We start from the raw sequence: 124,540 nt of genomic DNA on the forward strand, positions 1-124,540 counted from the left end.
TTCTATCAAAGTATAAACTCCGTGAACGTGAGCGCTCAGCTTCAGTGCCCTCAGCACAGCGCTGCCCAGTAACTGCCCTTGGCAGGTCAGTGTGCATGACCAGAGCGCCTCGTCTCGGAGACCCGAGCCTTGCTGATGTGCGTGGGAAGAAATCTCCGTGGCGTGTTGATGCCTGCGGCCCTCTGACTCAGACTGTGGCCAAGTTTCCCTTGCTCTAGCTGCCTCTTCCTGCCCCCGCACTTCTCCCCAGTCCAAAGCTCAGCCCACTCAGGTCCCTACTTCCAGAGCCAGCAGCTCCCGTGGCAGGCCACAGCCCCTCTCTGCAACAGACCCCACAGCACATGGGGCCTCTGAACTGAATGGGAAATGCACATGTGTGTGCATGCAAAATACACAGGTATGTATGTATGTATGTGTGTGTGACTATTAATTATGGACATATACATGAATGCATGTGTGCTTATATGTATATAAGCAAGCACACATGTCTTTATGCATTAAAATACATGCATGTACATACATATGTATACATGCATACGCATATGCAAACATGTGTACATGTGGAATATATGCATGTACATGTGTGTACCTATACATGTATTGTGCAGTCAGGCATATGCACATGTAGTCATCCACATGTATGCCTACATATCTATATACATAGAATGCATGCATGTGCATGTGAACATACACTGTATGTATGTATGCATATATGTGTACATGCACACATACATTTACTTTTTATCAAAAAAGAAGAGGGCTGGAGAGATAACTTAGCAGTTAAAGCACTTGCCTGCAAAGGCAAAGAACCCAGGTTTAACTCCCCAGGACCCACATAAGCCAGATGCACAAGGTGACTCATGCATGTGGAGTTTGCTTGCAGTGGCTGGAGGCCCTGACACACCCATTCTCTCTCTCTCTGCCTCTTTCTCCCTCCCTCCACCCCCCCTCCCTTTTTTTCTCAAATAAACAAAAATAAAATATTTGTTTAAAAAAGGAAGAAGAAACAGGGCTGGAGAGATAGCTAAGTGGTTAAGGCCCTTGCCTGCAAAGACAAAGGACACAGGTTCGACCCCCCCCCCCCAGTACCTATGTAAAGCCAGATGCACAAGATGGTGCACACATCTGGAGTTTTTTGCAGTGGCTAGAGTGCCTGGTGCACCCATTCTCTCTCTCTCTCTCTCTCTCTCAGGTAAATAAATAAACTATTTTTAAAAAGAAGACATAACAAGATTTGCTAGCGTGTTATGCATGGCTCAACATCGGAGCACCCACTTGGCATGGCTGCCTGGTGGCCCCTTAGCGTATATTGTGCTCAGGTCCCTTGAAGGGAAGAAGGGAAGGGCACCTCTCAGTAAAAACAGAGAGCTAGGTTGGCAGACTACCCTATCTGGTTTTCACCAGCTTGCCCTCACAAATAAGATTCTGGGGCTGGAGAGATGGCTTACCGGTTAAGGCGTTTGCCTGCAAAGCCAAAGGATCCCAGTTTGACTCTCCAAGACCCACGTTAGCCAGATGCACAAGGGGCGCACGCATCTGGAGTTCATTGACAGTGGCTGGAGGCCCTGGCGTGCCCATGCTCTCTCTCTCCTTCTTTCTCCCTCTCAAATAAATAAAGAAAGAAAGAAAAGACTCTCCACAGAGAAGCAGCAGTTTGAATGTGATGCCAACATCAACTTTACATGGCACTTATATACCAAGCACTGTGCCTCCTTTCCTGCCAGTGCGAACGAACTCCAGATGTACACGCCACTTGGTGCATCCGGCTTTATGTGGACGCTGGGGAATCGAACCCCAGGTGGTCAGGCTTTGCATGTAAGCGCCTTTACCTGCTGAGCCATCTTCTCCAGCCCTTCCCACTTTGACCCTGAGTAAACCTGGCAGAGCAAGTTTATTTAAACTGCTATTCAGTGGCAGAGCCAAGTTGTACCAGTGGTCTGTCCTCGGCCAATGCCTGTCACCCACCACACAGAAGGAAACATGAACAGGAGGAGAGAGGGAAATGGCGGGTGGATGTTTTTCTTCCTCTCTGCTCACTATCTCGCTCAGACATCTTAGGAAGCTACAAAGCCTCAACCATGTTGTCAAATCAGACAAGCGCAACACTCCAACAAGATGCGGCCCTAGCTATCGAGATAGCAAAATAGGGATTTGCGTTAATGATGAAATACTAATGATGACCTTTGCTCTGAGTGGTTTATCACATTCTTGGATATTAGCCAGCAAGATTAGGGCACGTGTTGAGTTTGCAAATAAAATAACCTACTTAAGTTAGTGCTGTGCTACATAAACATCGGGTCAAATGCATTTGGAGGCTAATGCCTGAGAGATTAAACAGTTAACCCACTGCCTATGAGGGCTTAGACTCTTCCACTCCAAAGCCTTTGTTGTCATTTCTTCCTAGGAAATGAGATGGAGTGGGAGAAAGTAGTTTTAAGATAAAATCGTCATTTTGTTTCTTGTTAAAATTTCCCAAATTACTGTGAAACATTTTATAAGGCAAACTGAAAGAGCCTGATTTATTCCTGTGACCAAACCGTGCCTAACATCTTAACGTGGCTGTTAGGATCTCTTGTGGTATTTGTGACATGCTTCAGTTCCCCTTGTGGCTTTTCCCCTCCTCCCAGGTCTCTATTGGAGCTATCAGCACTCAGTTTAGTCATGTGATTCAGTTGCAGCCAATCATAAGTAAAGGTGCTTTTTTTTTTTTTTCCTCACTAATAAAGTTCTACCAATCACCTGAGGCTCAAACATCCTATGTAGACGGAACCTGTTTCCTTACCCACAGGATCTGATGTTCACAGCTACAATGACATCTTTTCATCACACTTGTTTGTTTTAGCTGTGGCAAAGGCTTCCATGTATGCCCATGTGAGTGATGCCAGGCACATGGACATCAGACAGGGCCCATGGGACGCTGCTGGTCAGGCTCTGAGCCCTGAAGCGGCTTTCCCAGTTCACACATTGGCCAGCGCTAAGCTAACCCAAGAGTGAGCTGCAGTGATCTACCTCATCTCTCTGGCACAGTCCCTGGCAACGTGCCTTGTCAAAAGACTCCCAACAAATATCTGTTGAATTGAATTTCTGAGTACATTTTCACACGCACAGTTATGACATACTCCATCATCTTTAATCTTTTTTCAGTGGTCCAGAAAATCAGTCATGCTTTGACTATACACTCTCTTAAGCATTTCTCCCAATGCCTAACACCTTAAGGAGATTTAGTGGAGATTAATTAATTATGACAAATGACCCTTGCTCATTTTCAGCTCTTCCATCACTTTTAATTTCTTATTATTATTTGGGCAGTGAGGGGGTCGTTTGAGGCAGGGTCTCACTCTAGTCCAAGCTGACCTGGAATTTACTATTTACTCTCAGGCTGACTTTGAACCCCAATCCTCCTACCTCAGCCTCCAGAGTGCTGGGATTAAAGGCCTTTGCCACAACACTACGGAGAGAGAAAGGGAGGGAGGGAGAAAATGGGTGCACCAGGACCTCCAGCCACTGCAAACGAACTCCAGGCCATCTTGTGCATTTGGCTTTACATGGGTACCGGGTAATTGAACTCTAGTTGTTGGGCTTTATGGGCAAGTGCCTTAACTGCTGAGCCATCTCTCCAGCAGAGCTTTTTGAGAGAAGGACTCATGTAGCCCAAACTGGTCTTGAACGCCCTATGTAGCTGTAGATGACCTTGAACTTGTGATCCTCCTGTCTCATTTTCTTCAGTGTTAGGATAAGAGGTGTGGCCACATGTCCACTTGATATGGTGCTGGGACTCAAACCAAGGGCTTTGTGCACACTAGGCAAGCACTCTCCTAACTGAGCTCAAGGAGCCTTGTGATTATAGAGACACATGCATAATAAATTTTAGTTTTTGTAGTTAAATCAAATGAGACATTGTAGGATTGTAAACAGTGGTAGCAAATAAACAGCGGGACTCCTATACATGTTGTCTCTTGGCAAATTGGTGATAATGATTGAGGTTAAAATTAGGAAGTGGAAAGCCGGGCATGGTGGTGCATGCCTTTAATCCCAGCACTTGGGAGGCAGAACTAGGAGGATCACTGTGAGTTCAAGGCCACCCTGAGACTACATAGCAAATTCCATGCCAGCCTGAGCTAGAGTGAAATTCTACCTTGAATAGCCAAATAATAATAATAATAATAAATAAAAATTTAAAAAATAAAATAAATTAGGAAGTGGAATTATAAAATTTTTGGGTATGCAGTGTGTGTATGTGTTTGTTCCTGTGTTTCATTCTCTCAAGCACTGTCCACCTTTAAAGAAACCTTTTTTATTGGTGTGTGTGAGAGAGAGATTGGGCGTGCCAAGCCTTCCAGCCACTGCAGACAAGTTCCAGATGCAAGTCCCCCCTTGTGCATCTGACTTACGTGGGTCCTGTGGAATCGAACCAAGGTCCTTTGGCTTTGCAGGCAACTGCCTTAACCCCTAAACCACCTCTCTAGCCCCCCACCTTTTTTTGAGGGGGTGCAGTTGTGAAGACGAGATCTCCCACTGTCCTGGCGCTCACTAACTAGGGTAGCTAGCTTGCCAGCAAGCTCCAGGGATCCACCTGTCTCTGACACTCCAGGGCTGAGAATACCAGACAGGTCATCACACCCTTCTCCCTTACATGGATCTATGAATTGAATTCAGGTCCTCATTCAGGCCTGCAAGGCAGGCACTTTACTGCCTGAGCAATGTCCACATCCCTCAAGATGATGAAGTTTTTAAAATGATGTAATTGTTTGTACATATAGAAAATTCTATCAACTAACATTGAAATGTTGATCTTTTTTTTTGTTTATTTTTATTTATTTATTTGAGAGTGACAGACAGAAAGAAGGAGGCAGATAGAGAGAGAGAATGGGCACACCAGGGCTTCCAGCCACTGCAAACAAACTCCAGAGGAGTGTGCCCCCTTGTGCATCTAGCTAACGTGGGTCCTGGGAAATCAAGCCTCGAACCAGGGTCCTTAAGCTTCACAGGCAAGCGCTTAACTGCTAAGCCATCTCTCCAGCCCTTATTATTATTTTTTTAACCAGAAAACTCATATAAATTGATAGTTTTTTACTTGTCAGGATTCTTCTGTAAATTTCTTGGTTGAAAAATTGATATATTGTGAAAAGTAAATAACCCTACCTACTCTATAAAATGAAAAGAAAAAAATTTAAATATTTTACTTATTGATTTCTTTATTTGAGAGAGAGAAAGAAGAAGAGAGCGAGAGAGAATGGATGCATCAGGGTCTCTAGCTACTGCTAACAAACTCCAGAGGCATGTTCCACCTTGTGCTTCTGGCTTGCATGGGTTCTGTGGAATCAAACCTGTGTCCTTTGCTTTGCAGGCAAATACCTTAACTGCTAAGCCATCTCTCTAGCCCTAGTTATCTTTTTTTAAGAAAAAATTTTACTTTTGGGGCTGGAGAGATGGCTTAGTGGTTAAGCGCTTGCCTGTGAAGCCTAAGGACCTCGGTTGGAGGCTCGGTTCCCCAGGTCCCACGTTAGCCAGATGCACAAGGGGGTGCACACATCTGGAGTTCATTTGCAGTGGCTGGAAGCCCTGGCTCTCCCATTCTCTCTCTCTCCCTCTATCTGTCTTTCTCTCTGTCTGTCACTCTCAAATAAATAAATAAAAAATGAACAAAAAAAAATTTTACTTTTTGAGAGGGACATTGAAAGACTTCCAGAAAAGACTTCCATAAAGATTAAATAATAATTAAATTTCTAAAGAATGATAAGAAGTAGGATCAATTTTGTCTAGTAAAAACTCAGAAATAAGTCAAAAAATTATTCACCTTGTAGCTGAAGCGATTTCTCTTTTCTTGCTTTCCTATTTGCAAAATCATGGCAATAATTGTACCCACTCAGAATGTGGTTGTAGAGAGTAATGAAGAGCCATGAGGAAAATATTCAAGACAGAACCTGGACCATAGTAGGTATTTGACACAAATGTGGGATTATTAGTCAACAAAGAATTTATGGAGTGGGGATGTAGCCTGCTGGCAGGGTGTTTGCCTTGCAGGTGAAGGCTCTGGATTTGACCCCCAGCACTCAGGGGTCAAACAATGAAAGAATGTAAGTTCAAATATTGAGCATCTATAAAGTGGCAGTTGCAACATTTGGCAACCTTTATACTTCATTTTAAAAAATCATTGGATGTGAAAAAGATGAGATTGCCACTTAGCTTCTATTTCAAATAACACTGAAACCCTACATTCAGGACTCGAGGCTTCTATAAACCATTTTGGGGAAGAAGAAGAAATACGAAGGATCCTTTGGCAATAGTGATTTCTATGCCTGTACTAGTACACACACACACACACACACACACACACACACACAACATCTTCTTATACACAAATGTGATAATATTATCCTAAAACCTTTTACCATTTATTACATCTTGGTTTGCTTTCTAAATCATTTTTTAAAGAAAAACATCATTTTGGATTGACTGAAAGCTTGTATAATTAACATTTTACATAATAATACTTTTTTTTAAAAGAAATTAACATTGGGCTGGAAAGATGGTTCAGCGGCTAAGGAGCTTGCCTGCAAAGCCTAAGGACCTAGGTTCAATTGCCCAGGACCCATGTGAAGCCAGATGCACAAGGTGGCGCATGTGTCTGGAATTTGTTTGCAGTGGCTGGAGGCCTTGGAGTGACTTTCTCTCTCTCTCTTTCTCTCTCTATCTGCTTCTTTCTCTTATAAGCAAATAAATTACTAATTTTAAAGTTTAAAAAGAAATTAACATTGCTACATTCATATTAACTAAACTCTGCTCTTTATTTGGAATCTGTTAGTTGTGCCACTAAAGTCCTTCATTTATTTCAGGATCGATTCCACATCCTGTGGCATTGAATCACTGCCAATTCTTATTTTTCCACCTTATTCTAGTTTAATAACTATGTCATACAGGTATTATGTAATCACAGATGTACCATAATTTACATGAGCCTATTGATAATTTTCTATATTGCTCTTAGTTTTTGGTTATGGCAAACAGTGTTTTAATTGACATCATGACATGCATATTTTGTACACTTATGATGTAAGATAATAAGCAAGAGAAATGTGGGTCAAAGGATATGTACTTGGAATTTTGATGTGTGTTGACATGTTACCTTCATGATACTGACACTTCAGATGCAAGTTTTATTTCCAGGAGTCTGAAACTCCAGGCTTGTGAGTTTGAGGCCAGCTATGCTACATACTGAGACATGAGAACCCTGTTTAAAAAAAAAAGGAAGAAAGAAAGAAAGAAGCTGGGCACAGTGGCACACGCCTTTTATCCCAGCACTCAGGAGGCAGAGGTAGGAGGATCATCATGAGTTCGAGGCCACCCTGAGACTACATAGTGAATTCCAGATCAGCCTGAGCTAGAGTGAGACCCTACCTCAAAAAAACAAACAAAAAAAGAAAGAAAGAAAGAAGGAGAGAGCAAGAGAGAGAGAGAGAGTAAGGAAAGGATCCTAAAAGTGTTGTTAATTTGAAATGAAAAATGACATTTTGTGGTTTTTATTGTTGTTACTACTGTTGTTTGGGTTCTGAGAGTCCCGTAACAATAGGCTAGTGATCTACCACTGACTGGCAGCCCCATCCATATTTTATTGGTTTTTTGTTTCTGCTACTTAAAGTTGACCATCTTTTCAGATGATTATTTGTGAGTTGCATTTCATCTTTACTCAAGTATCAATTTATCTCTTGGAAGTATTTTTATCAGGTTACTTATATTTTCCTTATTGATTTATAAAAGCTCTTATAATTAACATTTTGTTTTTAATTTCTATCAATATTTTGCTGCCTGCACACAGTACTTACTACAACTTGCCCTTAACACTGTCAAGCAATAGTGAGACCTCTTCAAACACTGAATCTGTAAACATTACTCTACAGCCAAGACCTTATGAAATCACTTTAGAAAGAATAATGTCATGCCCCCGATTTTCTTTTATTAAGTTTCTTCTTATTCTTTCACCTTGGAATCCAAGGGCTTGCAGAACCCTAGAGGAAGCCGGACTGAATCATGGTCAGCCTTAGTTGCCTTAAGTGCTGACATTAGCTTCTCCTTCTTATCTGTTTTCCAAGGCATTTTCTGTCAAGGCGAGTCTTTTGTTTAAGTGACTGAGCACACTGACCTATAGAAACTTTTTCTTTGTGAGAATGTCTTCAATTCAGAAAGAGGTGAGCACTTTGTCACACTGACTTTTACCTCTATTTGACATCAATGGAAAAATCCTCTTTTAAGTCCTTGGACCCATCTTTCCTTGAGGTCACAGTGGGATAAGAACGCTGCTGATGCCATCATTCAATTACTTCATAAAAATATTTGTACAAGTTCCTATTTTTTTTCTGGATGCCATGTTATCAAGCATCATGTTTCATCTTCTTATCTTTACATCCAAAGTTAATCATCTTTTCAATATTCACTGAAGTTTGCGATTCAATGGAGGACTGAAAGTAAATAGAAACAGTTCTCTTGGAAGTCATTCCCCAACTTGCCTTTTATTGTTCCTGACTGGCGCTGTCATTCCCACCATGCATGTGAGCCACTGACTGACCTTGCAGCTCCCTCCAACGTAGCCAAAAAAAAAAGGAAAAAAACAAAACAACTTTTGGCTATAATCCATCACTTTATTATTTTCTCCACTCTCATTACTAATCCTTGAATTTCTTTGAGAGCCATTTCCCACATAGAACGTTTTTTATCATTTTCATGGAGATTTGAATAAGGAAAAAGAATAGTCAACAATGAGTCTCAAGGAAAGTGTTGGATGATTAATAAGATTTATTAACCAAATAAGGGAATTTACCTGCTTATTCAACAAACGTCTAAAAGAATTATAATTGCTAGTAAAAATGTTAAATGTATTTGATAAAAGTTAAAAGGACATACTGATGTACCATGACATCCTGGGGTGTGTGTGTGTGTGTGTGTGTGTGTGTGTGTGTGTGTATGTACATCAGGAAGTGTTAGAGCCAGGTATTCCCTAATGGAGCTCAGACCTGTGCTGAGATATTGGTAACCAGTATATGTTGATTGTTTAGTGTATGCCAGGCAATGGGTTGAGTACTCTAAACACTTTATATATCAATTTCCCCACTTGTAAAATAATATTACTTATGAATATAATTGTTGAAAGAATTAAATTCAAAATAATAAGCACCCAGAATAGGTTACAATATATTGTTTCAAGCAATCTTAACTGGTAGTTCTGTAATTATTACTATGTTACCACTTCATACAACAGCCTTATAATGTGAGGCTAGTTTTACTTCTACATTACAGGTAAAGAAAAGTCTATACTTAGTGAATTTAAAGGATCATCCCAGGAAAACCTCACAGTTAATAATAAGAGAGGTAGATCCAGGAGTGGTGGTGCATGCCTTTAATCCCAGCACTCGGGAGGTAGAGGTAGGGGGATCACAATGAGTTTGAGGTCACCCTGAGACTACATAGTGAATTTCAGGTCAGCCTGAGCTAGAGTGAGACACTACCTCGGAAAACAAAGCAAAACAAAACAAAAAAGGGGGAGGGGGTAGGATCAAATTCAGATGACATAGTTTCAATTTATTCATTAAATCACTTATTTTATAATCTCCTATACTTTGAAGAATACATAAAATTCATTTCTTTTTATTTTATTATTTCCTTATTTATTTGAGACAGAAAGAGGTAGAGAGAGGGAATGGGCATGTCAGAGCCATCAGCCAGTGTAAACAAACTCCAGATATATGTGCCACCTTGTGCATCTGGCTTATGTGGGTCTTGGAGAAATGAACCTGGGTCCTTTAGCTTTGCAGGCAAGCACCTTAACTGCTAAGCCATCTCTCCAGTCCCTAAAATTCATATATTTTAAAAAAAAATTGTTTATTTTTATTTCTTTATTTGAGAGTGGCAGACAGAGAGGGAAAGAGGCCGATAGAAACAGAGAATGGGGACGCCAGGGCCTCCAGCCACTGCAGATGAACTCCAGATGCATGTGGCCCCTTGTGCATCTGGCTAACGTGGATCCTGGGGAATCAAGCCTCGAGCCAGGGTCCTTAGGCTTCACAGGCAAGCGCTTAACTGCTAAGCCATCTCTCCAGCCCAAAATTCATATTTCTTTATATCGTCTTGCTTTTTAGTGTTTCTTGTGTTATTATGTATATATTTTTGCATCTTGGATTAAGTTAATGCTTGGATTTTCTAGCTAGCTGGGTATTCTTAGCTGTATCAATTGATTTGATGTTACATATTTTCAGGGTAGGAGCTTAAGGTGTTAGGTGTGGCTCTTAAGACTCTCAGAGTATCTACAAAGGTGTTCCTAGGGGCTGAGTTTCCCTGCTATGGGAGTATTCAAGGAGGCTGGGTGGAATAAAATACAGGTAGATTCTAAAAGTTAAATAAACACTGTACACATTCAAAAACAGCCCCCAAGTATGTATGCAAGAGTAGTTATTATAATGACTAGATCCTCTATCAACAAAGAGGTTAAGATTTCTGGTCTGCTGAGGGATCCAAGTCAGCTTGTGACCAAGTGAGCCCCTTCCCTGGTGCAATCCCAGTTACCTTGGATGGTTTTGGTCTCAGTCAAGTTGCTGCCTGGGTTGTCGGGCTGCTGTTCTGATTTCTGGAGCCAGGCACTGGCTTTTCCTATGGGGCAAACCAAGCCTGGCAAGTGTGATCCTGCAGATCAGCACCCCCGCTGCTGGAACTGCTGTTGCTGAAGCTGCTGCTGCTGCTGGGTCCACTGCCGCTGCTGCCACTGAAGCTGCTGCTGCTGGATCTGCCACTGCTGCCTCTGAAGCTGCTGTTGCTAGGTCTGCCGCTACTGGATCTGCTGCCAGACTCTGCTCTTGCTTGGGTCCCACTGTTGGCCCAAGTTGGCGTGGCCGGTCCACTGCTCTGTTAGCTGGAGCTGGGCTCAGGCAGTGGGGGAGGGGAGGAAGCCGCAGCTGCTCCGGTTCTCTAATCTCTTCTACTTCTCTGCTGCCGCTTCAGTTTCCTATACACCTCACTTTTTAGTAAAAGTGTGTATTTTGCTGAGTTTTTTTGGTCTTTTTCCTCCCTTGGCTGCTTTGGCGTGGTACCTACACCACCATCTTAACCGGAAGTCACCAAAATTCATATTTCTTATTCAGCACAGGTCGTGAACTTTTCTCTTTAAATATTAACATGGTAACTGCCAAAGGTTCACTTTATTAATTTTAGTTTCTTATTGAAAAAACTGGAGGTGCAGAGAGGATTTTTTTTTCAGTGCTAAGGGTCAAGCCTAGGTTCTAATGGATGCTAGCCAAGCACACTACGCTGAACCATGGACCACCCCAGCTATTAAACGGAAAACACGGCAGAGCTTGGATGTCATGATAGGTCAGGAAGGCCTTTTAACTTTTATCAAATTCATTTAACATTTTTACTAGCACTTATAATGATACTGGTAAACTCTATCTCTAGTTATTAAATTCTATGATATTATTTTGACTAAGTGCCTTTAAAAATAAGCTAATAGGGGTTGGAGAGATGGCTTAGCGGTTAAGCGCTTGCCTGTGAAGCCTAAGGACCCCAGTTCGAGGCTTGGTTCCCCAGGTCCCACGTTAGCCAGATGCACAAGGGGGCGCACACATCTGGAGTTCGTTTGCAGTGGCTGGAGGCCCTGGCGCGCCCATTCTCTCCCTCTCCCTCTATCTGTCTTTCTCCCTGTGTCTGTCACTCTCAAATAAATAAATAAATAATGAACAAAAAATATTTTAAAAAAATTAAAAAAAAATAAGCTAATAGACCTGGAGAGATGGCTTATCGGTTAAGCGCTTGCCTGTGAAGCCTAAGGACCCTGGTTCGAGGCTTGATCCCCCAGGGCCCACGTTAGCCAGATGCACAAGGGGGCACATGCATCTGGAGTTCATTTGCAGTGACTGGAAGCCCTGCTGTGCCCATTCTCTCTATATATCTGCCTCTCTCTCTCTGTCTGTAGCTTTCACATAAATAAATAAAAATAAACCAAAAAATTTTAAAAATAAGTTAATATATAGAAATGTACAATGAAGGGTCTTGAAATATAAAAGAAAAATATATAATATATACATTATATATATATAGTCTATATAATATATACATTTTATAGTACTGAGCAATGAACCTTAAGGCTTCATGAATGTAAAGCAAGTACTCTGCCACTGAGCTATAGTCCCAGCCAACCATAAACATTTTACAACCTTTATTTTGTGATAATTTTGGATTAGTAAAATAGTTTCCAAGGTAGATGAGAGAATCAACACATACCTCTCCTAGGTTAACTTCAAAACACAATGCCATTCACAATAGTAGTATTTACAATGAAAACCTGATGGACAAGTTTAACAAAAATGTGTATGAGAGCCGCATCAAGAAAGCTATAAGACTCTGATGAAATACAGCAAAGGAGAACTCGATAACGAAGAGGTATTCTGTGCTCAGAAATAGGAAGAGTCAATATTGTCAAGATATCAGTTCTTCCAAACTTGATCTTTAAATTTAGTGCAGCAAATTATTTTGTGTATTCTGACAAGTGGATTTGAAGGTTTGTTTGGACAGACAGAAGTCCCAGAATAACCTAGTTGATATCGAAGCCTGAAGTGACAGACTTACCACCTGACTTAACAACATGCTGTCAAGCTACAGTAATCAAGACAGTATGTGTGGTCCTGAAAAACACATCTACAGACACATCAATGGAACAAAATGCAGTGCCTAGCCATAGAGCCACAGAAACATAGTCAACTGACCTTTGACAAAGAAACCAAGGTAATGGACTATAGAAATGATAGCGCTGTCAAAAACAGTAGTGGAACAACTGGGCATTCACATGAAAGATAATGAATGTAGACACATACTTTCTAGCCTTTATGAAAATGAACTCAAAATGAATCATAGGCCTAAATGTAAAATGAAAAACTGTAAAACTCATAGAAGAGGGCTGGGTATATAGCTCAGTAAGTAGGTCTAGTGCTTGCCTAGCATGCATAAGGCCCTGAGTTCAATCCCCAACATTGCATAAAACCAAGCATGGAGGTACATGCCTGTAATACTCATTAGATCAAGGCCAGGTTGAAATACTTGAGGCCCAGTCTCTAATACCACCACCACCACTAATAATAATAATAATAAAATGAAAAACAGTAATAATAATGACTATAAAACTTCAAGAAGATAGTGCCCACCCTCAGAGTGCCTCTTCCCTTTTTAATCCTCTCCAGAAACCCCCTCACATTGAGGCAAACCTACAGGTGTTTTACTAATCTCCCAGACCCTTCCTAATTCTATCAAGTTCACCATCAAATTAACCATTACAAGGAGGAAAGCCAAATGTATATTACTAAGTGAGAGAAACCAATCTGAAATAGATACTGTATCATTCTAACTAGTTGACATTGTGGAAAATGCCAAACATGGAGGTGATAAGAAGATTTGTAGTTCTCTGGTGTCATGGAAGAGGGAAGGACCAACAGGCAAGGCATAGAGTATTTTTAAGGCAGTGAAACTATTCTTCATGTTACCATGGTGATGGATATACTGTGATGATATTATTATACATTAGTCAGAACACACAGAATGTACAACACCAGGCACCAGCCTAATATAAATTAGGGACTGTGGTGGTTTGATTCAGGTGTCCCCCATAAACTTAGGTGTTCTGAATGCTAGGTTCCCAGCTGATGGATATTTGGGAATTAATGCCTCCTGGAGGGAGTGTATTGTTGGGGGCGGGCTTATGGGCTTTATAGCCAGTTTCCTCATGCCAATGTTTGGCACACCCTCCTGTTGCTGTGGTCCATCTTATGTTGGCCAGGGGGTGATGTCCACCCTCTGCTCATGCCATCGTTTTTCCCTGCCATCGTGGAGCTTCCCCTCGAGCCTGTAAGCCAAAATAAATCTCTTTTTCCCAGAAGCTGCTCTTGGTTGGGTGATTTCTACCAGCAATGCGAATCAGACTGCAACAGGGACTGTGGCTGATGGTGTGTTTACTTCTGTCCATAGCCTGTAGCAAATATACCCAGTATAGTTGACCAGTGTCAGTATCGGGGTGATTGTGTATGGATGACCAGTAACTATTTCCTGCTCAGTGATGAACCTAAAACTGTTCTAAAAAGTAAAGTTTCTTAATTTAAAAATAAAACGAAGCTGCACTGGAGAAATGGTACAGTGGCCAAGGTGCTTGTCTACGAAGCCTAAGGGCCCAGGTTTGATTTCCCAGTATCCACATAAACCAGGTGCACAAAGTGGCGCATGCATTTGGAGTCCATTTCAATGGCTAGAGGCCCTGATATGCCCATTCCTTCTCTTTCTCTCAATCTACCTGCCTTTTTTTCTCTCTCTCAAATAAATAAATAAAATCATGAATTTTATGTGGATTTTTTTTCATTAATGTCCTCTACCGGTTGCAGAATTCAATCCAGAGTATGAGAAAACATTCATTTATCATATGGTCCTAGTCTCCTGTGTGTTAGTTTTTCCTTTTTTGTTGTTGTTATTGGTGCTGTTGATTGTTTGTTGTTGTTTTTTGGATTCTGTTTGTTTGTTTTTTAGGCTGGGTTTCATATATTCCAGTTGAGTCAAACTTGCAAGAAAGCTGAAGGAGGATGCCCTGATCCTCTTCCTTCTACCTCCCAAGTGTGGGGATAACAGGCTTGTCACCCTGCCAGGAGCTAATTTTTCATTATTTCTCATGCACTTAATAGTTTTCAGGAATCCTGAGTAGGTGATCTTGGAGAATGTCTCCCAATCTAAGTTTCTGGGATCTTTGTTCATTTTTTAATTAAAATTTTTAAAATATTTTATTTATTTTTAAGCAGAGATAGAGAGAAGAGATCCAGAGAGAATGGGCATGTCAGGGCCTCCAGCCTCTGTAAACAAACTCAAGATGTATGCACCTCTTTGTGCATCTGGCTTTACATGGATACTGGGGAATTGAACCTGGGTTGTTAGGCATTGCAGATAAGCACCTTAATCATTAAGCCATCTCTCCAGCCCTTATTTATGTTCTGATTCGTGTTATATTATGAATATTTTGTTTTTTTAAATTTTTTTAAAATTTATTTGAGAGCGATAGACACAGAGAGAAAGACAGATAGAGGGAGAAAGAGAGAATGGGCACGCCTGGGCTTCCAGCCTCTGCAAACGAACTCCAGACGTGTGCACCCCCTTGTGCATCTGGCTAACGTGGGACCTGGGGAACCGAGCCTCGAACCACGGTCCTTAGGCTTCACAAGCAAGCGCTTAACCGCTAAGCCATCTCTCCAGCCCATGAATATTTTGAAATGGAGAGAAAAAGGAAAATATTTCCAAAAATCTGTAAGGAAAATGCAGCCTCCTCTGACCTATAACATTTCTGATATTTTAAGAGAATCTCATCAATAAAAGCCATTAACAATACAAATTCATTAAGCACCTCTTATGTACCAGGCATTGAGGGGCATTCAGAACAACTAATTTACAGTGGCTGGTCATGGTCATGAAAGGCCTCTTTAAGCATGAAGCATTTAAGAAGCCCAAGCAGCAAGATTTGGACTAGATAAGGCAAAGATCTTGTGGGCATTACATTTCAGAAAAAAAAAATTACTGTAAAAGCTTTATGTAGATAAAATGTAATAGAAACAGGGTGGCTGGGTCACTGGGGTGAGAGAAAAAGATGCTAGATGAATACAGCAATATTGACAGCCATTAGATTATGTTGGATTTCCCAGGGCTTCGCAAAAAATATAGATTTTATTTTGAGTGGGATAAGATATATTCAGAAGCTTTTAACTACAATAAGGACATAACTTGATACATTTTTTAGAATATCATTTTGGGTTCTATGTGGATTGTTGAGGGTTAAAAGCCAAGAGGCAAGTCAGGAGGCAATAGTCCAGGAAAACCAGTTGAGTAACTGAGTGGGATAGGTTATAGAGTGAAGTGAATGGGCTTCAGATATATTTCAAAGGTGAAAGACATAGCACGAGCTAATGAGTTGAATGTGACATGAAAATTCTCAGGTTTTTAGCTTGATAATTCAGTTGATGCTGGTGTAATTTGCCACGGTGCAGTTCACAAATGGAAGGTTTATGACAGGAAAACCTGGAAATTAAATATTCTGCTTTGGAAAAATTTAAATTTGAGGTATGTTAGAGCTTCATTTTATGCTCATTTTTAAATCTAAAACTGGGGACAAAAAGCTAGATATAGGGGCTGGAGGGATGGCTTCACGGTTAAGGCATTTGCCTGCAAAGCCAAAGGACCTAGGTTCAATTCTCCAGGACCCACATTAGCCAGATACACAAGGGGGCACATGCATTTGGAGTTTGCAGCGGCTGGAGGCCCTGGCATGCCCATCCTCTCCCTTTCTCTATCTCCCTCTTTCTATCAAATAAATACAAATAAGTATATTAAAAATTCCAGATATAGTAGGTAATGACTGTAATCCCAGCACTTGGGAGGTGGAGGTAAGAGGATCAGGAGTTAAAGGTCATCTTCTGTTACATGGTGAGTTTGAGGCCAGCCTCAAAAATACAAAAATAAATGAATAAATAATAAAGAAAACAAAACCAGAAAAAAATAAGCCTCATTATTATTTAATATATAGATCCACACTGGCTTCTCACTATTCCTGAGAGAAAAAGTATATACTGTGTATGAATAGTAATGCATGGACTGATTTCATTTTATTTCTTTTTAGAACATTGGATTCACCTCATTACCTTATTATTTCATCAAATCAACTCCTACTAAAATAAATAAAAAAAGTAAAAAAAAGATCTTTGGAAAAAAGCCATGAGTTGGAGGTAATAATTTCAGCATAAGCAAGAGAGATATGGCAGAGATGCCACTAACACTTCTAGCAGGAGCACTACAGAAGCCATCCCACTACATGAATGGGGAATTACATGTCCCAAACATATTTGGAAATATTCCCTGTCTATAAATTGGTACAAATATGATATATGTGTGCTACCCAAAGGGAGGACCATGGTGAGGCCAATGAGTCGCTCAACTCCAGAACAAATTGTAAAGTGTTGTCAAAACTTCAGGAGTCAAGGAAATACTAATGCAATATTTTTAAAATACTTTAAAAGTTAAATTTTAGAATATCATAATGAGAGCTGGGCGTGGTGGTGCACACCTTTAATCCCAGCACTCGGGAGGCAGAGGTAGGACGATCACTGTGAGTTCGAGGCCACCCTGAGACTACATAGTAAATTCCAGGTCAGCCTGGACTAGAGTGAAACCTTACTTCAATAAATAAATAAAGTAAAATATCATGATGAACAAAGTGTCAAAAAATTTAAATGTTCTCCTCCTAAACTCATCTACATTTAAACTTGAAGCTCTATTAAGAAATCTTGGCTACTAAGTGAGGTCAGGGGAAGGGGTTGAGCAAAGGAAGGTGGGGAGGAGGGTTTTCAAACCTAAGATATTGTGAATAAACCATATGGAAACCTACTTTTTTGGATAATGGTGCACCCAGAAGCCATAGATTGTTATTAGAAAAATTTCAGTGCCATAGATGGGATACCTTCCAGTGAGTTATTGGCCAGGGAGGCTCCTGGTGACCCCAAAACATGACAGGCCATTGCCAAGGTCTTGGTTTCCCATCAAGAATAGATGGTGAGACCCTATTGTCCTAGACTGCACATGCTTAAGCTGCAGGTCACTGAAAAATCAAGCTGGAGCTGAGCTGAAAACTTCCTCCCTGTGGACCAGCTGACAGACAGCTATGCTACATGCAGCCCTATGGGAGAGAGAAGTTATCAAAGTCGTAAACAACAGCGGACATTGCAAGCCTTAAGACTGGCCAGCCAGGCCAAACGTACCAACTTGTGCAGTAGTGGCATGTCTGTTATGGGGGAAACCAACCACACTCCACCTGGACTGGAGGCCTGCTCCACAGGAGGAAATACATACCTGGTACTGAAAATCTACTCAAAAGCTTATGGCAAGGGAAGTCATGAGCTCTAGAGGAGTAACACCTGCTATTGTCTGGCTAAATGCACATATTATGCTCACCAAACTACCCTGTAAGCACTTTCATACCCAGATATTAATGCTACTCTCACTTGGCTATGGAGAAGCTTCTCTTTTCAGATGGTGGTGAGCACTAGGGTGACTCAAAAGGTCCCACCGTGCTGAGAAGTGACAGAGCAGTAGACAGCATTCAAACTTCTCTGTCACACCTTCCCAGGCTCAGGGCCCATTGCAGAAGAGGTGGCAGGAAGAATGGAAGAGCCAAAGGAAGGGTAGGAGCAATTTTCCAAACACAAAGTGGCCTGGGCATCCATGACCTCACAGTGCCTGGTCCTAATACATAAGACCCTCATCATAGGAGGAAGAGATGAAATCAAAATAAAAGAGAGATTGAGACGGGGAGGGGATACGATGGAGAGTAGTGATGCGAAGGGGAAGGTAGGGGAGGGAATTATGGTTTAGCAGAGGGAGGAGGATCGCCATGAGCTCGAGGCCACCCTGAGACTACACAGTGAATTCCAGGTCAGCCTGAGCTAGGGTGAAACCCTACCTCAAAAAATCAAAAAAATAAAAGTAAAAAATCTTGGGCCAGAGAGATGGCTCAGCAGTTAAAGGTGCTTGTTTGCAAAGCCTGATGGCCTGGGTTTGATTCCCTGCTACCCACGTAAAGCCAGATGCACAAAGTGGTTCATGTGTCTGGAGTTAGTCTGCAGCAACAGCAAGAGACCCCGGTGTTGACCGTGCACTATTTAGTCTCTCTCCCTCCCTCCCTCCCTCCCTCCCTCCCTCCCTCCCTCCCTCCCTCCCTCCCTCCCTCCCTCTCTCTCCCTAACTCTCTCTCTCTCTGTCTCTCTGTATCAAATAAATAAATTCTTTTTGAAAAGAAATCTCAGCTTATGTGAAAAGTTTTCAGCTTACTTGGGGTCTTTTGTTTGTTGTTGTTTGTTGAGGGGGTCCTGGAGATAAAACCCGGGGCCTTAAGCATGTGTTCCATTACTGAGCTATGTTCCCAGCCTGGGCCCATTTGTTACAATATACAAATTTGACATCTACTGGTTGACATTAAGGAAGACATTAAGGTTAATTACTAGTTGAATTTCAACAAAACCCTTGGTGAAGTTGGTGGATATAACTGACAAAAGCAACTGTATGAGTCAGAGCTGTGCTTCCATTAAGATCTACATTTCTGTGAGCTACCTTTTCCAGCTTATGACAGCTGTTAAAACCAAGTACAGAAATAACCTGAACATTGAATCAGGTATTTTAGTAACTGTTTCTCTGTTTCTTTTCTTTCTTTCCTTTTTTCTTTTTTTTCAAGGTAGGATCTTGCTGTAGTTCAGGCTGACTTGGAATTCACTCTGTAGTCTCAGGGTGGGCTCAAACTCATGGTGACCCTCCAACCTCTGCCTCCCAAGGGCCTGGATTAAAGGTGTGCGCCACCACGCTCGGCTTAGATTTTTAAAGCTAATGAAATCAATCTATCATAGTGAAATCACTAAATATTTTTTAGTGGGGAATAATAGATTTTTAAAAAATATCGTTAGTATTTGAAACTCATTTGTTCATCTTTGCTATTCTTTTACCGCGTTTTCAGTGTTTTATAATGCCACAGGAGGATATGAACATAATGTACATAAATGCATGGAGTTTTCTTTTCTTTTGAAGTGAAGAGTACAGTTGGAACAAGTCTGGAGGATGCAGGAGACAGGTACAAAGTAGTGGGTTGTGAGCGTCGGGAACATGCCACGGTTGTATTATGTCAGCATGCTGTAAGATCACTCTCAGTGGAAGTTTTCCTAAAGGATGCCTGGCTCAAGTCTTCATCATGGAAGGAGTAGGATTTGGGGGGAAAGGGGGGGGGGAAGACAATTGCAAAGTTTGTGTAGTAGAACCACCACGTAGCACAGCGTTGCTTCTAGAAGAGCTTCCAGTTCTCTGAGAGCAGATTACAGCGCGCTGCGGCGGCGGGGCGCCCCGAAGTTACCCGGGACGGGGCGGGGGGGGGCACCTGTCCGGCACCGGAGGGGACTTGGGGACTGGGGGGTCTCCCCTCGCAGGAGACGGGGAGGGCCTCGAGGAGTCCTCGCCATGTCAGACGGAGGAACGACGACCAGGGGTCGAGAGGGGCCAAGCGAGGGCCCGGGCACGGGGAGGAGCCAAGGCCGGGACGGTGCTTTCCGTCCCAGGAAGGGGCACCCAGGACGGGGGACAGGGAGGGAGGGGCCGTTCACGCTTTCTGGAAGTAGGGTGCAAGAAGGGCGTGGTGGTGGTGGTGGTGGTGGGGTCCGAGAAGGGGCTTCGAACTCGAGTCTGTCCCCGCGGAGAGCCGGGAGTCCCCCACACGGAGCCGGAGAAGGCATGGAGGACCGGGAGGCCTGCTCCGTCCCTCCGACCGCGGGCCGCGGAAGGAGCCGCTCCGCAGTGAGGAGAAAGCGCCGGCGCCCGCCCCCGCCCGGCGGCCCGGGACCCCGAGGGCGCGCCGACTGCCCGGCGAGGTGTCGGCGGAGCGAACGGCGGCAGCGTGCGCACCTCAGGCGCCGGGCGTCGGGCCCGACGGGCCGAATTCTCGCGAGAGCGGCCGCCGCCATTTTTCCATTGATTGCAGCGGGCCGGGGGGGAGGGGCCGACGACGAAGGCGGCGGCGGCGGCGGCGGTGGCGGCGGCGCCCCGGGGTCGGGTCGGTTGTCTTTTACGCGCTGGTGCCTGAGGCCCGGAGCTGCGAGGCCTCGTCGCTTGGCGGAGACGATGGGTGCCGTGGCGTGGATGTCCTGAGAGCCGGAGCCGCCCGCCACCACCCTCCACCCTCGTCGGGGGTAGGGCGGAGAGGAGGAGCAGCCGCGAGCGTGAGCGATGGTGCCCGGCGAGGAGAACCAACTGGTCCCGAAAGAGGTGAGGGGGAGAGCGGCGCGGCCCCGAGCGTGGGGTGGTGGTGGGGGCGGCGGCGGGCTAGGCCCCGAGGCCTGCGTGCGCGGCCGCTCGGAGCGGCGCAGGCCCGGGCGAGAGCGGGGCGGGCCACGGCCGGTCGCCGGCGGAGAGCGACGCCGGGCCGCGGGCGAGACGACGACGACGACGGAGCAGGAGGAGGAGGCGTGGGGCCGGGCGGACGGTGGGCGCGGCGGGCCGTTGAGACGCCGGGACACCCCCGTTTCCTCCTCCTCCTCCCCCCCCCCCACTCTCCCGGGGCCGGTGGGCGGGGGAGAGGCCGGGGCCGGCCGTGGGTGCGCGGGCTCTGGCCGCGTCGAGGAGTCGCTGGGGGTCGTTGGCTGTGGACGTTGGCGCGGGAGGAAGGAACGGGCCTGTCCCGGCCCAGCCTGGGAGCCGTCCGGGCTCCCCGGGGCCGAGGGCCACTTGGAGACCTAGTCCGACCCCTTTCGAAGAAGACGTCCGGGCGGGGAGAACGGTGCGCGGGGCTGGGCTTGACCGTGGCCGTGGGCAGCTTCCAGGGCTTGTGGAATCCGCTCCCCGGCCAGAGAGCCGTGGCCGGGCACGCTTCACAGTTGCTAAGACTTTGTTCTTCTTTCCAAAACTCCTGCGACTTTGTAGTAAATGGGGCCTAACTGACGGTCGTGCACATAGTGTTAAGTGGGACTTGGAGGGAGGACGGTAAGGAGATAGCTGAGCCATTATATGACCATATGGACGGATGAAAAAAAAATTTTTTTTTTTTCCTTTTAAACATTTATTCTCTTTCGGTCCTTTTGGTTCCGTGCGTGCCAGTTTGTGTGACGTCTTGTGTGGCTGACTTCTTAACTTCTTGAAAGCGAGTTGGAAGAGAAGTCTTTGCTTCTTGGCTTCCCCTTGCAACAGCGGTAGAAGATTAAAGGTACAATCCAGCACTGGCCCGGGGATTTCAACATATTAATAGTATCTCTGGTGGCTATATAAATATCTCCAGCATATTCAAACATGTATTTTTAACTGATGATCATGAGTCTAATGCTTTGGATTTTTATTTCTCATATACCTTAAATAGACGCAAGTGTTAGGTTGAAATTAGAGAGGTAGGATCTCCACGTTTATTCGTGGTCATTAGAAATTCCTAAGTTTTTTGGTCCTTTTTTTTTTTTTTAATTGTGTACCAACTCACAAGGAAACTAAGACATAGTGCAGCACTGTATTACTAGAGTTACATACCTTTACAGTACAAGAATTTCTCCAACTTTAGTTAGATGGGCTAGAATAGTTGTTTTGTAATTTGTTTTGAGACAGAGTTGTGTGTCAGTATCTATCAAGCATCACCAACTATGTAAAGCGGACAGACAGATGAATTACTCAGAGATCTTGAGTGCTTTCTAAGCTATTAAGTGGGAAAATTAGTTCTCTTGGATCTCCAGTCAGGGGCTCCGAACTTTGTACTACACAAGTAACTTTTATGCAAGTAAGGAAGAAGGACAGAAAAATGTAACCTTGTATTTCCTTTTACAGCCACATAGTGCTGGTTTCTGTTCCTATAGGGAGCAAAGTTGATCCTTTCTTAAATTTTTGAATGTTAGAAAATGTTAGGTATAACCCTGATTAAATAAAACTCACCATTACATGAAATTTGATTTATAGAAATCTTACATCGTCAAATACATATATGTCCTACTTTGTGTGAATGTGTGTGTGTGTGTGTGTGTGTGTGTGTGTGTGTGTGTGTATCTATATATAGAGACACTCCTCCTTTGCAGGGACCAATCTGTTGTGTAAAAACTAATACTGAATGCAGGTTTTCCCTTGTGGAAGTTTAAAGATTAAATGCCTCTCTCTCTTTGGATCCTCTCCCTTACCTGAGGCTTCATACTCGTGGTAACTTTTTCTTTCTTTATTTTTGTATTTTATGCTCTTTTTCTGTCCCTTAGTCTCATCTTCATTTCTTTTTCTTCTCTGGCTCCTTTTTGGTTCCTGGAAGCCTGAATAGCATCATGGCTTTGGAGGACTGCCACCTGAGGTCCATGCCTCTTTTTTAGGTAGCCAACTCATGACTTCTAATTTGATGGCCCTGCACATTCTTCATCCAAGTGGTGGCCTCCGCTTCCATATTTGCTTCTGCATATGGTAGCTGTGCTGTGCGAGTGAGCAAGTGAGCAAGTGATCTCTTCATGACCACACTTACTGGTGTTTTTTCTTGCTTCTCTTCCTTGAGTGTTCTGTACAATTGATACTTTACAAAAAAAATTCCTTGATTTTTGCACATTCATCTGCATCTTCCCAAGGCCTTTCTCTTGTGTTCTTTTCGTTTTAACATATTGTTTAGCTATTTGCAAACAGAGAGGGAAAGAGAGAGAACGGGTGTGCCAAGACCTCCTGCCACTTCAAACTCCAGATGCATGTGCCACTTTGTGCATCTGGCTTTCGTAGATACTGGGGAATTGAACCTACCTGTCAGGCCTTGCAGGCAAGCGCCTTGAACCACTGAGCCATCTCTCCAGCCTTCACCTGTTTTGGCTCTGCCTTTTAAGTAGCACTAGAACCCTGCAGAACCAAAGCTAAGAGAAGAGCATAGAGATCATCTAGAAAGTTCACCCTGTTGCTTTACAATAACGGAATTAGGACTTGTGGGTTGAAAGTCTCTTGTTTAGGGTCAGATATTAAGTGTGAGCACAGCAAGGACCCGAACTCCTGTTTCCTGACACCATGCTTTGATTGTGCTCTGTGGGTTTCTCCATGTTACCTGGAGGCTCTAAGAATAGTTTATAGTTCCCTCAGCATTTATACTAGGAGGAAACAAATTTAAGGATCACAAACTTTACTGCATCTATTCCAGTAAGTCATCTACAGTTTAGGGTTTTGTGTTCATTTTGATGATTTTGTATAGGGAACTTCTCACCCTCACCTGATACAGATCTTGATGAGGCATGGAAATCCATGTAATTGGTGAATGAATTATAGATTGATGATTGTCCATATAATTATTGAGTGAATTATAGATTGGTTATTATGGTCCTGGAAACTCTAGGGTAGATGTGCCTTAGAGAACTGCTGAAGAAGGCAGCTTAGTGTGCCAGGGTGGGCCAACTGTAGGCCATAGACCAAGTCCAGCTCCCAGCCTGTCTGCGTGAGGTAAGTCTGATTTTCACATTTTCAAACGGCTGGAGAAAAATATTCTGAGATAACATGGGCATACATGAAATGGAAATTTCATTCTTAGAAAAAAGTTGCCACTTGTTATTTTCTGGGACTGCAGGACAGAATTGAGTAGTTGCTTCCGAGGCTGTGTGCAGGGCAGACTTGAAACTACGCACCTTGGTATTCAAGGCTCAGTACATTCAGAGCTGGCCACAACCTGCCCTTCCCCAGCTTATCTCTTTTCCCATGAAACAAGTTTTTAAGGTAGCTAAACAGGTTCCTCTCTAACTTGCTTTATACTTCTATTTGTGCAGTCCCCTCTTTCCTGCTTCTCTTCCTGTTCAAAATCAAAACCTCCATACACACTGTTCCATTAAAAAACCTGTATCTCATTTATTCGAAACGGCCACTTCTGACGTTTATTTATTTATTTCGAGGTAGGATCTCATTCTAGCCCAGGGTGACTTGGAATTTACTATGTAGTCTTAGGGTAGCCTTGAACTCATAGCAGTCCTCCTACCTCTGCCTCCTTAGTGCTGGGATTAATAGGGTATTCCACCATGCCCAGCTCTTCTGACCATTTTAACCTTAAAGATATCTCCCTCATAGAAGATCTCTATAAATAAGTAGAATTCATTTAGTATTAATAAATAGTGCTTTGGGATGTCTATTATGCTCTCAAACTATAATTTTATATGTTATTTATTGGGAAATCCTTGACAGCAGAGATCACTGTTTCTCTATCTTTACTTTTTATTTTTGTATTTCATACAGATCTAGGACAGTGTCTTTTCTGGAGCATCTATTGAGTAAATATTCACAGATATGGTTATAAGGATGCAAGGAGACTTAGAATTCTAACTGACGATTCTCTGCTTGGCGTTTTTCCACAGCATAATTGGCAACTTATTTTCCAGCTTCATGACTAAGCTCTGATAAACATATTTTTCTAGGAGAGATCTGTTATTTTAAGCTTTTGCATTGAGAGAAATCTCATTCTCTGTATTGTCATAATTTGATAGCTGCCTCTGGTCAAGTCAACATAGACATCTTGAAGCATTTCCATAGGCGAGCCTTTCTTGTGCTTGAAGATGGAGGAGGAGGAGGGCTGGCTCTCTGCTCTGGAGTCTGAGCTCCTCAGTTCCTTAACTGCTTCTCACTTGCTCTCTTTTGCATCTGATCCTCTATCTTTAGTATTCTTCCTAAATTGTACCCAGAGAAGAGCAAAGGGAGGCAGTGTGTTCATTGAGGGGAAAAGCAAAGCTTTCTCCTTACTCATTTGCGCCTCCACGTGTCTGTGAGTTGTGGTTATTGATCTTTCCTTTGGGATTGCTTGCCTTTACTATCATTCCAGTTTTAATTATTGGGTAGTGGTTGCTTGGCTGTTGTGTTTCTTTTAAGGGTTTGGGACAAGTACTCATTGTACATTTTCATGGTTCTCTGCCGTGTAGGGAAAAGTTAGAACACGCACAAATCCTTCTTCTCTCAAGTGTCTTTAGCACTGTCAAGGATAAGGTGCACATTTGTTTTTTTTTTGTTTGTTTGTTTGTTTTTTAATTTATTTATTTTAGAGCGACAGACACAGAGAGAAAGACAGATAAAGGAAGAGAGAGAATGGGCGCGCCAGGGCTTCCAGCCTCTGCAAACGAACTCCAGACGCGTGCGCCCCCTTGTGCATCTGGCTAACGTGGGACCTGGGGAACCGAGCCTCGAACCGGGGTCCTTAGGCTTCACAGGCAAGCGCTTAACCACTAAGCCATCTCTCCAGCCCAAGGTGCACATTTGATAATGGCTGTGAAATGATACTCTCACTTCATGGAGCATATAAACAGAAAGTAGAAAAAGGAAAAAAATAAAGGGAAGTGGGAGTTCCATATCTCACTGCACTTTCCCCTCCTTTCTTTTCTATGCCATAGTTACAACTTCTACTGGGAGTTGGTTTTTGGCATGCAGTGCTAATAACTAGTACTTACTGGTTATTTCTTTATATCCGAGGTGCTGTGTAGTGCTCTGTGTGTAGAGTCAGCTGGGAACAATTGCACAACTACAGAGGGACACTTGATACTTGAGAGACTCCCAAACCATAAGCAACTTCTTTTTTTTTTTTTTAATCTCTGTGATTTATCTGATTTCTTATAAAATTTATTCATTATCCACTTTGGAACATATCAAATAAATATTGTTAGTAATTTCATTTCTTCTGTTGAATTACTTGGAATTAGCCTTGGTTTTGATGATTCTTGTAAGATGGGCTGGACATGGTGGCGCACGCCTTTAATCCCAGCACTCGGGAGGCAGAGGTAGGAGGATTGCTGTGAGTTCGAGGCCACCCTGAGACTCTACAGTGAATTCCAGGTCAGCCTGGGGTAGAGTGAGCCCCTACCTTGAATCTCCCCCCCCAAAAAAAAAAGAGATGGACTGGGCGAGTGGGTCAGGTACTTGCTGTATGAGCAAAAGAAGTGAGCTGAGATCCCCGAGCCTTTGTGAAATGTTAGGTGAGGTGGTGAGCATACTCTAAGTGTTTGTGAAACAGAGGTGGGGTTACTGGGGCTCCCTGGCTAGGTAGTGTAGCCATATTGTTGAGTTCTAGGTTCTTCAAGTGAGCCTTGTCTTAAGGAATAAGCTAGAGTGGAGAGCAACTGAGGAAGCCCCCCAGTGTTGACTTTTGACCTCCACGTGTATACACATGTTTACACACTCACACAGGCATATACACTACACATACACATTGAAGTGTTGTTCTTCCTTTATCAGAAAGAGGTTTGTTAAATGTCGAAGTTGAAATACTTCATAGAAGTCCGTATCTAATGAAAATGTTCATTTAATAAATTTTTAAAAAATGAAAAGTTGTATATGATTTCATTTTTGTCAGGGGAATCAGTAAGAATGCATAGAGCCCTACATTTTTACAGCTTCTCTTTGGGCTCTTGTGCTAAGGTTTTATTTTGCTGATATTGTAAGTAGATTTCTGCTCTTTATGAACCATCCAGGTTATGGTCTTTGTTGCATCCAAACAGCTAAGATGGACAGAGAAAAATAACAGGCACCCACTGGCAGTCTCCACACAGCACTGAAGGCTCCCTCATAAGTGCACACTTCTGAGGACCCTCAGGTATCAAAGGAAAGACAGAGCCCAAAGCAAAGTACGCAGCACCACCAGTATTTCCTGAGAGATACTATACATGTGAAATACAGATGGGGCATTTTTTTTTTTTAATTGAAAAGGAAGGAGTATTTGCTGGAAGTCTGTCAGGGTGCTGGCGGGTTTGATACCCAGCAATGGCCTGTTTTCTTGCTCAGAGACCCACACAATCTCACCGAGTCCTTTCATGGTGAAATGGAACAAGACAAGCCTCTGGACCTCGTTATAAAGACTTTCTCATTTAATTAGCCTTTGCGGTATAATTACCTCCCCAAGATCCATCTCTGAGTATCATTGTGATTAGTCGATGTGTACATTGGCTGGGGAGCAGGGTGAACCCTCAGATCATAGCACCCAGGGCACATTGCTTCCCTTGTGCTGGCTGCTTTGCACAGAAAACACTTCTGATCTTTTCCTGGGGGGCAAGCAAGCTTGGCAAAGTAAAAAGGGGGTATGAGTCTTATCACTGAATGTGCAGATAAACTTGCATTTAATTCCGTAGTTTTCAGGAATCCTTCAAATATACCTAGTGTTATGCTTTCCAGAGGCTGTTTAATCTTGTCAGGAAGAGTTGAGCAGAAGAGGGACCAGGGACAGCAGCTGTTTCCTCGGTTGTAGTCATTCTCCCTGCTTGGATTCCAGTCTCACTCCTGGACATCTGAAATGGCCAGTTCCTGGGATGGGCCTCTTTACAAAAATGTCTTGGTGGAAGAGAGGCAGAAAGGATAGAGTTCCTGTGTGCCCTCTCTCCAGCTTCTCAGAAGTAGGAAATTAAGCTCTGTATGCAGAATTTTTATTTTGCCAGTATTTTCATCCTTTCTGTCTCAAGATTCAGTCTGAGAATCTATATTGTCTTCTGTTTGTGGTAATTTTTCAGTCTTTCCTTCTTTTTCTGGACCTTGATAGTTTTGAAGCATACTGGTTAGTTATATGGAATGGCCTTCTGTTTGGGTCTGTCTGATGCTTTACATAAGTGCACTGAGATTACGTATTAAGTAGAAGGCTGTTTGTCACAGACCCGATGTGTCCTGCTGTGCATAGAATGAGGAGCTGGGGACTCGATGCTAAGAATGTCCTGCTGGTGATGTGAACCTCATACCTTGATTAAGGTTTCCTCAGGGTAGTTGCTACTTTCCCCCACTAGCAGTTAGTAAATTCTTTGAGACTTCACAGATAACTGCTTCTTTTTAAACCTCTGTCCATTAGTTTTAGCACTTGTCTGTGTCTGGTCTAACATAGTTATTCCTGTGGCTGTGCATTAATAATTTTTCATTTTCCTTACTATTTTTTACATTTATTAGTTAAAATTCTTCTGTGAGGAGGAATTTTCTCCTTTTCCCTATGCACTGTTTACTAATATTAGTGTAGACTTTAGATACCAGTTTTGTTCTTTGGGCTGTACCAGTACTGAATGTGTGTGTGTGTTTCCTTAAACTGTTCCAGTTTTGTGCTTATCCTTTCTGTGCACTTCCCAACTTGCCCCAACCCTGGACTTAACTACTACTTCTAAGAATTTATGACAGTGTTTGTTGCTTAAATGTAACTGCATGTAGATCAGGTGCCTGACTCTCTGCTCAGGTTGTTGGAGTCACCATGCTCAGTTGCAGTAGTCATTACCACTATTTTGCTTTCTAACTTCTAAAACTGTATTGCTGTTTCTTATGAACTTAATGCTATTAATTTATTTTTATTGTTTTAGAACTCTTTGGGGAGGTATCAAACTAAATGTTTGCATTCACTCTGTCCTCTTTAACCAGCAGTTTGTCATGGTTTTGTTCTCTGCCTTAAGCCAGTTTTGTTTGAATCCCTTTCTGCTACTTCACTTGCTGTTCCCACTGTCCCCTGTGCATTCACACATCACTTTGCACCCTAGCCTGAGTGAACAATGGAAAAGATTTCTTTTTAAAAAATGTTTTTACTTATTTTGCAAGCTGAGAGAGAGAGAAGGAGGGGAAGAGAATGAATGGATGCACCAGGGCCTCATGCCACTGCAAATGAACGCCAGACACACATGCCACTTTGCTGGTTTACATGGGTACTGAGAAAAGGAACCAGGGCCGTCACGCTTTGCAGGCAAGCGCCTTAACCACTGAGCCTCCTGCAGCCCAGAAAGGATTTCTTTTTTATAACCTGTTTTTTGAACTTGTTAGTTAGTTTGTTTTCATATTTATTTTTCACATGTTTGTGTGCATGCCAGATTCCTGTAGGACTGGATCCTTTGGTGCTTGAGGAATTCTGTGCATTCATTGTAGGCTGTCATTTGTGCTAGTGCTTCTGTGAGAGCAGGAGCTCCTCAGCGTCAGGACAAGAGTCCCAAGGTCCAGCTTCCTCATATATGACATTGGACAAGTCACTTAACCTTCTAGTACCTTAGTTTAATGACAATATGAAACTACTTTCTAGTTTTGAGACAGTTGGATGAGTTAGTAAATGTAGAGTCTCCATGTAATAAACACCCTTTACTAGCTCCTCTTGCTACCTTTACTTTTTGTATCTTACTTCGGGCACTGGCACCATGTGCTGTACTTTGTACAGTAATTATTTGTTGATTAACTGAAGATGAAAAGTTGTATTTTGCATTACAATTTGTTAGTTAATATCTTTTATCCTTAGTGCTAATCCTAAATGAGTTTTAAATTTGACATTCTGCCATGTATGATCAAGTAAGAACTATTCTAATTGTTTCAATTGAGAGTTAGGACCTATAACAAAGCACAGATATTAAAAGTTAAAGAAAAAGAGTTGTATAGTTAATAAGGATCTGAAAAAAATAGCCTGTGTACTTTAGTGGTTGTCAAATAATTTACTAGATTAACAAATTGCAGGAATTCAGTGTGAAGTGTTATTTTAACGCAGGATCCATATTAGGAAGAATTTGTTTCTCAGAGAACTTTATGAGTCTAGTTCAGAGTGTTTCTAAATCTGCAGTAGGATTACCAACATGGACAGAGGACACTGTCCCTGTGTGTTGAGGGGAAGTGGTTGCTCTTAGAGATGCAGCCTTTAAAAAAAATGTTAATAGGCCAATTTTATTAGGCCAGAGATACGTTTTATTTATTTATTTTTATTTTATTTATTATATTTTATTTATTTTTATTTATTTGAGAGGGAGGGAGGATGGGGAGAGAATGGGCATATCAGGGCCTCCAGATGCTGCAGATGAACGCCAGATGCATGCGCCACTTTGTGCATCTGGCTTACATGAGTCCTGGAGAATTGAACCTGGGTCCTTTGGCTTTGCAAGAAAGTGCTTTAACTACTAAGCCATCTCTCCAGCCCGAGTTGCAGCCTTTTAATATTAGTGTGCTGTGCTTACCTGAAATGCATATGGTAGATAGGCCTGTTACAATTCAGAAGAAGGCTAAGTGACATAATTAAGAAAAGATATTTTAAAAGTTAAAACATCATCTTAAATATAGTGAGTTTAATACTTTTGTCAAGAGGATAGGATAGCCTTTCCTTTAGGAAAACCATGACCCCCATCATCCATCCCTGTGCCAGTATACCTGGGATGGGGGTGAGAAAGAAGAAGAATGGAGGAGAGAAAACTAAGCAAAATATACTCTTTGGGAGTGTGCCTCCAATCGGCATGGTTGCATTAGCCTATAGCCTATCACTTAGGGAGCAGAAGCAGAATAATCAGGAATTCAAGGTCATTATTCATTATCTAGTGAGTTTGAAGCTTCCCTGAGCTATACAAGACCCTGTCTCTAAGCAGACATCCAAACAAAATATATATACTGCAGCAATCCACATCCTCCACCTTGTCCCACCTTCCAGTGGTCATCTCTGAACACTGCTGTACTGGGGGCCAGACCTTCAGCCCAGGAGACTTCCTGGGATAGTCCAGATCCAAAACTAAAACAACCTTGTATGTCAAGTGACTATAAATTCCTTTCTTTTTAAAAAAAAATATTTTGTATACTTATTTGAGTGATTGAGTGAGTGAGAGAGGGGGAGAGAGAATATATATAAATTGGCACCCCAGGGCCTCTTGTCACTGCAAATGATCTCCAGACATATGCTTTATTTCCATGCCTCCTGCTTTTGTAGAGTTCATTCCGTTAAAGCTCTCCCAAGAGCCCAAAGGTGAGAGTGTAGTACTTGAACTAGAGAGAAGGACTTAAGAGCTCTTAGTAAAGAGAACGTTTAAAGCAGGTAAGTTTGCATGTCCTTTAGAAAATGGTGGGTAAACATGCTTTAGGTGCTTGGAGTGCATCTGGTGCAGGCCATGGCTCTGGGAGGCTGCATTGTAAAGCTGCAGAGGCTTTGGATGTTTAGGAAGACTTTAGATTTTCATTGTGTAGACATTAGGAATCCAGAAATGATTAGTTTTTCCTCCAGAAAAAATTAACAGATTTGCCCTTTTGGGGTGTGTGTGTGTGTGTGTGTGTGTGCGCGCGCGCGCGTGCGTGCTTTTTAGGTAGGGTCTTGCTCTAACCCAGGATGTCCTGGAATTCACTATGGAGTTTCAGGATGGCCTCGAACTCATGGCAATCCTCCTACCTCTGCCTCCCATGTGCTGGGATTAAAGGTGCACACCACCACACCCAGCTTGTTATTTTTTTAAAATATTTTATTTTTATTTATTTATTTGAGAGAGGGAGGGAGAGAGAATGGGCACGCCAGGGCCTCCAGCCACTACAAACGAACTCCAGAGGCATGGGGAATCGTATTGAGATCCTTTGGCATTGCAGACAAGCACCTTAACCACTAAGCCATTTGTCCATCCCCTGGCTTGTTAATTTTTATATAAAGTTTAGTTGCTCAAACTTGTTCTTAGAAATATTTTAACTTAAATGTCTTATCACTCACATTAATGTTAAAAATTTATACGTGAGGGCTGGAGAGATGGCTTAGCGGTTAAGCGCTTGCCTGTGAAGCCTAAGGACCCCGGTTCGAGGCTCGGTTCCCCAGGTCCCACGTTAGCCAGATGCACAAGGGGGCGCACGCGTCTGGAGTTTGTTTGCAAAGGCTGGAATCCCTTGCATGCCCATTCTCTCTCTCTCCCCCTCTATCTGTCTTTCTCTCTGTGTCTGTCACTCTCAAATAAATAATAAATAAAATATTTAAAAAAATTTATACATGAGAGGAATGCTTGCTAATACATTAGTCTGGACCTATTTATTTTCATTTGAAATTATATATTAATTTTTTGCTTCTTAATGAAATGTTTCCTGTAATAGTTCATTTTAGCATATTTTCCATATGTGTGGTGCTTTGTCAGGAGGTCCTTTGGTATACTTGTTTCTGTGGCTAACTTACATTTGGTATCTTCAGTAGGCTCACCAGGTAGGCCTTTCTCCTTCTAGAACAGTGCTGGTAGGTGTAGTTATAGATCTGTGTTGAAGTCCTGAGCAGTTACATCTACTGTTGTAAGGGAAACTTGCTAGTGAGAAGTTGTTTACTGGGGGACTTCGGGTTTTCACTGAAAGCTGCAGTTCAGGGCCGGTCCTGGTGTGGCTTCTGCACCTTCCTTTCGCCAGGGCACATTCTTGTGAGCGCTTTCCTAACTGTTGCTTCCTCAGTGGTTGTGGTGTCTGTTTGACTTTAGTAGGAACTCTAGTACGGAGAACTCCCATGTCTCCTGCTGGCCCCTACTTCTCTATCCCTTCTGACCTAGACAGAGACTCTGGAGTGGCAGTGCAGTGTAGTGTCTGAGAACACCCCAAGGAATTGTTTCTACTTGGGGGGCAGTGAAGTATTCCAAAGGCTATCTCCAGCCCTCCATGTGAAATTCATACCTTAATATTAAGAGGAGCTTTGATTACAACCCCTGGGCCAGGTTGTATTACAGAGTAGAATTTTTGTATGATTCATGTAAGATATAGCACAATCCATCTATGAACTTACATAGATTCTTTCCATCTTAGTGACCTAAAATGCCTACTTCTTCAATGTGGTATTTTAGTTTTATTGCCCTTAATTTTAAGTTTATATTCTTTGTTATTATATAATTTATTTTTTATTTATTTATAGTATTTTGTAATGATGAAAGGAAATTGTGAAAATGTGGTATTTACTAACTTATTAAAAGACACCTGCTATTTATTGTTTGTTTTTTCCAGGGTAAGGTCTCACTCTGTCCTGGGCTTACCTGAATTTTCACTATGTAGCCTCAGTCTGGGCTTGAACTTATACTCTGCCTCATGAGTGCTGAAATTGAATGCATGTGCTATCATGCTTGGTTATTACTGCTTTTGGACATTTTGGATTCACATGTGGTGGAATATTTATTTGCCATTGCATTACCTACCATTAACATAATACAAATAGAATTTTAAGAATTCTGGAAAAAAACAGTCTTGACATGGAAAAAGGTTTCTATAATGAATAGCATTTCCAATTCTAGGAGGGAAGTAGTACTTGGACAGTATAGCTCTTCATTTTCTAAGTGGAAAAAAAAAATAGAGAGGCCATAAAAATTCTGAGTTGCAATATCAGGTAGTGGAACTTGAGTATAACTTGTTTTAAGCCAGGTTTTCTGAGGCATAATTTACATATAAAATTAAATAAGCCATGCAGAGCTTTATGTAATTGTATAGCCACCATTATAATTAAGCATAGGACATCTCCATTGGCACCACAGTCAGGCATAGGAGGATATCCCCATCAACCTAAAAGTCCCCGTTTTTTCAACCTCCTTCCCCTCCTGCTAGATTCTAACAATTTCTGAGTTTTCTGTCCCCATATTGTGCTGTTTTAGAAATATTATGTAAGTGGGGTCTGACTGCTTTTCTAGTACTAGTGCAAGGCATTTGAGATGATCTATGTTGTTGTTTGTATTAGCAGTCTTTTTTATTGCCAGCAGTTAGAATTTCTTCTGGATTCATAAGCTGATTGATATTTGGGTTGTTTCTATTTGTTTTTTCTTCTTTTGCTTGTGCATGTGTGTAGTACTGTGGTTTGTGTGATGGTGTGTGTGTGTGGTATATGCATATGTTGGTGCAAATGTATATCCTTCTTGTGTGTGTTTGTGGATACCAGAAGAGAATGTTACCTGTCTTTCCTCCTCCTCATTCATCCACGTGTTTCCTTGAGACAGAGTCTCTTAATGATTCTGGAGTTACTATTTTCACGAGACCCTGAAATTCTCAGATTGGAGTTACAGGTGGGCATGACCATGCCGTGCTGCTTCTGTGACTGTTAGGAAATTGAACTCAGGTGGTCTCAGGCCCCCTCCGGTCTTCATGTTTGTGTGGAAAGCGTTCATAACTGCTGAGCCATCTCCTCAGCCCTGTTTCTGGGTTTTTGATGGTTCTGAGGTTTTGGGATGAACATATGTTTTATATGGTAAATGTATGTTTAAATTTTTAAGAAACAGTAGACTGATCTGTGTGTGTTTGAATTCCAGGCACTCTGCCTTCTTGTAGGTATTTGGCAGTTGTCAGGACTTTGTTGTTTGCTTGCTTGTTGAATTTCATTTATGATAATCTTAGTGTTCAGTAGTATCTTGTTGTAATTTTAATTTGATATCTGTGATCACTATGACAGAACAGCTTTTCATGTGTTTGCTTGTTTTGTGACATTTTCATGCATAAATAATACATTTTGATCAATGTCACTGTGTGCCTATTTTATTAAGCCTAGTGTCACCTACTTTGTGTAAGTATTGTATATTTAAGGTTTTTCTACATCACGTCAGGTGAGAGAGGAATAAAAGAGTATCTTTTTTCAAGTAGCTTACATGACGGATTCTGTTTGTTGGCTGTGGTTATAATTTTGATAGACTCTTTGAGAAAGGAGTTTGCATGGCATCTGGTTTGTTGGAAAGGCCTTAGTTGCTTCACCTATCTGGTCCTTCCCCCACCCTCTACCCTGGATCTCTCCTCTTTCATTAAAAAAATAATAATAATTCTTGGGCTGGAGAGATTGCTTAGTGGTTAAGGTGCTTGCCCTCAAAGCCAAAGGACCCTGGTTCGATTCTCCAGGACCAATGTAAGCTAGATGCACATGGAGTTTGTTTATAGTGGCTAAAAGCCCTGTCATGTCATGCCCATTCTCCTCTCTCTCTCTCTTTCTCTATCTGCCTCTTTTTCTCTCTCTCAAATAAATAAATAAATAACAAAATATTTTTGAATTCTTTCATTTGCCAAATATGGAAGTATAATCACATAAGCTATAAAGCTTATTTCTAAATTATGTACACATCTACATAAGTCTTGTTTGTTTAATTTTAGTGAGAAGGAAGGCCATATATATTATAGTAAACAGAACACAAAAGATGCTTATGTGATGAAATTCCTCTTATCCCCCCAAGTTAAATCTTTGAAAGTTTTAAATATTGTAATATAACTTATTACAATGAATTATTTTTTTTTAAATACTTTCACTTACTTGAGGAGGGGGGGAGAGGGAAGGAGAGAATGGACGTGCTAGGGCTTCCAGCCGCTGCAAACGAACTCCAGATGCATTCACCACCATGTGCATCTGGCTTGTGTGGGTACTAGGGAATTGAACCTTTGGCTTTTTTTGTAATATTTTTACTTATTAGAGAGAAAGAGGCACGTAGAGAAAAAGAGAGGGGGGGAATTATTTCTTAAGGCTATTTTAAGGATAATAACTGATAGTTTTAATTAATACTTTACTTTCTTATAACATTATGTGATTGTTATAATTTATAGAATACATATACTTTTGATATTCTCAGAAAAGTACTGTGTGACAGATGGACTGACTTTGAGGACCATGAATCAACGTGAGACAAGGGGTTTGAGTAGGACTGCATAGCAGAAGCAGAGTGGTCCCCTGGTCTGAGGATCCAGTCTAGGTGTTCAGTACCGTGTTCTTGTACCACAGACCATGTCCATGGGAAATGAACAGCTTTTAGTTTGGAATGTCCTTAGCATTTTTGAAATGGTATAGTTTTATGGCCAGAGAATTATAAGAATGCAATATACTTACCTTAAAGTTACTATTCTTGTTTTTAAAATCAGTGATATAGTGGGCTGGGGCTCAGTGATAGAGTGCTTGCCTAATATATGCACAGGGACCTGTTCTGTTTGCTCTCCAGCTCCACCACAGGAAATTAAGAAATAAAATTCATGGTTACAAGTAAGCAAGCTTTAATTTAGTAGTAATGCAGTAGACCACTCAAAACCTGTAAGCAAGTGGGTTGTATCACAAGCTGCTTGTCAACAGTAGCCTACTCACAGAGGAAAGTTTAGCTGTAATCAGAAATGAAGATAACAGAGATAGGAAAGAGCCTCTGCTGTAACCTCTCGAGAATCGCTTCGGTCCCCTCAGTCTACTTGTAGTGGCTTACCCAGGACTAGTCCTAGGACAGCTGCTACAGGAGCGGACAGCAGCGGGACGATGATCGGCATGAAAGTGAAAGGAAAATAACTTAATCTTGGTGCCTCAAACATGTCGACATTCTTCCTCTGAAGGCCTGTATTACTTAATAGACACTAAAAATGTGGCCTTGGATAAGGCGTGCCTGGTCTGATGTCCAAAGCATCACCCAGCTTTAAATTATAAATTTATGCCATTTGGTTTGATGGGTTTTAGCTGTCAGAGTATACCAGTCATAGTTAAATAGTTTGCAAACTGTTCTTTTAAAGTTTTGAAACATTATATCTTTAGTTTTGTGCTCATTGAATGAGTGCTGGGTGTAATTTTTTGGACCAGTAAAACAAACACACACACACACACACACACACACACACACACACACACACAGGATCAAAATAATTTTACATATTTTCTCATTATACTATGGGTTCTAGAAGCATCTATCACAAATCTTTTTAAAGAAAATGGAATATAGTTGTTTGAAGAATATGATATATTGAGTACAGGGAACATGTATAAAAACAATATATTTTTAAAATATTTTAATTTTGTTTATTCGAGAGAGAGAGAGGGGGAGAGAGAGAGAGAATGAATGAGGGTGAGTATAACAGGGCCTCCAGCCACTGCAAATAAACTCCAGACACATGCACCACCTTGTGCATCTGGTTTTTGTGGGTGCTGAGGAATCAAACCTGTGTCCTTTAGTTTTGCAGGCAAGTGCCTTAACTGTTAAGTCATCTGTCTCGCCCATAAAAAAAATTACTGTAGTTTTAAAATTATTAAATTATTTAGGTAAGTACAAAATCAAGAGAAGGAAAATAGATGCACCCACACGGTGGGCCTGGAAAAGACACATGCAGTTATTTTCCTGAATGAATATATTTTGTTTAGAGAATTCTGTGAAGGGTTTGTACTATTTACTTCTATGTGTTTTTAGTACTAAAGAGTGCAAAATAGTCATTTCCTCCTTAGCTGAAGCGAATCACTCCTGAGTCTGCATATTCTTCTTTCTAGATGTAATGTGGTTTTAGTTTATGCTCATGTTCATTCATTCCTTTGATTTTCTAAGTATCTGGAACTCCTGAACCAATCTCTGTAGCCCTTTGACATGCTTGATTTGAGCATATAAGCAAGAGAAGTTAAATCTTACACTAAAACTGATGTGAATCCTAGCAAACTTGGGGAAATCTGAGCCTTAAGCTAAAATAGTTTGGATATAACTTGACAGTGGTGAAAATGCCACCAAGAAGAGAGCCATGTAGAAGCTGTGGAGGGTTACTATAAGCACAGAGTTGAAAGAAAGTACATATTATGCAAGGGTAGCTTTTATTATTAGTATAATACAGTTTGCACTATTGTCTGAGGCAGAGTGTCATGGCTGATTAGAAATGCTCAGTCACAGATGTATTTTAATGAACTTTAAAATAGAAACATTCAAAACATGAGATCACAAAACAGTAAGGAGCTTAATTCTCAAAATTGAAAAAAATGTAAAAATTTTAAAAATCAAGGCTGTAGTGGTCAAGGTGTGTAACTTCTTACCTGCTAAGCCTAAGGACCCAGGTTTGACTCCCCAGTACCTACTTAAGCCACATGTACAAGGTGTTAGGTACATACATTTGGAGTTCGTTTGCAGTGGCTGGAAGTCCTGGTTCAACCATTCATAGTCAGACTCTCTGTCTCTCTCTCTCTAATAAATAAATCATAACACATTAAGTTTGGTATTTATGCCCTTTAGTTTTCTTTTTAATCAACTTATTTCTTAATTTACTATTAGCAGATAGATTGAAAACATAAAATAATTTGTTTTTAAGTCAGGTAGTGTCTCACTCTAGCCCAGCCCAGGCTGACCTGGAATTCACTGTGTAGTCTCAGGGTGGCAGTCCTCCTTCCCCTGCCTCCTGAGTACTGGGACTAAAGGTGTGCGCCTCCATACCCGGCTTTTTCTGATGGTGGAGGTGTGGTGTATGTGTGTAGATGTATGTTGTATGCATGCAGATCCGTGTTACCCCTGCACACCCATGGAGAGGCCAGAGGAGGACATGAGGTGGCCTCTGTTGCTATTTTGCCTTATTTTCTTGAGATGAAGCCTCTCGTTAAACATTGTACTTGGGCTAGACTGGCTCATTACTGCATCCCATGATCCTCTTGTCTCTACCCTCCCCATCAGTGGGTTACAGGCATGTGTCCATACCTGTCTTTTGACATGGGTGCTGAGGATCTGGCTCAGTGACTCATGTTTGTGCAGCAAGCACTTTTACCCCTGTCCATCTCTCTAGCCCCTGTGTATCAAAATTTTAAAAAATATTACCAAACATGTTATATTTAAGAACACAATTTTCTACCCGTTAACTACCATAGCTAACAGCGTAGCATTTAAGTGGACAAAGGGTGCTTTAAATACTGAAAATAAAATTTTTTAGAAGGTTCATAAGGAATATTGGGACAATAATAGCCATTCTGTAATTCTCACTGCCCATAGTCAGCATTTTTCAGGAATGGGCCATGTTTATTTAAATTAATAAGTGCATTCTTCATCATTTATTTCCCACTCTATATTATAGGCAATTGTTATAGTGTTAATTTTTGCACCAAATGAGTGGTTTGGGGGACTTGAAAGATCTTGGGCACTTCCCCCGACCTCTGGATTCTGATGAGAAATCTGCTCCTGGCTTGGGGCACGTTGTACTTCCTGGAAGTTTTTATTCTTGCTACTTGCAGAGCTCTCTGGGGTCCTAGTTGTCAAAGCGTTCTGGTGGTGCGTCTTGACCTGGCTTCTTTAGGACTATCTCACTTGGGCTGGGCCCAGCTTCTTAGTGTGTAGGTTGTCTTTTGCCTTCAGTGTGTGAACGTGCTAAGCCTGTGAAGCAGATTTGGGATGTGTGTAGTTTTGAGGTAGTTTAAGCAGCAGTAGTTATGAAATTTCTGTACATGCTTCCTGTTACTTGGAACATGAGTTTCTCTAGAAGGTGATTAGCAGATGGATGGATGGATAGATACTTTTAGTGGGTGAAACTGATGGGTTGTAGGACAAACATTTTCCATTTTATTGGTAATGTCAAACAAACTATTTTCCTGAAGGCAGTATCAGTTTACATTCACACCAAGAGTAAGTGGGAAATTTTGAAATGTGGGTTTTAAATGTCTTTTTGTTTATTAATAATTTTACACATTTAAACACTTCTTTGTGAGCTATGAATTCCTTCTTATATGTGTATATGTGTGGTAGGTATGGTATATGTGCTTGTGTGTGTATGGGTGCATGTGCCACAGTTCATATGGGAGGTCTGGGCACAACCTCAGGGTCCTCTCCTTCCACCTTGTTTGAGACAGAGTCCCCCTGCTTTTGCTGCTGCATGTGCACCACTGTACTGCGAGCTTCCAGATTCCTCTGGCTTTGCCTGTCATTGCTGTAAGTGCATTGGGATTATAGACTTGTGCATGCCACTTTGTATGTGGTATTATGTGGGTGATGGGGAATTGAACTTGGGATGGCTGGCTTTGGAAACAAGCTTAGTCATCTCCCCAGCCCCTATTTATGCTTAAAAAAAAAAAAAAAAAAAACATGTGGCCATGGTGGTGCATGCCTTTAATGCCAGCACTCTGGAGGCAGAGGTAAGGTGATCACTGTGAGTTTGAGGCCAGCCTGGGACTATGGAGTGAGGTGCAGATCAGCCCAGGATAGAGTGAGACCCTACCTTGAAACCTCCAGTCCCCACAGAAAAGATAACATGTTAACATGGATTTCAATGGATAACTGTATGAGTCTATTTGGCAAGTTAAATGAAAAAAGACATCATTAAAAATTAACACAAAATGAAACTGTGTAGCCCCCTTCTAATAACAACATTTTTTTATTTATTTGCAAGGAGAGGAGAGAGAGAATGGGCACACTAGGGCTTCTAGCTGCTACAGACAAACTCCAGATACATGCAGCACTTTATGGATCTGGCTTTCAGATGGGTACTGGGGAATCAACCCTGGGTTGCTAGGCTTTGCAGGCAAGTGCCTTAACCACTGAGCCATTTCTCTAGTCCCCTCCTTTTTAGTTTGAGAACTATAATATATGAGCATATTGCAAATTGATCATATTCTGTTGGGGTTATACTCCTGTGTCCCCTCCCTGCCCCTATTCCACTGAGGGTCCTCCTTGGTGGGGCTGGGGGGGGTCACTGTGGGGTCATGAGTGCACTGGCCAGTCTCTGTGGGAGGCCTTGCTTCAGTGCACCTTCTACCCTGCGTGCAGCTCCTACACTCCTCCTACACTCCTTACATGACCGCTTCTGCAAGGTTCCCTGAGTGCTGATGGCTGTGGAGAATTCTCCGTCAGTGTTAAGCAAATCAGAGTGTTACATGTCAGGAGCTCATATAAGAGAGAACTTACAGGGTTTGTCTTTCTGAGCCTTTGTTACGTCACTTTGTATGTTTTTTCCCAAGTCCATCCATTTTCCTGAAATTTTCATCATTTCATTTTTCTTTACTGCTGAGTAGAATTCCACTGTGTATAATAATCACGTCTTCATTATCATTATCATTCATCATATCATATCATCATCATTCACCAGTTGATGGGCATCTGGGCTGATCTCAATTCCTAGTTATTATGAATAGAGCAGCAACAAATATGGCCCCACAAGTAACGCTGTAGTAAAGAGTAGAGTCTTTTTTTTTTCTGCTATTTTTATTACTGTGGCATTGCAGTATGTTTTGAAATCACTGCTGATAGCACCAGCATTCTTGTTGCTGAGGATACTTTTGGTTAATTGAGGTCATTTGGTGTTTCATATGAATTTTAAGGTTACTTTTTCTATTTCTGTGAAGAAATTTGAATCTGTATATTGCTTTTGGTAGGATGGCAATTTTCACAATATTAATTCTTTCAGTCCATGAGCCTAAGAGATTTTTCCATCTTCTCATGTCTTCTTCAGTTTCTTTCTTCAGTGTTGTTTTCATTGTAGAGGTGTTTTACTTCCTTGGTTTGGGATAGTCCAAGATACTTATTTTTTTTGTGTGTGGCTATTGTAAATGGGACTGTTTGCCTGATTTCTTTCTCTTTATGTTTTTCCATTGGTATATATGAAGGCTACTGATTTTTGTGTGTTGCTTTTATATCCTGCAAAGTGTTGCTCAACTTTAGTAGGTTTTTAAAAAAATATTTATTTATTTTGACAGAAACAGGCAGACAGAGACACAGAGAAAGAAGCAGACAGAGCAATAGAGAGCACAAGCAAGCTAGCATGGTTGTGCCAGGGCCTTCTGCCACTGTAAATAAACTCCAGATGTATGCGCCACTGTGTGCAGCTAGCTTTACATGGGAACTGAGGAATCAAACCTGATGGTCAGGCTTTGCCAACAAGTGCCTTTAATTGCCAAGCCATCTCTCCAACCCCAGTTCTAGTAGTTTTTTGGTTGAGTTGTTTAAGTCTCCCAAGTTTAGAATCATATTATCTACAAATAAGGCTAGGTTGACTTCTTTCCTATTTGTAGCCCTTTTATTAATATACCTCTTGTCTTAATGTGTGAGCTAAGACTTCAAGTACTGCGTTAAATAGTAATGGGGAGAGTGAACCCCCTTATCTTGTTTCAGACTTAGTGGGAATAAATCAAATTTTTTCCCACCTTGTATATGTTCATTATGTCTGTTGTCTATGGGCTTTATTATGCTGAGATATGATTCCTTCATTTCTAGTTTCTCTAATATTTTAATCATGAAAAGTTGTATTTTGTTGAAGACCTTATCTTTTTGTGTATCTATTGTAATGATCATGTGATTTCTGCCTGTAAGTCAATTTATATGATTGTATTTTGCTTAACAGTTTCTGTATGTTGAACCATGCCTGCATTCCTAGGATGAAACTTACTGAACAAGGCAGGTGATACTTTTGATGTGTTCTTGGATTCAATTTGTAGGAATTTTATTGAGGATTTTTTTCTTCTAAGTTCATCAGGGATACTGGTGTATAATTTTCTTGTTATGTCTTTGAGGCATTCCCTCCTTTTCAGTTTTGCAAAATAACTTGAGCAACAGTTGTTTTAGTTGTTCCATAAAAGTTTGGCAGAATTTGACAATGAAGCCGTCTTGGCCTGGGGTTTTTGTTGTTGTTGTTGTTGTTGTTTGATGTTAGAGCTTTAACAGATAATTATCTCTCCAGGGTTTAGGTTTGGTAGATCATGTGAGTTAAGAAACTTATTCATTTCTTCTAAATATTCCAATTTTGTGGAATATGGGTTTTTGAAATATGTCTGATCATTCTCCCAATTTCCTTGGTATCTGTTTTAACATTCCTTTTTCATTGCTAATCTTGTTGATTAGGGTCTTTTTTTTCTTTTGATCAATTTGGCCAGGAATTTATCAATCTTGTCTACGCTTTTTAAGAACCAGCTCTTCATTCCACCATTTTTGTTTTCTTCTAATTCATTGATTTCTGCCCTGATCTTGATTCAGTCTTTCAGTTTTCTAATTTGGGGTTTGGTGGTTCTTTTTCCAATGCCTTCATATGGATCACTCTTTACTTGAGATTTTTCAGCTTTGCTAATGTAGGCACTTAGAGTTATGAACTTCCCTTTTAGGATTGCCTTCATTGTGTCTGACAGGTTTTGACATATTGTGCTTTCATTTTGATTCAGTTATACGATTTTTTTTGACTTTTTGATTTCTTCAATGCCCTTTCAGTGTTCAGTAGTGAGTTGTTCAATACGCTGGACTTTGTGTGTTTTCTGTTGTTTCTCTTATTGATTTTTGACTTAATTGGATTGTGGTCAGATATAATAGAAGGAATTATACCAAGTTTCCTGAATTTTTGGAGATGAGCTTGTGACCTAACATATGACTTATTTTGCAGAAAGTTCCATGAACTTCTGAGAAGAATGTGTATTCTGTAGTTTGAATGGAATGTTCTGTAGATGTCTGTTAAGTCCATTTTATCTATGGTGGTATTTAGCTCCATTGTTTATTTTCTGTTGACGATTGTGGGGTATTAAAGTCACCCACTATGTGTTGGGACTTATTTTTGATTTAATGTTTAAGAGATTTTTTTGTATTTGTGTTTGGTGTGCATGCATATATATATATATATATATACACATATATATACACATACACATTCATATATATATACACACATATTCATATATATATTAATAATAATATACTGTTTTGAATTGTTCCCCTGATAAGTATAAAATAGCTTCTTTATCTTTTTTGATTCACTCTTGGTTTAAAATTAAGTTTGTCAGGTATTAGTATAGTCACACATGCTTGTTTACTATTTCTGTTTGCTTGAACTATCTTTTGATCGACCATGTTAACCTGTGTCTTTTGCTGGGGAGTTAAATCCATTTATATTCAGAATTAAAATTGAGAAGTAAGAGTTAATCCCCGTTAAATTGAAGATTTTGTAGAGTTTGATTTTTTTTTTTTTTTTTTTGAGGTAAGGTCTCACTCTAGCTCAGGCTGACTTGGATTTTACGATGTAGTCTGAGGTGATCAAATTTATGGTGATCCTCCTCCTACCTCTGCCTCCCAAGTGCTGGGATTAAAGGCATGCACCACCACACCCATAAGTTTGATATTTTCTTGATCTTCATTTATTTTCACAACTATTTTAGTTTGAAGATACTCTCTATGTTCTTGGCCTGTAGTTTTTCCCTTTACTATAGGTCCATGATTTGACTGTGTTTGATTTTCTTAAGGTGTTTCTCATTTCCCTCATGTTTTGTTTGTATGTTTTCTTGAACTTGATTTAGGCCTCCAGATGGGTTTCTTCTGCTTTGTCTTCATGCTCTTGTACTCCACATGATTTATTCTGTTGGTGAGGCTTTCGTAGAATTTAATGGAGTTATTTCATTTTTTAATTCCATTTGGTTGTTTTTCAGCATCTCCTAACCTTTTAATTGAGTTCCATTTTCATGTCTTAGTTTGACCTTTTCATTTCATGTAGTTGATTGTGCTGTCTTGGAATTCATTCAGATCTCTGTTTTGTTCTTTTTGTTGATGGCTCTTCCATTTTTTTCAGCTGTTTGTTCATGGCCTCATTCATTTTGTTGAATATGGCTATCATGATTGCATTTTGGAATTCTTCTGGAGTTTGCTCTTAGGTAGTTTTCACTGGAGGCTTCACCTATGGAAATAGGCATTCTTGGTAGAGATATCTTGCTTTGATTTCTTGTCTTTCTTATTTTGTGTTTGGGTTTGCCTATCTGGAGATAACTAATCCTTTTTTCTTTCTGAGAATGCAGCAGCAATGGCTGTAGGAGGCCCTGTGTTGAGTGGCCTGGTCAGCTTTGATCTGGTATGGTATGAGCCAGAGGTCTTTGCAGGTCTGGGCACACTAGAAGTTAAGCAGTCTCCACAGGGTTCAAGGCCAGGCACACCAGGGGTTGAGTACCTCCAGTGTGGTTTCTACCCAGCGCAGGCTGGTGGACTGGGAGGTGGGACAGTGCCAAGTGGGTCTGATCTCCAATATGTGTGTGCGGAGGCCAGGGCCTTACACACCGTCACTGAATGGCTGAGGCTGGGAGGTTGTGGGGAGCTGAGAAACTTAGACCAGTCTCCATAGGGACTGGGCCGGCAAGCTGGGCAGTGTGATCAGTTTAGGGAGGACCTATCTACTTGTCCATACTCGGGTGCTGATGGGGTGGGTTGGGGAGTAGGGACAGTGCCAAAAGGACCTGATCCCCAATCCAGGCAAGCACGGCTGGGGATCTGCCTACCACATGACTGAATGGACATGGAGTGGTCAGGGAGGGAGGGAGTGTTCACTTGGAAGCTGAGGGGCAGTCTCTGGGTGCTACAGAATGTGATCAACTCCTGGAAAACCTAGTCTTGATGTCCCTATTCAGGGTGGTGTGGGAAGCTGGACCTGTTCATTCTTTTTAAAGATGCTCTTATTCATTTGGCTGTTATCTGTTCTTTCATTGATTTAAGTTCTGTTTGACACACTCAGGCTGCCAGTGTAGCTTATTTTTGCTCCAGATGTCAGCACTATGTTAGTTAAATTTGTTGTAAGCATCCTTTCTGAATCTTTTAACTCACTTTTAAAGTCTACCAGTTCAAATTGACATTCTTTTTCTCCCTAATTTTTGTGTTTTTGACGTACTTGAAGTTTTTCAGTTTGAACCTACCATGCAACAGATACTATTCTATATCACCTTTTATAAGTGATTTATAACTTTGGCTTTCATTAATGTACCTTAAATTGATTTGGTATTTGACATAAGATAGGCATTCAACTTTGACTTTTTTCTCTCTGTTCTTCTACTTATTCAGCCACTTGCTGAAAAGTTTATCCTTTGCCTATTCAAATTTCCATGTATGTCTGGTTCTGTTGTGGAGAAAATTTGCTGCATCAAACACCATTTTAATGCTTACTGATGCTTGCTATCAAGTAGGTCAAGTCTCCAGCCTTTTTCCAGCGATGTATCCTTATTGCTTTGCACATTATTACAGATTTTAGAACCAGCCTGTTATGCCTCTTCTTTTTCTTTTTTTAAATTTGTTTTTATTTTTGAGAGAGCTAGAGAGAGAGTTGGCATGCCAGGGCCTCAGCCACTGCAATTGAATTGCAGACACTTGACCCACTTAGTGGCATGTGTGGCCTTGCGCTTGTCTTGCCTTTGTGCATCTATCTTATTTATGTGCGATCTGGAGAGGTGAACATGGGTCCTTAGCTTCACAGGCCAGCGCCTTAACTGCTAAGCCAGCTCTCCAGCCCAGTCCTCTTTGTTCCCCAGCATGAACATACAGTTTGTTAGAAGAGCATTTAATATAGATTGATTTGGGCCAAATTAGCTTCTTTACAATATTGATTGAATCTTGTAGTTTATTAGTGTGGTATATCTTATCATTTATTTACATCTTTTTTTCTTATGAAGAGATTTTATAATTCTTCCATTAAAAAATCTTATAACTTGTTTTATTCCTAAGTACTTTTTATTTTTAGATAGTATTGTGAGTAGCATTTTAATTTATTGTTGGCATATTGATTTTAAATATTTTTAACATTTAGAAACCATGATGACTGTTATTATTATGACATGTTACTTTGCATATTCTGGATGTTAGTATTTTACAAGTTGTATGTTTATGAATCTTTTCTCCTGCTTAATGGATATCTTTTTGCTCTGATAGTACTCAAAAGTTTAAATTTAAAAAAAAAATTTTTTTAATTTTTTTTGTTTATTTTTATTTATATATTTGAGAGCAACAGGCAGAGAGAGAAAGAGGCAGAGAGAGAGAGAGGAGAGTGGGTGCTCTAGGGCTTCTAGCCACTGCAAACGAACTCCAGACGTGTGTGCCCCCTCATGCATCTGGCTAACGTGGGTCCTGGAGAGTCGAGCCTTGAGCCAGGGTCGTTAGGCTTCACAGGCAAGCGCTTAACCGCTAAGCCATCTCTCCAGCCCAAAAGTTTTTAATTTTTATGAAGTCCAGTTTACTTGACCTTCTGCTTTCTATGTTTTGTTGCCATATCCAAGAAGTCATTGCCAAGTCCAACATCATGAACCATTTCCCATATTTTCTTCTAAGAATCTTTCACCTATTTAGAGGTGTTTGTTTATTGGAGACAGGGTCTCCTTCCATATCCTAGCTTCCTTTGAACTTGCTGTCTTTGTCTCACACATTTTGGGATTGGAGGCATGTGCTGCTCGTCTGGTAGCAATTTTGTTGGCAGCTCTAGAATAATAAACATTAATTAAGTGGGGAAGATAAGTCCAGTCTGCTATTTACTTTTATCCAAAAGTAGAAGTTTCTTGGAAAAGTAGGCAGTAAACAAGTATCAATATCAGGCACTGTTGGAACTATGTGAAGAGGTCTGAGAGCGGAAGGCCGACGAAAAAGATTATAACCTGCAATAAGATGATGAGAGAAGGACAGACAGTAAGAAGTGCAGTGTTCTGATTATCTTTACTGACTTGCTCACGGTGTGTAGCTCTGGCAAGGTAGGTTGTGAGAGCTGATTTGAGATATGAGTTGGAGCAGCTGAAAGGCTGAGGTTGGAATCTTCTGAAGAATTCCTCAGATGGATGTATGGTATTAATGCTGATTGTCAGCTGGGATTTCTTTGTGGCCGTGACTGACTGTCCACACATGGACTTTCCAAATTTGACTTCTTCATAGCATTATCAGGGCGGGCATCTGAGAATGAGTCAGGAGTTGGGTCTCCGTATCTAGTACAGCCTTGGAAGTCCTGTTGTATAACACAGGTAGTCATTAAGGCCTACCTATAGGGAAAGGGACTAAAAGGCCCCCTCTCTTTTTTGAGAAGGGGAGGAAAAGAATGTATGGGTCAGGATCTTTAGCATGCTGTGAATGAGTTCCAGATACCTGCACCCCCTTGTGGTGCTTGTGTGACATTGCACACTTGTGTCACTATGCATCTGGCTATGTGGGACCTGGAGATTTGAACATGAGTTCTTAGGCTTCTCAGGCAAGTACCTTAACCGCTAAGCCATCTCTCCAGCCCAAGACTCTTGTTTTTGCTGGGAGTCCTGTTAAAGAAATTGTGTACATGTTTTCAAGCCATCCCAATGATATTTTAGACAAGGACCAGAGGCTCTTCAGGGGAAAAGCAATCTAGGTACCATGTACAGAAGTGCTAGAGTTCTGAGGATGACGGGTTCCTGACAGTGTAGATTTGTTAATGACTTAGTTACCTCCTGAAGTGTCCTTAGTGTCACCTCCTGAAGACAAGGGCTATGATCACTGTTAGGCTCTAAACACCTCAAACAGTTTGAACATCTGGTTACAATTCAGTATGTGTTTTGAAAGATAAGCTGAATACCCTGGATCAACAATCCAAACAGTGCGCTACATGATCTTTGATTGAGAAGTTCTTCCTATACAAAACTATCTTAGAGAAAATGTTGTACAAGAGGCAATGCTCCAGTAAAAATTTGAAGATGTTTAAGTGTGCATTTAGCAGATTAGTTAAATAAATTATGGCCTTCTTTTATGGAAATAGCAGTTCTTAGGATAAATGTTCTCATAGGAAGGTGAGTATTGAGGCACAAAACATAATTTAAATAATGCTATATGGAATGAAACTGTTGGTAAGAAATCAATAATCTCCCTGTATAATAAGTATACATAGAATGGAATAAGCTCTGGTAGATATATATTAGATTGTTAATCATTCTGTAGAAGTTATTTTACAGTTGCATTTTGAAAAATCATTACTACTCTTAAAGTTATATTTCTAGTCTAAAATCAAAGTAATTTTTTAAGTTCTCATAACTAAGGACAGAAGCTAAAGCATATGACATTGAGTCAAAGTTTCTAAAGAAACTCTCTCTTAATCATGAATTGTTTATGCCTATTTCTCCATTTTTTAATTGGTAAAACTCTTGGCTTACATATAAGAGGTTGATATCAAAGCTCCTCTCTGTTAAAGTGTGCCTGTTGTCTCTATTAATATTATTGTTTGGTACTATACCATATGTTTCTAGTTAGCTATATAAGAGTGAATAAGTAAGGCCTAACATTAAAATTACAAATATAATAAAAATAAATTTGTACATAGTATTCTAATACTTTAATATGCATTTTTCCCACAGCAATGTCTTTAGGTGAATTTCTCTCATTTCACTGTATTTCCCCTTTATGTACAGAAATAATTGACTTTGTTTTGTTTTTATATGCCATAGGATCTGTTTTGGCGATGCAGACAAAATATCTTTGATGAAATGAAGAAGAAGTTTTTACAGGTAGTCTGCTGATGTAGTCGCCTCAGAGTGAGGGCATCCGAGCACGTGGTAGCATGCAGCAGTGTTCTTTAGTAATCCAGCATGCCCTCAGCTTTATGCTTGTTTGGCTGTGTTATTTATCCAGTTTTAATAATTCAAAAGTCAACTGAAATGAATTTTATGTTTTGATAGTCCCTTGTTTATGACAAGTGAATGGGGGAAGGGGTCTGACACAAAAACAATAGGACTGTTTATTTTATGTTTAGGTATAACATTTGCCTGCTCTTTTTGCAGGTGTATTTATTTTCTGCAATATTAATAGTGCAAGGGGTTAAATAACAATTTACAAAGCTACTACCAGAAATCTTATTGAATTAAATATAACTGTTACCTTTCAGACAGCCTATGGGCATTACTAAGCCTAAATGTCCTTGTATGTTCCATTCTGGTGTTAACTTACATTTTATTGTCTTTGAGTCCCTTTAGCTCTAAATCTTTCCTTCTGAGTTTGTTTTACTCATGTCTTCCATGTTCCCTCAAGTGTCACAAGAGACCACATAGAACAAGATCGTATATAAATATAAGATCAGAGTAGACTGGGGTTTGGGTTGGGAGGCCATGGTAAAAGGATCTTAAAAATAATTGTTTTCTCTCTCATGAAAGTTAACATCATCACTAGCAACCCAGGAATTATCACATTATCAAAATTAAAATTTATAGTTTGAATGAGGTTGATAAAGTTCATAAATTTCAGTCAGCAAAGCTATTTATACTATAACTTCTCTTTTATAACCTATAGAAAAGTATGAATAGCCACAGTAATGATTTGATTTTTTAGCTCAACAACTTTTTTACCATGTAAAAAATGGACCTGTGCATGTATGTATGTATGTATATGTATGTATGTAACCTTGCAGCCATATTATTCTTCTAATATAATTGAAAAGTAAAAAAAAGATCTTTAGAGAAAAGATGCTGACTGTTGAATGTGGAAGTAATGTTTTATTGATTCTTTATATTTTTACTCCCAGAATAATCTTAACATTAAGAATTTTGAATTTTGTTTAATAGTAACATTTTCTACATACAAATGACATTTTAAAATATATCATCAGTTAGGCACTTGAGTTTGTAGATTAAAAAAAATACTTTATTTATTTGCAAGCAGAGAGAGAAAAAGAGAAGGAGTAGGAGGGAGGGAGTGAAAGGGCATACCAGGGCCCCCAAATGCTATGAACAAACTCCAGACGCATGTACCACTTTGTGATACTGGCTTTAAGTGGATACTGGGGAATTGAACCTAGGTCAAGCTTAGCAGGCAAGTGCCTAAACTGTTGAGGCATCTCTCCAGCCCCAAGTTCATGGTTTTAAAAAGAAACATCTAGGAATTACTGTGTTTGCTTACTTGCTTGCTTTTCTGGTGGGGCACTATGCATTGAACCTAGCTAGTGCCTTGCACCTGGTAGGCCAAGCACACTCTACCACTGAGCTATATTTTAGTCCCTTCCGCATTTTTTATTTTGAAAGTGTTTTACAAAATTGGTTTCTCGGGCTTTGAACTTGCCATGCTCCTGCTTTAGCCTCTGAAGTAGCTTGGAGTACTGGCTTATGCCACCACACTCAGCTTGGGAACTGTTGCAGTCTGGTTTGCATTGCTGGTAGAAATCACCCAACCATGAGCAGCTTCTGGGAAAAAGAGATTTATTTTGGCTTACAGGCTCGAGGGGAAGCTCCATGATGGCAGGGGAAAACGATGGCATGAGCAGAAGGTGGACATCACCCCTGGCCAACATAAGATGGACCACAGCAACAGGAGGGTGTGCCAAACACTGGCAAGGGGAAACTGGCTATAAAGCCCATAAGCCCGCCCCCAACAATACACTCCCTCCAGGAGGCATTAATTCCCAAATATCCATCAGCTGGGAACCTAGCATTCAGAACACTTAAGTTTATGGGGGACACCTGAATCAAACCACCACAGGAACTAATTAAAAAACAAAACAAAAGAGTGTTAATAGCAGACAACTAAAAATTGAACTTGTAGGACTGTCAGGAAAAGGAGAGGAGATGATTGAAATGGCAGTTTGCCTTCAGCAGGCTCAATATTTCTCAGAATTATCTAGATGATCCTAGCAGCAGGACTGTTTTTGGAAGAAAACATTTTCTCTGATTTTTATCCTAGTATGTTGACTTTTTTGTAACAAGATTTTATTTTATTCACTTTTTAAGGATTCTTTTCCAACCGGGCTAGGAATCAGCTTTGCTCGTGCAGTGAGCTTAGCTGCAAACGGAACTTTCTTAGCATAGACAGTGCTTAATGTCACTGGTGTTGGTAATGTTACTGTGAGTTGGAATTTTATAGGATTGATGCTTTTCTCATAGAAAACTTTGTGCCCTTTTAGTAGCATGTCTTCCTAAATGGCATATGGTACCATTTTCTCTTACCTTGAGCTCATGGAACTCTAAATCATGATATATCTTCACCCATATTTCCTGTCCTCCCCCACCCCACTACCAATACTTTTATCATCACATCTTTCCAGACTAGAAGTTGCATGTGTCTATAACTTTATTTTTCTGTGTTTTTTTGTAATCTACTGCAATCTAACAATCTATGATAACATTTTGTGGTGTAAAACAGTTTGCTTATTAACTCACAGTTCTGTGGGATGGGATCTGCAGGAGGGTCAGCTATTCAGTTCTGTTCCTTGAGGCATCAAGACTTGGTTTCATTCAGCTGGTGGCTTGCTTTGGGTGGAATGTCTGAGAAAGCCTTTCTCAAGTAACAGACACCCTCTCAGGGCTTCCACTTAGTTGCTACTTGGACTTCCTCAGAGCATGTTGAGCCCCAGGGTCATGGGCCTCCTTACATGCTAGCTGGTTTATGGAAGGGAAGGTTCCAAGAGATATAAAAGTTGAGGCTGCTGGTTTCTTAAGGCCCTATCTTAGAGTAACACCCTATCACTTCACATACTATAGGTCCTACATGTTCACAAGCCCAACCCAGATTCATGAAAAATGGGGGGAAAAGAATAATAAAGATTTTTTAATATTGTATAATTCACCTAAAGATGATACTAGCTTTTTCTTTGAGTATAAGTGACATTGATCTGGGGTAGAGCCTTAAGATAGTTGCTACCCTATTCAGGTTGTTACTTTTAAGTGTTTTGGAAAACTGCTTATTTAATTTTGTATTTATTTAAATTTGTATTGTAGACGGGCTTTTGTCTTGTAATGTTACTATAAAATTATTTATATATTTTTTTCTTTGTGATACCTTAAAATGGAAACTTTTTAAAATTATCATTTCCCAGATTGAAGATGAAGAAGGGACAATTTTCATGGTGGTTTAGTGATTCCTAAAATTAGGTGCAGTGTGAAGCTAGTAGCCTCATGTTAGATTAAAGTGCAGGTGCAGAGAAGAATGGGCCAGAAACTTGGGTAAAATATAATGGTGTACAAGGGGCAATCCTAGACCTTTAAGGAAGAGCATTTTATTTAAATTATGCTAGATTTCTACTCTAATGAAAAAGATGCTTGGCTCAGAATTCAGTATATAGAAACTTTTAGAAAATAGGCAGTACAGTGCATCACAGAATCATTTTTAAAAGTGTAATGGCTGGGGTTCTGGCTCAGGAGAAAGTGCTTGTGTAGCATGCCCAAGGCCCTGGGTTCAGTCCTCAACAATAAAAAGATATTAATCCATGTGTTAAACAGTTCTGTTTAACTCATAACATGGTGAGCTAGAGCTTGACAGGAAAGGATCCATGGTGTATTTATAAAGAAAGAAATACAAAATAACATGCATGTTTTAATTCAGTGTTAGTATGTAAGAAGCGTGTGTGAGAGAGAGCAAGAGAGGGAGACATGGAAGACTACAATAAAATATTAAAAGCTGTCTCTTGAGGTACAGGATTTTAGGTGATTTCTATGTGTGGTGGTTTGAATGTGAATGTATGTGGGTGTGTCCCCCACCCGTCCCCACCATAGCCTCAGAGATTTTTTGATTAAGGTTAGGGTTCCTACTTAAGTTTCCAGCAGGGGGATGGGATCTTACAGTCCTGCCTAAAGGTATGTTCAAAGTGAGTCTGAGCTCTGGCTGTTGGTGGTGTCTCTCTGCTGTGGGTGTATGGAAGTGAGCCGGCTTCTGCCATGAGGAAGCTTCCCCTGAAATCTCTAAGCCTGAAATGAACCCTTTTCTCCATAAGCTGCTTCTGGTCGGGTGTGTGCCCCAGCCATGAGAAAGTTAATACCATGTCTTTCTTTTTATGGGCTTACTATGTTTTTAAAATAATGGTTTGATTTGTGAACTCTGTTAGGATGGAAATACGGTTTTTAACAGATTGAGGAAAATTATTTGCAACCCTTATATGTGGGTTATTTCAAGTTTATCTTGTCTTACTATCTTGCTATAGAATTTATTAAGACCTCTCAAATCTTATTAGAAATGTGATCAACCAGTTGTACTGTGCGTGAGGTAGCCCTAGGAAATGGGACTTTTTCCTTTGTATTTTCCTATGACTCTTTAATCATTTTAAAATAAAAATTCTAGTGAAAAAAACATTTTTATATACCAGAAAGAGTTACTGCTGTGTCAGTGTTTCATGTTTGCTATAACACAGTTGGTCTTCATATCAGTTCTGTTGGGGATAAAGTCCCTATCCGTTTAGGTAGGAGGAGAAGAGTCGGGAGTGTTTGTACATGCATATTTAGGAGAGAGGCAGGACTAGTGCTGTCTAGCCGGGCCGCATCACCACTGGTATGCGTATCACTACAGAGCACTTTTGCTTCCCAGATTTGTAGGGGAAGTCAGTTTCTTGGACCAGCAATTCCAGCTCATCTGAAGCTTTGAATCCTGGCACTATGGTGTTTAATTATCAAGAGCACTACATAGTTGGGACCTGGCTACCTCTCAGGTGCTCTGTTGGAACTGTAAAATCAGGTCTTTGTTGGGCCTGCTCATCTCTAATCCCAGTGCTTGAGAGACTAGAAAGCTGCACAGCCCAAGGCTAACCTGGGGCTATAATAGCAAGACCTGATCCCCCCCCAAAAAAAATCCTTAGTCATTGAAATTATTTGAGTTAACTCTTTACTGTAGACCAGAGTTGTTACCTATTTTCAGGTCCAGTTTGTATTTCTAGCTTACAATTCAAATGTGCAATATAAACTATTATATGTTAAGATATGTGTGTGTATATATATATATATATATATGTATTTAGCATATAGTTAAAGGCATTTTGCCCCTTTTTAGAAGTACATTTTTGAAATATCTTGCCATCTTTTTTACTTCCAGGTGGGTTATTGTTAGTAATTAAATAGTTTGATTTGTCTGAAATGTACTGTTAGGCACTCTTTTTTTAAATATTCTAGTTTATAGCAATGTATTTCTGATCCAAAATAATTGTATTAGCCTGATCTTACATGGCTACTTGTAAGCCCCAAATTGTATATTATAGAAAAATATTAAAATTGTTTTACTTCTCCAAACAAAATTCTTATGGCTATTGTGTTTGTAGTACTGTGTTTTCAGTCAATGATGATTCTTATGTTAGCAACAAAAGGTTGGTGTTGATTTTGTTAGAGAAAAAGAAGGAAATTTGAGGGGCTCAAGCTCTAGCTAAGAGGTAGCGTGCTTGGCATGAAACCCAACGTTCACTCTGTAGTACCACCAAGAGAATGAGGGAACTCAGTTGGGGAAGGGAGAGACAGAAGAAGAAAGGGAGAAAAATGGGAGAGGAAGAGAGAGATGCACAAGAGCAGAGCAGAGCAGAGCAAATTCTTGTATACAGCACCCATGTGCAGATGGTCAGAGGACCTGCATATACTTGACTGCTGTACCTCACTTTCACCAAAGCTGAGATTTATCACCAGATTTGTATACTAGAAATACTGTACAGGATTGAAGGAATACAAAATGGGAAGAAGTTAAACTTGGGAATCTGTTACCAAATTTTAGTGTGTAAAGTATATTGATTGTCGCAGGTGGGAGTAGGGAAAGGAGCAAGGGACATCTAGAAGATAGAATTGCCAGGGTTTGGTGCTAGTGTCAGGGAAAGAGGAGGGATGAGGCAGGAAGGTACTCGGCTTGCCTCTTGGTTTCCTCAGCTAGGTAGAGGCGGTGCCACTTGTTGAGGTGGCCGTTACATGAGAAGGAAGGGAAGAAATTCTAATAGTCTGATGTAACCACTGCCACAGTAGAATGCAGAGAAGCAAAGCAATGTTTTACAAGAGCTTACAGGAGGGCTTAGCTTCTTTGAGGAAAAACTTCTTCTAAACGATGTTATCTGAACAGATGGTTACTGACAAACAAGAAAGGAGCATGTGTAGCCAGTTTCCAGATTGATAGTTGACAAGACATGGTCATGACACATTTTTTGCGGGGGGGATCATGACACATTTTTAAGCTTTGCAATTTTTAATATGGTCTTCATGGCTTGTGTGCTACTGCTCTATAACCTCATGAGGTGAAAGCAGATAGCCACAGAATGCCAGTTGATTCTAGAGTATGACCGTGTTTCCTAATCAAGCATAGTGCCTGCATGTTTGCATAGTCCAGTGGGAAGTGCTCCATGCATAATAAAACAGAGAGAAAATAATATTGTTTGGATTCTTTCACATTTGCTTCTGTAGTTTTATGCTGACTGTAGTTGGGTTTTCCTTTAAAGATAAGTAGTATTGAAAATAATGTGTTTTTTTTTTTTAATTTCAGATAGAAAATGCTGCTGAAGAACCTAGAGTCTTATGTATAATACAAGATACTACTAACTCGAAGACAGTGAATGAACGGATCACTTTAAATTTACCAGCATCTACTCCCGTCAGAAAGCTCTTTGAAGATGTGGCCAACAAAGTAGGCTACATAAATGGAACTTTTGACTTGGCATGGGGAAATGGAGTCAATACTGCTGAGATGGTAAAACCCTGCTAATAATGCCATTGTTTGTCACTATGATTATATTAAAGCCAGGACACTGCAATAACACTAGACAGAGTACACTGTTTGCAGTAGTGCCTGTGTCCAACACTGTAACAGGCAGTGCCTCTTATAGCTCTATCCCGAAGTCCACTGCTGCAGTGGAGCCTGTGTCAGCACAGTAACAGAACCCTCTCTCTTTGTCCTCTGCACTCTGTAGTTCACACTTGTCCTCAAGTTTGTGTCATATCAGGCATCAGGTTTTTACTCATGAAAGGTGGCTCATATTAGATCAGCTAAAGGAAAGTTTCAGTATTTACTGACTGATATTCATTTTGTTTCTTTTGATAAAAATCATGTATAAAATTGCATGTGCTTTATGAAAATTTCTAAAATGGAAGGAAAGGTATATAGAGAAAAAGAGTTGGAAGAATCATTCCCAGGTGAGCTTTCTTGTTATGTGTTAACAGGTACAGCTTCTGACCTTAACTCTCAGGCTCACTTGTTATTTGCTTATTCTTATCGTGTCTACCTTGTTTCTTTCATCGTGTAGCATTTCCTTAAGTGTTTGCTGTTCTACTCATCTTGATATTCAAGAATCTTTGTTAACTTTTCTGGATGCTAATTCAGTTTCTAATTTATTTACTTGTAGTTTTCATGAGGAAGGAGTGAGGCCCGCTGGTATCTGTGCCTTTTTTCCCTTTTATTTTTATGTTTTTGAGATAGGGCTTTATGTATCCCAGTCTGGCTTTGCTTCTAATTAAATATGTAGTTGAGAATGACTTTGAACTTCTGATCTTCTTACCTCCACCTCCTCAGTGCTATGATTATAGGCCTACAATACCATGTCCCATTTTTGTAGTACTGGGGATTGAACACAGCGTGTCTGCATGCTATTCAAGCCCTCTACAAACTGAGCTTGCTTCTGACTGTAGGGTTGTGGGGTACCTGGCTTGAGAGCACTGCTCTGCCTCCCTGGCCAGTGTTCATGCTTTACTGCAGCCAGGAATTAGTACTGTTATCTGCTGCTTAGCCCGAGGAAGAAGAAAGAGATCAAAGTGACCAACAACCTGACCAGAATGTCTTTTCCCACCTGTTCTCTAGTGGTTCCTTTTCCTCTGCTTTATGACCTCGCTCTAGAGTTTCCTGCACTTCGAGAATTCTTAATATTTTATTTATTTGCTTATTTGATGAGGGGAACAGAGGTAAAGAGAGAGAGAGAGGGAGGGAGGGAGAGAATGTGCACACCAGGGCTTCCTAGTCACTGCAAACAAACTGTAAATACTACCTTGTGCATCTGGCTTTACCATGGGTACTGGGGAATCAAACTTGGGTCCTTTGCCTTTGCTGGCAAGTACCTTAACCATTAAGCCATCTATCTCTAGTCCTGTAGGCACTTTGGACTGTGATTTCCTTTAGGCTTTTTTTCCCCCTCCTAAATCACATCTGCTCTTTTTTAAATTTCTCAGAATTTCTAGTTTACTGATGGCATTCTTTGTTTTCTTGTCAGATTTTTCTTAAACTATTTTTTTTACATTTCGTGGAGAGGGTTATTTAGTGAACATGTGCTTAGAACACCATTTCATCCAATCCTGTTTTAATTTTTACAATGAAAATAAATAAATACAACTCCTGAAATTGTATGTGTATTCTTATGATATTTAGAGGGTGTGTTAGTTCCTTACTTGTTGCTGGGACAAAAACCCTGACCAGAAGTAGTTTAAGGAAAGAGGGGTTTATTTCATCTTACAGCTCCAGTTTACCATCCCTCATGGTGGGAGAAGGTACAGTGGTAGGAATTGAGGCAGCTTGTCACATTCAGTCCACTGTAAGAAAGCCAAGAGGGAAGATGAACGCTGTGCTCTGCCGCTTTACTCTTACCTAGTCCAGTCCTCACCTCCCCACCAGTGGTTATGGTAGCTGTTCCCATGGAAAACCTAATCAAGAGAACCCTTACAGGTGTGTTTAGAGACACCTAATCTAGATAGTCCCTCATAGGCATGCCCAGAGGCTGGGTTCTGGATGATTCTAAATCCTATCAAGTTAACATTCAGTATGAACCATCACAGGTTTACAGTTGTAATTTACTCCACAGAAAACTTAAAACCATTTGCTGTCGTCTGATTTGCCTTTGAATTCTGTTCCTTTTTTCCTTGTTTTGTTTTTTTGAGGTGGGGGTCTCCTTTTGCCTAGGCTGACCTGGAATCCATATGTAATTTCAGGCTGGCCTTGAGCTCACAGCAATTGAGCCTCCTACCTCTGTCTCCTGAGGCTGGGACTAAAGACATGTGCCACTATTCCTGCTTTCTGAGCCTTAAAAAAAAAAAAAAAAAAAAAAAACCTAATTTTTTAAGTAGATAGCTTTTCCTTCTGAAGTTAACCAATAAAATAAGAAGTCCAACAAAATACAGGATAACTACATTTAATCCAAAACTTTGAATACTCCTAGTACATCGCCATGTAACTGTTAGCATTGCCTTTTCTTTTTCACTGTATTGTTTTTTTTTTTTTTCGAGGAAGGGCCTCACTCTAGCTCAGGCTGACCTGGAATTCACTATGAAGTCTCAGAGAGGCCTCAAACTCACGGAGATCCTCCTACCTCTGCCTCCCAAGTGCTGGGATTAAAGTCGTGTGCCACCATGCCCGGCTTCTTCTTCACTTTAAAGGACAGTTCTAGTCTGCTGTGTCTTTCCATGCTATTGACACAGATCTCACCTCAAAGGGGATTAGATATAGTTTATTCTGGAGCCAAATATGAGTGACTGTGACCTGGGAACACAGATTTAGGTTACCTCAAATTCAGGGTTCCAACTTGTTAACAATTTAATGACGGTCTTATAGTTACAGAACAAAAGAAAGTCATAAATCAAGTCACTTTTCAAATATATTGGCTGACGATCATATAGGCAGGATAACAGCCAAGTGGGGGAAATCACCACTAGAGGAATCAGGTGTTATCTGATGACATTGTTAGCTGTTGGATTGTTGGAAGCTGATGGTCTGCCATTACATTCACAAAAGGTGCACCTGATCTGATGGTCACATGGATGTTAAGTCAGTTACAGAGGTGGGCAGTAGTGGCTATTGAGGGCCGCTAATGGTAGCTCAAGATAATTTGGCTCTGACCTTGCAACATTTCATCTCTGTGGTCAGAAGAACTTCATCAGTCCATTCAGGATTGCTGGAAGTAGGTGGAGCAAATGCAGCACTTTTCTGGGAACCTTAGTTCATGCGCCATGCTATCTTTTATATTAAAGAAGCCCTACCTGGTGCTCATGTCAATTCAAAAAATATATTTTTTATTTTTATTTATTTATTAGATTAAGAGGCAGAGAGAGAATGGGCGCGCCAGGACCTCCAGCCACTGCAGACAAACTCCAGATGTGTATGCTACCATGTGCATCTGGCTTATGTGGATACTGGCGATCAAACCTGGGTCCTTAGGCTTCACAGACAAGTGCCTTAACTGCTAAGCCATCTCTCCAGCCCATTTATGCCACTTTAAAAGCAGTCTTTCCTTATCACGTTCTGTCATGTTCCTTGTCATAGTTTCCTTTGACCATTTTTGTTTTTCCCTTCAGTTGCATGTAAGTATTTTGATGGCAGGAACCTCATAGTATTTTCTTTTAAAGAATTATTAATATTTGGGCTGGAGAGATGGGTTAGTAGTTAAGCGCTTGCTGTGAAGCCTAAGGACCTGGTTTAATGCTCAGTTCCCCAGGATCCATTTAAGCCAGATGCACAAGGGGGCACACGCATCTGGAGTTCGTTTGCAGTGGCTGGAGGCCCTGGCACACCCATTCTCTCTCACGCACGCTCTTAAATAAATATATATATAAATAAATACAATTATTAATATTTATTTATTATGGTTTTAGAGGTTGAATCTAGGGCCTTGTACATGCTAGGCAAGTGCTGTACCATTGAGTGTAGCACCACAGTATATGTTTTGTATCCTTTTAGGCATTTTCCTATACTAGTATCAAATAGCTTTATGTCAGAAGTACCCATGTCTCTGTTCAGCTGTAACAATGCTCCATTTCTCTATTTGTTTGTCTACTTTATATTATTGTATGTGTGCTTTCCTTCACCTGCACTGTACTAAGCTGTGTGACTTCTCTCAAAACCAGGCCCATTTAGACACTCATCCCCCACATGCAAGGGCACATTTACTGAGTAAAATCCTCTTTTATTCCATTTCTGTCATCTGACCTTTGATAACCTCCTACTAGAGAATTTAAAAAGCCAGAAATACCTTTCCTTCTCCCATGTGGCTCCTTATAGCCTTAAGTTTAGTACATCTTGTTTTCTCATGGACTTAAGCCAAAGTTAAGAGATAGGTCATTTATTTTATTTACCGAAAAACATATTTTGCCCTTACTATGTTCCAGGTATTATTGCTGACTATAAGTACAACCTCACTTAATCCTTACCAGTACTTTATGAAGTAGGTAGTATTACAGACTCATAATATAGGTGAGGAAATTGAGTCATAGCAAAGTGAAATAACTTAAGCAAAGTCACATAGATAGTAGCAGAATCTTATGGTTAAATTTTTGTCCCAATTATCTATACTTTTATAATGTTAATTTTCTTTATAAAAATTGTAGTAGAAAGTGTCACAAATTGTTGGGATGAATATCCAAACCAGGTGTAGTTTTATTTCAAGTTTATTGATCCAGGGGAGGTTCCATAGGTAGCAGAAGAAGCTGCTTGCTTGCTTGCATGTGTGTGTGCGTGTTTGTGTACGTACGTACGTACGTACGTACGTACGTACATACATACATACATACATACATACATACATACATACAGCGAGAAACAACCAAACAGCCAGCAAAACCCAAAAGCAGCAGCAGGGAGCTGCAGCAAGCAGGACCCCAAGCTCACTCCTCTCTGCTGCACACCTTGTAGCTGAAATCCAGTTCTGCCTCCAAACACACCTTTGGGCTGGACCCCAGGATACACCCCAGTGAAGCTTGCTCCAGCCTGCCTGCTGGAGATCCAAGTTACAAGCTTTGATAAAATATGAGTCTATGGGGGACATGCATTCAATCTACCATTTTCTGCCTCTGACTCCCAATAAACTTACGATCATCTCACCTTGTAAATTGTATTCAGTCCAGCTTCAAAGAGCCTCATAGTCTACTAACTTTAAGATTGTTCCAAAGTCCCAAGTTCCATCTGAGACTGAAGACCATCTCTTAAGTATAAGTCTTATAAAATCAAAACAAGTTACTTACTTCTAACATTCAATGGCACAGAGTAAATATTTCCACTGCTGTAAGGCATAATAAGAAGAGATTGGACCAATGCAAAATCAGTGACCATTAGGATAGTAGCTGCAGTTCAAGTTCAACATCCATAACTAGTGATGGCAGTCTCTGGATTTTCCATTTCACATCTTTCCAGCTGGTCAGATTAGGCTCGGAAACTTCCATCCTGAACCAACAGTGCTCCATGGTAGCCCTTGCATTGTATTGGTATATCCAAAACATCTTTGGGTCTCCATGGCAAACCACCATCCATCTTAAAATGGCCTCCCTGACCTCCCTACCAAGGACATCACCCCCTTCCACTTGCCACTACTCAGCAGCAGCTTCTGGAACCATGTACACTTCCATGCATTTTTCATGCTTTCTAAAGCAAAACCAATTGTGTAAAGACACAACCATATTGTTAATTCAGGGAGGAAATAAATCTTGACCTTGAAGTGCAGGTTCCTTCCTTAAGTCATCTCACAAAAGTTTGCATTTCTACCATTTAGTCTTTTCTGGTAGGAATCACCTCAGGCATCTTTTCCATTGTTTGAATGTAATGGTGGTGAACTGATTAACAATAGCAGCTTCAGTAATCTAAAACATGTCTATGTGCCTGTAATTTTAAACTTACTTGAATTTTTCTAACTTTAAATCTTATGTTTCTTAGTTCTGTACCTTCTTCCAATCACATGAGTCCATTGCCTTCAAGTTCAACCTTGTTCACACTCTCAGGTCAGGGCAGGAGAACGTATTCACCCCGGCTTTATGCCACTAGCCCAGTTCTACTGAAGTTCTCCTGTGTCTTTTCTTCCCCTTTGAAAGTTCACAAACCAACACAGTTTTCTCTGCACTTAGCATTCTTAAACTCTTACCAAAATAGTCCATAAAACTCGGCTTACTACTCTGTATGGCTTCTGCAGTCCAATGTACCATGTCCATACATATTTCTCTTTCAGCATACAAGTTTGAAAAGACCAGAGTCTACATGGTCATATTGTTGCAGTCCTTGCAAGAGAATTACAGACCACCATTTTTCTCAAGCCAATTAAGTGTCCTTTCTACTAAGCCAGCAACTGAGAGGAGTTCATGCCTGGACGACCTCTCAGTGAAGAAGGTCAGGGGTACCGCATTTTTAAAGGCAAAAGACCATAAAAATCACAGTGACATTGGTGCCACATGTAGGTCAGGGTATTCTTGGAATTGTATGTGTTTTGCTCATATATCCTGGAGCTGTCTTGAGTTTATACATCTAGGTCATGCTAGGGGTCATGGGAAGTCCTGAGAATGCAGACATGACCATCCAGGGATGGGGATGTTAGCAGCTGAAAGGTGCCTGAGCAGGCATGCATGCATGCAGCCAGGGCCTAATTAAAACAGAATGGCGTTCATTATCTTAGCTGTCACATTCCGGGACAGGATGGCATTGTCTTAGCTATTTCAAATATTCACCACGCAGTAACACCCCAACTCTCTGTTACCAAATTTTTGTTGTACAAGCTTCACGTTGCTGGGATGAACATCCAAACCAGGTACAGTTCTGAGGAGATTTGTTTCAAGCTTATCGATACAAGGGACTTTCCATAGGTGGTAAAAGAGGCTGCTTCCATACATACAAGCAGAGAGTGACCACCAAACAGCCAGCACAGCCCAAAGCAGCAGCAGGGAGCTGCAGCAAGCAGGACCCCCAAGCTCACTCCTTTCTGCTGCACACCTTGTAGCTGAAAGCCAGTACTGCCTCCACACACCTTTGGGCTGAACCTCAGGATCCATCCCAGTGAAGCCTTCTTCAGCCCATCTGCTGGAGATCCAAGTCACAAACTTTAATAAAACACCTCAGTCTATGGGGGTCATGCATTCAATCTACCACATGGACCGAAGGTCATTTCCTTAAAATGAGTTATAAGGGAGATGTGACCCATGCTTGTTAGTAGAACAGCACCGGAGAATAGGATGTTTTCCCCACTCACTCACTTGTGTCAGTGACTGTGATTCTGGCTCACGTGCAGCTCTCCATCTCTCATCCACCAGCTTGAGTGAGCCTGTCAGAATGGCAGCCGTCACTAAGAGTTAGCTGCGAACTGTTAAACCTTGGATGTTCATTTCTGATCCCCTGTGAACTTGAAATGGACGTCAGGTACTGAGCAGCTTCCTCGTGAAGGGTCTGTGATGGTTGTGCTGTGTTAGTGTAGCTGTGCCATGTAATTAGCTTTGAAACAGAACTTGAGGGTCTCCTGCTAACACCAGTATGCCAACACACCAGTAAGTTTAGGTACCCTGGATTCTGATGAGCATGAGCCTCTAGAGCACCCACTGTGCACACACACACACTGTTAGAGATGCGGTTGTGAGTCTCTAGGGAGCCCACAGTGCACACACACATTGTTTTACATGCAGTTAGGTGTGAGTCTCTAGGGTGCCCACAGCGTACACACTCAATGTTTTACATGTACTTAGGTGTGAGTCTCTAGGGTGATCACAGCGCACACACTCATTGTTTTAGGTGTACTTAGGTGTGAGTCTCTAGGGTGATCACAGTGCACATACTCATTGTTTTAGGTGTACTTAGGTGTGAGCCTCTAGGGTGCCCACAGCGCACACACTCAATGTTTTACATGTACTTAGGTGTGAGTCTCTAGGGTGATCACAGCGCACACTCATTGTTTTACATGTAGTTAGGTGTGAGTCTCTAGGGTGCCCACAGTGCACACACATTGTTTTAGGTGTACTTAGGTGTGAGCCTCTGGGGTGCCCACAGCGCACACACACAATGTTTTGCGTGTACTTAGGTGTGAGTCTCTAGGGTGATCACAGCGCACACAGTCATTGTTTTACATGTAGTTAGGTGTGAGTCTCTAGGGTGATCACAGCGCACACACTCATTGTTTACATGTACTTAGGTATGAGTCTCTAGGGTGATCACAGCGCACACTCACTGTTTTATGTGTACTTAGGTGTGAGTCTCTAGGGTGCCCACAGCGCACACAATGTTTTACATGTACTTAGGTGTGAGTCTCTAGGGTGATCACAGCACACACTCATTGTTTTACATGTAGTTAGGTGTGAGTCTCTAGGGTGCCCACAGCGCACACTCATTGTTTTAGGTGTACTTAGGTGTGAGCCTCTAGGGTGATCACAGCGCACACACTCATTGTTTACATGTACTTAGGTATGAGTCTCTAGGGTGATCACAGCGCACACTCACTGTTTTATGTGTACTTAGGTGTGAGTCTCTAGGGTGCCCACAGCGCACACAATGTTTTACATGTACTTAGGTGTGAGTCTCTAGGGTGATCACAGCACACACTCATTGTTTTACATGTAGTTAGGTGTGAGTCTCTAGGGTGCCCACAGCGCACACTCATTGTTTTAGGTGTACTTAGGTGTGAGCCTCTAGGGTGCCCACAGCGCACACACTCAATGTTTTACATGTACTTAGGTGTGAGTCTCTAGGGTGATCACAGCGCACACTCACTGTTTTACGTGTACTTAGGTGTGAGTCTCTAGGGTGATCACAGCGCACACACTCGTTTTGCATGTAGTTAGGTGTGAGTCTCTAGGGAGCCCACAGTGCACACACTCATTGTTTTAGGTGTACTTAGGTGTGAGCCTCTAGGGTGCCCACAGCGCACACACTCATTGTTTTAGGTGTACTTAGGTGTGAGTCTCTAGGGTGCCCACAGCGCACACACTCAATGTTTTACATGTACTTAGGTGTGAGTCTCTAGGGTGCCCACAGCGCACACACATTGTTTTAGGCGTACTTAGGTGTGAGTCTCTAGGGTGATCATAGCGCACACACTCGTTTTACATGTAGTTAGGTGTGAGTCTCTAGGGAGCCCACAGTGCACACACTCATTGTTTTACATGTACTTAGGTGTGAGTCTCTAGGGTGCCCACAGCGCACACACTCCTTGTTTTAGGTGTACTTAGGTGTGAGTCTCTAGGGTGCCCACAGCGCACACACTCCTTGTTTTAGGTGTACTTAGGTGTGAGTCTCTAGGGTGCCCACAGCGCACACACTCGCTGTTTTACATGTAGTTAGGTGTGAGTCTCTAGGGACCCCACAGTGTGCGCGCGCACACACTGTTTTACATTTGGCAGGTGTGAATCTCCTGGGAGCCCACAGCATACACACACTGTTTTACATGTGGGCAAGTGTGAGTCTCTAGGGAGCCCACAGTGCACACACACTGTTTTACATGTGGGCAGGTGTCCGCCTCTAGGGTGCCCACATGCACACACACTTGACACTGAGCTTAATCGTCCTACTCCATGAGTAAAGGGATGTTTTAGAAACTAGATGAAAGAAATTTGCCAGGATCATTACTGAAAAAAAGTTGTTTATATTATAAATATACATCTGAATGCATTTATACGTTGTTTTTGTTACCACAATTCATTTTTCTCTAATCTGAGATAATATTTTTATACTCATAGGCTCCACTGGATCATACCAGTGACAAGTCTCTTCTTGATGCTAATTTTGAGCCAGGAAAGAAGAACTTTCTGCATTTGACAGATAAAGATGGTGAACAGCCTCAAATACTATTGGTGAGCTACTTAGAAATGCTTATATTCATAATTTTTATGCATTGTCACTTCTTGGGAATGTAATTTTCTGAAGGAAGGAGAAGAGATATGTGTTATAGTTACAGTACATTCTCCTCAGTTGTGTGTGGAGTTGCTATGTTTACGATGACCTGGACGCGCTCGCCATCTTAGCACTGGGACTAGTGCTCATAGTTTGTCACCACCTTGGGGTTAACACACTCTCCATTCTCAAGACAGCTGCTTCCCAGGGATGGAAGTAGGTCCAAATTAAATTAAAATACCACAGACCTACAGACGACAGATTAGGTGGACTTCCCTTTGGTTAAGCATTCATATGAGAGCTCTAAAACTCCATCAGTTTGGGGAGAGAGAGAGAAAACATATGAACATGGGTGCACCAAAGCCTTTTGCCACTGCATATAAACTCCAGACACAGGCTCCACTTTCTACCTGTGGGTTATATGTGGTATTGGATAATTGAACTTAGACCAGCAGGCTTTACAAGCAGACTTTTAACCATTAGTCATCTCTCCAGCCCCTCCATCAGTTTTTTAAAATTTTATTTTAAGTTAGTCCATTTCCATTCCCACTCCACACAACTTCCAAACTTATTTTGGGATGACTAGTACGTAAATTAGATGCTTCCCTTCTGTTAGTCTTGTGTTTTGCCCTACTTCATATTTACTTTAATAGACTTTCCTGTCCACTCTGGTAGCTTTAGAGATTATCTGTTCCAATAACTCTTAGTTGGACGCATTTTTCAGAGAGTTCTGAGTTTTAAAGGAATATGCCTCTTGAAGGGGGAAAAAACTATTCATTTGAAAATCTTTTTTTGTCTACTAATTAAAAATTATGATGAACTTGTCTGTTACAAATATTGGCTAAGTTGGTCATGGTGGTGCACACCTTGAATCCCAGCACTTGGGAGGCAGAGGTAGGAGGATCACTGTAAGTACCAGGTCAGCCTGGGCTAGCATGAGACACTATCTTGAAAAACCAAACAAACAACAAATATGGGTTAAGAATACATTATAAAGGATGTGCATTTAAAAAATAATACAGGAAGTCTGGCCATACATTGTAAAGGATGTTCATTTAACAATTAATATAGGAAGTCTGGTCATACATTATAAAAGATGTGCATTTAAAAAATAATGAAGGAAGTCTGGTTTGATTTGCTTTACTGTTTTACAGACCAAGGAAACTTAAGACTCAGAGAGTATTATGGACTTTTTATTTTTTATTTTTTTGTATTTCAAGGTAGGGTCTCACTTTAGCCCAGGCTGACCTGAAATTCACTATGTAATCTCAGAGTGGCCTTGAACTCACAGTGGATCCTCCTACCTCTGCCTCCTGAGTGCTGGGATTAAAGGTGTGTATCACCACACCCAGCCTTACAGACTTTTTCAGATGCTTTCTTTCTAGTGAAACTACTCATGAAAAATTGTTCTATTTGATGCCTTTCAACTGGAATTCTTTTGTGAATAATGTAATGTAGAGCAAGAAGCATTCATAAAACACAGTGCATGCAAAAGCAGTACCCGAGTTGTACCTTCTGACCTCCCTTAATCCCATTATTTATTTTTATATCATAATAAGGTCTGGATTAGTCTGAATAACATTGAGATCTGAATTAGCCTTTAATTTAGAGAACTCTGGATTCACAATTTGGGATTTGGGATTTAGATTGCTCAGTAATTCTTCTTTAGTTCTCTTAATTGCTTGTGCTTTTTATGCCTTTTAATCCTTCTCACCATATCACATATAAATAAGAAGTTTCTTTTTTTTTTTGTTTTTTGGTTTTTCAAGGCAGGGTCTTGTTCTAGCCCAGGCTGACCTGGAATTCACTCTGTCGTCTCAGGGTGGCCTTGAACTCTCAGCAGTCGTCCTACCCCTGCCTCCTGAGTGCTGGGATTAAAGGCGTGCACCACCACACCCGGCTAAAAAGCTTCTTATTAGAAGCTCTAACTTGCCTTCTCATTCAGTACTTACTGAGTCTGCTGTACCTGCCAGGCCTAACTGGCTTCGATGATGTAGAAATGAATGGTAGGCTCTCGTTACGGAGCTCACAGTGGTATTTTTGATTTATTAGGACCATCAGTCTCCCTTTCCTCATGTAAATAGAACATTTGAAAGAGAACTTAAAGTAAGCACTTTGGAAGGGGACATGAGCACCTCCCCACAGCGTTCCGTGTCGATCATCTTTCGGTCCAGCCCACAGGAAATGGTGAGGATGTGCACCCTTTGACTGCCATGGTGGTGACATCAATAATGATGCCACATATTTTTCTTGTTGCCTCAGCTGTTAGAATGTTGCTTTTTCATTGTTTCAACCTATTTGCTAATCAGTAAATATTGGCTATGTTGCCTTTTAGGAGGATTCCAGTAACGTGGATGACAGTGTTCATGACAGGTTCATAGGTCCACTTCCAAGAGAAGGTTCTGTGAGCTCTACCAGTGATTATGTCAGCCAGAGCTACTCATACTCATCCATTTTGAACAAATCAGAAACTGGTAAGATTTATTATTGTCGTCCTGTTGTCATAAAATAATAGACCATTTACGCTGTGAGTAATCTTAGCAAGTTAAAGCCTCATCCTCTCCCTTCCTGAGTAGGAAAATAGAGCCGGAGTGAGATGACAGGCTAGCAGCAGAGTTAGTTCTGTGCTGTCTGTGACTTCCCTTTCTCCATCACACTGTTGCTTTCACTCTCTTCTTACTGCCTTTCTTTAGTGATAAGCTAGAAGATACTGGCCATGTGCTGTAAAGAAAGACTTTTTAATAATTTTAAATTTCAGCAATCATCTTACCTTTTTGATTTGAAGTTGGCTTCCTCAGATCATGCAATCTCTTGTTATCTCCTTGGGATTTGGATAGAGTATGAGGAATTGACTTCCGTTATGAAGCAGATGGACCATGCTTGCTTTATTGGGTTTGTTGTATCCTTTAGTTAAGTTGTATGCTTGAAGTACATTGTATCATTTAAATATCTTTTCGCTTTTTTCTGAACAACATTAAGGCTAGAATTTCAAGTTTCTTCTGCTTACTGAGATAGCTTCCTATAAAGGTTTGACTCATTTTTATATAAGGTTGGCTAAAATTGTCTAATGAATATAACCTACATATTTTTCACATATTTCATCTTACAACAAACCTTTTCATCAAATCATATTCTTCGTGTTGAAAGAAATAGAAATGAGTACAGAAAAGCCGTATGCAGCTGTTGGTATTGGTACGGTTCCAGAACCCTTCCTCTTAACACTTGAGAACAGATGGTTTCCAGTTGCACATTAACAGATACCTTGTGTAAAAGAAAACTACAGAATTACATTCCAGGTTTTGTTTAATGTGATCTACAATCTTCTATTTACTGTATTTTGTAAATAGAACTTAGGAGAATTTTGTCATAGCTAATCATTCTGCAGGCTAACATGTTAATTTGCTGTGCAAATAGTAGTCAAAGCTGGTGTTTGGACGTTAGTGTAACTTATAGTATACAACTTTTTGTCACATAATAGCAAGAGAAAAAGAGAACGCAAGATTACCCTCCATTTTAAAAAGTAGATGAATGTTTCCCTTTATATTGTTTAGATTCTCACATTTTTGTCCCTTTCAGAAATCTTTCAGGGGAACTGGAAAGACAGCTCAGCAGTTACAGGTTTTGCTTACAAAATGTGATGACCTGGGTTCAGTTCCTCAGTGCCCACGTAGAGGGCGATGCATAAGGTGGTGCACGCATCCGGAGTTTGTTTACAGTGGCTGGAGGCCCTAGCACACCTATTGTCATTTTCTCCTCACGCCCTGCTTGCAGTTAAATAAATAAAAATATTTTTTAAAAAAACATTTAGGGATGCTTATTTAAAATGACACGATTTCACAAAATGGTGGTGTTGCTACACTGGGTTAGGTTGAAAAAAATGTCATTTTGTAAGAACCTTGTAGATTTATTCTGAAATTGTTGAGGCGCTTTTGTGAAAGTTCCAAATTTAACAAATCAGGATTCTTCAAATATTTGCTATGTATTCTAATGACTGATTCAGTCTTTATGTAAGCAGTATTTATAGAATGCCTCCTTAGTGGTGTTGACTAGATGCAGCTTTTTATGGTTGTTGTAAATTCCTTGGTACGAAGATGGAGACGCATTTTGAATACACTGTCACGGTGTAGCCTGAGGACACTGAAGAGTCCTGGCAGCACCACTTGTCATACAATTCAGTTTTGCTTGTTCTTCAAAAAATATTTTTATTTTTATTTATTTATTTGAGAGAGAGGGGGAGAGAGAGAGAATGGGCATGCCAGTGCATCCAACCACTGCATACAAACTCCAGACACATGTGCCACCTTGTACATCTGGCTTATGTGGGTCCTGGGGAATCGAACCTTAGTCCTTTGGCTTTGCAGGCAAGTGCCTTAACCACTAAGCTATCTCTACAGCCCTGATTTTGCTTATTTTTTTCTGTTTGTTCTACGTATCCTACAATAAAATGGATAAGCATACTGTAAAAAGCTCTTTAGCTGCATTTCCACCTCATGCTATCCATTTGAGTAGCTTTATTCAGTCCTTGTAAATGACATGGTTTTAAATTGCTCAAAAACAGTACTTGTTTCATAGATGAATTTATATATTGAAGTTATTTCTGATACTACTGATACAAAATTTCTTGTATCTGGTTTTTTCATCTCTGATTATTTCCTTAGGATTAGTTCTCAGGAACTGAACTACTAAGTTGAAGTTATTAAAACAGTTTTGGAAGCTTTTCATATGTGTTGCCATGTACTTATTATAATCTTGGTTATGAGTTGCATTTCCTCACACTGACTTCCTTTTCCTACTTGTACATCTTCCTTTCATGTCTGGAGGAACGTCTGTCAGAAGTATAATAGTTGTCAGCATCCAATGGAGTTGTCATTGGGAGCTAATTTTGTTAATCACTACAGAATTTGCATCTTCCTTAGGAAGTTCTTGTAAATCTTGGCATCATTTATGAAATGTCTTTATTGGAAACTTCTCTCTGGGAATACATTTCTTTAAAATGCTGTGGTTTGAAGATGTCTCATTCTCTTTGCCTACCACCTCCCTCTGGTAGCCAGCCAGTGTTGAAAAGAGATGGTGGGGTGAATATTGAAAAGGAGGGAATTGATGGCTTGTGTGGGTTCATAAATGGTAAGAAATTTTAGATCTGTGATGCTTGTGTTTGGCTAGTCTCTTTACTGTCTTGAATTAGCCTATTAGTCCTCTTTCCTTCCATGTTGGTTCTATGTAGGTTTCTTGCTACATGTGTCTTTTAGAGAGGACGTAGGTTCTCACGTACTTCTTTCTTACTGGCTACTAAAAGTACTGATTCAGTTATTTCAGTATTAGAGCCCACTTGGTAGTAGCTGTCATTAGACATTTGATTTAGATAAAACATAATGACAGAAAATCTCTGCTAGTTCAGTAGCACTTTGATTACTCTCATTAAAATCTTTGTGTTTTTAGGAAACAGTAATACATTTATGTGAGATAATTATCTGTTTAAATATGATGCTCATTCAAGTACAAAGGACCTTTGAGTTTTATGTGATTTTTATTGCTAACAGCAAAAATTAAATACTCCTGCTGCCTCCCCTCAACTGCTCCTCTTCTCTTCTCCCCTTTTCTTTTAAGTCCAGGGAAGAAATAGTATCCTAAGTAAGTGGTGCAAGATTGATGCTTAGGTTCACAAAGGACAGTGGTGGTATGTACTCAGCCTTTAAGGCTTCAGGTAGATCTTTTGCCCTTGACTGTTGGAGGAATCAATAGGAAGATGAGGAAGAGAAATGCCAAAGACAGAATGCTTTAAATGAGTAACCAGGCCAGGTGTTCTATGAATCTATGGTACTTGAAGTCCCAGACATGTTTCCCTAATAGACACCTGTTAATATGTAGGTAGTAGGGGAAAAAAAAATCAGACTTCACCTCGTACAGTCTGAAATGCTAAGATAAAGGCTCATGTGGGAATTAAGAACAGGGAAATTGGATTAGTTACCTGTCTTGTTGCTGTGACAAAACACCTCCTAAGAAGCAGCTGAGAGAGGAAGGGCTTATTGCAGCTTACATTTTGAGGGAGTTCAGTCAATTATGGTGATTCTAAATTGCATCAAGTTTACAGTACTAACCATCATAGGACTGTGAGAACAACTTAGCTGTAGGGGCCAGGAATTGGAGCAGTTTATTGTTGTGTAATAATGGAGAGTAAAATACAGGAGGACATGTTCATAGCATTTTTAACAATGAAAGGCCTAAGAACTCAATGCTTGACTCTTAAGACAAAGTGACAGGCAGATAGGTCTTGCAATCACCAGTACAGATGGAGTGGATCTCTCTGTATAGCTTTTAGAATTCCATTACTTGGTGAGTTATTAAAACAGGAAGCTGGTCACATTACTTAGTCTCAGCTTTTATGAATTTGCATATGATGAATTTATCTCATACATTATTGATTCTCAGTGGAAATTGGCTGATAGGAAAATTGATTTAGTTAAGTCTTCCTGTGTTAGGTATGTATGGTACTAAAGTGAACAGACTTAGGCTTTTTAATCTACTACTCTTAGATTTTAGGAAGAAAGATTATTTCTTATTAATCCTTCATTTGCATTTCTAGGCATGTTTCTAACAGTATCTCTTGACCTTTTCTTAGAAACAGCTCACCTGCTGTACATAGTGGAGAATAGAAATAATCTTCACCTGTGAATGTGTTATATATTTAAATTCATGCTGTTTTCTCTTTTGTCATTTTTCATTCTAAGTGCTAACTTGTACATATTTGTATTTTCTTTTTAAAGGATATGTTGGACTAGTAAACCAGGCAATGACTTGCTATTTGAATAGCCTTTTGCAAACACTTTTTATGACTCCTGAATTTAGGAATGCATTATATAAGTGAGTATTTCAAAACATTCTTTGAGTAAAATTAAGCACAAAAGTATACTTTTTAAGTAATAAAGTTTAATTTACCTTCTTGTACATATTTGTAAACTATGGGACATTTCTCACCTTATAAAATGTAATTTCTTACATATTTTATATATAAAAGATTTTGTGAAAGATTAGGAAATTGTATGGGGAGGAGAATCAGAAGTGCACAGACAATAAAGAATAAAATTGATGAGATTTACTTATATAAGGTCAGTGTATTTACCTTAGAGCTTACCACTTTACAAAGAAATAATGTGATTGGCTTTGGGAGAATCCAATATATAACCTATACAGTCCTTTTCCTCCATCTCTCAATTAAAAATCCAACAAACGTGGTTTCTGTCTAAAATATAATATAGCATGTTTTGTTTACTTGTATACATGTACTTGCAGCATATTTAAAATGGTATCATGGACGGATGGCTTAGTGGTTAAGGCTTTTGCCTGCAAAGCCAAAGGACCCATGTTCGATTCCCCAGGACCCACATTAGCCAGATGCACAAGGGGGAGCATGCATCTGGAGTTCGTTTGCAGTGGCAGGAAGCCCTGGCATGCCCATTCTCTCTCTCTCTCTCTCTCTCTCTCTTTCTCTCTCTCTCTCTCTTCCCCCTTCTCTGTCAAATAAATAAATAAAAGTTTTTTAAAATGGTCCATGGAAGAAATTCATATTAAAATTAACACTAAACATAGCCATTAATTTTCTGAGTGCCTTCCTATAATACATGCACTACATATTTGTTTTCTATGCTTTCTTTAAAACACAAATAAGTTTTACTTTTAAAGATATTTTAAAGATTAACCTTCAGAATATTATCATTAAAATTATGTAAATATGTATTTTAAATGTATCTTAAACTTTTAATTGTCTGTGTTGCTCTGTCAACATCACTCTTATGTTTCACCTGTAAGCTTGTTTTCTTATCAAGGCTGACATGCTTTCCATTCATTAAGTATTTGTTGCCCAGTCTTGTTTGTATAGTAGGCACTTCGTGAATACAGATGGAGTAAAAATAAGATCTTTGTTAAGTCTCTCCATAATAACAGTACCTGAATGTTGTGTCCACCCTGTCTGAGCACTTGACATACAGACTCGGGTGACTCTTACAGTAACCCTCTCAATCATGTGCTGTTCTAGTGCCCCTGTTAGAAAGGCGCCGGCTTAACTGAAGGCACAGGAAAGTAAGTAGCAGTAGATTCCAGGATCCTTTGTCGGTTCTTCCTGTGCTGTAGCCAGTAAATACCAGAGGTGCAGAGGCCTCCAGAAGGTGAGCAGAGCCATTTTTGTCAGAGTCCTGGAAGAGAAGGCTAGGAGATGGTATAGAGCCTGCTCGGAAGACTGAGGAGAGCCGATGCTGTGCTTGTCCCAGCGAACATTGCACAGGAATGGGGAGTCCCCAGGAGCTTGTTGAGCTGAATGTGGCCTGCAGCTTGACAGCGCTGTGGAGGGAGTGAAGAGTAGTGGCTGCTCATTCATTGAACACGTACAGTGTCTGAGTGCCAAGCACTCCGTTAGGCATTTGTAGGACAAGAGAGAGTCCCTTCTTCAGAGCTCCCCTCCACAGTCAAATATGCTAGAGAAATAGTAAAGCCAAGTGGAGAGAGTAACTATCAGTTTTAGGTTACCTGCACAGGGCTTGCCCAGTAAAGGTCTGGAAAGAGTATTAGGGGCATCAGTGCAGAGGCCTCCAAGGAGCCCATGAAGTCTTTCTGATTAGAGTCTGGTGCAGTTGGGGATGAGACATAGTTGAAAGAGGAGGGCTACCCACTTGCTTTTGAGATTTTGAGAATAAAAGTTTATGGCAGGTGGCAAAACAAAGCCTGATGGTGTTTCTTTGATGCAGACTCAAGGACCTCACAGAGATTTCCTTCTCTTGTACAGTGGCCCACAGAAAGCCTTCCTCTTGCATTTGGAGGCTTGTGGTATATTAAATAATAGCGTTTCAGGAAAGCTTACATAGTAAGATAAAGATGCTTGGAGGAATCTATCATTAAACCATACTGAGGGTCAGACTGGTGGCAGTTGTTATGATATCTCAGAGTAAAATCAAGATGGCTTACTGAAAAATTTTACTTATTAGTAAAACAAAGGGAAGAATCTAGTAGGATGCCTATGTTGCTGACTCTAGGTGACTAGCATAGTAGAAGTGCTGATGAGGTTGACAACTTCTTAGGGTTGTGAGTCTAATAGAATTTGAGATGCTGTAATGTCAAGCCAAAATACTTCCATGAGGATAAGCACAACAGCAGAATCTGAGGACTGAGTGTAGAGGAGTCATGAGCAAACCACAGCCGACATGGTGTCAGAGCAGAAATAGGAAGAAAAGGTGACTGTGCTGACCTCTGTGAGCAGAGGGAGGAGGAGAGTCCAGTATCACAAAGGGCAGTCACAGAGATACAACTCTTAAATCCTAAAATCAGAAAAACATTAGGAATTTTAATAAAGGGGTGTACTCAAAACCAAAAACATTTGTACACTGAAGTGGAAAAGAATAATGGTTAGGTTTTTTTTTGAGACTAAAAAGTAAGGAACCAGAAAGTAATAAAGTATTCTTAATGCTAGTGTAAGGCATAGAATGTGATCTCTTCTGTTCTTTGATATGCTGTTAGATTATAGAATCATCTTAAGAACTGCTGTGAGTACATTAGCCACTGTAGTATATTACCCAGTCTCATGTCTGCCATGAGATGTAAGTCCTTCAGTTGAGAAGTCACTTGTTGAAGATAGTCCCTGTTACTAGAGCTAGACGGTTGTTATAAGTTGTGAGTAAAAATCCTACCTGGAATAGATTTTATACTTTTTTTTGTTTATTTTATTTATTTATTTGAGAGCAACAGAGAGAAAGAGGCAGAGAGAGGGAGAGAATGGGCACGCCAGGGCCTCCAGCCACTGCAAATGAACTCCAGATGCGTGCGCCCCCTTGTGCATCTGGCTAACGTGGGTCCTGGGGAATCGAGCCTCGAACCGGGGTCCTTAGGCTTTGCAGGCAAGCGCTTAACCACTAAGATATCTCTCCAGCCCCTACCTGGAATATTTTATTAACGCTGTCATTCCTTTTAAAAATGTTTTATTATGGAAATCTTCAAGCATTCAAAAATAGGAAAACAGTATCATTTATCTGTCTGTACCCAGCACCCAACTTTGAATGGCATCACATCATGACCCTTTTCTCTCTGACCCTCCACCCTCATGACTAGAAAGCACAGCCACATGGGATCCCCTGGTCATTTTATCACAGCTCAGTGTTAAGGTTTCCTTGGTTGCCTGGTAATATCATTAACCAATTTGTTCAAGTCAGGATCTAGGCAAAATTTATATATAACACTTGAGAAGAGTTGGAACCTACTTCATCCTTCCCTCCTCCCTTGTCATATTTTCCCTGAAAACATGTGTACTGAAAGCTGAGGATATTTGTCATGTCCTTTTTCTCCAGCTCATGTTCAGTGTTTTGAGTGCTTTGACGCCAGCTAATATGGCTCTCTGCTTTTTGTGAACTATCAGTACTTGTACTTTTGGTCATATTCCCATTTGACAATTACTGGAAGTGAGCTTTGCCTTTTGTCCTAGAGAATTACTGCCTTTTTAAGCCTAAAGTTCTCTGAAGTTGATAAATTAGAAAAAGACCAGTGCTTCACTGACTATCACTATTTTCAGCTTATATCCAAACTCAGTGTGTCTTTGAGAATTAAGTTCTTACATAATTTTGACCTTAATTGTGTCTCATCTTCCAGGTGGGAATTTGAAGAGTCTGAAGAAGACCCGGTGACAAGCATCCCATACCAGCTCCAGAGGCTCTTCGTTCTGTTACAGACCAGCAAAAAGAGAGCCATTGAAACCACGGATGTCACGAGGAGCTTTGGATGGGATAGTAGTGAGGGTACTGACTCTGTTGTAATGAAAAGTACTTTTGATGTTCAGAGGAGTTCTAAAAGACAGTAGTATCACAAACATGTGACACATTAACCAAATTATCTTTACCTTAGACCTCTCTATTTTGCTAAGATCATAAAATAATTATTTTTTAATATATAAGGTAGGATGGATATATTTTTGAGCAATATTTTCTTATAAAATAAGTTTGGCCATGCCCTATTTTGTGTGTGTGTGTGTGTGTGTCTGTCTGTCTGTCGTATGTGGTATGTGTGTGTGTGTGTATGGTGTATGCACATGTGTGTACAGATGTGTACCCGTGTGTGGGTGTAGTATGTTTGTTTTGCGTATGTGTGTATGGTGTGTGTGTGTGTGTGTGTGTGTGTGCAGAGGTGTGCCCCTTAATGTCCACATACAGAGGCCAAAGGAGGACATCATGTGTCTTCTCTTGCTTTTCCACCTGATTTCCTTGAGACAAGAGTCTCTCACTGAACCTAGAGCTCACTGTTTTTTGGTTAGACTCACTTACTGTCAAGTTCCAGCAGTCCTTCTGACTCTGATCACCTCAGCATGGAGTTGAAGGCACATGTGACCACACCTGGCTTTCTACATGGTTGCTGGAGATTACTGATGGAGCCAGCTCCCAGCTTTGATTACACCCTTCCTTTATGAGCTTACACTGTTAGTTTTTTTGTAATATATTTCTTTACAGTGAAAAACAACAAATATTCCAAGTATTCTAAGCATTTATAAAACTGTGAGGTTCGATTATTTTCCTTGCAATTGTCTTTCTATGACTGTAATGTATGTTTTGTATTCTTATGAAATTTGCAATTATTTAAAATAGACTTTTCCATATTCCTATTAGTGTTTGAACTAATGTTTCATTATATGGTTTGTTAATATTTGTAATTAAATGTTATCTTAAAATAGCATGGCAGCAACACGATGTACAAGAACTATGCCGGGTCATGTTTGATGCTTTGGAACAAAAATGGAAGCAAACAGAACAGGTAATTCTCTCAAGCTGAGATGACTATTTTCTAAGACATTATTTATTAAATTTATTATTTAAAGTAACGTATTCTATTAGAATGGATTAGAACTTGAGTATTAGTCTACCATTTAAAGCACTGAATGGGGCATTAAAATTACTGGCTCCTCTACTGGCCATTAACAGAGTCCTAAACATCCTCATTAAGCCACCCAGGCCTGTTACTTCATTTCAGAAGAAAGAAGTTGGTCTGTTTGATCAAGAAGGTCAGCATAAAACATTGTATAATATATATATATATATAGCTTGGGGGGCGATAATTTTGAATACTATTTTTAGGCAAGTGCTCTACCACCAAGCCAAATCTCTATACCACTGGTTAATATTTTCATGTATTTGTTAAGTAACGTATAACCTGGAACTTGTAAAGTGCTGAATGTTTTTGACATTGAGGGTCCTTGTATCTCTGGCCCTGTTCTTACCTAATAGAAAGAGGAGCAGGTTAGGAGCACAGTATTAGTGGGGTAAAGACTACTGCTCAACTCTACTGTTCACTGTGGGGGAGGGTTTGTGGCTTTATACTTGGAATAAAAAGTAGACTATCTCAGGTACAGGGGAAGAAAGAATATTTGGTAGTTTGAAGGGTCTGACTGATTTCCAGTCATAGGTTATGAAATCAGTTTTAGAGAGTCTGTCTCGGCACTCTCAAAAACTGAATAGAAAAATATGAGGGTAAGTATTTTACAAAATTTATATTACAATTTTATGTGCTGGGTTGTAATAAAATTTTCTTATAGTGGTTTGATATCAGATATTTGTAAAACACTGGTTTGAACCATCTTGAAACGCCTCCTAGATGCAGAAAACATATTCATGTGACTTGGGTAGGAAAATGAAATAGAGCAGACAGCATCAGTGGATCCAACTTGAAGGCATATAGAGCCTGTACATTATGTGAATTTAGGAAGGAAGTAAATTGTAGTGTGCTTTCCCTCGGGCCTATTTTGACTTGAGAGATAATGAAAATAATTTTAAGTTCATTTAGTGATTTAGATTCTTTGCATAACCATATGGGATTTCAGTAATTTTATATAGGTGGTATTAGGGCTGCTGCTGCTTCATAGGTCTGAAGTTACCCTTCCTCCCTGTTTACATCCTTTTGTGAGTCAACACTTCCATTAAGATAAGCTGGGGCATTCCTGCTGAGTTCTCAAATTATGGTACAAGAATCTTGAGGCAAGACAGTCATGTGGAGGATCCTTACTTAGGGAATTACTTGCCTACTTTGAGCCAGAAGAGCTCCAGTTGGCTGTTTGGGAATTAGGTGAGAGATGCATTCTTTTAGTTGAGGATACTTTGAGGGCAATTAATTTTAAGATATCATTTAAATTCCCATGTGTTAAACAAATTATGTGATATTTCACCTTTAAATTACTTCTTGTATTATCAACAATTAAAATCTTTGTATCTTGAGCTAGCAGGTACGATCTGTTAAGTCAGAATATGTAATTGTAAAAGTAGTGATCTACATATGGAAAGCTAGAAAGGCACAACTAGTTATTTAGCTGTGTAATTGTCATGCTTGAGGTGGCAAATTTAGGGTAGATTCACATCCTAATGAAAAGAGAATGTAAAACGTAATGTAATACATTGGTAACTGATTTCATCAAAACCTATTTCAGTATTGGGAGTTTTAGTGATAGGAAGTATTGAAATGGTTAATTCTTACATATCAATTCTTAAATTAGTAATGATCTAATTTCATTGATTTTCAGGGGTCTTTCTTAGATCTTGATTTTTTTCTGTAATTATAGGTAAATCTTATATTCAGGCTTTCTGAGACTTTGGTAGTAAGAATCAGTATCCTTTCATGACTGTTCTAGAAACAAATTGCGTTTATATGCCATTAAAAGGACTGTTAAGGAATGAATGCTTTTTATAATGTGGATGTTTATTTGTAGGCCGACCTTATCAATGAACTATACCAAGGCAAACTAAAGGACTACGTGAGGTGTCTAGAGTGTGGCTATGAGGGCTGGAGAATCGACACCTACCTGGACATTCCGCTGGTCATCCGACCTTATGGGTCCAGCCAAGCATTTGCTAGCGTGGTGTGTATCTTTCTGCCTGCTGCTTGTATGTCCTTACCCAGTACATATTAGCATAGTGGTATAATCTGTTCTCTTGGTAAGTGCCACACCTTCTTGGGTAGTTTGCCATTCCTGTATTTTTATTTATTTATTTATTTATTTATTTATTTATTTATTTATTTATTTATTTTTGAGGCAGGTCTTACTCTGGTCCAAGCTGACCTTGAATTCAGTATAGTCTCAGGGTGGCCTCAAACTCACAGTGATCCCCCTACCTCTGCCTCCTGAGTGCTGGGACTAAAGGTGTGCGCCACCTCGCCATTCCTGTAGTTAGCTTAAGAAACTCTAGGAGAGATTTGATCCTGAAGTGAGTTCTGGTGTGCTGCCACGTGGCTCCATCATTTGTTCTTTCTCTTAAAATATTGTTTGTTTGTTTGAGAGAGTGATAGAGAGGATGGGTGTGCCAGGGCCTCCAGGCACTGCAAATGAACTCCAGTAACATGTGCCACCTTGTGTATCTGTCTTACATGGGTCCTGAGTATTCAAACCTGGGTCCTTTGGCTTTGCAGGCAAGCATCTTAACCACTAAGCCATCACTCTAGCCCCTCGTTATTTCTTTCTGATAGTGATTGGATGATTTTCCCTGTAGCTTTTTCTAACCTCAAAACAATCTGTTTTATAATTGGTCCTTGTGTATCTTTTTATATCAGAAAGTAACTTGTTCTGTGCACTTAAAACTGGAAAAATAGCCTCTAGTTTTATGGAAAACAAAGACCTACTCCAAGTATTTATCAAAAATATATATTGGTGGGGGCTGGGGAGATGGTCTAGCAGTTATGGCATTTGCCTACTAAGCCTAAGGACCTAGGTTCAATTCCCCAGGATCCACGTAAGCCATATGCACATGGGAACACATGTGTCTGGAGTTCGTATGCAGTAGCTAGAGGCCCTGGTGTGCTCATTCTCTGTTTCTATCTGTCTTTCTCTCTGTGTTTCATAAATAATTAATACACACACACACACACACACACACACACACACATATTGGTGCCAGACTTGGTGACACATAGCAGTAACCCTAGCACTCAGAAGGCCAAGGCAGGGGTATGTTAAGTTTTCAGCCAGTCTGGGCAGTATAGGGAGACCCTTTCTGTCTCAAATAACTAAGCAAGCAAGCAAACATTCTGTGAGAACAGATAATCTTAAAATCAAAACTGGTAACTTCAGTTATTCCTATATCAAGCATCTAATTGGGAACTATCTCAAGCTTTTCTCATTTCTCCTCTTGGCATCTGTTTCTTCATGGCTTTAATTACTTATTGTGTATTATGGATACATGTGTGTATGTGCTCAACCAGAAGAAGAGTCATAGAAGGACTTGTTGCTACTTAAAATTTTTTCAGTGTGTATTTAAAAAAAATTTTTTTAGCTGGGTGTGGTGCTGCACACCTTTAATCCCAGCACTCAGGAGGCAGAGGTAGAAGGATCGCCATGAGTTTGAGGTCACCCTGAGACTACATAGTGAATTCCAGGTCAGCCTGGACTAGAGTGAAACCCTACCTTGGAAAACAAAAACAAAAAAGAAAAGAAAAAAATGATTGATAGGTTCCATACTTACAGACAATAAACCCTTGACAATTCCTTTTCCTTCCCCCACGTTCCCCTTTACAAATCCACACTCCATCATATCCCCTCCCTCTCTCTGTTAGTCTCTCTTACTTTGATGTCATCATCTTTTCCTCCTATTATAAGGGTCTTGTGAAAGTAGTGCTAGACACTGTGAGGTCATGAATATTGAGGCCAATTTCTGTCTGGACGATTGCATTGTAAGCAGTCCTACACTTCCTTTGGCTCTTACATTCTTCTCACCACGTTTTACAATGGATCCTGAATCTTGGAAGGTGTGATAGCTGAACACTCCTCTGTCACATCTGTGCACTGTAGTGCCTTTGGGTAATTCAGGTGGTCATCGCCATCTGAAAAGAGAACCTTCTCTAACCAAAAGTGAGAGTAGTATTAATATATGGGTATGAGCCTTAAGTAAAGTGCTTACAGGGCAGTTTGGTATGCATAATATATACATTTAGCCAGCTGTTAATAAGAGCAGGCGTTATACTACTAAGGCTCATGACCTCTCTCACCAAAGTCTTTTGAGTAAGTTTTCAGTACCAGACATGTATTCCCTCCCATAAAGTGGGCCTCTAGTAATTTTGGCCTTAATTTTAACTGAACTCAAAATTTATTTTCCTGCCCTTATCAATGGACTCTGGTGCTTTTGTTTTTGTTTTATTAGATGTCTACCTAAATACGCAGTAGTGTGCGCCTGTACATGTACATACAGTGTGGGTAATGATACATCTGTTTGTTGTGAATTCTGTTCACAGAGCCACAGCAGTAGAGAAACGTGCCCAGAGTCAGATTAACCTGTTCTCTTTTGTTTTGTTTTGTTTTGTTTTATTTTCAGGAAATCAAGCATGAGTTCTATTAAAACTTAGACAAAGTTTTTTTTGTTGTTGTTGTTAATCTGAAATACACAATAATTATATAGCTTCATGCTCAGAAACAAGTTAACTTGAGAATAATATTGAAGAATAAAACCTGAATAAAATTAACCCTCCGCCAATTGATTTAACATCTCCAGTGAATTTATAATTCCCAGCATGATTGGCTGTAGATGATGAGTTTCATAATGATTGTTGAGAATCTCTTAAATTAAGAAAAAAAGGTCTGTCCTCATACATTCTTATTATAATTAGTACTGTAATTCCATAAACAGATGAGAAACATCCCGTCTTCATTTTAGCTGGCCAAGTAGAATGGTGCCAGTGTTTCAGGACTGTTCTGTCTGTTAGCTTTCAGACTGAGCTCTGTTTAGCACTAGTCTCTGGCAGGTCTAATAGATTTTCTTGAGGAAAGAGGCTTACTTAAATGAATCTGGGAAACTATGAAATATACCCTCTTTTGAAAGATCACAGCCATTTTATACTTAAATGTTCCAAAAATTTCTGTAGTAAAGAAATGTGTTTATAAGTGTTTTACCTAGTAGTTTTTTGTCTTTGTGGGACACCTGTTACTATCACAAGGGGCATTAGGATTCTGAGGGACACTGGAAGTTCTACTCAGATTAAGGTGTTTTTAGGAATGTCCTACTTTGTTAAATTAGCATTTCCTGGTTTATTGAAGTAAGGCATAGCAAGAATACTAAAATATGCCAACTGATTTCCTGCTGTTTATTTTCTTAGTCCTAAAAATTAGTAGTACCTGAAAAATTATTTGTATTGGTATGCTTTAAGGAAATCTGTCCTTAAGGATTATGTAGGCAGAGCCGCTATATAAAACTCACCTCTGAATGGCTTCGTCACAGTGACCTTGCATCTGCTCACTGCTAAGCATGTGGGAGAGCACATTACCACAGGAGATTGTTCTAAACACGGTCTAGTAATACATACCAATAAGAAAGACCATTTTTGGTGGCTAATTATGGGAACGTATAGTCTTCTGTGATTGAGATTATCTAAGGAAGCCTTTTCTATTTAGCAGTAAAATTGAGGCAGCATCGTTTTACGGGTATATTTTGTCAGATCCTTTGTTTATTTATGTCTACTCTAAGGCAGATACTGTTTCATAGTACTTTGGGCCAGGTTTCATTTTATTTATTTAATTTTTTGGGGGGCGTAAGGTTTCACTCTAGCCCAGGCTGACCTGAATTCACTGTGTAGTTTCAGGGTGGCCTCAAACTCATGGTGATTCTCCTGCCACTGCCTCCCAAGTGGTGGGATTAAAAGTGTGCACCACCACGCCCGGCTCATTTTTTTTTTTGTAATTTTTTTTATGAATGAGAGAGAACTGGCATGCCAAGGCCTCCAGCCACTGCACATGTGTGACCTTGTGCATCTGGCTTACATGGGACCTGGAGAGTCAAATCTGGTCCAGCCCCTGAATTTTTTTTTTTTTAAATATTTTTTGTTCATTTTTTATTTATTTATTTGAGAGCGACAGACACAGAGAGAAAGACAGGTAGAGGGAGAGAGAGAGAATGGGCGCGCCAGGGCTTCCAGCCTCTGCAAATGAACTCCAGACGCGTGCTCCCCCTTGTGCATCTGGCTAACGCGGGACCTGGGGAACCGAGCCTCGAACCGGGGTCCTTAGGCTTCACAAGCAAGCGCTTAACCGCTAAGCCATCTCTCCAGCCCTTTTTTTTTTTTTTTAATGACAGTATATAATCAGAAGTGTGGAAGTGAGTTACATAGTTTCATATCAGGCTTTTGAAGAAACTACATGATATAAAAGACTTGTTCCTTAAGCAAACATTTAATGTTTGATTTAAAGATTTGAATGGAAATTCATTAATTAGTATTTATGAAATTAAAAGTACTTAGAGGCTGGAGAGATGGCTTAGTGGTTAAGGCGTTTGCATGCAAAGCCAAAGGACCTTAGATCAGTTCCCCAGGAACTGATGCATGCATCTGGAGTAGTTTGCAGTGGCTAGAGGCCCTGGCATACCATTCTCTTCCTCTCTTTCTCTCTGCCTCTTTCTCTCTTGCTCTCTCAAATTAAAATAAAACATTTTTAAAAGTACTTACACAAGTTTAAAACATTTTTTTAAATTTTATTATTAGGGAGGAAGGAAGAGAGGGAATTAATAGGTGTGCCAGGGCCTCCAGCACTGCAAAAGAACTGCAGACACATGTACCACTTTGTGCATCTGCCTTATGTGAGTCCTAGGGAATTGATCCTGGGTCCTTTGGCTATGTAGGCAAGTGCCTGAACTGCTAAGCCATCTCTCCAGCCCCAGTTTACACAGGTTTGTATCAGAAGTACTACCCTAATTTAATAGATGTTCTATACAGGAATTTGTGTGGTTAGACATAATGGTAACCAGTTTTCAGGAATATGGAATAGATGTATACATTGCCCTTTATTCCTGTTAAGCAACTGAAACCTTGAACATTATACATAAAATAAAAACAGGAAGATTCTTAAAGGTGGAGAGAAGCATCCAGGCTAGGGACTTTAGCACCCAAGACATGGCAGAGTGCTGAGTGCCCTGGTTTCCTTTTTCCTGATATTTCCCAGAGTTGGGCCTGAAGAAGTTGGCAGCCTGGCAGTAGTGGGTGCAGACTGAACAGGCTGGCACTATAGCTGAATGACCAGAAGAAAGATACCCTACTGAGTCAGGAAACATCACAGAACCTTCCTGAATTTGGCAAAAGCATAAATCTGCAGATCCAAAAAGCTGAGAAACCTTAAACTCTGCATCTAATCCACTGGTGGCCAAATTTTAAAACTGAAAATACAGAAAATATCCTGAAAGTGACATGGGAGAAGAGACACCTTTCTTAAACAGGAAAATCACTGATTTATCACTGATATCAAAAATTGTGGAGGATAGAAGAAAATTGTACTTGTTTTTCATGTATTGAGAAGAAAAGAGCTATCCAGCAGATTCATGTATCCCTTAGAAATGTTCTCAGGAACAAAGACGAAATCAGCACATTCACAGAATAGGGAAATTAAAGAAGTTTGTGTCTGGCAGTCATATCTTATAAACAAACAAACAAAAAAGACTGAAGAAACTTCTCTAAACAGAAAGGAAATTGTGTGAAGAAAGAAAGCATTTGGAGCATCAAGAAGGAAGGAAGAAAAATGTATGTACAAGTGTGGCCAAGCACCATAGGTTTTCCTTTCCCTAATGGGTTTTCTAAGTCATTGTTGATGTTTGAACCAACACTATAATATTCATATATATATTCATGATTCTCAGTGTATATGGAAGAAATAAATATTGTATTATAAATAAAACATAGGGCAAGGTAGGTTCCTAGTCTATACCTGATAGATAGAAGAATGATACTAATAGACTGATAATAAGTAGAGAAATTACTGGAAAAAACAAAAAGAGGTAGACTCAGACTCATTTTGGATAAGTCAGTAGAACTTTTTAAAATATTTATGGAACCCATGGGAGTCTTAAGAAAAACTGAAATGAGCTGGGGAGATGGCTCAGCAGTGAGGCACTTGCCTACAGAGTGTAATGCTTTTGGCCCAGTTTCCCAGTTTCCATGTAAAGCCAGAAGCACAAAGTGGCGAATACATCTGGAGTTCATTTGCAGCAGGTGGAGGCCCTAGCATGCCTCTGTCTCTATCTCAGATAACCAGAAAACAAAAATCTAAAAATAATATGGCACTTAGTTATGTGTAAGTTGCCCAAATATAACAACTAAAAACCATAGTAGGCCCAGGCATGGTGGCGCACGCCTTTAATCCCAGCACTTGGGAGGCAGAGGTAGGAGGATCGCCATGAGTTCAAGGCCACCCTGAAACTACAAAGTGAATTCCAGGTCAGCCTGGACTAGAGTGAGACCCTTCCTTGAAAAACCAAAACAAACAAACAAAAAAATCCATAGTAGGTTAAAAAAGACTCATTAGTATGCTCTCTATAACCAACACCCTGCATACATGAATGCATATATACACACACGTAGCAGATATGAGAATGGAAAAATGAAAAAAGGTCATTCCATCAAGACAATACTAATGTGTGCTAAATAACAGAGCCACGAAGTTTCTGAAGAAGAAACTGTCAAAACTGAAAAGAACTCTTAATTACAGTTGGAGGCTTCAGTACCTTCTCACAGTAGACAGGTAGAACACCTTTGTAGAAATTACAGCTATAGAAGAACTCAGCAGCACCAGGAGCTAGGTGACATTTGTAAGATGTTCCATTCAGCAAGAACAGAGGACACATTCAGCGCCATGACTAACCAAAGTCTGGCCTGAAAAAGTGTTGGGCATGTGTGCACTAGGGGCCACACATGTCTGGAGTTGGTCCACAGTGGCTGAAAGGCCCTGACGCACCCCTTCTCTCCCGCCCTCCCCCCCTCCCTCCCCCCTCTCTCTATCTTTCTCTGTTTCCCCCCCCCCTCCCTCTTCAAAAATAAAGATTTTAAGAAATAGGAAACAGGGTGAAGTGAAAGCCTGTGGATATCTTTTCACAGATTTGTCTTCCTCCAAAGTGAGCTTGCGTCAATAGTATGTGGAAAGGAGTTTTATGAGCTTTGCAATGAAGTCCATCTTGCCAGATTAAACTGTTTATCTTTTGAGGAACAAATTGTTCTGTATCATGAGAAAATATTGTTTGAAAATACTTTGTCTTAATGACTCCATTTCTTTATCTTTATATGTTGTAGATGTCATCAGTAGTTCTGTTTGGACCATGTATGAAAAATGAGAGACTATCTGATGAAATTTGAGATTATGTATCCAGTCTTGATCTGTTGCATAAATTTTTTTTTTTTAATTGTGGAAAATCAATCAGTCATTAAGATGAATTGTATGGGCTGTGGAGATGGCTCAGCTGGTAAAGTCACTTGCTTACAAAGTCTGTCAGCTGGGATTCAAGCCCAGGTTCACGTCACCAGTATCCACATAAAGCCAGATGCACAAAGTGGAGCATGTGTTTGGAGACTGTAGCTGCAAGAGACCCTGGCATGCATGTATTCTTTCTCACTAATTGTCTCCATGCATCTCTCTCAGATAAATACAATTTTAAATGAATTTTATATCCATAAATTCTTTGACTTTATTTACATTGAGCTTCCTGTTTCTGTTAAGGCTTTTACAGAGAAGAGAAAATCACATGGTGACCCTTGCCAGAGCATTACCCTTTTCCACACAGTGGGAAGACTATACACACGCGGGGCGGGGCCTGGGGCTGGGGGTGGGAGGGTAGGGGTTTCAGTCTTTCTGTGAGTGGAATGCTGACTCACCCAGCCTGTAGTGATAAGAGCTGACTGATTTTCAGATGTGTGGATAATGGGAATTCTTCTGACTCCTGAGAACTGTGGTTTATTGTATTGTTTTAAAATGCTTTTTGCGTGAAGTCTGGAGGGATCCGTAGCTGCATTCCTAAGAAACATAAAAGTACTCCCTAGTTTGAAGGTCAAGGATTCTTTCCTGATGATTTAGTCAAACACCACAGTGTAAAGTCAAGGAGAAATTAGGTTGAAATGACTGGGATTGGCAACTGTAAGGCAGGCAAATATTGTGCAGAATGAAGTAGTTTTTCAAATTAAATTTTAATGATGAATAATGATAACCCTTTACAGTTAGTTTTTTTGTTGCTGTATTTTGAAGTGGTAATTGCAGGGTTTTATATTTAAGGTTTTGCCATGAGCAAAGCCTTTTCAAGTAGTGATAAAGTGATTACTTTTCTTCTAACTAGGAAGAAGCACTGCATGCCTTTATTCAGCCAGAGACCTTGGATGGCCCGAATCAGTACTTTTGTGAACGTTGTAAGAAGAAGTGTGATGCTCGTAAGGTAATGGCAGGTGGAGATCATTGTCTGATTATCTGAGGTCATGTTCGTTATTCACACAGTTGTTGTGCTTCTTCTCAGGGCCTCCGGTTTCTGCATTTCCCATATCTGCTGACCTTACAGTTGAAGAGGTTTGATTTTGACTATACAACCATGCATAGGATTAAATTGAATGATAGAATGACATTTCCTGAGGAGCTAGATATGAGCACATTTATTGATGTTGAAGATGAAGTAAGTATTTTGTGCATTTTCTTGTTATGAAATACTTTTCATTATCTACTTTAGTCATACATATTTTAAAGAGTCATTTGGAATAAATTACAACTGATGCCTTTTAGACTATCACATTGAGGAAGCTTTTTTCTTTCCTTCCTTATTTTCCAATGCTGAGTTATATAAAAAACACTCACCTTTGTAAAAAGCTTTTCCTGACCAGTATAAATTACATTTCAATTATTACTTGGTTAAAGGAACTTACACTTTTTGAAAAGACAATAAAACCTCACCTCTGAAACTTTCTCTTGAGTTTGAATTGCATTTTATAATTTCTTAGTTACTGAAACCCACACATGTGCTATATCTGATCTGCACAAAACTCAGAACAGATACAAATGAATGATTGAGCAGGCCCAGCACTATGAATTCAGTTGCTTCTATGTGTCTTAATACTTTTCTCAGGAATTAAAATACCTGGGTTCTTCCCACTTAAGGTTTTATAGTTCTTAAGTTGGTTAGGTTCAAAAGATAGAAAATACAAGGTATTTTGTCTGTTTTCCTTTTTTAAATTAGTTTGTTTTAATTTGAAACCTGAAGTAGTTTGAGTATAGGTCTTAGACAGACATATGAAATGCTTACCAAGTTTTTCTTACTGATTGATCTCCTGGTGTTCTCTGGTTCCTCTTGCTCTTTGCTTTGAGAAGCTGGTTTTGTTGTATAGAATAATTTACAGTCAGTAAGGATTGCTATTACAGAATGATAAATAATTCTAAACAGTTAATCAAATGGTATTTAGTATTGTAAAGCATCAAGAGATAGTATGTTAATAACAGCACGTTTTAGACCTAGCTAAATGCCACTTCAAGTTCTTGTCCTGCTATTTGATATGTTCCTCGATAATCAAGAAAACTTTCTTCACTTGATCTGAGCCAAAAAAACTGAGAAGTGAATCATGTAAACTTACTTGACCCTCTTTGTCCTGTCTTTAAAGTGAGGATAATAATGGTTTGATGCTATTGTAAAAAAGATACCTTAGGTGCCATATATGCTCACTGAATATAACGCCAACCATATCATATTTTCAGAGCTTATCTCTTAATATACATATGAGGCCTTGTGTGTTGGTACACACTGGCAATGAGAGAGACAGACAGAATAACTAGATCAGTATGTCAGACATGAGTGCTTGATTTAAGTTAGGAAATATGCCCAAAGTGTGTTACATTTCTGGTGATATAATCTTCATAGAATGCCTACTCAAATATGAATGAAGAGTACAACAGTTTTCTGTATGTATATTCCTAATTTGTTTGCTATAAAGGGAACTCTTTCCTCAGGAAAGGACACCCGATACAAAGTTTGGCAGGCTCTTTAAGAAATTCAGGGTCTAGGGCTACATGGATGATTAGCAGTTACGGTACTTGCCTGAAAAGCCAAAGGACCCAGGTTCTATTCCCCCAGAATCCATGTAAGCCAGATGCACAGGTGGCACATACATCTGGAGTTCATTTACAGTGGCTGGAGTCCCTGGCACACCCATTCTCTCCTTCTCTCTCTCTCTTTCTCTGTCTCTTGTAAATAAATAAAAAGTCTAAAAATTTTTTAAAACAAATTCTTTTTTTTTTTTTTTTTTTTTTTTTTTTTGGTTTTTTGAGGTAGGGTCTCACTCTGGCTCAGGCTGACCTGGAATTCACTATGTAGTCTCAGGGTGGCCTTGAACTCTCGGAGATCCTCCTACCTCTGCCTCCCGAGTGCTGGGATTAAAGGCATGCGCCACCATGCCCGGCTTTAAAACAAATTCTTGTAAGCAGAAATATGCTGGCTTAGTTGGAAGAGTTTCAGGAATGATCTCTGAACTTGGATTATTGTTTGGGAGAGTGAGAGTTACCCCCACTTTGAGAGGGGCCATGCACATGCAGTCTCTTCAGCCCCTTCCTTTGGATTTGAAACAGTGTCTCACTGTGTTTCTCTTGCTTGCCTAAAATAATCTTTGTAGATCAGGCTGGCCTTCTACTTGCAGCAGTCCTTCTGTCTCTGCATTCTGAGTGTTGATATCATAGGCGTGCACCATGCCTGGCTTATATTTAGAGTTGTGATGTTGGTTTCCACCTTGATATGTTTTTGTGAACCAAACTCCTTGAGGGAAGAAGATTGTACTGTATACCATAAGCCATGCCTACAACAGACTTTAGAACACAAAATATTTGTGATTCAAGAACTTATTTGTGGTGCCTTATGCACATCAAGAACCTTCGGCTTACAGAACTCTCAAGACTATCTAAATAAATGTATTGTAGGTATGTCTGTAAAGTTAGAGGACACAAAGGAATGGATTAGGCATTTCAAAGAAGTAGAAATCTTCAGATTAAATTTGTATGACTATGAATTGACATCATGAAGCATGAAAGCATTATATTTTGCCTGCTGCACACCAAAATATAAAGTTACTAAGGAAATATACATCATCTCATTTTTTTTTCTAATTATAGAACCTAATACAATGATAATTTTTTTTCAGGGACACATAATTGTTGGGATTTGAGAACAAAAGACTCACTTTGAGCTATGATTTGCTGCTTTGATAGTAGTTTTCTATTCTTCCTGTTCAGCGATAAACATAAATGGGGTTGAAATTCAGAATCATTATTTGTGTCACTAGAATTTTAAGGAAAACATAGTTTTTACTTTTTTAGTTTTAACTTAAGATACGACTTGAAAATAAATTTATTTAAAATGAAGTCAATGTTTTTATTAACAAGGACATGTTCACTGTAACTGTTAGAAACTACAAGTAAAAGGCTTTGATGGGCACTCTTTCCTGCACTTGGCTTGGATTATAAGCCCACTTTGTTTTGTTAGAAATCTCCTCAGACGGAAAGCTGCACTGATAGTGGAGCCGAGAATGAAGGCAGCTGCCACAGCGACCAGCTAAGCAACGACTTCTCCAATGATGACGGCGTGGATGAAGGGATCTGCCTTGAGAGCAGCAGTGCGACTGAAAAGATCTCCAAGCCTGGACTGGAGAAGGTGCTTCCGAAGGGTTTGCTCTTTGCTTTGTTCTTGCTTTTTCTTCAGCTAGGTATTGAACCAGAGCCTTGAACATGCAAGCAAGTGGTCTAGAATAAACCACTTAACTCCTTATCATTTAAAAAAAAATACTTTATTCATTTTGCAAGGGGAGAAAGACAGACAAACAGACCAGGGCCTTCTTGCCATTGCAAATGATCAAATAAATATATAAACTACTTTGTGCATCTGAATTTATGTGGATGGATACTGGGGACTAGAGCCCTGGCTCGTAGGCTTTGCAAGGAAGTACCTTTAACCACTAAACCTTATCTCCCTAGCCCTCCTTGTAATTTTTCATTAATAGAGAAAATAAAGTAACTTCTAAGCTTTTGTAAAATTCTATAGCTTTAGTTTTGAGGAGAAAGGCTTCAACATAATGTTTTTGTGCATACAGAGGTCTGTGTGATCACAATTAAATTTTAAGAAGCACTATTTACAAGTGGGAATACTATTTTCTGGGAAACTGTTAAGAGCTGGGTGGTATTTCAGAAAGTGCATCCAGCAATCTGGTATCACCTCTGTCCTTAATATTGCAGCAAGTCTCCAAATCTCTGAATTTTCTCATGGAGGAAAATGAAAGTGTAGAGCTGAATTTGTTGGGTTTTCCACAGAACACTTCTGAAACAATTCCTCCCAGAGCGTCCTGAAGGTAGAGAAAAGCCAAAGCACTCAGCTTTCCTTCCTCTCCCAGAACAATGCCTGGGCGCCACACAATGTCATTTGAAAGCCACCGAGCTGGGCAATCTCAGGGACAGAATTGTCTTGTACTGTGTCACTGATTTTGAAGGTTTAGTCAAGCCGTTTTCCTTCACATCCTGTATTCTGCTTAGTTGAGAAGATAAACTACCCGGGCATGGTGTAAATCACTAAGTTAACTCACTGGGAGTCATCTTAATATAGAAATTGGAGGACAACATTTAAGAATAGTTTCACCAGCATAATCTGTTTTTAGATCAAGGTCACTAGTCTCAATACCATCACCACTATGCGTGACCTTTTAGAGTTGCCTGTCTTGATCAGAGCTAAGAGGTGCCTAAGAGTGGGCTAGCTGCTACTTGAAGCAGAGCCTGAGGGAAGGAAAACTGACCCTTGGGTTGGATTCATTTAAACCAAGGTGAAATGGCTGTTTCTACTGTCACTGCTGCTTGGATGTTTCTGAGGCTATAGCTGCTGCTAACAAGCACTCACTGGTGTTTGTGTTGGACATCAAAAAATCAGTTATTTAGTCTTACTATATTTTGGGGTTTTGAAGCAGGGTCTTACTTTGTGGCCCAGACTGGTCTGCAGCACACTGTGTAGCCCATGATGGTCATGGCCATCCTTCTGCCTCACCTGCCAAGTACTGTGATTACAGTTATGAGCTACCTGCTTAGCTGTCCTCTGTTGTTTTTTGGAAGGAACAACTGGTCCTTAGGGTGTCCAGTGTCTCTGTCTAAAGATCTGTGAAGGGCCTAGGCTTCTGAAAGAAAAACCATCCAAGCCAGCAAAGTAGCATGTGTTCATCCCCTCAGCACTTGGGAAGCTGAGGTGGCTGAATCTTAAATTCAAGGCCTAGCTAGGCTTCAGAGGAAGTTCAAAGCCAAGCCAGGAAACTTAGACTCTGTCTCAAAATAAAAGTAAAAATAACTCAATGGTGAAGCACTTAGCTAATATTTGTGAGGTCCTACGTTCAATCACCAGTACCGAGAAGAGAAAAGAAAAAAGAGAAGAGGAAGAGGAAGGGGAGAAGAGAAAATGTTTTATTATAGAAGGAACATAATTCAGAATTCATTTGTAATATAAGCGAGATGTCAAATTAATAGATCACTTATCACAGATACTGTACAAGTACATTAGAAGAGGTTCCATATAATTATATTTCCTCTGCTTGTTTGTAAAAGAAAGAATTTTACTTAAAGAAAAAATGTAATTTCTTGATTTTTAATTTTGCACATTAGAACAGTGTTACATTGAGTGCCTGCTTCTAATATTTATACGATATTTTACAAAAATTGGCAGGTTTATACATATGCATATTGTCAAAGCTGACAAGATAGTATAGTGTACACATGAAGGAATATAAGAAACAGAACAGAAAATGTGTTGTGTGTAAAGTTACGTTAGTGTATTGCCATTTTAGTGTTATGTCAGAGGAAAGTTGATTCAAGATAGGACAATTACTCTGTTGTTATGTTACTTTGCTGCGTATTAACAGAATAGAAAATTTTCAAATAAGGATTTTGTGGGTTTTTCTTCTTCTGAATGTCTTTTTCTTCCCCCTCAGAGTTCCTTGCTGTATGAGCTCTTCTCTGTGATGGTGCACTCGGGCAGTGCTGCTGGAGGCCACTATTATGCTTGTATCAAGTCGTTCAGTGACGAGCAGTGGTACAGCTTCAATGATCAGCATGTCAGCAGGGTAAGGGGTTTCCTTCAAGGTTGTTACTTGCAAGACTGGAGGAGGTTCCTACTGACAGTAGAGTCCATTTGAAATAGAAGCCTGTATAGAATGTTACAAGTCCCATGCCAAATCAATATTCAAATTCCAGTATATTTTCTTGTTCTTTTTGCTAAATATTTTGTTAGAAACTTCCAAGATAAAGTACCAATTTTTCTGTGGCCTTAAGTCTTCATGTATGACTAGAAGGACTTGAACCTGAATTGCTGGCAGACAGCAGAGACAAACTCTGTGCATTGGTGTCTGTGGCCCATTGTGAAGGTGTTGGTTAACATTGAACTCTGAAGTCTGGATTAGAGCCTGATAGAGCTGCTCACACTTCTAACCCAGCCCTCTGGAGGGAAGACAAGAGGGTTGTTGAGTTTAAAGCCGTCTGGGCTACAGTAAGACCTTCTGTCACAGAAACAAACAAAACAAGCTACAAGATTGGATTACATGTTTCCCTGTTGATATATTAATGGTGTCATAGGTTCCCCCCCGCCAAAATAAAAGTAATGTGACAACTTTTTAGATAACACAAGAGGACATTAAGAAAACACATGGAGGATCCTCAGGAAGCAGGGGATATTATTCCAGTGCTTTTGCAAGGTAAGGAATTTACAAATGTTTAGTGTTTGAATGTTTAAGTTAAAGATAGCTTTTCTTTGTGTTTCCATCATAAAAAATTTAACCAGGGGTCAGCAAACTGCACCCCATAGGCCCATTCAGCCCTTGTCCAGGTTTCAGATGCAGTCATTGGTTCAGGGATGTGATGCTAATGCCCTTGAACCACCACAGAGTGTTCAGCGCCTCCATCTGACCACAGAGCTGAGATAGTTACCCTGTGGCTCCTCTGACTCCTGGCCTAGCTGCTGTAGTCATTACTGTGTTACCAAAAAGAGGTGTGTAATCTTTTCCTGAATGTGTCCTGAAGAACAAAAGAGGTTTTCCTTTTTTTCTAGAATGCTTTAAATTTTAGTCTTTGAGCAATGGTGACTTTCTAATGATAAGGAAAGAGAAAAGGGAAGGAAGGAGGGAAGGAAAAGGAAGGGAAAGAAGAAAAGACCCTCAATTTCAAGTAAATACTTGATGCTTAAAAATGAAATTTTTACCATCTACTTTGGGGCCCTATTAATCTTTTTATTATATTTCTACTAGTTCCACAAATGCATATATGCTGATATACAGACTGAAGGATCCAACAAGAAATGCAAGTATGTTATATAGTTGTTTGATTTTACTCTGTCATAAACTAGTTTCTCTTACAAGTTTTGCAAATGCAGAAAACAGCTTTTAAGTGCTAGAACAATGGAGGATATTTTTATGCCTGAAAAAATTAATTATAAAGACTTATGAAATAATACTATGGGATTAGGAAAAAAACAACATGGTGTTACATTCCTGTAAGTCTAGCTACTTGTTAGGCAGACAAGAGGATTGCAAGTTCAAGGCTTGCCTGGGTTCAAGGCCAGCCTGGACAATTTAGCAGTCCTGTCTCACAAAGTAGATGAAGGGTGCAGAAATAGCTCAACAGTAGCTTGCTTAGAGTCATTTAGGCCCAAATGCTATCAATACCACCCCTCAAAGTGTTGTAGAATTGCTGGGCATGGTGGTGTACACCTTTAATCCCAGCACTTGGGAGGATTGTTGTGAGTTTGAGGCCACCCTGGGACTACCCTGTAAATTTTAGGTCAGCCTGGGTTGGAGTGAGACCCTACCTCAAAAAAAAAAAAGTGTAGAATTGCTTTTTAACACATTGTTCTCCATTAAACAAAGTGAGTATTCACTTGCAGAAAGAATGTACCATGTGCAGTTTGATGCAGTGATGGTGAACCCACCCGTGTGCGGCATCATGGCCGACCACCTGCATGTCCTGGTTAGAGCAGCTCTTTAACCTGTCAGGACCTCTAGACCTGTAAAAGGAAACAATAGCACTTTATAAGGTTCTTGTAAAACTAAAATAACACCTTGGCTTTTTTGCCAGATACCTGGTATGTAGTGAAAATTCAAATTTAGCTATTTCAATTTCAAGTGTTTCAAGTATGGTGAGTATCTACATAATTTGAATAGGGCCACCAGGTGGCCTAAATTATTTTAGAAACATTTTAAGATCTAGAGGGAAATGTGTCTGCTTACTTGATTAATAAACAAGTAAGTTTTTATAAGTCTGGTATGCACTGTTATATTTTTATTTTATATTATATTTATATTGTTACATTTTAATTTTATTAAGAATACTAGAATTAATGCTGAATATAAAGCATGTTCGTCCTTCTGATATGTGTGTGTGTGTGTATATACATATATATATATATATATATATATATATATATATATATATATATATATATGTATACATATATATATACACACCACACACATACACATATACATACATATGTATATATGATATCATTGTCAGAAATTATAGTTGTTACCAATTCTAGCTGACAGTATTGTAGATAGGTGTTTAGATGTATACTTTTAATGTATACACAGAAGATACATTTGCTCTTACTCTTTCTAGAAGTACAAAGAGTAATCACTGTCTTTGATTTTAGCACATTTCTTTTGATTAGAAGCTGCCATGCTATTAGGAAGTCTGTTTTGCCATTATGTCTTTTGTTCACATTTCTGTGAGGCCTCTTTACATTATGGATTTATAGATGCAAGGCTTAGGGTCTGTTTATCTTTTCACCCACCAGAAGTGTATTCAGGATCTGGAGACTTCCTGAACGGTAAATGGAAATAATAATAATTCATTTCAGAATGAAGTTTAAGAACAGAAATAAACATTTTTATACTATTGCAAAGGCATGTTCCTCCCAAAGAATTAACTTGTTCGGGTTACAGGTACCTTATGGCAGAGCCAGCAGTATAATTCATATGTTGAGTGTGGACCCAGCCTTCCTTTACCTACTTCCCAACTCTGGTTCTGTGATAAAGCACCAGAGGGGGCTATATCATATAATAGGAATTTCTTATTTTTAGTTGAAGAGTTGCAGGCATTTGCCAACATGATCAGCATGGGATTGTTCCTTTTTTTGGTTTTGTTTGTTTTCTTTTAAATTTTACTTTATTTATTTATTTGAGAGCAACAGACAGACAGAGAGAGAGAAAGAGGCAGAGAGAGAGAGAGAGAGAGAGAATGGGCACGCCAGGGCTTCCAGCCCTGCAAACGAACTCCAGGTGCGTGTGCCCCCTTGTTCATCTGGCTAACATGGGTCCTGGGGAATTGAGCCTCGAACCAGGGTCCTTAGGCTTCACAGGCAAGCGCTTAACCGCTAAGCCATCTCTCCAGCCCTTGTTCCTTTTTCTTAAACCTAGAAATGTACCTTTCAATCTTCCTTTTGATACCAATTATTTTCCTTATGTAATGCCAAATAATCATTGGTTTTATAAAATAATGTCATGTTGTTACTTTGTTCCATATAGAGTTATAATCGATAAGAAAACCCTTAAAAATCCTATGTAGATCTTGATAATAGTTTTATATGTCACTTTCCAGATTGTTTAAAAGTAACTTTAGAAATCTTAATCACTTTTGTGCAAATGACTACTGACTTGTGTAGACTTAAAAAGATAAATGTAACAAACTTTTCAGTTTCTGACTCCTTTAATTTCAAGGCAGTTAAAGGACTACTTTGCGGACATGGGGAAGATAATACTACTGGAGAATAACAAGTTAGATTTCTAGCAGCAGAATGACATTTGTTAATTTTATTATGTCCTAGGCAATAACAAGCTTAGGAAGCCTAGAGCTACCGAGGCAGATGTGCCCAGGACACGGGGTTCTGTGGCAGTGGCACAATGACACAGGGTCCTACGGCAGTGGCACAATGTATCTGAAATAAAGAACAATTTTATTTTCAGATGGTAGCAGCTATTTTATTCTGGAATCTTAGTGAGCTGTCCTAGAGTCAGGAGCCCTTCTGGATAAATGTATGGCTTTTTAAAAGTATGAGGTCAAGCTGGGCATAGTGGCACATTTCTTTAACCTTAGCACTGAGGAAGCAGAGGTAGGAGGATCTGCATGTGTTCAAAGCCAGCCTGGGACTACTGAGTGAATTCTAGGTCAGCCTATGCTAGAGTGGGACCCTACCTTGAAGAAAAAAAGTATGAATCAAAGCATGACGTCAGGGCTGTGGTTTTGGCTTAATTGGTAGAATGCTTGTCGAGCATGCATGAAGTCCTGTGTTCGATCCCCAGCACCACATAGATGGGGCGTGTATAGCTCCCACCTGCAGCCCTAGTATTAGGGAAGTGGAGACAGGAGAGTCTGGAGTTCTAGGTCTTTCTCTGCAAATTGCAAATTTCAAGACCATAACGAATAAATAAACAGAAACATGAGACTAGACCATGATATTTCTTCACCCTTTCCAACAAGTGGTTCATTTTTCTTTCAAGTTGAAAGAATATAGTTGAAATATATCTCTAATGGAGCAGAATAAAACAAAAAGACTAGAGAGAGCCCCAGTTTAAGTGATACTCTTTTTAATCCTATTTTGTTTTTCATAGAATTTCTAGAAGTGGATGAATACCCAGAACATATTAAAAACTTGGTGCAGAAAGAGAGAGAATTGGAAGAACAAGAAAAGAGACAACGAGAAATTGAGCGTAATACCTGCAAGGTTAGACAATTATTTCCCCTCAGTTCAGAAGTGTTATTTAACTTTGCTTCTCACATAAGTGCTGTTCTCATACCTGACTGACTGGGCTCTAGTCAAGGATGCCATTGCGATCACTCATAGTATGAGTTTGCTGCAGGGTGAAATCTGCTTTGCCTCCTAAGAACCCTGCGGACAGTGCTCAGGACTGATGAGCTGCACTGAGGTGGGCTGCTTGGGCCTTGAGTAAAGAAGAGTGAGTTGTGAGCCTGCGAAGCCTGACAGCCCAGGTTCAGTTCCCAGAACCCATCTTAGCCAAATGCTGAAAATGGCACATATGTCTGAAGCTCATTTGCAGAGGCTGGAGGTCTGCCCCCCCCCCTCAAATAAATAAATAAAAGAGTTTTTAAAAGAAGAAGAATGAATTGTGAAAACCCTCCTGGACAGAAATTGATGAATATTTATCAAGCATCTTAGGCAAACTCATACACTTGGAGATATTTTTCTTATAGAAACATCCTCATGAGCTGGGTGTGGTGGCACACAGATTTAATCCCAGCACTCGGGAGGCAGAGGTAGGAGGATCACTTGAGTTCAAGGCCACCCTGGTCAGTCTGGGCTAGAGTGAGACCCCCTACCTTGAAAAACCAAAAAGAAAAGAAATACCCTAATGAGTTTATCACAGGTATTGCAGAAATGTTAACCGGAAGCATATTCAACACAGTGTTTCCCAACCAGGGAACAGTTAGAAACCACATGAATGCATGTCAATGAGGGAATGAGTGCAGAAATTATGATGGATACTGACTTCTCAAGAAATGTGCACTTATTAGAATTGGTATTTTGGATTTTTTCAAGGCATGAGGCTTAGTTATAGCCAATAAGAGAGAATAGTCCTAATTGTGTTTCTTAAATTATGTTATTTTGATAACTAGTAACAATGCTATGTGCAAAAGATTTAAGCTTTGATTCTTGACCACCTGAAGTGATAATATTTTATATTTTCTAGATTAAATTACTCTGTCTGCATCCTGTAAAGCAAGTAATGATGGAAAATAAATTGGAGGTTCATAAGGACAAGACATTAAAGGAAGCAGTAGAAATAGCCTATAAGGTATGGTTGGTTAATCATACTGCTCATCTGTCAACATCATTGTCAAGGTTTTATTATAGTAATAGCAGTATAAGCATGTGTAATTAATTTGATGGTCTGTTAATTCAACTCTCTCTTACTCTTTTTTGGAGCAAACTCAGTTGATTTTGACAGCAGTCTCACTCTGAAAGCCAATTAATCTTTCTAGATATCAGAATTAGAATCAGAATTGTTATTACTTGTTTAGCAAATCTCTCGCCAGTGCCCACTATATTAGTCATTAGAAGATGTGGTCAGTGCCTCTGGAAATTTATAGAAAAAGTTGAATTCACAGTTGGGAGTTCTTTTATCATTTCGATGCTATGAAGTAAATTAGTAGTAAGTTGAGATTTATTTTGCTGTTTGTGGCTGTCCTCATTGAGCTTAGAGTGTATAAAGCAAAATTAGAGACTGTGCAGAAGTATGGTTGCCTGTGTTCTAAGAACTGTGGAAAATTAGTAGAGTGAGAAAGGTAAATAGACGCTACATCATTCTAAAATGTCATTTATGGTTTTTGAAATTTTTTTATTTTACATATAAATATTAACAGAATTCGATTAAAACTGAGCACTTGTTATCTAGAGAAAAAAATTGCATTCCAGGGCTGGGGAAATGGCTCAGTTGGTAAGGTGTCTGCTGTGTAAGAATGAGAACATGAGTTCAGTCCTCAGAACCTAGAGAACAAGGTGGACATGACGGGGTATGCTTGTAAGCCCATATCTGGAGGGGAGAACAGGTAGATCCCTAGGGCGTGCTGGGCAGCCAGTAGCCTGTATGGGGAGCTCTAGGCCAGGGAGAGAGCTTGTGTCAAAAAGCTGGATAGTGTTCTCCAGGAACAACACATGCATGCACACAGATGTACATGCAGACTGTCATTTGTCTATAGTTCTGTACTCACGGTGAGTCAGGTGACCAACAACAGCACACACTAGCTGACGCTGTTTCTCAAATATCATCTAGCACAGCTTTGCCAGAGCCATATTGAATAAGATTATATTCTTAACTAAAAAAGCTAATTGCTGCAGATAAATTAGAACTTCGGAGTTAGAGTCTGAGAATAATCCATTTTACACAAGTATCTTAGGTGCTTCTTGGCATATTAAAGTTAGAGGACTATTCATATCATGTACCCTCCTAGTCTTACAGTATTGAATTTTACATTTGATTCTGAGGCTCTTTTAGTTATTACTGTCCCTCTTCAGACTGTTAAAGTACTTGCATCAGTGAAGAGAATTCTGTGTTTGATCACCATGGCATTTCCAGTATTGTGTGGTTATTAGAAGGGTCATATTTTGGTGGGTGTGTGAATTTGAAGGAGTATACAGTAAGATGGATGGTGGTGCTGGATTTGCCTCATTATGGTTAGATGGCTTTAAATGTCATTCTAGATGCAGGCATCATGTGTGCAGTGAAAGAAAACATCTTACCAAAGTAGTCATAGACATTAAGGTCAATTAGTGATACAACCTTTAAGGGGTATTTAATTATAAAGAAAGGAAAATATAGGAAAGAAAAGTTCACAAATAAAGCAGGTTGAAAAGAGAAATAAGTTTACCTTTGTACCAGCAACAGGGCTTCATTTCAGGGTGAGAATGGAGAGTAAACAGTGGGGCCACATCAGAGCTTCTTTTAAGATTATAATCACAGACCTAAAGCAGGCATTGAAGAATATTTGTGCAATCCTAAAAACAAACAAAAAACATTGAATGCATCTTTGCCTGGCGTGGCGGCACATGCCTTTAAACTCAGCACTTGGGAGGCAGAGGTAGGAGGTTTACTGTGAGTTCGAGGCCACCCTGAGACCGCATAGTGAATTCCAAGTCAGCCTGGGCTGGAGCAAAACCCTACCTCAAAGCAAAAAAAAAAAAAAAAAAGAAAAGAAAAGAAAAAAAAGAAGAAGAAGAAGACGACGACTTGTGCAATCCTAAGTTTCTCTGGAAACCAAGAGGTACCATCGGAGGACATGAGTAGAGGGAGGTCCATGCTGGTGCTCCTGTGCCACGTGTTGTAGGAATTCTGGAGGCTGGTGTTGAAGGGGGAGGTCCATAGAGGGGCAGGTGGCACATGAGACACCCACATAGGGTTTTGTAGACGACTATTCTCCCATAATGAAGAATGTATGTCAATTAACAGTTCTGTTCCATATTGAGCTACAAAAACAAAGATGTATGTTCTGTGTGGGTGGTTGGTTGTGTTTTAACTTTGTAATTACAGAGTGATAGAGTGTAATGTATTGAAGTAAAATTCATCTAGTTTGTGATGTTAGCTTTTAAAAAATAGTCATTAAAGTATGTTAGTGCATAGCTTGTATTATTTGAGAGATAATAAATAATGGTCATGAAATAATAGCATTTAAACTAGGTGTGATATCTTATGCCTGTAATCTGAGCATTTAGGAGGTGGTAGCAGGAAGATCAGAAGTTCAAGGTCAGTCTCTGCAACAACCGTGAGGTCTATGCCAGCCTCTCTCAAGAAAGAAAAAACATTGATGATATCTCTATAACTTTAATGTCTCTGATTCAAATCACAATTTTATATTTATATATATAATACATATGTATATTTCCTTGTTTGTTAGGACCTACTAGTAGGTTTATTGCATACCATACTAAAAGCTATACATTTTTCTTTTGTTGGGGCTTGCTTTTTCTTAGATGATGGATTTAGAAGAGGTAATACCCTTAGATTGCTGTCGTCTGGTTAAATATGATGAGTTTCATGATTATCTGGAACGATCGTATGAAGGGGAAGAAGATACACCAATGGGGCTTCTCCTAGGTGGGGTTAAGTCAACCTACATGTTTGATTTACTGCTGGAGACAAGAAAGCCTGATCAAGTTTTCCAGTCTTACAAACCTGGAGGTAAGCAATTTTATGCTTCTTTGAGTTATAATAGGAATAACTATAATTCAAAATGCTTCATGTGTTCTTAAAATGTACACAAGTTGGGAAGCAGTCAATAACAAAGTTGGAATTAAATTCTAGATTATATCTAGGTTTGGTGGTTCCTACCTGTAATATAGCACTGGTGAGGCTGAAGCAGGAGAGTCACAAGTTCAAGGACCAGTCTGGGCAAATTTGTTATAACCTAAAATCTCAAAATTATAACAAAACAAAAGAAGCTTGTTGACACAGTACTGTGACAATGAACAGTAGGAAACACCCTGTGGGATTTTTCTCCTTCGATGTGTAGTACTGAATGATTTATGTGATTAAATGGAAATCCCTGAAGTTAAGGTCAGCTCTTAAGATTGTTTCCCTCCCACCCCACCTTCTCTGTCCTTTCCCAGAGGAACAGAGTATATATAGCAACCACTATTTTAAAAAAAAATTAATTTTACAAAACTTTTACTGTATCTTATCTTTGTATCAGTGATAAATCACAATTCACACTTGGGTTCTCTGTTTTTAATTCTCAAAGTTAAACTTGGGAAAACTGATTTTTTCCCCCTTTACATTCTGTTCCTAATGGATGCTATACACCTCCCTATTTTATGAAGGCTCCTCTGTCCAAAACATGTATAATTGTTCTCAGAACCCTGCATACTCTCTTTAGTAGGAAAATTTCTCCTCTGAAAACTTGTTGCTTGCTTTAGTCAGCATTTGCCCTTTATGTAGAGCCATTGTAAAAAGACATAGTAATTGAGGGATTAGAGGATTGCATGAGTCATCAATAAAACAATAAAAGAATTTCAAATGTGACTATGGATTGTAAGATGTTTGGAGTCATTTCCATTATTGATTAATTATCAAGATCTTAGTAGGCTGTTTTATCATTTATGTGAATTAGAGAGAAACTGAAGGTTGGCATGTAATGCCTGCAAGAGGTAAAGGTAAGGCTGGGAGAATAGATCACTGGGTCAAGTGCTTGTCATGCAGGCAGGGGGACTTGAGTTCAGACCCAGCACCCACATAAACAAGCGGGGTATAGTGGCATTCGTCTATGATCCCAGTGCTGGGGCACAGACACAGGAGAATCCCTGCAGCTTGCTAGCTAGCTTGTCTAGGCAAATAATTGAGCTCTGTGGTCAGTGAGGGATCCTGACTGAAAAGAATAAAAATGAGAGCTGTACAGATAGCTCAGTGGTTAAGTACACATCCTTACGAAGCCTGCCAGCCCAGGTTCAATTCCCCGGTACCCTCATATAACACCAGATGCACAAAGTGTCACATGTATCTGGAGTTTGTTTTCAATGGCAGGAAGCCCTGGCATACTACTTACTAGTACTAGAGGGCCGTAGAAAGGAGATATAAAGGGAATAGAAATAGAATGGGTCTGTATCTGGAACTTTGTGTTTGCGTTTTATACTGGATCCTTACCCAAAGGCCAAGAAGCAGTTGACTTGTATTTTGAACATGCTTAATAAATTTAACAGTGGTATATTTTAGAAGGAAATAAAAGACTTTTTAAAAAAATTACATTTTGGCTTTTGCATGTTATAGAGTGCATATTATCAAAATAATACTTCTTAGCCAGGCATACTGGCATGTACTTATAACCACAGCATTCAAGAGATTGAGGTAGGAAAATTGCCATGAGTTTGTGGCCAACCTGGCCTACATATAGTGAGTTACAGATCAATCTGGGCTAGGAGGCTAGAGCAAGACTGTGTCTCAAGGGGGAAAAAATCCTTAATGAAGACTACAATTTAGCTTTTTTTTTTTTTCAGTGTTCTAATGTTTGGTCTCTTTTTTCTTTTTTTTCTCAAATTTTATTAACATTTTCCATGATTCTAAAAAATAACCCATGGTAATACTCTCCCTCCTCCCATTGTCCCCTTTGAAATTCCATTCTCCATCATATCTCCTCCCCAGTTGAGCATTTTTAAAAGAGGTCTGAAAGAACTTCTTTTACTAGCTTGCTTGAATATTTGCCAACAACTAAAAATGCAATGAGAATACACGTGTTACATACATTTCTAAACTAACCTGTGTCTGTTTTTATGTTTTACATGTCATAGAAGTGATGGTGAAAGTTCATGTTGTTGATCTGAAGGCAGAAACTGTAGCTGCTCCAATAACCGTTCGTGCTTATTTAAATCAGACAGTTACAGAGTTCAAACAACTGATTTCAAAGGTAAGTTGTAGATTAATCAGTGAATATTTTTGAGTTTGCTGTGTGTGAGACTCGCTGTGGCTTTTTAAAGTTGGGAAACAGAAAGGCCATGACATATTGATAGCAATAGAGGAGTGAGTGAGGAAGCAGATTTGACTGGGAAACAGTGAATTCAGTATGGCCCCGTTATGAGAGTTAATGATAAAGAACACAGGCCCATTCTGAATTCTTGAGCTGGAAAAATAAGATGTGAAAACATTTGGATTTCTTGGGTAATATGGCCTGGACCACTTCAGATGGTTATTATCCTTTCAGTGGTCAGAGGCAAAATTCTGCAGGTTCCTACACCTCAGGGTAAGAACCCAGACATAGAAACATTCATAACTGCCTACCAAGAAACTCAATATCATTTATTAGCCACTGGTCTTACAGCAGTCTTTTAACTCATTTTCTGAGAGTTTCAATAACTATAAATAAACTTGTTATGAGTATTAATAAATGACTTTGGGAAAAAAAACATAAAATCTGTTAGAGTTGGTAGTTATTGCATATGTTTAAAAAAATGACTTCTTACAGTTTTACCAAAGTAATAACATCTGGAGGGCAAGTCATATTGTGAGATCTTACTTTATTATTAAATGGCTCATGAATGCACAGGTGGTGATATTGTCACAGGTAAAAATGTGTAGCTCAGTGTTAAGTGCAAGCACTGAGATAGGATAAAAGCTGAGCTATGAGCTGGGTGTGGTGGCTCATACCTTTAATCCCAGCAGAGGCAGGAGGATCACCATGAGTTCAGGGCCAGGCTGGGACTACATAGTGAATTTCAAGTCTGCTTAAGCTAGAGTGAGACTCTGCCTCTGCAAACCAAAAAGTTTGCTCTCTGTTGAAGATGATGATCTTGCCTACTGAAGAAATGCATTCAAAAGTCATTTTGGCAAGAGGCAGGCATTTAAAAGTATAATTACATCAGTTACATTGTAAACAAATGTTTTTAAATTTGTTTTTATCTCATCATTTTGTATGAAATTCATAAGCTGACTCCATAACCTAAAGAAATAGTTTTAGAATACTGTATCAAATTTAATCATATCATTTTATACCAAGGAAAGTCAATTTAATAATTATTCACCGAATGCAAGAGCCTGTCACAAGCCAAGGAGTTAATCAGCACTCAGTCACTTATTTATTTAGGACTCTTGTCACCTTGTCTACAGCAGGTTTGTGAGAAAGAACTAGAGTCTTTGCAGTAGTGTCAGAGCATTCATTTACAGGTGCTGCTTTGTTCTACTCTGCAGCATAGTCGGTGTGCATGTGACCAGTAACTTTCCCAGTCTCCAAAGATTTAAACTTCTGCTAAATGGTTTTTCTTTTCATTTTCTCTGATTTTTGGTGAGAAGAGGTATTAGGATTCAAGGCCAGGGCCTGCTTCTTCCACTCTGAACAACTGAGCAATGTCTTCTTTTTTTCTACATCTAAAGCCAGGTAGAATTGCCTGTGGATGAGTACTGTTTGACAGGGCTGCTTTCATTGTAGGCCACGGGCTTGCCTGCAGAGACCATGCGGGTCGTGCTGGAGCGCTGCTACAATGACCTGCGTCTTCTTGGCGCACCCAGTAAGACACTGAAAGCTGAAGGGTTTTTTAGAAGTAACAAGGTATGTGTTTCACTTTTTCACTGCTTTCTGTGCTGGTGGTAAATGAAATTAACTTCAGTACTCTAGGCCTGGCTTCTAGAGCCATCTACCATCTGTCTACCTGGAAGTGATTTTTAAATTCCTATGGCCTCCCAATAATTAGCTTTCTTAGTAGTCAGGTGAGAGCAGGCTTCCACTTCTCTGACTCAGGCCTGCTATGTGCACGCCCACTTGGAGCTTGGCGCTCTATTTCTTCTACCTCCCTGCATCATTTCCAAGTTCTGGATTAGCCCTGCTCGTGAGGCCTTCATGATTGAGTGTACCCATAGTGATGGATGTGAATTCAGGGCATTTGGCCTTGAACCTCCTGCAACTCAGTGTGGAGAAATGACCTCGGTTGGCTTCCCCAGTCCTGTTCCTTGACCTGCTTGTTCCCATGTAGTGGAAGAGGAGAGTTGGTTCTAGTCTTGTCTGACCTCTGCTGTTCTGCACCCGTCATTTGTCAGTGTTTGTCACAGAGTCACTGGTTCGCCTTCAGTAAATCCATCCAACCTTCTCCTCGTTTGCCACCCTTTACTCTCCACTCCTTCCAGCCTCACTTATTTTAGTGCACCTTAGTCTCTTACCACCTAACCTAATCCTATATTTTCTTGTATATGCGTGCATAACATTAAAATCTTCCATCTATACTGGGACTGTTAGGGTGAGGGTGCCCAAATGATCTGATTATTTCTCCTTAAGTGATTAGTTAAGTCTTGATTTATAACATTTATAGAATAATAAATGTTTCCTTTTTATGCAAAACCCAACATAATATTGACAATTGGTGACTCTGGCTTATTGTTGTTTGATGTGTATTCTTAAGATGAAGTCTCACTATGTAGCGTTGGCTAGCCTGGAACTACTGCTTAATCCAGGCCAGCTCTGAATGTGTAGTAGTCCTCTTGCCTCCACTTCCCAAGTACTGGAGTAGTGACTGACATCATCGGTGTGTACTAAACATGCTGAACCAAGTCTTTGTTATTGTCCTAGTTGTGACTTCCTGTGCACTCTTTTATATTGGTGTGATGTCTCTCTTGGGAGGAACATTACTGATGGAAGTAACTCTTTGACTTGCTGTTTAGGTGTTTGTTGAAAGTTCTGAGACTTTGGATTACCAGATAGCCTTTACGGACTCTCGCTTATGGAAACTCCTGGATCGTCACGCAAATACAATCAGGTTATTTGTTTTGCTACCTGAACAATCTCCAGGATCTTATTCCAAAAGGACAGCATACCAGAAAGCTGGAGGCGATTCAGGAAACGTGGATGATGACTGTGAGGGAGTGAAAGGACCTGCCGGGAGCTTGAAGTCTGTGGACGCTATTCTGGAAGAAAGCACGGAAAAGCTCAAGAGCTTGTCTCTGCAACAGCAGCAGCAGCTGCAGGAAGGAGAAAATGGGGACAGTAGCAGAAGCACTGAGACAAGTGACTTTGAAAACATCGAATCCCCTCTCAACGAGAGGGGCTCCTCCACGTCTGTGGACCACAGAGAACTAGAGCAGCACACGCAGACTTCGGACCCGGAACATTTCCAGTGCGAAGAACGCTCCGACTCCGATGTGAACAATGACAGGAGCATGAGCTCAGTGGACAGTGACATTCTCAGCTCCAGTCACAGCAGTGACACTCTGTGTAATGCAGACAGTGCACAGATTCCTCTGGCCAATGGACTTGACTCTCACAGCATCACAAGTAGTAGAAGAACTAAAGCAAACGAAGGGAAAAAGGAGACGTGGGACACAGCAGAAGAAGACTCTGGAACCGACAGTGAATATGATGAGAGTGGCAAGAGTAGGGGAGAGACGCAGTACATGTATTTCAAAGCAGACCCTTACGCTGCCGACGAGGGCTCTGGGGAAGGACACAAATGTATGTACCTACAAGGAGCAGGCTCTTGGGAACAATGCCATTGTTTCTCTCACTTTCTAATATTTTAATGAGAATTAGCTGCTTAGTTCTTACAGCACATGTCACTTCTTGGAATGTAAGGTAATTTTTGTTTGCAGGACAGCTACAGTTCTTAGACTGGTGCAGTAAACTAGGCAGTAATTAAATTAGAACTATGGTGAATTACATAGAAGAAAGTGTTCACTGTTTGGAAAGAATATGGCAAAGAATGTTAAAGAATAGTTTAAATGGTTGGTGGCCAAAATGGTAATGGAGAAATCATCTCATAATAAGACTTAAAGTTTCCATGAAGATTTTACCTCATACGGCTTATTAACTTGGATGATTTTGTTTAGTTCTCTCAACAAGTATGAAGATGGTGGTGTTAGCCAGTTTTCACTGAGGAAAATAACTGGTTGAATCAGGTTAAAGTAGCTTGTCTGCGGTCACACTGCTAGGATTCCTTTCTGGCATTCTGATTGGAGGCCACTGCCCCATAGCTGTCACTGTCAGGGTCCTCACTGCAAAGGAAAAGGGGCGGTCGCGCCTGTGCAGCTTCCTGACTCTGCTCAGCCCACAAAGGAGCGCACACGTGAAAGACCGCTCCTCAAGTCTCACCTCTCTTAGTAGAGTTAAGAAAATCTGTGAATGGTAGGTGGCTAGCCATGTTCACCTTCTTGAAGGATTGTATGGGATTGATTTACTAGTGTCCTCTGGACCAGCGAACAGGTGATGAAGAGAAGCCACCTGCTCCAGTCTTGTAGCTATTGGAAACCATACATACAGAACCGTTACTGTAAAGTGGCGGTAATGGGATTTATACCCCATAATGTTTCTGGGTTAAGTGTTTGGAAAGTGCTTGGGCCTAGGGGGAGGAATGCTGGCCAGGGGCAGTGTGCTCTACAACTGAGGCATTGCAGGTGGTGGGTGATCTGAAAGTGAGTACTGGGAACCACGTGGACGATGAGCGGCAGTACAGTTCACAGAAACGGAAGGCCAGGCCTGACAGGTAGACAGCATCTGATTCCAAAGAGCGATAGTGCATTGGGAGCTTAGGCATTTCCCTTAGGTCTTAATTGAACTGCACTAACATTCTGGTCTTTAAGCCATCTGTTATGTTCCTTGAGTTATTGGGGCCAGCAGTTCCAAACTACTTTATGAAAATATTGTCCTGTAGTGACTTAGTTGCAGACTATAGCACTTGTGTATAAGCAAAAATGCCAGGGTAGTAACATAGTGAAATAATTGTGCTCTAAAATGTCCTTGTACAATTTTGGTACCCAAAAGATATTTTGATGTTATGTTATGAAGAAACTAAATTACTCAGTTTTCAAGGTGAACAGGAAAAATGGTAGCATGGACATTTCTGAAAATAATTAATAGCCACTAAGTTGATATTCGGCCTTGCCCATGCTAAGCATTTTACATGTATTAAGCCAGAAACACTATGAGTTACAAAAAGTCTAACCTCCTCTTTGCAGTAACATTACTAAGTAGGGAGAAGTCATAGTCGCCACATACAAAGACAGGCCAGGAACTTAGGCAGGCCCCGCCTTGAAGCCGCCTGGTGCAGATCTCCGTGCTGGGCTGCGTCAGCGACCCGCAGCGCTCGTGTCTTCTTGTGACACAGCACTGCTAGCACTCAGGAGACCAAAGCGGCAGTGACACCTTCTGACTGAGTCTTCTTTAGCAGTTGATGGACTTCTTACAGCGCGAGAGACCAGCATTGAGCTTCGGGGGTCCTGTGGGAGGAAGAAGGCGCAGATTGGATTGCTGCCGATTGTCTCTCAACAGCTAAAGTGGCCAAACAAACCCAGCTTTTGAGTTCTACTCCTCATTTTTCTGTTACAACTTTCCTTCAAAAAATTCAGCCCCAGGGGATGGGGAGATGGCTCAGTGGCTAAGAGCACTTACTGCACCAGTATGAAGGTCTGCGAGTGCCTGAGTTTGAACCCCAGCCCCCATGTAAAAAGGCAGGCTTGGCCATTCACCTGTGACCCCAATCCTATAGCAGACAGAGACACAAGAATCACTGGGGCCTGCTAGTCAGCCATTCTGACTGAAAAAATAGAAGCATCAGGTTCAGTGAGATTCCATCTCAGTAGGGCACTCTCCTCCAGCATCTACACATGTGCACATGGATACACATCTGCAACTACATGAGCATACACCTTCATACATGGCACACATACTTCATCCGCTCATGACTCCCCTCACCACAAAAAAAAAAAAGTTCCTTGTTGAATAGCATAAACAGAAGCTTATTTGCCAACAGCCAGGTGTTGGTAAGTATCTAGGGGCACTCCTTGAAGCTTAAAGTTCAGATTATAAGCACGTCAAAAGAAATTGCCTCAAAGTTACATATTAACCAAAGTTCACCACCCTCAATATTTCCTTTCAGTTCACACTCCTCACATTCTCTGTTTCACAACAAGAGAAATAGCCACGGAACATTAATTCATTTGAAAAAAATCTACTCAGAAACAGTCATCTAGCCAAGAGTAGGGGTGATCTGAGGATGTACACCAAGTGTGTTTTAGGATCTCTTCCTACACGTTTTCTGTACATGTGGTAGAAAACCAAGTCTATTTACCACTGAGGGAGCCTTAGGGCAATAGAGGAGCGACCAGGAGCCCAAGGCAGCATAACTGCTTTTATATGGAAGAGAGGAAGAGATGGGACTTGGAAGGATAGCAACTAAGTTTGTCAGAATGTGGAAGGAGTCTTATGAGTAGGGCTTATAAGGGACAAAAGGTTGAAATGATAGGTATTAAGGAAAAATAGCTCACTGAAGCAAATCCCATCACTGTGCCATCAGAGTTAATTAAGCCTGGGGAAGTGAGAGTATCTGATCCATTTATGTACAATTTGTCATAATTCAGCCACATGCTAACACATCCACATCATACACTAATCCTGAGACGTCCTGGTAGAAATCCCAAGGTTGGTATTGTCCCAGATTATATGTTGTCACATCTGAAGGCAGTAGCTATGTCTCTGGCACTGCTAAAAGTACACCAGTGAACAAGCTTGTTGGATTTATTTTCAGCACTGTATGTCAGGTACTTTTAGCTCCATTTTCCTTGTGTGCACATGGAGGGATGGAAAGTATGACCCACTGAGAGTCTCAGAGCTACTGAGCAGCACCAGCAAGATTACTTATGCTGTTACTGTGTAGAACCAGGAACATACGGATCTTAAAAGAACCCTGGGAAGAGTGGTATGGAATATAGTGATATAAGTAAAGGAGGGTTTAAGTACTGGGAACATTTAGAGCTCTCAAGGTATACCTGTCATATATGTGGTAAGTGTCCATGGGGTTTCTTTTGTCCATTCGGTGGGGTGTATTATCTGAAAATCTAACTAAAAGATGGGGTCCTTTTTTTCTGCTTAACAGTATGATAAAATGTCTGTTTCTTTATACTCAATGAAACGTCATTGTCCTTGTTTTGTCTGGTTTTGTGTGTAGGGCTGATGGTGCATGTTGATAAGAGAATTACTCTGGCAGCCTTCAAACAGCATCTAGAGCCCTTTGTTGGAGTTCTGTCTTCCCACTTCAAGGTCTTCCGTGTGTATGCCAGCAATCAGGAGTTCGAGAGTGTCCGCCTCAACGAGACTCTTTCATCGTTTTCAGATGACAATAAGGTTGATTAAAACAGTCTTATGTAATTAGAGTCTGTTGTAACAATAGGTTGAGAACAGCTTGCACCACTTCCAAATAAGGTGAAGTAGGCACCCCAGAGGGTGGCTGTCTGATGGTTAGTGGCTGCTGGGGGTCTTCGATGGCACTTTTCATCCAGCAAACCTTGTTACATGTTAATTGTGTGTCAGTTACTGTTCTTGGTGCTGGAGATCAGAGGTGATAAAAGATAGGCTGTTCTCAAAGAGCCTGTAATCTATAGGGAATTTTGGAAAATAAAAGTAAACCAAAAACATGGGGTGAGGATGGGTTTGTTCTGCTGAGATTATACATCTAAGAGACTGTTTCTAACGTACAGATTACAATCAGACTGGGAAGAGCCCTGAAGAAAGGCGAGTACAGGGTGAAGGTGTGCCAGCTTCTCGTCAACGAGCAAGAGGTGAGTGTGTCCCCTGTGCAGCGGGGCCACCACCTCTTCTTCTTGCACAGCACCCAGCAACCGTGGCTCTCACGGTTGACTCTCTGTGTTGTAGTTTTGGCCGTCATGTTGTGTGCTCTATATTGTCTCAGTGCTGCCATGATACACAGAAGTAACTTAGAGAGCAAACCAATGGAAATACCTCCATTCCCCACTCACTGAAGTGTCGCCATAGAGCTAAAGTGAAGCAAGATCCCCAGCTCTGAAAAGGACATTTGTGGGGGACTGCCTTCGGGGAGCCATCTTGTAATTCCACTGGTAGATGGGAGTGGGCCTGTGGTGTCTGTAGGTACTTGGAGTGCTTACTGTGTGTCCCAAGGGCTTGAGGAGACGCATGTGACCCTCCTTGGTTAGCTGTAGTTATTGCCCATGGATAGATGAAGAAACTAGCACAGAGATGTTAAGGGACTTGCTCAAGATCACACAGTTTGCAAATGTAGATTAAGGATTTAAATATTTATTTATTTATTTGTATATGTGAGGGCGTATACATGCCTATGGGCTTGCCAGGGCCTCTTGCCACTGCAAACCCAAGACACTTACGCCATTCCTTGCAGCCAGCTTTACATGTGTGGCTAGGAAATTGTACTTGGGTCAACAGGCTTTGCAAGCACTGAGCCATCTCCCCAACCCTGGATTAAGGACTTAAACAGACTTTGTTTTCTAAGGAGTTATCAGGAAATTACTCTGCTGTGTAGGACTTACTAATTCCCTCAAATAGTATGCAGCATTTTTCAGGATGCTTATATATCTTGTATGGAGATGTGGACAATATTGAAAGCCATAATTTTGTGTGGAATGCCTTCATTCAGCACATACTTCATCAGTTGCTTAGCATACCTCCTCTTTGTGACTATTAGTCATTTTGACTTCCAGTTTCTAGGAATTTGAGAGTTGTGGATCCAGTATTTCTTTTTGATATTTACTAATGTGTTTGGAGATTTCCTTCCACAACTCAGTGAGGAAGTTTCTCTCCTCAGTTTATGGATGAGAAGACTGAGGCACAGGGCACTGAGTGAGCTTGACGAGGGTGGCTGAGCTTGTTGGAGAGCTAAGACTTGAATCCAGACTACAGAATCCTAAGCTAAGGCTCTCCATGTCACACTTTCTAAGCCAATGCCCTCAAATACCAATAAAATGTCTTGGGGCTGGAGAGATGGCTCAGCAAAAACATTTCCCTTGCAAGCATAATGGCCTGAGACCACCTAAGTTTGATTCCCTGGAGCCCACACAGAAAGAGACCAGAGAATCACTGGGGCTCAAAAAACATTAAGCTCCAGAACGAGTGATTCTGTTTGGAGGAAACACACACATGTGCAGTGTGGGGAACACCAACATTGTCCTTTGCTTCTCCACACACGTGCCCAGCCATATGCATCTGCACACACGATGTGCATACCACACATACTACAAGTAAACAGACAGTTGTCTTAATCATTACTGTACTGTGGGCTCAGGCTCTAATGGTTCATGTCTTTATTCCTAGCCATGCAAGTTTCTGCTAGATGCTGTATTTGCTAAAGGCATGACGGTACGGCAGTCCAAAGAGGAGTTAATTCCTCAGCTCAGGGAGCAGTGTGGTTTGGACCTCACCATTGACAGGTAAAGTAATGATGTCCCCAGCTTGAAGCTCACAGAGACTGGTATGCTTTTCTGAAACCAGAAAAATACAAAACTCTTGTATTCTCCAGAATACGATTACTGCAGATTAATGAGTTGAAGGGAAAGAATTGTGCTTGGATTTCTGTGGAGGACATTAAATTGGAAGTACTTGGGAACATTTCTTCTTGCTCATTCTCCCCAACTTTAAATGAATAATCATTTGACTTTTTTACTGGACTATCATTCATTTTTCCTTTCCCTTGGTGCCAGAATAATATCAATTATTTTTTAAGTTAAATATTTCAAATCATAGTAGTTTTAAATGTATTATCATGTCTATAGGTTTCGGCTAAGGAAAAAAACATGGAAGAATCCTGGCTCTGTGTTTTTGGATTATTATATTTATGAAGAAGATGTTAATATTTCCAGCAACTGGGAAGTTTTCCTTGAAGTTCTTGATGGTATAACAATCACTGCTTTTGTTCCTGTAGTTTCTAATTATGAGTACCAGGACTGAGATGTACAGTAGAGTACTTGTGTGTCATTAAACAGAATGGAACCATTATTGGGGGTTGATGTGATTCTTGCCCTCCCCTGACAGTGCTTTCTTCCTGTGTCCTAACGTAGCTGTGGATGTTACTGTTAAGATAGGTTGTGTCTTTGCCTTTCCCTTTTCCCGTTTGCCTTTTGAACATTTATTTTCTTTCACATGAAAATTACACTTTGAAAGTTGGAGTTGTAGAACATTGCAGAAAATTGTGCATACCATATTTATTATTTTCATTTTCATTGTGGCTAATTTTATACTGAGGAGGTGATGCTGATGTTTTATCAGATTTTGAGGACAGCTGTAGGAGTGATTTAAGTGGCTGCATTACTGTCCTGTCCTGTTAGCTACAAGTTTGGGGTCAAGGTGTTGGCAAGTCTGTCTCTTTTCTTCCAAGGCTGTATGACTAGGGGCAATGTCCCATGCCTGTCCTCGCTTCTGGAGGATTTTATCTCTGCATTTGTGTTCCATGGGGCTCCCCGTGTAGACTTGTCTATACCCAAACTTCTTGCTTTTAGAAGACACTGGTCATTGTGGACTAGAGTAGACCCTAGCGACCTCACTTTAAATTCACTACCAAAGAGTATTTCCACATCAAGCCACATCCTGGGTTTTGAGGGATTTGAATGTCACACCTTTTGGGGGTGAAACAGCTCAACCCATAACAATGCACTTGTATTTATCACAGACCCTAGCGTCACTTTGAGCATGGGGACAGTTTAAGTTTTATGTTTTTAGAAGAGGCAGCGGGAGGAAACATGAACATTTAGTTCTGTATTATTCTTTGTTTTTGCTGTCACTTAGAAAGACTTCTGTTGTTTTCTGGAGAGATTAAAATAACACCTCTAGATGACTTAGGGAAGATTACCACTTCTGCTTAGTGAGCTCAGCAGTAACAGCTCGCTTCTTTCAGGTCTGCTTCAGCTTAAACTTGAACTTCTGGTCAGCTTTCTTTTCTGAATGTCTTGAGACCTGAGTGGATAAACCACCATGTGTGGTAGACCAGGAAGAAATCAGAAAAGGAAGAAATCACCTTTGCAGGAAAGGATTGAGTTTGTGTTAGCAGGCGGTTTAGCCAGAACCTGATAGTCCATGGTGGGTGGGTGCACTGTATTATGTCAGTCCATGTTTGCATATCAACATAGTTAGTCGTGTGATTAAATCCCAGAAGCATTTATTCAGCTATAATTATGAGACTCGGATGCTATATAAATGAGTAAGAGCAGAGGTTGCCCAACACATGCACACAGCCTGTAGGAGAGGCTTGTTACTGGAAGATACGCAGTGCTCAGGGGCCAAGCACAGTCACAGAAGTTGCTTGTGTGTGAACCAGAAGTGAGTGGCAAGGGACTGGGTTTTGAAGAACACTAAGCTGGGAAAGGTCACGGTGAAGTAGTTGTAGTGTGGTTTGGGTTATAAGGACAGCTACTGCCACTAGAGAAGCGAGGGCTGAGGAGACAGAGAAGAGAAATAGGTAGCAGAGCAGTGACAAGAGGAGGTGGAAAGGGATCCTGGAGGAAATGGCTGCAAAAGAGAGCACTTGTCTTCTGAGGCTAGAGGGCTTAGAGTACCTGAGGTAATTGGTCTCTTGTGTGAAAACTTTCAAAGATTGAGTTAAGTTTAGTCAGGAACTCAGGAAAAGTTGAAGTAGGAGCCCTTAGCAAGAATAGACTGATGGGCATAACCTTGGTGTTCTTAGGAGCAGAGAAGATGAAGTCCATGTCACAGCTGGCCATTCTCTCACGACGATGGCGGCCTTCAGAGATGAAGCTGGATCCCTTCCAGGAGGTTGTGCTGGAGAGCAACAGTGTGGATGAATTGCGAGAGAAGGTAAACTCATTTTGAGCAAAATGAGCTCATATGTGTTTTCCCTATATTGTCCCAAGAGTGGGTAGGTACTACCCACTCTTAGCAGCAGCCTTGAGGTCTCTGTCACTCCTTATGCCACACTGAGACCCCTTAGAGCTCCTGATGCTTTGAAACCCTGTGGCCATTCGCCGTGAGAAGTGGACCTTCACCTGCTTTGCTTGATCCGTGTTGTCCAGAGTCACTCTCATGCGGTGGAAGCTGGTAACTTGCTGTGTGTGTAAGACAGTGAACGAAACAGCAGCAGTTGAGTGGAGGATGAAGATGGAGATCTGTTTTGTGTTTTACTGTAGAGTGGTGAATTATTCCAAGTTCATCAGTGCAGTCTGGTCGTTGGACCTTTTTTCTGGCATGTTTGTTGTGCCCTAGTGTATGTGTATGCATGTTCATGTGTGGGTCCACGTGTGTGTGCATGCATGTGAAGGCCAGTGGTAAACATCAGGGGTGAGAATTACTGAACTGGACTAGCCAACTAGTGACTGCCAGGGACTCCCCGTCTGCAAGCTCGCAGCAGCAGGAGTGCGGGCGTGCGCCGCCCCGGCAGGACAGCGTCCTCGCGCTTGAGCAGCACCCCACTGCGCATGGTAGCACGTGCCTGTAGTGCCAGAACTTGGCAGCTGGAGGCAGGTGGATCACAAGTTCATGACCTGAGGTGGTTCTGTGCTTTCCATACACATACACGTGTAGGTCTGCACACACAAATACACGTACACAACAGGGGCTCCAAATAAAGCTAAAAGACAAGAAATGAGGAGGAAATCATCTGAAATCTATATGAAACATGAGCTCCATAGTTTTTAAAAAGTACCACTTTAATAAAAACATGGGATGTTTAGACACCCTAATTTTAAAATAGCCAAAGAATATGAACTACACTTATTGAGGAAATACAAATGAAAATACTAATAGTATTTTTCACCTCTTCGGGAAGATATAGAAAATCAGTTGTCCAGCTTTAGGAGAGATTGGGAGTATCAGGCACCTTTGATAAAGTTTTTCTGCTGCTGTTGTTACGGTGTTTTTTGTTTGTTTGTTTGTTTTGTTTTTTTAAGGTAGGGTCTCACTCTAGCCCTGGCTAACTTGGAATTCACTAGTCTCAGGGTGGCCTCAAAGTCATGGCTGCCTCCCAAGTGCTGGGATTAAAGGGGTTTGATAAGTTTTTTAAAGTGATGAAAATTTTTCAGTTTAGTCTGGCACTGTAGCATTTCACATGTGCAGGGTTCCCATCTGCAATAACTCTATATCCCATTCTTCGCCTCAGCTATGGAATGTTATTTTACGGTGGTATCTCATGGATACAATTTTATGTACTTTAGGAATGGTGAATATATATGTATGTAGAAAAATGTATGGAAGAGCCAGGCATGGTGGCACATGCCTTTAATCCCAGCACTGGAAGGCAGAGGTAGGAAGATTGCCATGAGTTTGATGCCACCCTGAGACTATATAGTGAATTCCAGGTCAGCCTGGACTAGAACAAGACCCAGTCTCGAAAAAGAAAAAGAAAAAATGTCTGGAAGGAAAAATACACTGTTTCTAAGTCAAGATGCTTTTGTAGGATGAGCAGAGGAAAGAATTTCACTTTCTGATTTTTCTTCAACATTTTTATGTTACGCTTTCTGAGGGGGTTTGGAGAGGTAGGGTCTCCCTCTGTCCTAGACTGCCCTGGAATTCACACTGTAGCTCCAGGCTGCCCTCACACTGAAAGCTATCCTCCCTCCTACCCCTGCCACCACACATGGTGGTTTTTGTTGTTGTTTAAGCTACTTCTGTTGAACAAAAGGAAAATAAGTTTTCCAGGTAAGCATATTTTTAGATAAACTAACCTATGATCTTTCTTTCACAGCTGAGTGAAATCAGTGGGATTCCTGTGGAAGATATTGAGTTTGCCAAGGTAAAGCCTGAGAGCGTTTGTGTCATCCGAGGAGTGCTGTGCGGTAAACGTGGCGCTGGTGTCACTCGCCCTTCGTTCTTTTCTCCCTAGGGTAGAGGAACTTTTCCCTGTGATATTTCTGTCCTTGATATTCATCAAGACTTAGACTGGAATCCTAAAGTTTCTGCTCTGAATGTCTGGCCTCTCTATATCTGTGATGATGGTGCAGTCATATTTTACAGGTAAAATTCAGTGTTTTTATTACAGTGACAACACACTGTTTGATTTGCATAAATATCTTGTTTCTCAAGGCTTTGTTATGATTTTGATGTAAAATACCATTAACCATAGAAATACAGCAAGGTCAGCACATTAAAATTTGAAATTCTTAGTGGGTAAAAGTTAGGGGATATATCAAAACTAGTAAAAAGTACTGGAGAGATGGTTTAGTGAAACCCAAGGACCTGAGTTCAGATTCCCAGCATACACAGAAAGTCTGGGCATGGTGACATGAACCTAAGAGACAGGGCCTAACTGGCTGGCTAGCTGATATAGCCAGTCAGGAAGCCCTAGGCTTAACAAAAGATCCTGTCTCAAAAAATAACTAAAGAGTAACTGAGGAAGACCCCCACCATAAGCCTCAGGCCTCCTCATGCACATACACAATACATGCGTGTGCACACGCACACATACACACACACACAAATGGTAAAAGGAAGGTGAGATGGTGGTGCACACTTATAATCCTGGTACTTGAGAGGTGGAGGCAGGAGGATCAGAACTTTGTGCTACATAATGAGTTTGAGAGCAGCCTGAGCTATATGAGACCCTGCCTCAAAAGCAAAACAAAAGTAAAAGGAAGCAGTTGAAATTAATAAAATATTTTTAATCCACTACATATAAAGTGTCATTACATCATGTCACAAATATAAAAAAATTGCTCATGAGATAGCTTGCATTCTTTTGCTTATCCTACATCAGGAGTATTGTGTTGCACTTCCAGCACATTTCCATGTGGACCAGCCATCTTTTCAGGTGCTCAGTAGCCACATGTGCATAGCTACAGTAGTAGACAGACAGACAGAAAGGAAGAAAGGAGGGAGGGAGGGAGGGAGGGAGGGAGGGAGGAAGGAAGGAAGGAAGGAAGCAGTAGTCTTTGGAAGCTGGCTGATGTGGGCTCAGATCTCACTTCCTTGCTTACCTAGCTGCAAAGTGGTGGTGATGACGTCTGTTCTGTGGGATTGTTGAGAATTAGAACTATTGCACAGAGCCTGTTAAGTAATGATTGTTGCTATTTTAATAACGTGGCAGTTATTCTGTGCCGTCACGAGACGTGAGTACGGTATAGGTGTGGCATGCGGTGAGGAGCAGCACCGTAGCACTGAGCCATGGATAGAAGCAGTTGACTCACTGAGCTAATATGTAATTTGTGTTTTAAATAAAGGGATAAAACAGAAGAATTAATGGAGTTGACAGAGGAGCAAAGAAATGAACTGATGAAAAAAGAAAGCAGCCGACTGCAGAAGACCGGACATCGTGTGACATACTCACCTCGCAAAGAGAAAGCACTAAAGATCTACCTGGACGGAGCGCCAAGCAAAGATCTGGCCCAAGACTGACTGCGAGTGGAGCACTGTCCCTGGGGGATTGTCCGTTGTAATTAGACCGTCACTACCAGTGTGTAGTGCCGTGACAGCCGGACACGGCTGGGGAAACTCAGTGACACCAGCACTGGTTGGACTGCCCTTCACCAATCAGAAGCTCAGTGCCCAACGGGCCACTGCTTTGATTTGGAATCATGTTGTGCACTAGTCACATGTACTGTAAAGTGAAAAAAGGGATGTGCAAAAATAAACACAAAGCAAAACCTGCTACTTTCAAAGGGGGAAGGGAATGAGTCAATTCTTTCATTGCAGACTAATGTGCACATAGCCGCTAGTAAAACTAGCCTCAAACAGGATGCTCATAGCTTCATAATAAAAGCTGTGCAAAGGCCATGAATGAATGAATCTTCTGTTTATTTCACTGATACCACATTACCTCATTGACAATTCAGAAGCAGATGCAACTGTGCTGACTCTTGGAAAGCAGCAAAAATAAAAATAGGAGCTGAAGAAAGAGATTCCTAGAACCAGCCATAGCCCAGAAAAGGATTGTGACGCTGTGTTTTCATTTTGTTTCATTTTTTGCAGAGTACTAAGAACCTACTCATACCCTCCAGTGGACGCTCGTAGCAGGGGCAGCTCGGGCCGCTGCAGCCCTGGAATTGTGTTTGATTGTACCTAAGTTATGGAGGTGGAGAGTATGTGTCACCGCTCCTTCGCTGTGTAAACAGTCCTGTTGAGTGCAGCTGCAGGTCACCGGCCCCAGCCCCTCTTCTGCACCTCACTCAGGCTGTGCGTGGTGCACGCCGCGCGGGTCAGCAGCGTCTCAGCGAGGCGCCCAGTGCCCGTGCCCGGAGGGTTGGCCGGGCCCTTGATGAGCGTTCTTGTACGGCAGCCTCAGTAGTTTTTCTCTGTGTACATTTCTTTTTGATTTGCCTCAAGTTTGAGTCTTCTAGAATGCTTGTAAGTTCCATTTTCATTTTTAGAGTCCATGTGTAGTTACATGTAGTTCAACTTTGGGAAAACTCATCATTTGGAATGAACTCGCTAGGAAGGCCATAGTATAGACTGATGCCACATGATTTCAGTGCAAAGTCTGTTAGAGTCAGCAGGTTCCTGCTTTGCTAAAGAAACTACAGTGAACACAGTTCTACATAAACTCTGAAATATGATCTAATTTATAAAAATAAAAAGGTTTTGGTAAAACTTTTTCATGCCAGATGCTGTTTACGACAGTGAACATGCCAATAAAACGTTTGTTCATTCCGTTGCGTTGTTTGTCATTGACTTGTGTGGACGCAGAGTCTGGGTCATCCTCCACTGTGACACTCTGTAACAGGTACCTAGTAATTGCTTCTTTTGTATGATAGAGTTTGTTTATAGTAAAGTTCTCAGATACCTAACTTCAGAGGATTCTGTCATTTCCCAACCAGATTTGTACCTTCTTTTTTCTTGTAAGAAAGATTTAATGAGAAAATACAGTAGTAGCAAATGTTGACTTCCATTTGAGTATCTTAAAATCTGTGATCTTAAAAGACTCAGACTCCACAACCAACCAACTTTTGTAAGGTATTTTTGGGGCAATTCTGATTCCATGTAAACTGTAGCATGCAGCTGAATTGCACTTGGGAGACTGAGGCTGTCCTGGGGAACATGGGAGCACCTGTGACCAGTGTCTGTGGAAACTGGGATTGGCTCGGGCACCGGCCTGCTCCCTTGGGGCCTGGGCATTGATGGTGGGGACTGTGCTTTCGGATCTGACTTATGGCAGGCAGGGGAGGCAAGCCTGGGAGCGAAGGGTGCTGTGGGGTCTGGCTTGCTATTCAAGAGCACATGGCAGAATTCTTCCCATCCTCCTTGGTCAGTGCTTTCTGCTGTGGTTCTGGTCTCATTCTGTTGTTGCTGGTTTGTTTTAATCTGTTTTGTGTTTAATTGCTGCTTCTGACTAATTGAAAGCATACTACAAATTCCAAGAGCAGATAAAATATATTGTTGCAGAAACAAAAATTCAAGGCTATTTATTTGCTTCTCAGTGCCTGGTAGTGAGTTAAAACACGATGTCACAGTTTAGCAGTCTCAGTAAAGGACACGGGGAGCTCCTCCCAATGAAGTTGTGGAGATGGGAAGAGTCGTTTAGCCGAGGGACGTGTCACTCAATGAGCACTCAGTCCGGGGGCTCGGCTGGAGCCCAGTCTGTGATTCCATGTCCTCTGGCCTAGGCAGGTCACAGATGAATTCAGGTTAGCCATACATGCCCTGTTAGAACCACTGGAGGGGCTTTCTGGCCAAGGAAACCAGAACTGGTTCGAGGGCCCATGTAGATGACCTATACAGAAACTTGCTTACTGATGGTCCACTTTTTAAACAAGGGATGCTTATTTAAGAGCGAGTAATCGTGACAGGCAAAAGAGGTGTCAGAAAGCTACACTGGTGTTGCTGAGAGATGGATGGGAAGATAGTCCATTGCTAGCCATGCTATCCGGAGGGCACTGTAACACACCTTGGAATGGTGCCTGATTTCCAGGCAGAGCTGTAGACCAGTGTTGGCCCGGCCACGTGTGTACAGCCTTACACACATGGTGTCATTACTGGAGCAGAAAGTGACTCCGAATGTCTTGTTCTGGTTCACTCGCCAGAATTCCCTTTGCTAGTGGGCACTGTAGTTGACCTCTGGGTTCTGCACCTTGGCCTTGCATCAAGGCTGGCAACTCTTGCACTTGGCACTTGAAAACCATAGACTAACATATATAGTATGTGGGCTAGGAGAGACTCTGAATTAGCAACTCCAGGCAGTTCTGTGTAACTTTTGAGAAGCCTGAAATCTGGTCACTAACATCAGAAGCCTAAGAATGCCAGGAGTCCTGAAATCAAAATTAATGGAGTCTGGGGACCAAAACAATGCTCATAGCCACCTAGGATTAGCGTGTATGGAATCCAAATATGCTTGCCCTTTTGGCCTTCTGGAGAAGAGCGAGGCTGCGGTCACCCACTTAGGTCGCTGTTATTTTTCTCAAAGTGACCTTCAGAAACAAAGACACTGGGTAAGCTCAATGTGTTGACGTCTGTGTGGCCATGTAAGAGAGCAGCGCTCAGGACAGTCAAGCTAGGAAGGGCAGAAGGCGGCGAATGCTGGGAGAGATGGGCTGCCCCTGCGCCCACAGCACTGCCTCGGCCACTGTGACTCGTTGCCTGACTCAAGGAGGGGAGGGTTTGTTTTGGCTGAAAGTTCAGAGGTTGTAGTCCAACATGGGGGGGAAGGCAGGACAACAGAAGCTGGTCACGTTCAGTTCCCAATGGGGAGACAGCAGTGAAGGCTGCTGCTCAGCTCACTTGCTCCTCGCCTTTAGTTCAGGACCCAGCCCTTGCATTGGTGCCATCCACAGTCAGGACCCCTCCCCCCCACACACACACCTCAATTAACCTGCTCTAGAAAATCCCTCACAGATATTCCCGGAAATTTGTTTCCATGTCTCAGAATCCTAAATTGACAGCTGAGATTACCCTCAACTGCTAGTTAATCCATCCCAGAAAAGTTGAACTCGATTGGTTAGAACCAGGAATTCGCCAACCCCAAACAATTGATGAACAGCACTCCTTTCCTTCTGCTTTTGGGGACCCTCCATCGTTTTTGCCTTCTAGGGGCACAAAGGGGTGGTCTTTTCCCCCTGGCTGCTCATGGGTGTACCTTCCCTCACAGGATAGACGGATGTGAACCCATGCGCCCTACCTGACTCCCCACTCCTGTCAGAGCTCCCATACAACGTTTCTAAAGTCTCAAGGCCTTCCTGCATAGGCTCCAGTTAAAGGCAATTTCTCACTGCCCATGGGAGGTCAGGAACTGGAGCTGTGTTTCCCAAGCACTGCTCTCTCTCCCTACACACACACACAATAAGGGGACTTCATACTCCACGTGGGCTTCAAAGAACCAACAGCTTTATCCACGGTCAATATGGAAGGATTGCTTAGAAAGGTGTCCAAAGGTGGTTGCAACTAGGATTGCCTTCCTCAACTTCCAGGCTTGACCACCTGCTGTAGTAGTCAGAATAAGGGTTTCTCGGGGCCAGAACCCTGGATCCTGGAAACCTTTCTTTCCCTTACCAGGCGTGGAGGCTTTATATGGGATTACAGTCAAAGACCTCAATGGGAATAGTGTTCTGGAGGAGGGTCAATCATATGAGACCTTAAAAGTAGAGAACCTTCCACTGCTGGGGACAAGAGGGCCTGTTATTGCTGGGTTTAAAGGAGACTATTGTATTTTGGCTATGAAATGTCCCCACAGGCTCATGAGTTTGAAGCCTTGATCCCCTGCTGGTGGTGCTAGTTGGGAAGGCTGTAGAACCTCTACAAGGGGCCTCACTGGAGGGAGAGGTTAACAAGGGGTTGGTCTTGACGTTTTGCAGTCCTCCCCATCTGTCCGCTCCCAGCCTCCAGTCTGCAACCTGCTGTCTCACGGTCCCGCGGCCGTGCCTTTCTGCTGGGATGGAGTGCAGCCCCTCAATCTAAGCAAAAGAAGCCCTTCTTCCCTAAGTTGCTTCTTGTCAGGTCACAGCAAGAAGAGTCATGAATACAGGTGCCAAGGAAGGTGAGTGACATAGAGACTGACTAAGGCTGGGGCCCCTGCTGATCCGCATAGCCCTTGCCACATCTCAGCACCTGTCCTGAAAGGCTGGAGAACAGGGCCTCTCTTCCTGCTGAGCGCGTTCTGAGAGAGGAAGACCCTCCCGGCCACTTGGCTCTTAGCTGGGATAGCTGCTGAGTTGCCAAACCTTCAGAGCCTGCCATGGCCTCCCTGGCAGGAAATGGATCCTGG

The 124,540-nt window shown here is 40.8% G+C and overlaps 1 protein-coding gene across 3 annotated transcripts; it reads left to right on the forward strand.

Moving 5' to 3' along the window:
- Nucleotides 1–20,637: 20,637 nt before the first annotated feature.
- On the forward strand, nucleotides 20,638–120,996 carry Usp47 (ubiquitin specific peptidase 47). Of its 3 annotated transcripts, XM_045144874.1 has the most exons (30): nucleotides 20,638–20,850; nucleotides 49,088–49,147; nucleotides 55,839–56,042; nucleotides 65,741–65,854; nucleotides 67,947–68,081; nucleotides 68,230–68,368; nucleotides 72,659–72,755; nucleotides 76,521–76,666; nucleotides 77,593–77,672; nucleotides 79,615–79,764; nucleotides 87,968–88,063; nucleotides 88,142–88,294; nucleotides 91,139–91,306; nucleotides 93,612–93,743; nucleotides 94,294–94,370; nucleotides 94,920–94,975; nucleotides 98,280–98,392; nucleotides 99,378–99,482; nucleotides 102,155–102,362; nucleotides 104,462–104,577; nucleotides 106,093–106,212; nucleotides 107,316–108,102; nucleotides 111,590–111,765; nucleotides 112,119–112,199; nucleotides 113,725–113,840; nucleotides 114,183–114,301; nucleotides 116,087–116,217; nucleotides 118,100–118,147; nucleotides 118,238–118,368; nucleotides 119,571–120,996. In XM_045144874.1, the coding sequence occupies exons 1-30, from the start codon at nucleotides 20,812–20,814 to the stop codon at nucleotides 119,743–119,745; spliced, it is 4,272 nt and encodes a 1,423-aa protein (XP_045000809.1). In that variant the 5' UTR covers nucleotides 20,638–20,811; the 3' UTR covers nucleotides 119,746–120,996. The 3 variants fall into 3 exon arrangements, with proteins under 3 accessions (XP_045000809.1, XP_045000811.1, XP_045000810.1); XM_045144876.1 differs by lacking the exon at nucleotides 67,947–68,081 and having other exon boundaries at nucleotides 20,639–20,850; XM_045144875.1 differs by lacking the exon at nucleotides 49,088–49,147 and having other exon boundaries at nucleotides 20,641–20,850.
- The last annotated feature ends 3,544 nt before the right edge of the window (nucleotides 120,997–124,540 follow it).

This window comes from Jaculus jaculus, chromosome 3 (genome assembly GCF_020740685.1).
Source record: "Jaculus jaculus isolate mJacJac1 chromosome 3, mJacJac1.mat.Y.cur, whole genome shotgun sequence".
NCBI classification, from domain to species: domain Eukaryota; kingdom Metazoa; phylum Chordata; class Mammalia; order Rodentia; family Dipodidae; genus Jaculus; species Jaculus jaculus.

What these genes read in the sequence shown, in the direction of transcription:
- Usp47 (XM_045144874.1), top strand. Translation starts at nt 20,812, where the DNA reads ATGGTGCCCGGCGAGGAGAACCAACTGGTCCCGAAAGAG. An exon ending in TTTGAACAAATCAGAAACTG is followed by an intron (nt 68,369 to 72,658) that starts GTAAGATTTATT and finishes TTCTTTTTAAAG; the next exon opens with GATATGTTGGACTAGTAAAC. An exon ending in CCAAGCCTGGACTGGAGAAG is followed by an intron (nt 91,307 to 93,611) that starts GTGCTTCCGAAG and finishes CTTCCCCCTCAG; the next exon opens with AGTTCCTTGCTGTATGAGCT.